Source organism: Juglans regia, chromosome 7 (genome assembly GCF_001411555.2).
Source record: "Juglans regia cultivar Chandler chromosome 7, Walnut 2.0, whole genome shotgun sequence".
Lineage (NCBI taxonomy): Eukaryota > Viridiplantae > Streptophyta > Magnoliopsida > Fagales > Juglandaceae > Juglans > Juglans regia.
Genome location: NC_049907.1, coordinates 27,426,943 through 27,571,121, shown reverse-complemented (window position 1 = coordinate 27,571,121; position 144,179 = coordinate 27,426,943). Strand labels below are relative to the sequence as shown.

Genomic DNA, 144,179 nt, shown 5'->3' with positions numbered 1-144,179 from the left:
TCACATTTATTCCTCTACAAAATTTTTGTGAATGAGAGGCCAGTTACCTAGCTAGCTAAATATTGTCGAGTACTTTGCCTCATGCCGGCCTTAACTATCAATTTAATTTCGTAAGTATTAGGATCATGTCTTTGATGAAAGAGTATTTATTACATGCATTTATATATATAGAATATATATATATAATAGTACTATATGTACTTATATTTTTACGTATAACATTATACATATTGAGTAAAAGATCAATTTTATCAATTTTTTTTTTAATTGAAGTTTTAAATTTTAAATGTCACAATTTTTAGCATATTAATAACTGACATGTTAACACGTACGTATTATTATGTGAATAAAATTTTACGTAGTACTGGCTGGCCTTAAAAATATACTAACTAATTATCATGAATAGATATCTGCATATATTAGTTATATAGCTAGACATATAATGATGAATCTATATGTCATATATAAATATTGGATCGGTAGAAGTGATTGATAAAGTTATTCATCCCAAGGTTGAATTTAAGAATTTTATGTGATAAAATACCTTAAACTTCTAAGCTGGAATCCTTGTTGGCCGGTTGAAACGTTATTCGTTATTATCAGCTACCACTTAATTAATGTTTGTTTCATCGGAAAAATAAAAAAAGACAAATCGTGGCATGAATCTAATAAAATAATAAATTATAGGAGAATTTCTGATTTTCTACATTAATAGATGATCTGTGAATAGACCAAACATTTTAAAAAAATACAAGGAGATCAAGACTGAAGTAGTAGCTGGTTTTAAACTCTTGATTATTAGTGAAGGTTGAGATCAAGAGATTAGCTAGCGAGGTGTGATATACAAATATAATAATTTATGCCTAATTAATTCATGTAGACTTAGAATAATAAGTTCAAAGCAGAAGCAATATTGTTAGATCTACTAGAATCTGTAGTACCATGCACATGCAAGCTATATAAATAAGAGCGATGCTACTCTGTCGTTCATATCTATCCACTGCAAGTTATCCGCTGCAAGTTGTCACTAGGCGAAAGTAACATTATTCTATAAATAAGGAGTCGTTGGACTACACACTGCATGCATGGCCTCTTCCCTCATGCGTGCGAAGTACGTACGAAAGAAATTAACGTCGAAATATTAATGCAATCTTCTGGTTCCTCATTTACTGCATGCATGCTGTAAATTATGGTTAGATTGAAAGTAATGAATGCATGATCTACGTACGTACGTACCCCTGGATCAGGATCGAAACTGCACGTACAATTTATTTGTAAGAGATATTATAAATTTATCAGTAGTTGAATCCCCATGCATGCATATAATAATTATGTGTCATCCACATGCAAATTAATGAATAATTAAGGGGCAAAGGATGACTAGGCAGATCGATGAGATGATCAATATTGGCTACAGATCATGAAGATCGATGCATATATAATAGGATAATATATATATATATATATTTATATATAATATATATTATTGCGCTTCGTTACAATTAACCATATTATATATATATATATATATAGCCAATTCATTAATTCAGGAGTACTCCTTTTTCCACATTCTTTTTGTTTTCGACGACTTTATTAATCTTTGATCTTCATTTAGGAACTTTATTATTGCATTAGTGAGTTTTTCAGGAAGTTGACCAGAACCAGAGAATCGACACTAACAGTACTTGTTTCCATTTGAACCTGTATGTATTATATATTAAACATGTTTAATTGGCAAAACACAAAATTACTTTAAACATTTCAAGATTTCTCAAAATTTCATTCTTAAATATTACTTAAATACAAAATACTTTTCAATTTCAAATTTTGAACTTTTTCATCTAATTATTACGAAAACACAAAAATCAATAGAGTTTTTAGAAGCTTCAAAATAAAAAATATAATAGTATGCCAGAAATTCAAGTTAAGCTTTAGGAATTTTGTGAAAACCTCGAAAGTTTTCATGAATCGACTCAATCACGTAGGTTTTAGTCTGTCAGCATAGTCAATATTGTTACCACTCATTATGGTTCCAGAAGTACGATTTTATTTATTTGAGGTACCTGAAAGGGCTAGAATGAGATACAATCTATGCCATTAGACTCAGATGAATATTTAGGATTTTAAGGCGCAATTAAACAACTTTAAAGTTCTAGACGAAACACTTGTTTGAAAATGAGTTTTGATTATTTCGAGGATTTTTAGAGTCAAATTTTAATAAACGATTTGCACTCTAAAATTAGTATGATTATTTAGGATTTTACAGTGTAAAGTTTATTTTTTACTTTTTCAAAGTGAATAGTAGTCTCGATAGTAGCACCTAAAGCAGTGTTTTCAAAATCACAATATGGAATGTCCAAATTAGGTTAGGTAAGTTTTATTCGGAGCCACACTTGGTGAATAGTATTGAACACTTGGCACCAAGAGGAACCATAAGATAGAAAAAAAAAATGAAGGAAACCAAGCTTTGTGATCATGCCACTTAAGTAAAACCCTATTCCATCCAACCATCCAATTTGTTCTAAACCAAAGAGGGTTTCAACTTTGAGAAATCCTAAACCCTTGGAATCCAATTGAAATCCCAAAATATTGGTTGAAACCGAAACCCTAAATGGTTTCTCCAAACTCTAAAGTTTGCCTCCATGCCCTAAATGAACTGGTTTTAGCTTAGTGTTTAATCACTTCTACATTCTATTAACTACTCAGATTCATGTTATGACATCATTATTTTGTCATTTAAACCTTGAAAATTCTATTGGGTAAGAAAAATTAGATTTGGCCTTGATAGCAACCTAAACCCCAACCTAACCCTAAATGGAAACTCATTTGGTTAAGGCTCGTTAAGGCCCGCGAAATTGAGTCACCTATGCAAGGTTTGTGGAGAAAGTTTTTCCCTTGTCATGGCAATCTAAACAATTCCCAAAGTAGCTCCAAATAGCGCATGATGGGAAGGCCAAAAGCCTGCTCATGACCCCCACCCTTCACAAGGAAGCTTCCTTAATTGTAAACCATTCACTATTGCCCACAATTTTACCCCTTGTTTTGGTTGACACCCTAACATTCTAAGGCCTCGTTTGCTTTCATAGCTCCTCTCAACTCATCTCATCTCATCTAATTATTATAATTTTTTCAAATTTTCACTCAAAATAATATTTTATTCAACTTTTAACTTTAATCTCAACTCATCTCATCTCATCTGCGAAGACAAACGAGGTCTTGTGTCACTCATAGCCACCCTATCACCTTTCAGATTTGTAAGAGGCGTCCAAGTCCTTTCCTCCTTCATTTCATCACTTTCCAACTCTTTGTTTGGAGATAAAATCAGAGAGACTCTCGGGAAGATTTTCTGGCTTACTTTGCTCGACCTTTTTGAAGTAGTTGTAAGTATTTTCTCACAAAGTCTCCTTCACAAAAGTTGTTTCTCCTTGAGTTTAGTTTATGTGGGTATGTTTTATGTTGATTTTTGTAGTTCTTTGATTGATCAAAAGTTAGTTTAAGCATGAAAATGTCAGCCTGGGCGATAAAATAGATAGTGTATGATATTTTGATGATTTTGACCAAGTTATTGGCAATATGTTGGTCTGATTTTTTTATGAAGTATAGTTAAAATCTTTATATGAAAGTTTTATGAAGCTTTGTTGCATTTTATATGCTTTTAATGAGAGTTTTACATAGATAAAAAAAAAAAGTTTAAAACTGGAAGGAGTAAAACAGTTTTTGTTTTGTGTAAGCTTGCATCTTTTGATGAGCAAATATGATCCAATGGCTTTGCTAATTTTATATGAAGATTCTAAGACTTTTATTTACATGTTAGGATATTATTTTAAGGATTTTTTGAGTTGATTTTGAAAATATGCTTTTTTATACCTGGAAAGGTTCGGATAGCTCACAAATTTGATGTTTTTGGATGGATCTATGTTTTGGTTTAATTTTGGCCATGTGATCTTGAGTTTAATGCTTGAATATACTCTAGGACATGATTTTAAACCATATGATGTTGTTTTGTTATGATTACTTTCATGAAATATTTTAGATCCAGAGGTTTGATCAAAACCAAACCTTGAGGAAATTGGTTTGTGAGAAAGCGTTGAAGCCGGAAGTTAAAAATGGATTTCTGTAACTTTTGTATTTTTAATTGATGATTCAAAGCATGCTAGTTATTAGGAGTGTGTTATGAACATATTAGAAGAAAGTTTTTAAACTTTTGGACTTCTTGGAGATATTTTAAAAAGAAAAAACCTTGAGAATCAAGGGTTGTGTTTTTAATGAAAAAGCTTGAAGAAACTTTTTATTAAAAATTTTTGTGATTTTGTGAAGTGTATTTTTGTTGGTTGTTTTAGTATGCTATTTGGATATAGGATATGATTTTTTATGTTGTGATATTTTGGTTTAAGCATGAGAAATGAGGTTTGATATAATTGCATAAAAAATCAAGAAAAATGGCCTATGTGTGTTTCGGCCTTAGTGTGTTTGTCATGGTTGTGATATGTTTTAAATTTTTCTAATTAGATATTTGGATTTAGGACAAGATTTACATGATGAATATAAATTTTAGTGAGCTTTGGAGTTAGGATCAAAGTTTTGAAACCCGTTCCGGTGACCATTCCGGTTTAGTCACTGAAACAGAATATTTCGATACTGGTACATTTCAGTGTACCATTTCGGGATAGACATTAAATTGATAAATTATATATATATATACTATATTCTAAAATAATATTAATACATATCTTAAAAACATACACAACAATATTTTTAATACAAATTTTAAAAACACACATTTATTGATATATTTATTTTATTTTTAAACCATAATACGTAAACACATTGTAAATTGAAATTTTGTGACTTTCATCCCAATTTTGACACGTTTGCCAAGTTACTAGATGTTTACAGATTGAGCTGGTTGGAACTTGGTCCATTAGATCAGGTGTTCCAGACGTTGTTGACAACATTGACAAGTCAAACGTCAAATTTGAGAAGTGCTTTCATTGTTTTGGCCCTTGGAGATTTTTGGAAGGATTCACGTGAAGGAGGAGATCCAAAGATGGAGATAGTTTACTAGAGTATAAAAATACAATTTTGTCCCTCATTATTCAGCTGATTTACAAAGGGACCTTGATTTAACTTTATTCCTGTGTTTAACATAATTTCAGACTGAAATGTCCATTCTAGCAAAACTGACCAAAATTTGAGCAGGTACGGAATAGTGACCTATCCCATGCCGGTTACTATTCCGGTATAAAAAAGTTGCGACCATTCCGATCGGAACGAAACGGATTTTAAAACTTTGGTTAGTATGTAAAATCATTCAGTTATGGGTAAACTGATCATTTTTCTATATATAGAGGGTAAAATGATAATTTTACACTAAGATAACACTTTCATGTTTCTAAGTTATTATTGATAAGTTTCTAACATTTAGAAATTCCTACTTATAGTTTCTCGTATTACGCACATTTCTCCTTAACGTGATGATCACTGTAAGTTCGCTTGTAACTTACTGTCATATTTCTATGTATTTGTGTTGATAAGGAAATTGTTGTCTATATTCTTATGTTATTATATATGCCATGTCACTATATGTTATCTGTTACATATTATATTCTGTCACATAATTTTTATCTGTTACATGTTATGTCATGTCACCAAATGTTATCTGTTACATGTTATGCCATGTCTTGAAAGGTTATCTATTACATGTTATGCCATATCATGAAATGTTTTCTGTTACATGTTACTCCATGTTATGAAATCTTATATGTTACATGTTATGCCATGTCACGAAATGCTACACGTTATGTCACAAAATGTTTACCTGTTTTATGTTATGTCATGTCATTCATCTCACGTACATGTCATGTCATGTTATGTCATATCGTCTGTCATTTGGTTTCACATCACGTTATGTCTCGAGTACAAAGTATGTTTCGAAAATAGTATTGTCTCAGTCAGTTATGCCTGAAATACTCGTGACGTAATCACTATAATTGTCTGAGTATCTCCATTGATAATTCACGTGAGGTAGTTCCAGCGTATCATTTTGGTTGTTAAAATACCTTCATTTAAATGCTCCTAGCGTAATATTCTGATTATCAGAATATTAATAGGTATTCCTAGTATAATCATTCTGATTATTATGATATATCATTTAAAATAATCATGGTGTAATCATTCTAATTGTTTGGGTATCTTTGACGAAATATGTTGGCAGAATCATTCTGATTGTTCACTATTCCTAATGAAACAACTGGCGAAATCATTTTGATTGTCAGAATTCATTTTAGTTTCACGTTCAGTTCATATTCAGTTTCATGTTTAGTTCATGTTTAGTTTCAGTCCAGTTTATGTTCAGTTTTAGTTCAGTTCACGTTTAGTTCAAGTTCAGTTCATGTTTAGTCTCAGTTCAGTTCACGTTTAGTTCAAGTTCAGTTCATGTTTAGTCTCAGTTCAGTTCACGTTTAGTTGAAGTTCAATTCATGTTCAGTTTCACGTTCAACTTTATGTCATGTTTATTCCACATTAGTTCAATTCATTTCATGTCATTTCAAGTCATGTCAGTACATGTCATGCTGTTTGTCAAGTCACATCAAACTTACTCATATTCATATTTTGCATTAATGCTTTTATTTTCATGCATGCATCTTTAAACTATCAGTTTAAGTTATTTGTTAATTTGTTGAGATTTGTAATCAAATCTCACTGTAGTAATTCCAACTATCATTTCCCTTGAGATGGTAGATCATGTGTCAGTATCAGGATGTGCACTAGAGGTCAACAAACTTGAGATGGTCAATTAGACGGAGCTCATAGCTTCAATGCTCCGATTTATCGTTGGTATTATGATATCCTTGGCTGAGTTGAGCGAGCTACTCAATAGATTGGCCTAGTAGTTGCTTTAGTTCTTGCTTGTACTTAAGAAGCTTGGGCTCCAGTGCTCTTATGATTACAAACCTTTTGGACTTATGATGTAATCTTGAACGTCTATCACATTCAGTTTATGAATTATGTTTTAATGTTTTGGGATATATCTTATTTGGTGCATAGTATTGCTTAAAGAAAAAAAAATTATCCACTTTGAATATTGCATATTACTATATACATTGCATCTTTATTTGTCATGAACGAGGGCAGGAAACCTTGTGTTGCATGTTCCGATATTTCAAAGTCTGTCCGATTCCAAGTAGAATATATGAATGTCACAAAAATAATATTAAAAAATCACAAACTCTAATATAATATTTATTTTAAAATATACTTTCATCCAAATTTTTGTTTCTCATTTTCTAAAACCCAATAAATCATTTTCACTCAAATCATTTCATTACTATTTACAAAATTCTAAAATACTTTAAGCATTCAAATATACTCTAAGATTTGCAGTGTAGGGAAATCATGATTTAGCTAGTGAACAACTATTTTACAACTTTTACATAATTTTTTAACAAAGTATTATAACTTTTTAAATTTAAACCCATAAAAGTCAAACAAAATTGAAACAAGTTTAGATATTAATATTATTTTATTAAACAATCGTGCAAAATTCTTAAAATAATTGTTTCTATATCATTTCTTTATAGCTTATAAATAATACCATCCAATAAAAAGTTTGCACTACAATTCTCTAAAAAAATTTGAGATATATTGATGAATATATTATTTCTAATATTCTATTTAAAATCTTGTAAAATCTGCCACCACCCATATGGGAGATCTAGCCTGTCAGTCCAATCATTGCCACTCCTTAGAGTGGTGATGCAACTGCACAATCAAAACCCTACATGTCATTTCATCGAACTTGGCATGGCAAACTGACATGGCATCTATATGGGCAACATGTGGCATTTACTTTAGTGGCTATCATTTAGTTGTCTAGATACATTTAAGTAAATACTCTGAATAGAAACTTGTTTTGTTTTAAATTTTACTTTGAAACTTGTTTACATATTAATCGTGTCCAGTGACGTCTGCGATTAGTTGAGTCAAGTGGCATCTCAAAATTATCCATTTTTACTTTCCATTATTTTTTTGTTTCTTTTCCATACTCAATAGCTTTTTTGTCATTTTATTTTGCATTTGATCCTCACATAATCTTGCAAGTTAAGCACATCGCCTCAACAAACTCATATTTTTTTTGTTGTCACTACCCATGACCTGCATCAAATTGGTATCAGAGCTTTTAGTTCGAAATGGATTAAAAGTAAAATTATGTTATGTATTTCACTTTTGATGCTCATAAAAGTGTAGTTGATTGGTCAAAACTTCCAATCTACGACGAGTATCTAGAAGAGGAGGAGGAATCAATCTACAATGATTATTTACCAATATTTGATGAAGACGTAGGAGGAGGTGAAACTTATGTGGAAGACTTGGTTTCTCGAAGAGCCAAGACTAGCCGCTTATCCTTCCAGAAGTATAAGTAGAGTTGTAAATGGGAAGATGTCCCATTCTTTGTGGTTGCAACGAAGAGTAAGTATGACCGGCAAACCATTTTGGGAGGATGTAAGTTTCAATTTGAGGTCAAGTTGATTTTTGAAAAAAATGAGAATGATGTAAATACAAAATCAAAATCCTACATGTCATTTCACCAAGCATGACATAGCAAGCTGACATGGTATTTGCATGGGTGAAATTTGGCATTCACTTTGGTGGTGGTTATTTGGTTGTCCAGATACATTTCAATAAGTGCACTGCATAGAAACTTGTTTTGTCTTAAATTTTATTTTGAAACTTGTTTACATATTAATTAGTTGTTGGAAGTTGCTAAAATATTAATAGGGTATTGGAAGTTTTTTTTTCATTTATTGTAAGCTATAATTAGCCAAAATCATGTACTCCTATGTAAAAACCATAAAATGGACGAAATGGGGAAGATTACTTTCGGTTTAAACAATATAGACCATATGTATTGCTTCTATTGGAGTTTAGTGATTCCTTTTGAAAATCAAGTTTGTGGCTTGCTCGTGTCTAGGGGTGTAATTGATCTAATCCAATCCAGTCTGGTGCCCCTTGGGGTTCACAGAGCGTTCATTGTTTTTGCCAAACCGAACCGTTAACTACCAGTTCAGTTGATCCATTCGGTTTGATTCAATCCATGAACATGGTTTTCCTCTTTATTCTTTTTTTGACAAAAAAATTAATTAAATTAGTAAAATCAAAATTAAGTGATATCTTTAACATTTTATATATAGTTAATGAATATTAAATAATTTTATTCTATATATGGTTAATGGTGATCCCTTAGATGAAAATTACATAATTAACTTATACAACTATTACATAAATAATATATTATATATAAAAAATATTTATATATCTATATATACATTCGGTCAGTTTTGGTCCGGTAAAAAAAAAAACCACACCCCGAGATCGACCAGTAAGACTATCGATCTAGACCGAACTATTCAGTCTAGTCGGTTTTTTCGGTTTGGTCCAATAGCCTTATAGCCCTAGTCGTGTCGAGTGGCGTAGGCGATTAGTTGAGTCGAGTGACATCCTCTACCCTTGGTTGAGTGGCATCCAAGGATTATTTATTTTTACCTTCTATTATTCATTTGTTTATTTTTTTTCTTTTCCATACACAGTAGCTTTTTCCTCATTTTATTTTACTTTTGATCCTCACATAATCTTGTAAGTCACGTGCATCACTTTAGCGAACCCATATTCGTTTGTTGTTACTATTGTGGCTTGCTTTAAGAAAAACTAGTATTTGTGATGAATTATTTGCGAGAGTGACTATTTGCAGTGAGAATGAACTCATTTTGGTAGAAAATAATCGTTTTCATAACATATAACTGGTTACAAATAAGCATTTCTCTTGTAATAAATTAATTATATTAGCATTTACCAAACTACCAGCCATGGATCATACTAATAATAATCTCTTTAATTCACCTAAAAGGATATTTATATTTCTTTAGGAGAGCATGAATTTCATAATATAATTAATATTCTCAGAATACATCATGTTATCATATTCCAATATTATCGACATGTGACCACTGAAGATATCATTGCTCGACAATATCAAATAGATCTATAGGTACTTGATATTTGAGTTCATTGATTAAATAAAATTAAGAATCATTGCTATTAGTGAAAATGAATCAAGATCGAGTTCGGTTGACATGCAAGTATATGATCCCTAGAATTTGCATTCATCCTCATCTACGATTAGAAATTATGATTTAGATCTTCTATGCATCAATACATGATCATGATCTCATTGGGTGGACCTAATTAATCATATGTTCATAATAATTTGAGGATTTAATTAATCCAAAAGGCTGTAAACAACTAATTTATTGAGCACAAGTAATCTAACATATCACTACTAAGTCAGATACATGATAAACCCAATCATAAGATCACCAATCTATATCAAGGTCAGCGCAGCAATTGAGATTTGAGTTTGGAGTGCCCACGGACGATACGATCGAAGATGTACGTACAGTTTATCTATGATACATTTTTAGAGCTCCATTAACTGTCCTATATATATAAACATGCATGCATGCATGGCGTTTCAGAGTATAAACTAGTTTGGAAATGATCATATGTTTTAACCACTTAGAGATTGTACAAAAATAAACTTATAAACTGATATGACTTAATGGTACGCACGTTAGATTGTAAAGTAGATCTAAAGACGAAACGCCATTTCAGTGTATCTCTTTATAACTTCTCGATAAAAATATGTATCATAAAGTACGTTTTAAATTAAGGGAATAAGCCAAACAAGAGGCATGCTTGAAGAAACACCCCGTTGCAAAATTCAAAAAGATGAAGAAAAAGAAGAGGCAAACTGGAAGAAAATTGTAAAAAGCGTTTTTTTTTTCAGAATTTGGGTTGCAATAGAGATAGATTTTGATTTGGTAATGTGTAGATTGGTTTTAAATGCAGTGAAGGAGAGTAGGATTTTGGGTCATTAAAGTGATACCTACTTAATTGCCACCTTAAATGCTTTGGCCTGCCCTCCTTTTAATAGGTTTGATGAAAGCAATTTAAGAACCCTCTTTAGTAGCCACGACCTCTTTGCATGACTCTTTGCAATCCAAAGGTGGTGGGGGCACTTTGAGAGTGTCCAGCGTTCTGCGTTTTACTCCTAAATATTGTTTCCTCAACTGCTCAGAATTAGTTGATTCATTTCTCCTGCTGTCTCCATCCTTAGTTTTCTTTTCTACTTCTGCAATATTATTGCAGATCATAACGATTGAGTGGGAAAGAGAGAGTGTGGATGTAGGAGATCAAGCGTCTTGACAAAGAAACACTTGATCTTTCAAAGGAGAAGTTGGAGGATATATATAATGGAGCTTCCGGAGCTGTCTTTGGCTCCAACACAGTTTGTTGTCCACAAAACTAGCAGTGCCTATAGTTCATCTTCAGAATCTGATAGCAACCCTTCTCGGAAGAGGAAGTTTTTCAGTGATTATCCGCTGAAGACTGCTGAAAAAGTAGTCCACACAAGTGTTGATCTTCAACTCAAAGACCCTCTGCCATTGGATTGGGAGCAATGCCTTGATCTTGAAGTCTCTCTCTCTCTCTTTCTCTCTCTCTCTGATTGAAATAGTTTTAACATATCCCAATGTCCTAATTTTCCTATATATGGTTTATACTCTAGAGTAGGCAGCTTTGCTTTGGGAACTTGATTTTACTGATAGAACTGCCTCGATCTTTGGAATTATTGAGTGCATATTTATAAGTAACTTGATATTCTGATTCCCCATTTTTTCTGTTGCAGTCAGGAAGGATGTATTATCTAAACAGAAAGACCTTTAGGAAGAGTTGGAGCTGGCCCAAGGATCAAAAGCTTGACCTTGAACTCAACATCGCAACACATGATCAGTACTCCAATTGCTCCGAGCAGTACTGCAGCAGCGACAGCTCTCATAAAGTACTTATTGACGACTCCAAGAAGAAATACATGACCTCAATTAACAGCAACAACATGATGGCTTTGCCCTGCTTGAATTGCCATCTCCTTGTCATTCTCTCCAAATCTGTTCCCTCTTGTCCCAACTGCAAGTATGTCCATTCGCTCCCGTTCCAGCAGAGCCCACCACCACCCCGAGTCCCTGCGGTCAGGTCCCTCAACACCTTAAGCCTCTTAAACTGATTCATGTCAATCTATGGACCATGCAGGCAGTGTAGCATATATATGCTAAGCTACTGGTTCTGGTGCTGATGTTGTACTCGGTGGAAGAATTTGGATGCCTAAAATGATCAAAGTAGAGGAGAAATTAACACAAAAAAGGAACACTACTACAGTATTTATGGGTTCATCGATCTCTTTTTCATTTTAAATCTAAGAATTTATGGAAGATCCATGTATAATCTGAATCTGCTAAAAAAGTAGTAAATGTAAATTTATGAGAACTGTTTCTAGTATTTTATTTGTTTTAGAAAGTCTTTGAGACAGTATGCGAGATAAAGGATGATGGTCTGAATTTATATATGCTTCTGCTCAAAGGAAATTCAAGCTACACTCACAGTACTAGACAAAATTCCTGTAAATGATATAGATTTCTTGTCCCCTTTTGCCACTACATTTTTCGTTAAGATGATTGTTGCCAAATTTATGATGATGCCGTGTTGAGGTCTGAGGCAATAGTACAAATGGGTCTATGATGCCGTTTGGCCTTCAGATGATCGGTCTGGCGGTCACCTTTCCAAGACAAAATCAGTATTGAGAGAGAAGGCTGATGTTAGTAGTGTTTTGCTCATTTTCCAAAGTAAAACTTTAAGGGCATTTGCACAACTCTTGTTATCCCGACTGAACCAACCGTGAATGCCTAGGGTGACAGCAACATATTACACCAGCTACCTTCGTCGGGATTTATTTAGTTTTTGTTTATTTTCATAACTTATATCAATTCATCTAATTTTATTTTATTTAATTATTATATATTTTTTTAAATTTTTACATAAAATAAAATAAATAATTTAATTTTTTTAAATCTTAAAACAAAAATAATATTAAAAAAATATATTTTAATAATATTTTATTCAATTTTTAACGTTAATTTTAATTCTTCTTATCTCATTTATAAAAATAAACGAAAAATTAATTTTTCTGTATCCACATTTACAAAATTATTATTATTATTATTATAAAAATAACGCTAACTTAAAAAAATCAAATATTAAGATTATCTCAATATTTTTTAATACATTTTATTTTTGTATATGGAGTTTCTAATTTTAATATTGAGTCTTGCTATACTAAGGAGTAGGGGTGTAAACTGGTCGGTTCGGACCGGAGAAACCGACCGGACAGACTAAATGCATAGTCGGTTTCGGTCCAATAAATAAGAAAATTTCGATCTTCAATCCGGTCCTGGGATGGAGATTTCTCGGATCGGACCGGACCGGACCGATCGAATAAAAAATATTATATATATTATTTATATAATAATTATATAATTAACAATATAAAATTTTAAATATGTTATTAACACTTGTTAATATTCTATAAATTAACAATATTTTATATATATCTTCATCTAACTTATCACTATTAACAATATAAAATTTTAAATATGTTATCAATACTTGTTAATATTCTATGAATTAACTAATATATAATATCAATTAGTTAATTATATAGTAATTATATAAATTAATAATGTAATTTGTATTTAATTTATTATCCTTGATCATATAAAATATTTTTTTATTGAGTTTGTTACATAATCTACATTAATAAATCACTTAATTTAATTTAATATTTTAAATAAATTTTTTTATTAATTGATTTAAAAAAAAAAATCAAACCGACCTAACCAGACCAAATCCTATGGAATGTTCAGTCCGATCTGGTGATGGATCGAATATTCACCGAACCGGATCGGACCGTTTTACACCAGGATCGTGCTACAGCTCCGCTGGGGCTCCCGCTGGGAGCTCCCGCTGGGGCTGTAGTGTATTTTTATATGTGTTTTTTTTAAGTTGTTTTTTATATAATTTTTTTAATATTTTTTAAAAAATAAAATAAATTTAGAATATTATTAAAAACACTTTCTTAATCAAGAAGTAAAAAAAAATTATTAAAAAATACTTCCTTAATCACGAAGTAAAATAAAAAATCATATAAAAATATTTTATATTTTACTTCGTGATTAAGCAAGTATTATTTAATAATATTATAAATTTTTTTATTTTTTAAAAATATTTAAAATTATTAAAAACATCTACATAAAAAAAAGAATTAAAAAATACACATAAAAAAATACACTAGAGCTCCAGCGGGAGCTCCCAGCGGGAGCCCCCAGCGGGAGCTCTAGCATTTTCCTTTACACCATTACTGAGTAAGAGTGAAAAAGGCGATCCTCCTTACATGCTGTGGCGGTGACAAGTGTCACCAACACGTTATTTTCTTTTCTTTTTTTAAAAATAAAAAAGAGAAAACTGGATATATTCGGTAGGCCAGTCTCCCTGGTCTGTAAAAATCAGAGTTCGTCTTCCTTGATGCAGTAGGGTCGGCCGCCAAGTTGCTGCAAATAGTTTTTAGTTAATCAAATAATTTAGTGATGACACTTATTGTCTATCTCTGACACTTTGTCTTGTTCTTCTTTCACAAAATAAATTTGATCATGCGGACACAGCCATACCCCAGGTTGCTAGTGTTGGCTGTGTTGGTCCATTATATGTTACGTATTCTCTTTAAAGTTTATGTTATTCATCATCTTTATATATTATATAATTTTTTTTATTTTATTTTTTTACTAATTGTGTAATATATTAATGATAAGTAAAAAAATTCAACTAGTTTAAGAAAAACAAAATAAAAAAAAAAAAAATTAAAAAAAAAGTGTGGTGTGTGACAATGTGTGGGAATAATAAATAGTAAAACTCGCAGAAGTCAAATCCAGCACTTAGGAGAACACGGGAGGCCCAGGAGAAGAGAAGAACAGAGGAAGGAATCCAGCAACAGAAGACTCACCCCAGCCGTGGGACGTGATGGACAGGTGACGATTTTCCTTCTTTATTTAAAAAAAACACTCGTGTGTTGGGCTATGCCTAGTTCTCATTAATAAAATCCTTATTTAAAAACTAAAAAAGAAGACATCCAAAAACCAAATGGTGAATAAGTCAAATGGTTGTTGATCCAATTCTGTACTCATACCCACACACACATTATATTTACAATAGCTATGAATTAAGAATAAATTATAATCCAAATAACTGTTTTGAATATTTGTTTCTTTAGCTTTTTCTCAGGAATATTCGTGAGTCTCTTATACCTGGTTTTTGTAGTCCCCTGTCCTTTCCCACATGGTGGTTTATAAATGAGAAGGATAGGAAACAGTAAAATAATATTATAGTTGAAACTTACGTGGTTTGTTTCCAAGACTAAAATTCAAAATTTTGAAAATTTTCAAAACCCTCATATCATCATTACAAATTTTCAAAATTCTCACACAAAATAAAATAAACAATTCAATTTTTTTATATCCTAAAACAAAAATAATATTAAAAAATATATTGTAATAATATTTTATTCAACTTTTTAACTTTAATTTCAATTCATTTCATATCTGAAAACAAACGAGGACCTCCAAAATCTTCACTAAACATAAGAATTTTACATTTGGGGAGTGGTGGGTAAAAGTAAACTACATGGCTCCAGTTTGCTCAATGCTAATAAACTTATTAAGAAACAAGTGTCTGTTCAATTGTTCTCTTGAACAATTGAGTCTTGCTAATAAACATTTTGTATACTAGTGTTGAGAGAAAATGGTGTTATTGAGAGAAAACACCAACATCTCTTGAATCTTGCTCGAGCCCTTCTCTTTCAAGTTTCATTGCCAATCCAATTTTGGGGAGATGTTATCTTAACAACAGCCTATATTATTAACAGAATCCCCACACCTCTCCTCTCCAACAAATTCCCATATGAGATGCTTTTCTCATCACACCTTCATATTCTCACCATAGGGTCTTTGGCTGTCTCTCTCATGCTAGCACTCTCAAACAAAACATAACCAAATTTGAACATAGAGCTAAACCTTGCATTTTCTTAGGATATCCTGCTAATGTCAAAGGTTATATGACATTGAATGTCACTCTACCTTTATCTCTCGGAATGTCATTTTTCGTGAATCTATTTTCCCTTTTAAATTTGGTTCCCTTTCAAACAATGACCTGTCTTCCTTTCCTAATAACCTTGTCCTTCTTCCTGCACCACCAGATGACATCTTCTCCTTTCCTCAAACTTCTCAAACCCTCACTCAATCACACAATGATGAAGAACCTTCTTCATCTGAACTTTCTTCACCAGCTGATGAAGAACCTTCTTTACCAGCTGACCTCTCCACTCTTCCCTCCCCCACTGCTCCCACACTTCTTTCACTTGCCCCCTCACCTCATCCTGACCCTTTCCCTCTTCGAAGGTCCACTAGAAATAGGAACCAACCTGCTTATCTTCATCAATATTATTGCCAACTTGCAGCATCTCAACCCTTCCTTTCCTCCTCCACAAATCACCCCCTTCATGATTACATAACTTACAAAAATCTCTCTCCCTCTCTCCAGTCATTTTCTGTTTCCCTTTCATTACTTCATGAACCTCAGTCCTATAATGAAGCTGTCAGGTTTAAGCATTGGCAAGATGCCATGAAAGCTAAACTTCATGCTCTAGAAGAAAACAACACATGGACTGTCACCACCTTACCCCCCAACAAAACTGCAATTGGTTGTAGATGTGTTTACAAGACCAAGCTGAAATCAGATGGATCTTTTGAAAGGCACAAAGCCAGACTTGTGGCCAAAGGCTACACTAAAAAAGAAGCTTTGACTTCCAAGAGACCTTCAGTCCAATTGCCAAGCTCACCACAATTCGGGGTTTCCTTGCCATAGCAACCATTAAAAACTGGTCCCTTACTCAAATGGATGTTCACAATGCCTTTCTTCATGGAGACCTTGATGAAGACATCTATATGCAATTACCTCCAGGCTATCACATCAAGAGTGAGCAAATTGAGGGGGAGAACTTGGTATGCAAGTTAAATAAGTCTCTCTATGGACTTAAGCAAGCATCTAGGCAATGGTTCTCAAAGTTTTCAAATTCACTCACTACCATTGGATTTCATCAATCAAAATCTGACTATTCTTTGTTCACTAAGGTCAATCCCAATGGATTTATAGCACTCTTAGTCTATGTGGATGACATCATAGTTGGAAGTGACTCTCAAAGCAAAGTTGATTCACTCAAATCTTACCTTCACAGCAAGTTCAAAATTAAGGACCTTGGACCCCTCAAGTATTTCCTAGGATTGGAAGTTGCTAGGTCCTCACTTGGAATTAACCTTTGTCAAAGGAAGTACACCCTCGAGATATTAGAAGATTCAGGTCTACTTGGCACAAAGACAGTTTCCACACCTATTGAACTAAGCCATAAATTGAGTCACACCACAGAAGAAATCTTCTAAGATCCCACAGCTTATAGAAGACTCATTGGAAGGTTAATTTACTTAACCATCACTAGACCCGACATCACCTATGTTGTAAGTGTTCTAAGCCAGTTCATGGACAGACCCTCACAATCTCATATGCACTCAGCCTATAGGATTCTCAAGTACCTTAAGGGATCCATAAGTCAAGGCATTTTCTTGTCATCGAAATCAGCTTTACATCTACTGGCCTATAGTGATTCAGATTGGGCTGCCTGCCCTAAGACAAGAAGATATGTCACAAGGTTCTGTATATTCATTGGAGACTCACTAATAAGCTGGAAATCTAAGAAGCAAGCAATAGTTTCTAGATCTTCAGCTAAGGTTGAATATAGGGCACTAGCATCTACAAGTTGTGAGATCATGTGGCTTCTCAGTTTGCTGAAGGAATTTAATGTTGACCATGCACAATCTGCTTCCCTCTTATGTGATAACCAAGCAGCCATCCACATTACAAAGAATCCAATTTTTCATGAAAGGACCAAGCATATAGAACTAGATTGCCATTTTGTTAGAGAAAAGGTCATGGCTGGTATTATCACACCTATGCATGTGTTCTCAAAATTTCAGTTGGCAGATATTTTCACTATGGCCTTACCAACTTATACATTTCAGTTCCTACTATCCAAGATGGGAATTGTTAACATCTATGCCCATCTTGAGGGGGAGTCGTACAGAATACAATGTAATAAAGTAAAATGCAATCTGGTTCTACACGAGGACAGCAACCAAAGCACGCCTGAAATACATTGCAGCACTCAAGACATGTATAAAGCTAATAAAGTATGCTGCAGTACATGGAAAGAAAAAGGCAACAGTAGCAGCAAAGGTGATGGCACAGAAAAGAAGAACCTCAGCTAAGGAAATGCATGGTCACACACAAAAAAGCATGAGGGACACGATGCATAAAGCTGCCTCTACTATACTGTCCACAAAAGTTCTGAATTGATGTTGTGTACATAATCAAAAGTTACATTTCAGTAGCTTCTTTTTACTTTTCTGCTTTTCTTTGTAATGTATATATATATGACCCTTGTGTAATCAAAAGTAAACAATGAGAATCAGTTTTCTTCTCAAATAAATTTTCTCATCTTCCCTTTCTGTTCTTAACAATTTCTAATAGGGGAGTCCTATATGAAATAAAAGGAAGAGGGTGTTTTGTACGGGATGTTAGAGAAATAAGGGAATTTGGAATTGATTTTTTAATCCAAGTCATCAAAATCGTGCCGTGTGTTTTTATCAAAGGCTTCTTTGTAGCATTGTTGTGTTATTCAATGTTTTTTACGGATGAATAAACTTTTGTTAGGTTATTTGAGTCTAGATTTGAGTTTTTGGATATGAACAACATTTGAATTTGGAGAATATATGCTGCCTCTGTTCTAGAAGTGAGTCTAGGTTGGTGACTTAATAAGAAACCTTTGTTCTTTAAATTAATGGATCATGGAGAAATATGATGGAAATAACCTTAGTAGGATGAAATATATGCTATCTTTGCTCTTTTTTTTTTTTTTTTTCCAATTGATAAGAACCAATCTTGGTCACTCCATATATATTGATTACCACAATTATTTTAAAATTTTGTTTAAAAGGTACAACCTTAATTTTTTTTACTGTTAAGGTCTTAGATGTGGAATTTAATGATTTTAAAGTTGCAATGTGTATGTTGTAGTTATTGACTATTCTTATAGAATGAGAAGCCTTGTGTTCTAAAGCTTATATTATAATAATGGGATTTCTTCTTTTATTCCACTTTCTATGTTTTGGAAAAGATTAATCATCACCTCTACCGTGCCGATTTGGGTGAGGCTACTCAACTTCATTAACTTGGTGAATTATTGGCATGGATGCTTCAACTATGCATATTTGTTGATTATGATAGACATGGTGGATGGGTGTCGGTGATTGTGATGGAAAGATAGTCACTTGAGGTTTGAAGATCACCATGTTTGGTGCAACTTTAGATGTGTTTTTGTAGTTGGTGTTTGGCCTCATTATGTTCGTGTTTTTATTGAATTGATTGTAGTATTGTGCCTTAAAGATAGTGCGTTTGGATTAATTTAATTTGAAGTTAGTTGGAGGCCTCTTTTGTATTTGGATTAATGTATTTTTTTTATTATTATTATGATATGAAGTTATTCGAACACTGTGTATGGATTAATGTATTTTTATTATAGTTTGAATTTTCGTACTTATGAAGCTTTGGGTGCTTCCTTGGGATTGTGGACATGTATTGTGGACATGTATATATCCTTTAACTTGTTCATCGAAGATCGTGTATAAATTGCATTGATTTGGATTATGAAGGCATTTAGCGAGCTTGTGCTGAGTCCTACATTTAGTGCATAATATGTTAATTGGGCTATGTAAACGATTGCAGAGAGTGCTAATCATGACTAGCTAGTAGGGGTGTAAATTTTCAGCCCAAACTGGAAAATCCGACTGGACCAAACTATTCCGGTCGGTCTGGACTAGACTGATAGTGAAACCAGTCGCTTTCGATTCTAAGAGATGGAAAATTTCAGTTCAGTCCCAGGGTGGGATTTTTTCACCCAGGACACACCGAATATAACTATATATATTTTAAATATTTTTTATAGTAATTTATAAGTTAATTATATAATTTTGATCTAATCTATCACCATTGACAATATAAAATTATTAATATGCTATCAATTAACTAATATATTATATGAATTGTGATAAATCATAATATTGCATGTAATGATATATATTCTAGTATCTACACCTAATTAAAGTAATTACGTAAAATTTTTGTAAGATACCTAAGTTGCAAGTAAGTATGAAGTAGGAGGAAGCTTTTGTCAATGTAGGAACCATCCAAATACAACTCCTTTAGGTTAGGGTAGACGGTTTAACTACTGACGTGGAGGGCGGTTTTTTTTTTCTTCTGCTAGGGCTTCTCTCGTTTTCGCATTGGGGCTTTTCTGCACCTCCTGGTCATGATGTCCAGCCCTTTGGCGGCTGCCGGAGGGGTGGGTGTGGCTGGGGGTCAGGGAAAGGGGTTTGGTGATGGATCTGGAGGTGATGGGGGTGGTAAAGGAGCAAGTTCCACATGGGGAGGTGGACGCACATTTGCTCAAGCCCTTCAATGGCCTTTCCGGCTTCAAAATTCAGGCTGCCTTTGAGAAGACCAGAATTGATTCATTGGGCCTTGGGATTTGTTTTCTCAGATGTGGAGATGAATAGAGCGGAGGAAGAATTGAAGTTTGCCTTGTGTTAAAGTTTGTGTCGAGAACAATATTTTGAATACTGTACCGAAAGCCGTACCGATTAAGGTACTGGAATGTCTACCGTTTCGAAATAGTCGATATATGAATAAATTATATATAAATACATATATATAAATTATAAATAGTCTAATTTAAATTGAGGGTCAAAAAATAAGCTTGTAGTTTGAAAAAATGAAAAAAAAAATTGAAGGCCGAAATATAGGCTGGTATAGAGGCCGGTACGGCCGGTATTTGGGCTGGTACGAAACGTATACGATACCTATACCTGCCCAGCGGTTGGTACGGCAAATATTAGTCGTACCGGCCGGTACAGTACAAGATTGAAAACAGTGGTCGAGAAGGACTTCCATTGACATGCTGCGGCTACAGATCATAAAAACCTGGGGTTTCACAGAAGGTCCCATGATTAGTTTTATGGATGAGGTTCATGTTCCATTGCATTCGGCAAATGAGAAGGATTATCTGCAGGCTTGGGCGAGGGAAGGAAGGATGGTTGCCGGATGCAAGTTTCGTTTGTTTAATTGGTCGGTGGAGTTTGAAGTAAAGAAGGAGCCCACCATTGTGCCACGATGATTATTTTTGCCTGGGTTGCCTTACATCTTTATCGTATGGATTGTCTACAGATTTTGGCTTTTCGCTTTGGTAGATTCATTGGTTCTGATAATGCGACGTTATACCGAACTTGGGCTATAGGGGCGAGAATTTGTGTGAAAGTGGACCTCCAAGATGAACCTATGGATGGTTTTCCATTGGTAATTGGCCAAAAACAGATTTGGCAAAAAGTAACGTATGAAAAGAGGGGTTTCTATTGTATAAAATGCTTTTGACAAGGGCATACGACGGTAGTTTGTCACTCTGGCGTTAAAATAGGGGATAAAATTTCTAGAAAATAGGAGATGCGAGGACTAGGAAAGGAACGTGAGAATCAGATTTGGAAGGAAGTGGGGAGGATAGAGGAAGTGGCGGTTTTGTCTGGCACTAAGAAACAGAGTTTGGAGTTTTCTTAGGAAGTTTAGGAGGGGCAGCGGAGTTATGTGGAGGTAGGGAAGATAAAGGAGGTTGTGCGGAATGAGGGGGAGGTGAATGATGGGAGTGAGAGGGAAAATGATGTCATTCAGGTGGAGAAGGGGAGATAGTGCAGAACGATGGCATAATGGTGAGGGTCGGTCCTAGCAAGGAGGTGGTGAAAAATTTGCAGATGCCAAAGGTAGACCATACATCAAGCCCCGAACTCCTAGAAATTTCAGCAGCTCCCATTGAGGGGAACGTTGTAATAGAATCTCTTGACGCCCAAAAGAAGAGCTTGGAATAGATTAATAATGACATAGCAACCGAAAGTGATGAAGATGAATGTGAGGAAGTGTGGTGTAATGTTGATCCTAGAGCTACACATGAGGAATCCTTGTTGAAAGCGTCAGAGCACGGAACAGAGTCTTCAAATCAGCTGAAGGAGGGATCCCAAGGTTCTAGCCAAGAGAAGGTGGCGTTGGGTTACTCATCTGAGCGGGATGTTGGTGAGGCCTCATTGTTAAGGGGAAAAGAAAAAATGTACGAGGCCTCAGCTGTGGGTTTTTTGGAAGGACATTCATACCTTTGAGGCAATTTCAATTACGGAACAGATGATATCGGGTTGGTTTAGCAAGGATGGCCAAAGGATCCTGGTGACATTTGTTTATGCGAAGTGCTCTTATGTGGAAATAAGAGAGCTTTGGAGGAGTCTAGAAGAGAGCCAAGGTTTGGATGTTCCTTGGGTGGTCTTATGTGATTTTAATGCAATACGAATGGATGGGGAAAGGATTGGTGGGAATTTAAGGCCTTTAGTTTCTATGTCTGATTTCAATGATTGCATACATCAGTGTGGGCTGATTGATTTATCAAGCACAGGACAACAAATGTCGTGGTGTAATGGCCACAAAGGGGCGTCACACAGCTGGGGGAAGCTTGATAGAGTTATTGTTAATACGACATTCTCGGATTTTTTTGGTACTGCTTATTTCCGTCACCTGTGTCAAAAATTTTCTGACCATTGCCCTATGTTGGTCTATTTGCATAGGCTGTTCTCTTCTTATGGTCCATCCCCGTTTTGTTTCCAGAACATGTGGTGTTCACATGATAATTTTTTGTCGTGTGTTAAAGAGGCCTGGTGTAGGAATGACTCGGCTTTAGGACTAAGGAAGCTTGCAGTCCACCTGAAGAGAACAAAGATTGCTCTTCATTCAAGCTCTTGAGGAGCGGATGGAAATTCTGGAAAGCCAAATGCAATCAGGTTTTTCGGAGGAAGTTGAAGAGGATTTTTTGGCGACTAAGTTGGAGTTACAGGTGTGGGAAAATAGAGAAGCCACTCACTTAAGACAAATTGCAAAAAAAAAAAAAAAAATTTGGTTAACTGCGGGGTATTAGAACACTCAATTCTTCCATTTAGTGATTAATCAGAGATGTAAAAAAGGGTGCTAGATAGAACGGTCCTAACAGATGGCAGAATTTTGGAGGGAACGGAGCGCCAATGAAGGAGGAAGACAAATGTGTGGTGTTCTCTATTACGAAGGAAAGTAGTCCGGGGCCCGATGGATTCGGATTAGAATTTAATGTCTTGTTGGGCTATTGTAAAGGAAGATCTTGTGGAAGCGGCAAAAGATTTTTTCCAGGGCACTCCTTTCTCCAGGTTCTTTTCTTCCTCGTTTATTGTTCTAATTCCGAAGGTAGATAACCCTTCGAGCTTTGATAAATTTCGCTCTATTAGTTTATGCTCGATGGCCTATAAAATATTCTCGAAGATTATTGTTTCCAGACTCACTGCCATTGCTGATAAGTTGATCTCGCACGAGCAATGTGCTTTTATTCCAGGGAGTAGTATTTTCGAAAATATTACGCTGACACAGGAAATTGTCCACTTTTTACATAAGAAAAGGACAAGAGGAAATGTGATGTTTAAATTGGATATGGCCAAGGCATATGATAGAGTTAATTGGAATTTCCTTTTGGTGGTATTGAAGTCGTTTGGGTTCGCAGACAATTTTTGCAAGCTCATAAAAAATTGTGTGGAGGCCCTGTGGTTCTCGGTGATGATGAACGACACCTCTAAAGGTTTTTTTCAATCAGCCTAGGGCTTGCGACAAGGGGATCCCCTTTCTCCTTTGCTTTTTATTATTATGGAGGAGATCTTGACAAGGCTTCTTTGGCGAAGTTTTGAGAAGGGTCGCATTGAAAAATTTTATCATCCAATTGGGGCGCCGACAGTGTCTCACTTACTATATGCGGATGACATCCTTATTTTTGCCAATGGCAGAAAGAGGTTGATAAAAAATTTGGTGAATGATCTTGAGAAGTATGAGAAGTGGTTGGGTCAGAAAATTAGCAAGGCTAAGTCAACGATTTTTTTGTCTAAACATATTAGCCCAGCTCGTAAAAGGGGTTTATTGAAAAGCACCAGCTTCACGGAAGATCAGTTCCCGGTGACATATTTGGGTGCGATGTTGGTTTCAGGCAAGCTTACTTCCCGAATTATGGAGCATCTAGGGAGAAGATTCGTATGAAAATTGCCAGATGGAAATTTAAATTGCTCTCGCAAGGTGGAAGATTGATTTTGCTTGGACATGTGTTTTCTAGCACACTTATACACTTGATGTCCATCATTAATGTTCCGCTGGGCATTATCTCTAAAATAAATTCTCTTTTGGCTAATTTTTGGTGGGGTGAGGTGGAAGTTAAAAATAAAGTTCATTGGCTCTCTTGGGGAAAGGTTTGCAAACCAATCTCGGAAGGGGGTTTGGGTGTGCAAGATCTTAAGGAAGTTCAGAAATCTCTCCATATGAAACTTGCTTTCAGATTGATTCCTTCTAACATTTTATGGGCTGATTATTTCAGGGTAAATATTGCAAGAATGGCCATGTTCTAGCTCGATCGGAGAGACCCAATGATTCACGGTTTTGGAAATCGATGTTGGCCATTATTCCGAAAGTCATGGAGAATGTGAAAGTCTTGGTGCGAGGTGGAAACTCCCTTTTATGGTATGACAAGTGGCTTGCTTCTAGTCCACTTTCTGTGAGTACAGAGGTGATCACCAACAAGAAGCTATGTATTCGAGACTGTTGGAATCAAAACAATTGGAATTCTGATTTATTACTAGAGTTGGTGGGAGTTGATAGAACTATGGAAATTATGCACAATGTTCCGGCTGGTAAAAGAGGTGCGGATGTCTATGTTTGGAAGCCAACACATAATGATTCCTTCTCTACAAGAACATCATGGGAGGCAGTGAGAAAACGTAGAGAAGTTCTAACATGGCACAACTAGTTATGGCACCCTTTACTTCCGAAAAGAATTTTCATTTGTGTATGGAAAGTCTAGTTCTAATGTATTCCCGTAGATGAAAGAGTTCAGGCCAAGGGAATTTCGATGGCTTTGGCATGCGATTGTTGTGCGTAGCGATGCCAGGAAGATAGTGATCACATTCTTTCTTCAGGTGAGGTAGCTACAGAAATTTGGCGTCTGGCTAGTGTGTTATTGGGGGCTCCTTTTCACAAGTTCATCCCTTGGAAAAACAGAGTATCAAGCTGGTTCTCTTATGCCAAAAAATCATCTATCAAAGGTATTTTAATTGAAGTGATGCCGTGTGTGATTACTTGGTGTTTATGGAAGAGAAGATGCAGAGCTAGAATGGAGGGTGTGCAACAAAATGCGGAATAGGTTTGGAGACAAGTAAAGTACTAGGTTAGTGAGATTGCAGTGAATTCAAACGCCATATGGAAGTTCACATCGCCAGACATGGAGTTAGTGCAGGAACTCAAACTTCTGCACTATCTCCCTTGCGCAAGGCTAGGTAAATATGTGGTGTGGACTAAGCCTCCTCCTGGCTAGGTAAAATTGAATTGTGATGGTAGTTGTAGGGGGAATCCGGGTAATTCATGAGGGGGAGGAATTATTCGAGATTACCGTGGTAGGGTGATAGCAGCTTTTTCTAGTCATTTCGAACAAGGAACGAATAATAGCGTGGAACTCAAAGCAATCCTGGAAGGAATTCATTTGTGCAAACGACTTCGATATTGGAATGTGATCATTGAAAGTGACTCGCGCATTGTCGTCGATTGGCTTTGGAAAGGTACATGCTCTTTATGGTACCTTTGGGATTTTTGGGAATTAGTGGCGGCGATAGAAGGGGTGAATTTCATGGTGCTTCATCAATATAGGGAAGAGAATTGTGCAGCTGATTTTCTTGCTAGAGGGGAGGAAATGGGCATGAATGTGATTTATGAAGAGCAGGTTTCGCTACCTCATCTTCTTAAGGGGACTCGGTCTCCTCTCCTTTCGTACATAGGCAATTTTGAGTTTGGTTTTGATTCGAGTTTAGGTTGTTTTAGAGTGATTTGGTTTTGTTTTAAAAGCTGGTTGAGACTTCTTAAGGGGTTTTGATTGGTTTCTTGTTTTGTTTTGTGAGGCATGTTTAGATTTTTCTGGTTTTTTGGTGGTTGGTCTCTTGTGCTGGTTCCTTGTATGGTATTGTTTATCCTGATTGTTACCACAGTATTCCTCTGCCATAAGTGAGGGCTTATTAATAAACTTGGGATGGGGCTGCTATGTGGGTGACTACCGGCTCTTCTTAAAAAAAAAAAAAAGTATCTATGGTACATGTAACACCCCGCCTAAAAAACTCATTTGGCCTTGACGTTAATAGTCTTAATCCTAGTTAATTAGGAGTTAGGCTATTTGAGAATAAGAACAATTTTGGATATTTAAATTGGCAAGAGGACTGTATACTTTGAGTTTAGTAGAATTATTAGAAGATTCTAATGCAATATTGATTTTGAGAAAAATGAAATTTTTGGAGCTTGATTGGTTTAGTAATATTATCCTGGAGAATTTTTAATGTTTTATTAATTTTAAGGATAAGAAGCTAAGAGGCCCATAAGGGAATGCCATAAAGCATATTAGAGAGTTGTCACATTAATGGACTAAGTAAGTTGGGTTAAATATTTGATGGATTTGGAGAAGGCTCAAATAGTGGTTATTAAGGGCCCAAGCTTTTTGGGTATAAAGGCTTAGGAGAGGCAATAATACTTTAGGCCCTATTTAATGGACATAATACTTTAGGCCCACTTGATGAACATAAGACTTTAGGGCCCTAATGCACTAAGGATGTGATGAGCTAAGGATAAAATGTTAAAAAGCCTTAGGCCCAACTTGGGATATATAAAGTTTTAAGTCTTTCTTGGAGGACACTAGAAAATAGGCTCAATATAAAAAACATAAAGTCATTGGGCCTAACTTAGTAAGAATGAAGGCCTTAGGCCCAACTTAGAAGACATAAGATTTTAGGCCTCACTTATTGAATACAAGACTATGGGCCTAACTTATTAGACTCAAGATATTAGGCACAACTTCGTAAGGATAAGGCCATTGGGCCAACTTAGTAAGATACAAGACTTTGAGTCGATGGATAGGCCCACAAATTTGGACATAAATTCCATTTAATAACCCACTCCGAAGCCAACATCCAAGGCTTGCACTTTTGGCCCAACCAAAGCCCAAACCATGAAGCTCAATGCCTTGTCTTTTATTTCATTCTTTCAATTGGAGCCCACATATACCATACCATTGGTTTTCCTCAAGCCCAAGATGTACTACATGACCCTAAGGTTCCCACTTGACCATAATTAAGTTTTTAATTTAAATTAAGGGCATTAATCAATTTATAAATGATTAGTGACCTCTAAACCATGTTTTAACCTTAATTTTTCTTCAAATTATTTCTCACATTTTTTTATCTGAAATTTATTGATTCTATTATTGATTTGAATTATTCTTAGACTAATTTAAAAGTTTAGACTTGACTCAACACATGTCAATAGAAGCAAAGTTATGTCAATGCCTAAGTCAGCACCAATTGGCACCTAGGTGCACCTACATGTGCATTGCACCAAATTAGCCTCTAGCTCACACCTCTTACACCATTTTCTAAAGGGAAATTTTATCATTTACACCTCACCTTAACCCTCCTAGTTCAATTCTAGCATTAGAAGAATTGTATCCAAGAAACCAAGCCTAGAGACCCAACCAATTCCATTACAAGCCTAGTTGAAGCCAAACTAAGTGGCCTTGGATTTCGATTGAATTTTCTACTCTTGCTTGAGCCACTCTCCATGCCACCACCCAGGTCCCTTAACTACCTAAAAATCCCACTCAATGGTGGTAATAATGCCCCCAATTTAGACCAAGGAGAAGAGACAAGAAGGAAATCAAAATATGGACAGTTTTTCTTCAAACTTTGTGTTTTTCTCTTTTCATTTTTTTGGTTTTATTTTCTGCTCCAATGCAGCCCCCTGCACCTATAGACTCACTCTTACACCTGATTATGAAGAAATCTTGAAAATATAGGGCACTACTCAGCTGACCAAGCATGACACAAAGCTGAAAACTTCACTCATCACTCCACCTCCCATCTCTACTAATCCAAAGCCTCATCTTCATCCAAGGACAACGTCCCCCCTATAAATACATCCCTCACCTCTTCATTTCTCCACACCACTCCTCAAAGCCTTATTTTGAGTCTTGAGAGCATGTCTCCCCCTTAGTGAGCAATAGAGTGAAACCCAATGAAGTTCTTGAGAGTTATTGAGTGAAGTCGTGTTGGGAGCTTTAAGGGCCACGGTTTCTATAAGTAATCTTACCCTATCTTTTGTTAAGTGTTAGAATGACATGTTAGGCTCTAATTTATGGCATGTGAATGAGGTTTTGATTGATTTTAATTAAGGTTTAGCATGCAAAGTTCAAAACCGGGTTAATGGGGAAGAATTAATTTCATAAATTATTTTGGGTTGGAGTTTTTAGCCATGGTATGGCTTGATATGATTTTATATGATTTAATAATGTCTTGAAATGAATTTTGAAGGTTTAATTTCAAGGTTGGAAGCATGCCATAATTGGCTTTAATTCTACCTTGTGTTAATCATCTAGCATGCATTAGTTTTGATTAGTTTATGCTTAACTTATGGAAGTTTTGATTATTTTAACTAAGCTTGAATAATGTGCATTTAGAAAAGCCTTGTGATTGGGATAAGAATGAAAATGCATGATTTTCATTGCATGATTTGGAACCTCAACTCCTCTCAACTCATCATTACAATTTTTTCAAATTCCACTACAAAATATAATAAACAATTCAACTTTCTCAAATCCCAAAATAATAATAATATGAAAACATAATATTCTAATAATATTTTATCATCTCAACTCAACTCGACTTAACTCAGTTCAACATCCAAAAGTTTTGAAACATCTTTGTGTAAAAAAAGCTAGAAACATCATGCATATGCTTAATGGATGATTTAGTGAGAATTAAGGTCTTGAAGCCATGTTTAAGTGTTGGGATGAACTTGTATGACCTGATGCCTAAGTTTTAATTATCCCTAAGGTTATAATTACTATTGGCACTTGATGAATTTAAGTACACATGCATCAATAGAGGTTGAATAGTTGAAATCACATCTACGCCTTAGTGAAATGCATGACACGGGTTGAATGTGATTACCATAATTGCACTTTGATTCATAAAGTTCTAAGGTCATATATGGATGTAGAACATAGTAAATATGAGGTTTGTGAAGTTTGGTAAATCTTGGGGCCCACTTGAAAATAGTAAAAACTTAGGGCCTTAGTGGAAATTTTGCCAAGTGTAGGGGCAGTTTTGTAAATACAAAATATTTGAACCCTTTGATCATGAACATCTTCCTTAGAGGTTCAAATCTTAACTTAGTATAATTTTGATTACAGACGCTTCGATTCTCTAAACTTAGGAAGTTTGTAAGTTAACTTCTAACTTACTTTTAGATAATTTATTTATGATTTTTCTGTAAGCACTACATTCATATTATAAATGTTATTTTGAGCATGAAACATCATATGATACATCTTTGAGAATTTGATTACTTTCTTACATGTAAAATTCTTACCATTTTAGCATATTGCATATAAAAATGTCATTTTCATATAAAGTTTATTACATATGCACATGTCATAAAATATATTTTTTAAGTATAGAATGAAATAAATTTTGTCACAACCCCAAAGGCTAATATAGAGAATTATTCTGGTGAAACTCTTCTGTCCACTTTGGAGTGAGTAAAAATGGATCAGTAACCTCTTGGTTGGCAAAGAATAGTCAATAGGTTTCGAATGGATTCTTTTTAAAAAATACTGGAACGAAGTCATATATGGCACTTAATGCCGGTGGGTGCATACGTTATAATGATATATTGTGATAAAATGTTATGATACCAATGCATTAAGAACGATGTCTGCAGATAAAGACGCAGTGTCAACATGAGTTGTGCTATAATCATCGGTAGGTGCTCGCAGTGCATATGGAGAACTGTGTTACTACCATACGTATGTTAATGATGGTTTTAATATCGATGAAATGTTATGTTTTTTAATGCAATGAAGTATAAAATGTTCTCTTTCAAAATACCATGTTTTTGAAATGTGAAAGTGAAAAATGTTCTCTATAAGAAAATGCGTGTATCAATTTTTCTGAGAAATGTTGAGGAACCTTGATGGGAGACAAATACAGATTTCTTTTTTGCATATCATTGCATGCATCTCACGTTTATCATCAATCATGCATATCTTATCTCTTTGCAAGTTGGTTGTTTAACTTACTGAGATTTCAAGTAAATTTCACCCTTGTGGACCCACTATCATTCCCCCCGAAATGATACAAGTTGTGTCAAGACTAGTAGAGGACGAACAGAATGGACCGCTGGATACAGATGGTTGAAGAGGAGTCGAACCTTGAGCGAAGACAAGATATAATTTTGATGCTCATAAGCATTGACTCTTCATATTTCAGAGCGTATCAGAGCGTATGAAAGAGTTGATCTAACCATGGAACTAAGTATTTTGTATTAAAGAAATGTTATCCTTAAGTTGCACTTATGGTTATTAATATTATTGGGATGTTTAGTTCATTCTGGCATAAATTTTTATAAGTCACCATATTTTCCGCTGCAATTATTGCATATTGCTAGTTGCATACTAGGATGCATTGCATATTAACTGTCATGAACGGAAACAGGAGTATGTAACATTGAGTTGCATGTCCCGATACTTCAAGTCTCTGCTAAATCTCAAGCGGGGGGTTTGGGGGCATCACATGACAATTATTCATTAACCATATATAAAATGTTAAAAATTCTAATATAGGTCATTATGCATTAAATATCATAATACAATTTATATACTATTGAGTACTAAGTTAGTAATTATTAACATCATAAATATAAATATAATTAATTATTTTTTGATGAGTAGTTACATAATGTACATTAAATAGCTCATTTAACGTGCAAATAAAGTTTGATAACTTTTCTAACTTTTTTTTAAGATATTTTCAAGTACAAAATGTGCAAATAAAGTCAAATAGTGTATATTCAAAAGTGTAAAAATTGTGGGATTTTTTGTATAGATGGGTCGAAAATACACATTAGACGTAATTTTGAGTTATTATTATTATTATTATTATTATTATTATGTTTGGCCTATTTTACACTGGCCCGAACCGACTGAACCAATAGCTAACGGTCCAGTCAAATCTATAGGGGTATTCGGTCCAGAAAAAGGATGGTCTAAAATTTTTGGTCTAGTCCAAGCCCCCTCCCCCGAACCGGACTGTTTACATCCCTATGACTAGGTAAAGTGTAAGAGTTAGTGTTCTTTAATAGTCACATTGACAGAAGGAAATGGTCTGCAGACTGCACTGGTTCCCCCATGGACTTGTCACATGGATCGCTAATTAACTTTTGTTATAATACTTTTACAAAGAATAATCCATGAATACTCATTTTAATTTTCTACTTCTGGCCTACCTATGGGGAAAACTCTAAAAAAGGCCTGAAGATGCATGGAAGTTGTTTGAGCCTTCAGATCTTATCTTAAGTAACTACACCTAGTGAAGCATCATGTCTTGTTGCCGAAACACTAGCACCATTTAACTTGGTTAGGAATTATTTTATGCAGCCTGTCAAACTTTGATTATGGGACGATATGTTATGTATCCATTTGCATGCTTCACTTTATAGGTATTGCGCCATCACCAGTGCATACTATCGTGGAGCAGTAGTTGACTTGACCATTTAACTAAAAATGAACCATAAGAGATGACTATCAAAACAGCGAAGAGCCAAGTTCATGTAATTCTCAATGGGGTTATGACCATGAGTTTGGCAATCAAGAGTCTTCTTAGATATTGATCAGTACAGAAAATGCATAATTCTCAAAATACATTGTTAGTTGTGTGGGACAGCCTTCTACCAGATTTTTCAAGTCCCAAAAGGCACTACCTAAGCCACAACCAAGTTACATTACCAACTGGACAGTCATACTTTGGGTACATAGTGTGCAATAAAAATAAATACAAAATAATACCATGACATCAAAAGTGCTACTCTATGCCTTGTAATTTCCAATCGATGCTTCATTGCTTCAATTTTCATTGCAACTCTAACTCTAGTTAATGCTAGCTCTAGACTGACCATAGTTAGAGTAAGAAAAGTGTAGCAAACAATCATCTAGCATCCTACAAGTGAAGCAACCAACACCTTAAACAATATGCATTTCTTGGAAAAATTCCATATTTGATAATGGGCATTTTGGTAGCAACTAAGAAACAATCGACCATAACAAATAGAGTGCATTTTTGGGACAAATTTAACAGAGTGCATTTTTTGGAAAAATTTAACATAGTGCATTTGTGGGACAAACTTAACAAATTAAACTACCATATTCATTGGGAAAGGGCATGAGGAACTAAGAATTTGATCTATCTAGGGTTTTCCTAAAACCCTCTTTTTTTTTTTCTTTTTCTTTTTCTTTTTTTTGAAGTGTTTAAGGGTGTAAACATGAATCAATCACCTTCCTTTTTTTTTAAGGGAAATTTCATGTTTTATTGATAGCCTTCGTCAAAGGAAGGAATGAATACAAGAATGATAGTCCTCCATGTCAATAGTATCCTCTAACAGGTCTAGAGAGTTCTTTGCTAAAATGTGAGTAGCAATATGTGCATCCCTACTAATGTGTTGGATAGACCAACTATCTAGTTGTGAAAAAAGTTGTTTTACATCAAGAATAATAACACTTGAACTATGCCAGGAAAAGCCAACTTGTATAATACTCTTGATGACTTGGAGAACATCATCACCTTCCAATATGATATTCCTCAATCTAATCTCAACAGCAAAAATGGAAGCTTGTAAAGCTCCAAAAGATTAGGCTAAGAGAGGGTCAGGAAAAAACTCTCACTGCATTCTTTTTGTGGCCAGCACTTTACCTTCATGATCTCTAGCTAATTTCAACGCCCCTGCCAAAAATTTTGTTGATTGTTGCATCCCAATTCACTTTATAAAAACCTACAGGAGGAAACTCCCATATGCAGACCCTTGTAATCATCTCGGCTCCTAGTCGACTAGTCCCTACCTGCACTTCTTTGAAATCCAGAAGCAACTATCTCAAGTGCTACCTCACAGAGGAGGGATGAAGAAATTGGCCTGTAAAATCATATTCATTTCTCCTCTGCCAGATCTTTCTTGTTGTCACTACAAATTCCTCCATAATACCCTGTTAATAGACTGTAGTCATAGATTCAAATAGGCTCTTAAAGCAGGCTGCATATTGTGACCTTATCGTCCCCTGCTAATATCATAGAGCCAGCACCACAAATACAAGTTCAAGCCGCATCGATTATGACTACCTTATCACAACCTCAACCTGTATCAATCATGGAAAACTCCCCACACAACAATCCTTCAGCCATTCAACCCACAGAATCCCAAAACCCCCCTTTAATACACATCCAATGATTACTAGGTGCAAGGCCCATACTCATCTTGGCCTAGTTGTCTCTTGTACCTTACCTTCTTTGGTACCTCGAACTCTTCCCTCTACATGCAGAATAGCTTGTTGTTCTAAAAGATCCTAATTGGGTTCAAGCCATGCAAGAATAGCTTGTTGATCTAAATAATCAACATACTTGGGTTCTGGTGACTGGCACTAATTCTATGAATGTTGTAGGATCTCATTGGATTTTTAAAACCAAACTTCAATCCGATGGCTCCATTGAACGCTTCAAAGGACGTCTAGTGGCCAAAGGTTACACCCAAATGGAAGGTATTGATTTTACAAAAAACTTTGGCCTTGTAATCAAGCCTAACACCATGTCTCATTCTTTCCTTAGTCATCATTCATAATTGGTTCATACGTCAACTAGATGTTAAAAATGTATTTCTTTATGGGCATCTCAAAGAAACTATGTACATGGGGCAACCTCCTAGTTTCAATCATACTTAGTTTTCCCACCATGTATGTCATCTTCGGAAACCTATTTATGGGCTTAAAAAAGCTCTTCGTGCCTTGTTTGGTCGATTTAGTACATTTCTTCTCCATCTTGACTTTATTTGTAACATAGCTGATTTATCTTTATTCATTTTTAAATCTCATACCACTATTATACTTCTCCTTGTATATGTTGATGATATTATTGTTGAGTAATACTCCTTTCTTAACTCATTTCATCTGTAAATTGCATTCTGAATTTCATATGAATGACTTAGTCCTTGTACATTACGTTCTAGGCATTGAAGTAGTTCCTTTCTCAAGAGGACTATTTCTTTCCTAACAAAAATATGGAGGTGATACTCTCTCTCGAGTTTCTATGAAGTTGCAATTCTATCGGCACCCACCTAGCTCAAAAGACTAAGCTCTCCACCACGCTCTCCACTAATCCTCTTGTTGATGCCACCATCTGTCGAATTATTGTTGGCACCCTATAGTACCTCATGTTGACAGGACCAGATATCACTCATGTAGTCAATCTTGTCTGTCAATTCATGCATCAACCTTCACATCTCATTTTCAAGCGGTCAAACGCCTGCTACGATATTTGCAAGGTACACAACACTATGTCATTTAAATGCTTTCTCAATCTTCTACTAATTTATAAGGGTCTTCTTATGCTGATTGGGTCAGCTGTCCTAACACAAGACGTTCTACCACCATTGAGGCAGAGTATCGAGCTATGACCTCTGTAACCTCTGAAATCACTTGGATCACATATCTATTCCACGACATTGGTCTCCGCCTACCCAACCCTCATGTTCTGTTTTGTGACAATCTTAGTGCTTTATATCTAACGGTTAATCCTGTGTTCCATACTCACACTAAACCCATCGAGCTTGATGTTCATTTTGTTCAGGAAAAAGTTGATGTTGGCAATCTTACCACCCGATATGTCCACTCTATATCACAAGGACAAGACACATTCATAAAGCATGGTGCTACAGTCACCGACAAATTCTATAGAGAATTTGTCTCGACAAGGCCATTTGGCCTTATTTTTTTTTTTTTTTTCATACATTTTTTATATCCTTAAATATTTAAAAAAATCACAATATCATTAAAAAAATACTTCCTTAATCATTAAGTAAAAAAAAAAGTATTGGGACCCACTATCAGGACACCAAGCATTTCTCATTCATGAAAGCTCTCTCAAATGATTATTGTTGTAAACTTCATAGCAAGCTTGGAGTCCTACCACCACTGTCCTCTAGCTTGAGGGGGAGTGATAGAGTACAACAACAAGAGTCTAGAGAAGCCATCCCTTCAAGAGCTTTGTTGTAACGCCCTGTTTCCAGAGGTCCGGAGAGTTAGCTATTAATACTTAATATCAACTTCAATAACACAACTATAAAATTCAGAAAACTCCATAAAATGTTAATCCATTTAATCAATCCAAATATCTATGTTCCTTCATGGGGACAACAAAGAAATTCTCAATAATATAAATTAAAAACTCTCCAAAAACTCGAAAATATCATTAACTCATCAAATCAAAATAATTGAAAATAAATCAGTTCACTAATTACGACTCTCAAATAAGTACTTGTACCCTTAGACATTTATTCCACTACGATCATCACACCTTACTAAAACTTCATACTCTTGATCTCACGTTGAACCATTAAAATTATCTGAAAAATATTTGGAGATAAGGGGTGAGTGATCAACAACTCAGTAAGCAGAGAACATATACTAGTATGCAAACATGAGCATTTACAAAGTTCAGAATGTTGAACAAAACACTTTTTATTTTCAGAATGCAGAATCAGAACATGTTATCAAAAATATCAGAGCGAAAGTTCAAAAATATTCTTATTCAAAATTTCATTGGCACAGCATAACTGAAACATCATATCATAACAGAATTCCATGTTTAACTCCCGTGGTAGGGTTGTGCAAATCTCGTCGGACAACCGAGCAAAAATAGAATGTGAATCTCGGAGCTCTGAGTGTGCTTATAGGAAAGACCATGCAGAAAACCACTATATTTCCAAAGTGGATGCACTAGAAACAGAAAAGTTGGTACTAACCTAAACAAAGGCCATAGTTTTACACCCATGGTAAGGTCAGAACAGAACATAAACAAAATGTATGCCAGAGGTTTCAGAAATCACATCATATCACATCAGAGTACAAAATATTTTCAGAATAGAACAGAATCAGATCACAAAAATATAATTTATGCATAATTTTTCATATTCGCTCTCTTCTACATAGTTCAGAAACAGGATGCCAAAACTTTGCTCATGTCTACACCAGTTATGACAGAAAATACTTTATTCTTATACAGAATTTCATGAGTCATGCAGAACAAATAACTGAGGTCGTTTCAAATTTATTTTCATAACAAAACATGCGTATTTTTCCAACTGATCAACCTCAGCTCATTTTATTTATTTTTATACAAAGTCTAGCATAGGAACTCCGCTTACCTGGACTTTTTAGCTTTTCAGAATTTCCTCAACAATGCACAAATATTAATCATTACCTATAAGAATAATCACATAATTTCTATAAGTTTACAATCAATCACGTATTTCGATATTTAAACTCAAGCTTCTAAAATAGCCTATTTTAATTCCTCAAAACTTAAAAGCCTCATAATCTCAAAATATATCATCACTTTCTAAAATCATCAATATCCACCATAACCAACGTCAAACTCAAAACACTCATATTTAAACCCGAAACAACCAACAAATCTTACAGCATAAACCAATCACACAAACAATTGCATCATCCAATCCAATTGACCCCCTTACTCCTCGGACTCAGTCCGGCACAACTAACCAGTTCACAATAAATAAGTTAGCGCAAAAATACATTTAAATCTCAAAGTTATTTGAAAAAATACTTACAGCGCTATAACATACTTTTCGAAGGATCACAGAGGTGTAAGAGGTGGTGACACAGCAACGGAACAATGCAAAATGCACTAGGCCGTAGGTCTCAAAAATTCACTTTTGAACAGGGACAAACTAAGACTCGAGATTATTAGGGAAATGCTTAGGGATGTCAGTGAAGCTAATGGTGGTGGTGGTTGGCCATGGGTGGCGGCGTGGGAGGTGTTTGGAGGCCAAAATGTTCAAATCGAAAAAGTAGATGGTGGAGCTTCATCGGTGGCAGATCGGAGCTAGGGATAGAGTGGCGTGTAGAGTAGCTTCACCGGTGGCGGCGGGAACACAAAGAAGGCCGCAGCATAGAGTGGCGTGTGGAGACAAATACCAGCAAGAGAGGAGATGAAATTGGAGTGGGGTGGTCGATGGCCAGAGGGGAAGAGAAGGAGAGGGGCAATGACGGCAATGGGTGGCGCATGGCTGCGCTGAGGGAGGAAGAAGAAAATGCACAAGGAGAGGGAATGAGAGGCTCATGCACGAGGGAGGAAGCAGGGGAGGAAGGAAGAAAAAGAGGAAAGAGAAAAATAGAGGGAAAGAAATGAGGTCCAATTCTCACAACTTGGATCACAAAAAGATCCAACGAAAATTATTTCAAAATAATAAATTTAAATAAGATAATTTAAACACAAAGATCAAGTAAAATAAAATAATTAAATCCTACAAGACAAAAATTTTAAAACTCACAAACAACTAATTTAAATTAAAAAATAATTTAAATGCAAAACAATATTTAATATTAAGAAAGCATACCAAAATAGATTTCACAACTTAAAAATCATGAAACAAACTAACGAAAAACTCAATAAATTTTAAAACAAGAGAACTAATATTTAAATTAGTTAAAATAATTATTTAGTTAAAATATACTAAAATACGAGATATCACATTTGTTGTATCTTAAGGAGAAGATGATGGATACCAAATCAAGAGTAATAATACAGCTACTGCTATTAATTAAGGAAATGTGAGTATCGCTGCTAAGAATTCTGCTACTACTTTATAAGGAAATATAGGAACCGTTGCTTCTCTCAAGTGTCAATATTCTTTTGACTTTTCCTCATATGTAAAATATGCTCTGTATCGTTGCACTAGTTACCTTTTATATAACTTGCCTTTCTTATAAACATTGGTCAATAAATGCCAGCATCATATGACAAGAGATTTTCAATGTTTTAGTGAAACCCCTTTGTCTTCTTCCTTATCTGAAATCTATCATCTTTTTCAATTAGCATTTTCTTTTAATATTTATTTAAAAATAATACAGAAATAACTTGTATTCAACTTCTTGACGTGGTGTGCCACGTAAGCAATGTCACATGAGCTGTTAAACCATAAAAAAAGAAAAAAAAAATTCTTTTATGCTCAAGTTCCTCTACCATTACAGCCTACCACACCACCTACGTCAGTGCGTGACACATAAAAAATAAAAAAGATAAAAAAGTTAAGCTAAAGTTTATAATTTCGCGTAACTCTCTAGTGGGTGAAGGATCATGGTGAGGGATAATACTCGAATGCTTTATGTGGATACATTATTTCTGCCTAATGAAAAACAGTGGGACATTGCTAAGCTTAGGGTTCTCTTCAATCTAAATGTTGTGGCTGATGTTCTCAAAATTCACTTGTGCTCTGTTATTGGTGATGATAAGAGATTGTGGGCTTACGAAAGGAATGGAATGTTCAATGTTGAAGCTATTATCGGTTCATTTTTTTACCAGATGGGTTCTCAGTCTGCTGAATCATCAAATATGCAAAATCAGAATTTATTATGGAAGCCCCTGTGGAAGATGAAGGTCCCTAATAAGATCAAGATTTTTGCTAGGCGTGTATGAGAAAATGGCCTTCCTACAGGTGCTAATCTAATGCAGAAGCGTGTTTTGACTGAGGATATGTGCATATTGTGTCTCTCAGACAGAGAGGATACTAATGCTGTAGTGAATTGTGCTTCTTTGCAAGGGTTGATGCAGGTTTATTTCTCGAGTTTGATTTTTAATAGAGGTAAAAGTATGATGAGTTTTCAGTCTTTTTTGCTTTGGCTTGGAGTTTCTGGTTTCGCATAAATAAATTTGTGTATGATAAGTTGTTATTAACTCCTAAACAAGTAGCAGATAATGCTTTTTCTGTTTTGAAAAGTTTTGCTCAGGTTAAATAGCAAACTCGGGTATAGTTGATGCAACTTTATAAGTGGAAGCCTCTTGAATCTGAATGGTTTAAACTAAATGTTGATGGTGCAGTGTTTTTTGAGTTGGGGAAAACATGTATTAGAGCTGTTTTAAGGGATGCTTCTGGTAGGGTGTTAATGGCTGCCAATAAAGTTGAAACTGATATGGATTGTATTGAAGCTCTAGAACTTATGGCAATTTTAAGGGGACTGCAATTGTGTGTTACCATGCGACTCTCGAATCTTGTTGTAGAAAGTGATAGTCTGATCTGTATTGAAGCTTTACGGAAGGGTAATATGTATAACTCTTTGCTTGGAGGGTTATACTATGATATTAAACAGCTTGCTTCAAGATTTGAAATTTGTATTTTTTTCTCATGTATTTTGGGAAGGGATATATTGTGGCCATTGGATTGGGAAACTTTTCTTTTGAATTGCATGAGGCGCAAGTGCTTGTACAAATTATTTCTCTTTCATTCATCTTATTTTATATTTTAGACTACAAGTTAATTGTAGGCATTTGAGCATTTAAGAGGTGGTACTAGATTTCCATTTACCATTTGTTCCTCTATTTTACTTCTCTTTTAAGGCTTATATTAATACATCACATAAACCTATATTTCCATTAGTACAAACCTTTAACTAGTACCTTATTGGGTCACCAACAGTCCTTGGTCGAGTTCGTCTACAACAACAATTTTCAATCAAGAGATGGCATCAAACGAGGAGGCCATGTATGGATGAAAATACTGATCTCTACTTTATTGAATGAAGTGGGAGAAAAGAAGATTTTAGGGCTGAAATCGTGCAATGGATTGCAGGAAGATCACATTGCTTAAAGAATGTTTAACACTCAAAGTTGGCAAAAGAATTACTCTAACTACCACCAAAGAGAACTAGAATTTAAGGTCGGGGACGGAGTATTCATAAAAATAACAATAATAAAAGGTGTTGAGAGGTTCAAGAAAAAGGGAAAGCTAAACCTAAGGTTCATAGCGCCTTTCGAAATTTTAGAAACAATCGGCATATTAGCTTATTGTGCTACATTGCTAGCAAAATTATCTACAGTTCACAATTTATTTCAAGTTGTCATGCTGATCAGGAGGTATCTCTTTAACCCTTCCCACACATTGTTCATGAGTCACTACAAGTTAAGAAAAATCTGACCTATGAAGAAGCACCAATGCAAATGTTGGACCACATGAAGTAGCATGAACTAAGAACGAAGTCAATTTCTTAGTCAAAGTACTATGGTGGAATCATGCAACTAAGGAAGTTATTTGGAATATGTAAGAATAAATGAAGAATAAGTACCCTTGCATGGTCGACAAAGTCGTGCATGAATTTAGAGAAGGAGATTTTTATAACAAGGGGGAGATGTAATTGAAAGCAAATAGAAGAAAATGTTTTGGTACGATATATTGCTTTCGATTTCAGCGACGATAAGAAAATCGCCGCAAATAAGGGTTAATTGCAGCGATTTTTTTGGCGATAATAGTAAAATCACTGAAAAATGCGTTATTTCTTGTAGTGGGAATATGATAGCTCCTATGTTGGATAGGAATGTGTGTCGGGTTGAAAATATTGTATTATGGTGGGATTGTGTCCCAGACTATATTTCTCAAACCTTATGGCTTGATGATTGTATGTGACTGGTTTGTTTCCATTTGATGAATGAATTTCTGATTTCTATAAAAAAAATAAAAAAATCTCTATGAGTACTGTTTTTTAGTTAATTTTTTATTTAAAAAAATAAACAAATTTAAAAAAATAAATTTAAAAAAAAAACTTGGAGAGTGATAATTTGATATAACAGCAAAGATTATAAGTTGTGCAACTCTCGAATGACCTTTTTTTTTTAACTCTCGAATGAATCTGTTATAGCAAGAATCAGAATAAACTCTAATTATATGGAATCGTTTTAAGGAAATCTTGTGTAATATAAAAAAACTTAGATGGGTCATAACCCAGAGAACTAAAAGGGGCCAACTTATTTTTAAGAACCTATCTCTAAAAAATCTCTCCCACGTTCAGTACGAGTCAGTTTCCTTTCAGTAAATAACTTGTTCCACTGTGCATTTATTTTCACACACGCACTCTGTTGCAATCTCTCAAGAAAAACACATTTTTCCCAAATAGGCTCCTTGCACTAATTAAGGCCCCGTTTGGATAGTTTGGATATTGAAAATATTTCATCTCATCTCATCTCATTTCATCTCATCTCATCTTATCTTTACATTTTTCTCAAATTCTCACACAAAATATAATAAACAATTCAACTTTTTCAAATTTTAAAATAATAATAATATTAAAAAATAATATTCTAACAATATTTTATTCAATTTTTAACTTTCATCTAAAATCATCTCATCTCATCTCACCATCCAAACATGGCCTAAAATCTAGCTATCAATCTTCACTCCATAGAACCTTCAAGTAAGCGTGTAATCAGTTCGGTTCGATCTAATTTTTGATATATTTTGGAACTGACCTAAGCTGATTTTGGAATTTTAAGAATTGATACAGGCTGATTCATCCAGAAAATCGAAACTTTTAATTTTTTCAGTTTCGGTCTAGTTCGGTTTGGTTTTACAGGTGTGATTAGGTTTTGGACTTTTTGTTGGGCTAGTTGGTTTTTCTGACCTAAATTATTATTATTTTTTTATCCCAATTATGATAAAATTCCATAACATTATTTTAAAAAACATCATGTATATAACCATAAAAATGTGTAAAAATATACTTATAAAAAATGTATTTATCCTTAATATATATATATGTGTGTGTGTGTGTTGGAAAATAGATAATTGATTCCCTCAATCTTTGGTATATTAGGAAACCTATATATTTGTATCTTTGACTTTCCTAGGATTAGGGGATAACCATTAAGGAATCCCACTGATATAGAAATCTGTTTTAGGGAGAAAAGTTTCCTATTTTATTTCCTTGTAATTAGCTCTATAAATTAGCCATGTAATCGTACATATAGTCTGTGTAAAGGCTACAATTGATAATAATACAATTGATTCATTTTTCCCACATGGTATCAGAGCTTTAGGCTCTTTTCTGGGATTCTTGGCCTTCATTGCTGTGAATCAATGTCTGATATCAAAGTATCCAATACCATGGCAAAATCTGAGGACGCCCTTTAACATCAGCCATCCGGTGACCTGCAAAACATTCACGCAGCATATAGGATGAACGAAAAGAACTACTTGAAGTGGTCCCAATTTATTAGAACCTATTTGAAGGGAAAGGGGAAGCTTAACCATCTCCTAGAGACTGGACCAAAGGAAGGAGATCCACGGTATGATGAAGCAGATTCCATGATTATGTCATGGTCATGGAATTCGATGAACTCGAAGATTAGCGACACTTGTATGTTTTTATCCACAGCTAAAGAAATCTGGGATGTGGTTCGATAGACATACTCGAAGGCCCGTGATGCAGCTCAAGTATACGAGATCAAGGTCAAGACCAGTGCACTAGACAAGGAAGTAAAACTGTAACCGAATATGCCAACTTGCTTTAAAATCTGTGGCAGGAACTTGATCATTACCGGTGCATAGAGACTAAATGTGCATCAGATGCTGCCATCTTAAAAAGTTTTATTGAAAAGGATCGAGTCTACGACTTCCTCGCAGGACTCAACTTAGAATTCAATCAGGTCAGGGTCCAAATTCTCGGCAAAGAAGAGGTACCATCTCTCAAGGAGACTATCTCTCTTATTCGTGCTGAGGAAAGTCGCATGGGAGTTATGCTGGAACCCCAAGTTCTGGAAGGTTCAACCATGGTGACTAAAACAGAACATCAACCAATACAAGAGAACATGAAGAGAGATCCATTGAGAAACTCAGGACGAGATAACAAAGATGCCTTCTGGTGCACTTATTGTAAGAAACCACGGCATACTAAACAAAATTATTGGAATCTGAATAGTAAACCACCAAGCAAAGAATGGGGTTATCAAGGAGGATTGCAGAGGAATCCAAACTAGGTCTACTTCACCATGACTCAACCCAAAAATTAGCAACATCAAGAAAATTCCCAAAATCTGGTTGAGCTCAATAAGGAAGAGATTGAGAAATTCAGGGGATTTTTGGGATCATTGGAGAAGCCTACTGGTGCATGTTATCTTGCACTCTCAGGTGAGTTCTCTATTTCTCAAGGATTAAATGTCTCAGATGAATCTATTAGGAATCTATGGGTTATTGACTCTGGAGCCACGGATCATATGACTCACTCTTCACTACATTTTAACACTTATACCCCATGCCCAAGCAATCGAAAAATAGCCGTTGCCGATGGTTCTCTCACTACAGTAACTGGTCTAGGGGATATCCGTGTCAATCCATCTCTTATCCTAAAAAATATTCTTCATGTCCCCAAATTATCCACCAACCTAGTATCCATCCAAAAACTAACTCAAGATATTAACTGCAATGTGGTTTTCTATCCCTCTTACTGTGTATTTCAGGACCGGGATTCGGGGAAGAGGATTGGACTTGCTTGGGAGAAGGATGGGCTCTACTATCTTGAGGAATCAGGCATATCAAATATTGTCAGGAATAAATTATCTTTGTCACTGTTATCATCATACAATAGAGACACCATTTGGCTTCATCATTTTAGACTAGGGCACCCATCATTTGGAGTTTTAAAAACTATGTTTCCTTCATTGTTTAAAGGGCTGAATTCTGAACCTTTTTTCTGTGATGTATGTGAGTTTGCAAAACATAAACGTGTACCCTTTCCAATAAGTAATGAGAGAAGTTCAGTTCCATTTGCTTTGATTCATAGTGACATATGGGGACCCTCCACAGTTCCAAATGTTTCAAGTTCACGATGGTTTGTCTCTTTTATCGATGATTGCATTAGAGTCTCTTGGATCTTTCTCCTCAAAACCAAATCTGATGTAAGAATGTGCTCTCAAATTTTCATAACATGGTTCAAAACCAGTTTGGTGTTAAAATAAAAAAAAATTAGATTGAATAATGCACGGGATTATTTCAATCGTATCTTATCTCCTTACTTCCAAAAAGAAGGTATTATCCATAAATCCTCTTGCATTAATACCCCACAGCAAAATGGCATTGCTGAGAGGAAGAATGGTCATTTGCTAGCCACAACCTGAGCCTTCCTTTCCCATCAAAATGTTCCAAAAACTTATTGGGTGCAGGCTGTTCTCACAGCTACATATATCATCAATTGATTGCCATCAAGGGTGGTAGGGTTTAAAACACCAATGGAGACACTTTCTCAGTTTTATCCCGATCTAAGAATAACAAATCATCTCATTCCATGAATTTTTGGTTGCACGACCTTTGTTCATATTCATAGCCATCAAAGAGGAAAACTAGATCCAAGAGTAGTTAAGTGTATTTTTGCGGGGTATTCATCAACCCAAAAGGGGTACAAGTGTTATCATCCACCTACCAGGAAGTTCTTTGTTTCCATTGATGTCACCTTTGAGGAGCAAAAATCATACTTTACTTAGCCATATCTTCAGGGGGAGCCCTTGTCATTCATTGAAGATAAGGACAGAGATTTGTTTTTACTTAAGTTACCATCGAATCCTTCAATTCCTCAAACCTCAAACTCAGCCCCTGAATCTGTCCAATCCACTTCCACAGCCCATGAATCTGTCCAATCCACTTCCATACCTGTTGAACCATCTCAAACTGTGACAGAGAATGATGAGTTTCGTGACTCTAGAAGATTTGTGCAGGTTTACTCAAGACAAAGAGATCCGGACCCTTATCCTGAGCAATTTCCAGCTTCAACTCCAGATCTTGAGAATGAGGTAAGTCCCGATATTTCTCCCCCATCAGCTCATGATCACGATTTTCCTATTGCTATTAGGAAAGGCACAAGAGAATGCACTAAACACCCATTGTACCCTCCTTTATCAAAGTTTGTGTCATTTAGAAAATTCTCACAATTACATAGGAGTTTTCTAGTCAGCATAAATACCATTCCTATTCCTAATACTTTATCTAAGGCATTATCTAATGAGAATTGGAGAAATGCTATGAATGAAGAGATGCAGGCACTAAGAAAAAATCAGACATGGGAAATTGCGGATTTACCACCTGGGAAGAAAGTTGTGGGATGCAAATGGGTGTTTACAGTGAAGTACAAGTCAGATGGTTCCTTGGAGAGATACAAGGCCAGACTAGTGGCAAAAGGTTACACGCAAACCTATGGGGTTGACTATCAAGAAACATTTGCTCCAGTGGCTAAGATGAGTACAGTAAGAGTGTTGCTATCACTAGCTGCTAACTTTGACTGGTACTTGGAGCAATTTGATGTAAAAAATTCCTTTCTTAATGGTGAGTTGGAGGAAGAAATATACATGGATGTTCCTCCGAGCTTTAATGGAAATCTGAAAAGTAATAAAGTGTGCAGATTGAAGAAAGCACTTTATGGTCTTAAACAATCACCAAGGGCTTGGTTTGGAAGGTTTACCAAAGTAATGCTTGCCACTGAATACAGACAAAGTCAAGGAGATCATACACTCTTTGTTAAGCACTCAGATGCAGGGGGAGTCACAGCTCTTTTGGTATATGTTGATGACATAATTGTGACAGGAAATGATGAGAAGGAGAAGGAAGCCTTGAGAAGGTGTCTTGTCAGAGAATTTGAGATAAAAGAACTTGGAAGACTAAAGTATTTTTGGCAATTGAAGTAGCTCATTCCAAAGAAGGCATCTTTATTTCACAACAGAAATATGTTATTGATCTTCTCAAGGAGACAGGAAAGTTGGCATGTAGACCTGTCTCCACACCAATCGAGCCAAACCACAAACCTGGAGAGTTAAATGAAGATCCAGCTGTAGACAAGGAAATGTAGCAAAAACTGGTAGGAAAACTTATATATCTTGCTCACACACGGCCAAACATTGCATATGCCGTGAGTGTGGTTAGCCAATTTATGCACAGCCAGAGAGAAGTTCACCTACAGGCAGTGTACTGTGTACTACATTACCTAAAGGCCAATCCTGGCAAGAGAATTCTATTTAGAAGAAATGCCGGATTGATTCTTGAAGCTTACACCGATGCTGATTATGCAGGCTCACCAGTTGATAGGAGGTCAAGTACAGGTTATTGCACTTTCCTTGGAGGCAATCTTGTGACCTGGAGGAGTAAGAAGTAGAATGTGGTAGCTAGATCAAGTGCTGAGGCATAATTTAAGGCAATGGCTCAAGGAGTGTGTGAATTACTCTGGCTCAAGATAATTCTGGAAGACCTTAGAATCAGATGGGAAGGACCAATGAAATTATTTTGTGACAACAAGTCAGCCATCAACATTGCTCACAATCTTGTTCAACATGATAGAACAAAGCACATTGAAGTGGATAGACACTTCATAAAAGAAAAGTTGGAAAGTGGATTAATTTGTACCCGATATGTGTCAACTAATGGCCAACTCGCAGATGTATTCACAAAAGGGCTTAGCAGTGCAGCATTCCAAGGACTTATCTTCAAGTTGGGAATGAAGGATGTATATTCACCAGCTTGAGAGGGAGTGTTGGAAAATAGATAATTGATTCCCTCAATCTTTGGTATATTAGGAAACCTATATATCTGTATCCTTGACTTTCCTAGGAATAGGGGATAACCATTAAGGAATCCCACTGATATAGAAATATGTTTTAGGAAGGAAAGTTTCATATTTTATTTCCTTGTAATTAGCTCTGTAAATCAGCCATGTAATCATACATATAGTCTGTGTAAAGGCTACAATTGATAATAATACAATTGATTCATTTTTCCCAAATGTGTGTGTATGCCTTTTTTTTTTTAAAGACGAGCCAGTAGCCACATGTCCAGTAGTGGCCCTGTCCCAAATTTATTAAAAAACCCTCACTTGTGGCGAAGGAAAACCGTGGTACAAAAAAAACTTAGAGAGATTACATCAAACACTCCAAAATACTAACCACCAAAACCAAAACAGAAACAACTCTAAACAATCCTAATAACCACTAAATAAGCCTAAAGAACAGTCCTCTAAATATGCCTAAACACACCTTCAACAAGCCTCGCAAAAACAAAAAGCTAAATCCAAGTGTAGGCTAGGCCCAATTTGTCCAGCCCAGGAAGGTGTCTAATATGACGTGGAAGACTCTGTTATCCAGATAAAACATGTCCACACCCTGCGCGCACTCCTTAGCTAAGGAATCCGCCACTGAGTTCCCTTCCCTAAAGCAATGGTGACACTCAATTCTCATCACCTCAAGATGATCAACAATAAGTTTCCAGAAATCCCACAAATACCAAAGGAGAGCATCTCCTGGAATTAACCGAGGAAACAACCACTTGAGAATCACAATTAACATCCACCTCCCCCCAACTGGCAATTCTACAAAGATGAAGCCCTTCAAGCAAGGCACGAAGTTTAGCCTTTGAATTGGTACAAGATCCAAAGGGTTCAGAGAAGGCAAATATAATTTTACCATCCCTGTCACGAAGCACTCCACCACCACCTCCACTCCCCGAATTTCCCAGACTACTCCCATCCACATTCAATTTGACATGGCCATGGGCCGGTTTGGACCACCAAGCCACTCTTTCACTTTTGTGCTTAGGAAAGACAAGTGGAATTTCAAGACGCTCTAGAAGCCTTGAATCCCCGACGCTCAGCTTAGAAACTTTGGGGATATTATCCATCACCACATGCACCCAGAATTTAATAGAATGCCAAACTTAATACACTAACTCGTTTTTATTATCCATCCTGGCCTTGCATCGCTGTTGCCACAATCGCCACACCACAATGGACGGAAGTAAGTCGGGGAGGATCCTTACTTGGGACTGACGCGAAGCACGTCGAAACCAAGCTGAAATATGTTCCCTCCATCTTTGAATAGCCACAAACGGAATCCCCATCTCAACGGACTCTTTCCTCCAATGGGCGCTAGCAAAATCACCACTACCCAGGACGTGATCAAGATCTTCACATTGACTGTACTTGCAACAATTATAGCAAGAGACAACTAGAATACCAATCTTGTGAATTTGATTGTCCACACTAAGACAATTAAAGTAAGCTTTCCACACACAAACATATATCTTACCAGGCAACCATTTATTCCAGATCCACGACGCACCTTCCATTTTTGGGACTCTGACATGAGATCTCCCAAGCCGATTTGGTGGAAAACTCCCCATATTTATCCGGGGTCCAAATCAACACGTCCTCTTTATTATTCCCCCCACGCACTGAAGCCGTAACCTCACTGGCCAGATTCTGACCAACAAGTGCAATAAGTTTATCCATGTCCCAACAATTCCGTACCACTAAGTCTTTCACTCGAAGATGAACCTCTGAATGTAATTCACCTTCATACATAACGGACCGACCTCCATAAATTTGTCATACCAAAGATAGACCTTTCCTTCCTGCACTTTCCATTGAGAATTCTGAAGCAGCAATGGAAAACATTTTAAAACATTATTCCAAAACTGAGAGCCAAACGCCCCTCCTACATCAAAGAAATATGATTATTTTTCACATACTTAGCACGAAAAAAATTAGCCCAAAGTGAGTCTTGCGTCAAGAGTTGCCAGCCGAACTTGAGAAACATAGCCTGATGAACCTCACCAAGGTCCCTTACTCCCACACCTCCCTCTTCACATGGCACACACATTTTTTTCCAAGCCCTCCAATTCCTTTTCTTTTTCCCTTCCTCTTCGCCCCAAAAGAAAGTGGCAAACATGCTAGTTAATTTCCTCTTCGCTATTTTAGGCATGTGAACCACCGAAAGCAAATGTATAGGCATGCTAGAGAGAATGTGCCTTAGAATGATCAAATGACCACCTTGCGATAACAGTCTATTTTTCCAACCAGCCAATTTTGCCGCTACTTTCTCCACAAGAGGATCCAAATGGGCAACTTTGAGCCTGCCATCAACAATAGGAGCTCCCAAGTATGTGAAAGGGAACTGACCTTGAGAGAAACCAGTATCAGCCAAGATTTCTCTAGTACAATTAGGAGGTAACCACTTAGACCAAAAAACAGAAGATTTATCATAATTAATCTTTTGTCCCAACCAAGCCTCAAATGTACGGAACACCTCCATCAAGGATCTAACCGTACTTTTGGAAGCACTAGAAAAGACCACAATAACATCCGCATACAATAGGTGAGACAACAAAGGGGCACCAGAAGGTAAAGAAAATAGTTTAATTCTCCCCTCCATCACCTTCTTGGAGATAAGGCGAGATAGGACTTCCTGATCCAGGATAAAGAGATAGGGAGATAGAGGGTCACCTTGACAAAGCCCCCTCTCTGATTTAAAGAAACCTTTATATGTACCATTCATCATGACAGAAAACCAAGGAGTGGCTACACAGTTCTAAACAAGTTTGCAGAAGTGATCAGGAATCCCAAATGAACGAAGGACCAGCATCAGAAAACTCCAGTTCACTCTATCACATGCCTTGCTCATATCAACTTTCATGAGCATATTACCGCCTCGCCTTCTTATATAGCAATCTAATAATTTCCTGGGTTAACAAAATATTTTGAAAAATACTATGCCCCTTTACAAAGGCACCTTGTTCTAGAGAAATAAGCTTGCCAAGGACAAAAGATAAGCGATTAACCAATAATTTAGCAAATACTTTATAAATTACATTACAAAAGCTTATCGGTCTAAACTTATCAAAACTTGTAGGATTAGGCACCTTCGGGATCAACACAATAAAGGAAGAAGTATAGAAGCAAGGCATACTTACACCTTGGAAAAAGTCCTTCATCGTAGCCATGACATCATGCTTAATGAAATCCCAACAAGCAATGTAAAAAGCAGATCCTAACCCGTCAGTGCATGGACTAGAATCCGAAGAAAAGGAAGCAAGCACCTCTCTGACCTCAACTTCCAAAGGCTCTTCCATAAAAGCATCCTGATCACTATCCTCAAAACATGGTTGAATGAGAGATGTCAAATCTGGAATTTCACCATTCCCAGACTGACCAAGAAATTCCTCAAAGTGCTGCACTGCCCCCTCATGAACTTGTTCTAGTGAAGAAAGATTGACATCTTCAGAGATCCACATGGACTTCACACTCAAGTTCCAACGTCTTTGGGCTATAACAGCATGAAAAAATTTAGTATTACAATCTCCCACTTTAATCCACTTTTTCATAGCTTGTTGAGTAAGCCACGCATGTTCCTTCTGCATCCATGAATCCAACTCAAACTTGGACTTCAACAATTCAGAATCTATTTGGTTAGAAAAGCCATTTTGAAGACTGTCCTCAAGAAACTCAATCCACTCTTCAAGTTCGTGGATACAGATATCCACCCTACCAAAAGTATTTTTATTCCAAGCACGAAAGATGATTTTTATTTTTTTTATTTTCCCAACTAGAATGATCAGATTATTAGCCCCCGGAGTCTCAACACACCAAGCCTCCCAGACCACCCTAAGAAAATCATCATGCAACAACCACATATTCTGGAAACGAAAGGGAGCCGAACCATACCTTTGGAAAGAAGGTATCAATTGGAGAAAAATGGGCGAATGATCTAATGTACTACGATTGAGAAGCCTAGCCTCTGCACCTCCACACTTGACTGAAAAAACATTATTAACCAAAATACGATCAAGCTTAGCCCAGCTGCGTGCTAGACCTTGTTGCCCATTATACCAAGAAAATTTCTTACCAGCAAGGTTCCACTCTATCAAACCACAATTATCAATGCAATCATTAAACTCACTCATAGCCAAACGGAGTCTCAGGTTCCCATCCCTTCTTTCAGAGTTAGCATGAATAATGTTAAAATCCCCCATAACAACCCAAGGAATACTTGCAAGTTATACTACTCAAATGGTCCCATAACTCACGATGCTCAATCATCGAACATTTGGCATAAATAAAAGAAGCCATGATAGCCTCCCCGTTAAGAGAGAACAAACCTATGAAAGATTGATTAGTCACAATGACGAAGTCCATGTCTATCTCCTCTTTCCAACAAAGCCAGATTTTGCCTCCCACTTCCATATTAGAAGCGAACTTGTGATACCCAATCCGAAGCGCCCACTTTTGTATTTTCTTTATTGCCTAAAAAGGTTTAGATATCGCCAAAATTGAAATCTTCATCTTATTAATCAAACTACGTAACCTTCTCTTGGAAGTGCCCAACCCACGGACATTCCAAAAGACAATATTATCAATCATTAACAAAGTTTGTGGGGGAGGGCCTTGGCCCTCTTAGATCTCCTCGACTCAATAGTTCTTCCTTCATTGTATGCTCCCTCCCCTCTCATCGAGTCACCAGGGTCCGAAGTATAATCTTTATTAGCATTAACTACCTGTACTATTTCCTCCTCCGACAATGCTTCAAATCTGTTTTGGCAAAGGAACCCATCAACTCTACCTAGCATCTCTTCCAGTTCTTGTTTGTGCATAATATCTTCGATGAGGACCTCATCCTCAATTATGTTATGAGCCTGGCCTTCATACCATTCATGCGTAATATCTTCGACTTCTAATGAATGCATAGTGCCTTCGACGAGTACTTGCGGTACATGGCCTTCATTATCTGGACTATTGCCACGTATCAGTGGAGGTGGTGAACTCCCCTCCCCACTTTCGCAAGTTCTCCTGTAATACCCCGTATTTTAGCGTATTTATTTATTTTATGTGGAAGATTTTTTTTAATTAATTTAAATATTATTGTTCTTGTTTTAAAAATTTATCGAACTTTTTTCTCGTTGGATTTATTTTATAACTTTTTAAGTTGTGAAATTTATTTTGATGTGCTTTGGTGATATTATTTAATGTTTGTTTTTTTTTTTAAATTTGCGTTTTGCTTTAATGAATAATTTTATTGTTGGACTTTAATTGTTATTGTTTTATTTTATTTTATTTTTTTCTTTTTCTTTTCTGTTTTTTTCTCCCACGCATGACACCACACGGTGCACGTCTATCTCTTTTTTTTCTCTAGGGTTTTTCTTAGCACCCGTATAATTTTACACTTTCATCCAGACCTTCGAAACTGCCTTGTATCCTCGCTGCATCCAGCCTCCAGAGTTCACCATCCTGCAGCCCCTCCTAGTTCGATGCCAACCTCCTTTTCCACGTACGTAAAATCGACGCCACCGTTAGCATCCTTCACCTAGGCTCAACGCCTCTCTGTGAGCCATCGCGTCCGTCTCGGCCTCAGCTGCAGCAGCATGCCATTACCATGAGAGCGTCCCGCTCATACAAGGATCGTGAGAGTGTCCTGCTCATATAAGGAGGTCAGCAACCGCGGGCAACCATTGAACCACGTGAGACGCTGAGCAAGCGGATCACACGGCAAGAGACTCGCCTGCGCACGGCCAAAAGCCATCCTGCATCTTCACGGTTTTACCCAATCGTCTCCTGGAAAGCGCAGCCTCCCAAGGAAGTCAAGTCGCCGCTTGCTCCTCCTCAACGCTGCCTTACGCCGCCACCGTGACCCAGTCGTGAACCCGTAGCCTTCGTTAGCCATCCCGCAAGCCTCTGTTTTTCACTCCAGAAACAGAGGACGTTTTTCCTCCTACCGTGAGCCATTGCAATCTTTAACCACCGTGAGCTCCTTCACGTTGCGGCTCCAGAAACTGCCGGCGAAGTTTTCCGTCACCCCAGGTCCGCCTCTTGCCGCCCCGCCGCACAGTATCCCCCTCTCTGTTTTTCTGTCTCTCACGTTTGGTTAACTCTCCCGTAAGCTCTCTCTCACCATGCATCTCTCTCTCTCTCGTTCTCGTCCAGTGCATAGCCACCGAGTGCACCACCTCCCGTCGCACGCCGCGCCGTCGCACTTCACCATCTCGGTGAGTCCCTGCCGCCGCTGCATGTTTTTTGTTTATTCTGTTGTATGTTTATCATCTGTTTTACGTATGGGGTGTTTATATATATATTTATATATATATATATATGTGTGTGTGTGTATATTTATAAGTAAAGTTTTAACTTGGGCACTTACTAGTTTTAACCTAATATATATTAGGAAAGTTCATGGTTTGAGTGTCGGCTGAGATGTATTTTTGTGTTGAGTTTATATTTAAATAGAATTTTGTTTTAAGTTTCAATAAATATTGTATTGTTTTTTAATAATATTGTTAGTTAAAGTAAGTAAATCTATTTTTCTTAAGAGGTGAATTTTTCATGAATTATTTTAGGAAAAGTTTATTAACCAGTGTATTCTTTTTAGTTATAAAATATTATTGGTATTTTAGATATTTTAAATATTAATTTTTGTTGAGTTCTATAATTATCATAATGCTTATTCGATAAATTTTCTTCTCCAGTATGAATTCGATTAAGTGGATATTGATGGTCTTAGAAAATGTTGGTATTTTAGGTATTATGAGAATTTTAGGTTTTGAGGTTCTTAAAATAGGTTCTTTTAGCATTTTTAAGTTTTAATATTGAAATACGTGGTTGGTTGGAAATTTATGGAAGTTACGTGATTATTTTATAGGTGACGATTTATATTTGTTCGGCATTTTTGAGAAAAATTCTGAAAAGCTAAGAAGTTCGGGTAAGCGGGGTTCATATGCTAGACTTTGCATTAAAATAAAATGAACCGAGGTCTTTTTTGAAAAATGTGCATGTTGTGTTATGAAAAGAAATCTGAAAACAACCTCAGATAATTGTTCTGCATTACTCATGAGATTTTGTTTAAGAATAAAGTATTTTCTGTTATGACTGGTGTTGACATGAGCTTATTTCTGACATTCTATTTCTGAACTTTGAAAAAGAGAGCGAATATGAAATTTTGTGCATAAAGTATGTTTTGTGATCTGATTCTGTTCTGTTCTGTACTCTGTTACGATGTGGCATCTGAAAAACCTTTGGCATGACTTTCTGACTCTGATATGGTGATTCTGATTCTGTTTTGCTCTGATATGTGGCCCTGTCACGGGATATAATAGTGACATCTGGCCCTGTCACGGGATATAATAGTGACCTCTGGCCTTGTCACGAGAGATAATAGTGACCTCTGGCCCTGTCACGGGAGATAATAGTGACCTCTGGCCCGCCACGGGATATAATAGTGGTTTTTTTGTTCTGAGTGCAATCGCTTTGGTAACATGGTGATTTATGTTCTGCTTGGCTTTCCGCAGGATGCACAACCCTACCACGGGGGTTAAACATAGTCTATGTTTTGATATGATGCTCTGACATGATATGATAAGCCGAAGATGTTCAATCATGTTGTGCCAAATGAGTCTTTGAATAAGAAAAGTTGGTTCTGAATATGAAATATTTGAGAAGTCGCTCTGATTTTCTGATAATTTGTATTTTTTTGAGATTTGCATATTGATACTGAAATGTTTTGTTTCTGCATTCTGAACTCTGTGAAAATGATCATGTTTACACACTAGTATATGTCATTTGCTTACTGAGTTGATGATAACTCACCCCTTATCTCCAATTATTTTTCAGATGATTTTTGAATAGTCCAGCTAAGGATCAGGATTTTGGAGCATCGATGAGATGATTATTTAAGCATAGTGGATTACTCATAGAAGATTTCTGAGAAGTTGAGGATTTTATTAAGAGATTTTGTAGTTTTCTGACGACGTTATATTTTGGAGTCTATAAATATATTGATGAATTGTGAGTTTTAAGTTATAGGGAGTAACTCTTCAATCCCTGTGGGATCGGGGCGTTACATCTCCCCCCGTCCAAGCTCTCTTTCTCGGCCGGCTGACTTATGATCACAACCTCTTTTCCTTTCTCCACAGTACTGACCCCCACCTTCCTAGTCTCAACCTTATCCTCATAAACCTTATTTCGTTCCTCATGCGATGGCTCAACCACCGGTTTCTTCCGTCCCACTTCCTTCCAGACTTTGGCCTCATCTTTATTTTCACCCCCTTTCCCATGCTTGCTCACATTATTACTATTTTTAGCACGCTGCCCACTTCTGCATACCACCTCGGTATGGCCTTGTCTAAAGCACTTGTTACAGTAGAAACCTGGCTTCTCATATATCATTGCCTGCCATATCTGATTCGAATTCCCAACCATCACAGGAAAGCCTGCAAACGGATTGTCCTTGAGATCAGTTTCAACGCACAACCGCACCCATGTGGCACGTGTTCTGTAAATAGTCGCATTGTCTGTGCCTAAAATGTTTCCAAACCTTGCTGCAAAACTTTTAAGGCAATGCAGTCGATACAGGTGCAGTGGAAGACCTGGCAAAAAAATCCATTGGGGTGCAATGGAGGGTTCCTTTTTAACATCAAACCCCACCGTCCAACTAAAGAGCCTGAATCGGACTCCTGCAACCACATGACCTTCACGTGCCCATGCATGGAGATAATCTTTCTCATTCGCTAAGTGCAAGAGGAGATGAAAATTATCCATAAAACTGATCATTGGCACCTCACTAAACCCCCATGATTTAATAATATGTTTATGCAAAACATCGATGGATGGTCTAGTGTTCAGGAATTTTAGGACCAAAGCAAATTTTAAGGGTACGTTTGGGTAGTGAGAAGTGTTGAGAAGTGTTGAGAATGTTTGTCAATAGTAGTGAAAAAGTAATGAAAAAGTAATAATAAAATATTGAATAGTAGTAAAAAGTAGGTAAAAAGTAATGAATAGTAGAAAAGTAGGTAAAAAGTAATAATAAAGTAAAGAATAGTAGTGAGAGTACCTCAAGTACTCTCACTTGCCAAACACACCCTAAGTCTTCTGCTACCCTCACCATCTCAATATCCGAAAAAACAAATCCTAGTTCACAATTAATCACCTCATGACGTCGAATTAGGAGTTTAAATTTCGGAGAAGGAACAGGTCGTTGTAGTGCCTCCACGAACGTTCTACGATCGGACGCCTCAGGATTATTCCCAGCCGAACACTCCAACCCGGCTAGAGGGGGCCCTGCCGGATTATTCTCCTCCAGCCCGCCGGTACCAAATGCGACCGGAGGGCCGCTCATTACCACCCACGAAGGATATGTGCCGCACTAAGGAACCCTAGTAGAGCATGCATACACTACGTAAGGAAACTTTATATATATGTGTATGCTTATACTTATAACATATTATATATGTAAGTATGTAATTTAATATATAAGGATAAATAATAACGTATTAATAATTTATTTTTATTCATATTTAAGAGTGAGTTTATATTAATAAACCGTTTGTGAACCAAACCAAACCAGTTTAGTTTGATCAGTTTCTTGGTTTTTTCTTACACTCCTACTTGCAACCAACGTTGATCGATGTGGTACCGCCGGAATTGGTTTGAACCACCATAAAAATTGGGTGAGTTCCTCCATTCCCTTCATCTCTCTCTCTCTATGGTGGCAACTCTGCCCTGTAACTCATGGTGGCAACTCTATGGTGACAAATAAGTACATAGTCCCAACTTCTAAGGTAGCACAAAAAACTATAATTTCAAATGGCGTAGCACTAATTATAGTGACAACTTGGAAAACAAACTACAAAAATGGTAGAAGAAAAGTCCCCCGACATTTATTCACTTCAGTCCTATTTCAGATGCACATATGACATAACTATGCTTAAACAACATTCTCATTGCAAGGACTCACACACACAAAGCCCAAATAAGTTAATTACATAAGTGTAGTCTATGTAGATAAGTTGATTTTAATTTGAAGAGTGAATAAAATCAGATAAATACTTCACTAGCCCAAAACTTTCAACTTACCATAAATATGCCTTTTGTGCTTGAATCAACGTTTGAATAAAAGTTACTCTATGATCATATGTACAGAAAAATATATTTAAATGAGATTCGCATGGTATTAAGTACTTACCAAACCAAAGCATAGATATGAGGATGAAAGGAATACTAAAAAAGGACAAGACTCTATATTAGGATGCTTAATTATTATCACTTTTTTCTCGAGCTTAAGGTGCAAATTTACTACTTCAGATAGGAAAAAACATGGAAGTCTACGTGGATGATCTGTTGGTCAAAAGCAGGACACCTGCTTAGAACAACATTTGAACAACTTAAGAGAGGCTTTCGTGATAATGCGGCAGTACCAAATGAAGCTGAACCCGGCAAAGTGAGCCTTCGGTGTTGGGTCAGGAAAATTACTGAGGTTCATGGTGTCCGAACAAGGTATTGAAGTCAATCTTGAGAAGGTGGATGCCATCCTCAGCATGACCCACCTCGAAACATAAACAAAGTGCAGAGGTTGGCTGGGCGAGTAGTTGCCCTCAACAAGTTCATCTCAAGATCAACCAACAAATGTCTACTGTTTTCAAAAGTCTTACGGAAAGCGAAGACATGGGATGACGAGTGCGACCAGGCATTCGAAGCCCTTAAGAAGTACTTCACGAGCCTGACTCCTTAGCCAACCTCGATGCGAGGAAACATTGACTTTGTACTTGGCCATATCCCCCCTGGCGGCTTCTTTAGCACTAGTGTGCAAGGAAGAGGGGGTCCAAAAGCCAGGCATATCAAGGAGCTAAAGCCCGATACCCCCGCATAGAGCAGTTTGCTTTTGCATTAGTAATAATCATGCGAAAGTTGTGCCCATACTTCCAGGCTCACTCGGTATGAGTCCTCACAGAGACTCCTTTAAAGAAGGTATTACAACGACCGGATGCTTCAGGACACCTCATGAATTGGGCAGTGGAGTTGAGCGAGTTCGATATTGATTACGTGCCTCAAAACACCATAAAGGGACAAGTGTTAATAGATTTTATCGCCAAGTTCACCGGGTTTGTAGCGGTGGATGATGGTGCACATCCCGTAAAGCCCTAACAAGTATTCGTTGACGTCTCGTCTTGCAGGGCTATAAGGGGTGTAGGGGTGCACATCGTGGCACCCGAAGGAGAAGAACACAATTATGCTGTTAAATTGGCATTCAAAACAACAAATAATGAAGTAAAGTATGAAGCATTGCTCTCGGGACTGCAGGCGGCTAGAGCTTTAAGAGCTGTCAAAATCGAAGTTTGGGCTAATTCTCAAGTGGTGGTAATCAAGTAGGGGGGAATTTGCTATGAAGAGTGAAAAGTTAAGAAGATATCTGGCATTGGTAGAGGCTGAGTGTACTCATTTCACATACTTCCAAGTTCAACAAGTACCAAGAGCGAAAAAGTCAGAAAGTAGACAAGCTTGCATGTGCAGCATCTGGGAAAGAGAACTCTCCCTTGCTGGAGAATACGGTGATTAGAACTGTGAAAGTACCTGCGATCGGACTCGAGGTAATGGAAATACAACCCGGGACCCCAAGTTGGGTAGGGGATATAGTCGGGTATTTGGAAACTTGCGAAGTACCTGAAGATAGCAGGAGGCAAGAAAAATCAAGAATAGAGCGGCACGTTACATCATGATCGATGAAGTCCTCTACCGACGGGGTTACTCGGCGCCTCTCTTAAGGTGCATCTCCTTGGAGGAGGCGCAGTACACATTGGCATAAATACACAAAGAAATATGCGGGAACCATTTAGGAGGATAGGCGCTAGCCAAAAAGGTGATGAGAGCAGGTTATTACTGACCTCGAGCCCTCCGAGATGCCAAAGATTACACAGGGAAGTGTTGGAAGTGCCAGGAATATGCCCAAATTCCCCATTGCCCGCCAGAGAAGTGGACATCGATCACATCACTCTGGCCGTTTGCCCAGTGGGAGTTGATTTGGTTGGCCCACTTCCCACAGGCAAAGGAGGAGTCAAGTTCGTAGTGGTGGTCATGGATTACTTCACCAAGTGGGTCGAGGCCAAAGCCTTAGCCACTATCATTGTGAGCAATATCACGCGATTCTTATGGAGGTCAGTGGTTTGCAGGTTTGGCATCTTGCACACTATCATCTGAGACAACGGAAGGCAGTTCAATTTCGACCATTATCGAAATTGGTGCCGAGAATTGGGAGTCGAGTTTTTATACTCATCCCCAGGATATCCTCAGTCCAATGGATAAGTCGAGGCAACTAACAAGATGCTAATGGGAAGACTCAACAAGCAACTTGACGATAGAAAGAGGGCATGGGCCGAGGAGCTCCCATCCTTGCTATGGGCATACCGGGTCACGGTTAAGACGTCAATCGGGGAAACTCCCTTCACCCTCACATATAGTCACGAGGCAATGCCGCCAGTAGAGATTGGAGTCCCTTCATACAGAGTTCAGCATTTCGAGTAAGAACCCAATAGCGAACGGCTAGCAGAACAGCTAGACCTGTTGCAAGAAATCCAACTGGAAGCTGAGAGAAGGCCGCAACCAACAAAAGAAGGGATGAGAGGTGCTTCAACAAGCTTGTGCAGCCGAGAACATTCAAAGTCAGGGAACTAGTATTCAAGGAAACGAGAACAACAATGCGAGAGGAGTGCAGGTCAGACTTTGGCCACCCGAAAATAGAAGTCTACCTTCCTCGTAAGCGTCAACAGGCGGAAGTGAGTCCAACAATAGACTCCCCAAATAACTTACCTCCTGGCAGGGTGCCATAGGGTTACTTTTATCCCTCCTGTAGAGGAGAGCACGATCAGACCCACGGCTCCTCGAATAAATTACCCCAACCTCCATTGTGATGAAGAGTGAGATCAGCGCCAGCCTGACCCAAGTTTACCATTTCATGTGGTATCAATGGGCGGGTCAAGAACTAATTGCCCGAACAACTTACCTCCACACGAAGGATAATAGGTGAGCAAGCAGCTCAGCCTCCTTGTTCGAGGGAGCAGAACCAGTCTCGAGGCACCCAAATAATTTACCCCGACCCTATCAAGGTGGAGGAGCAGATCAGTCACATAGCTATCCGAATTACCTCCCCGCGGGGCAACAGAGGGAAAGGTAGGCCTTAAAGGTTGCTTTATCCTTTTTGCGACGAAGCGCGAGTTAGTCCTCAGCTACCCGAAGGAAAAAGTTGTTACCTTCCTAGTGGGTGTCAACGAGCAGGAGCAGGTTCAGTAACAAAATTTCCTGAACAATTTACCTCCCTGCAAGACACCATATGGAAATGTAGGCCTAAAAGGTTGCCTTATCCCTCCCACAGTGGAGAGCAGGATCAATTTCTGGGCTACCCGAATAACTTGCCACAACCCCACTACGATGAAGTAAATTACCCTTTCCTACGGTGCCAACAGGTGAGAGAGTGTCCAGTGAAAAACTACCTGAATGACTTACCTCCTTACGGGATATCATAGGGGAAGGTAGGCCTAAAAGGTTGCCTTATCCCTCTCGCAGTGGAGAGTGGGTTCAGCCTTGAGGTTGCCCATATACTTACCCCAACCCCCACCGTGGTGAAGAAGCGGACCAAACACACCGCTGTCCGAATTACCTCCTCGAGGGAGAAAGAGACGATTTGGTTTGAGGCATTCTAACCTTTTCTCAAAGGAAAACAGGCTGGGTCTATGGACCACCTGAATAATGAAGAGAAAGACATAGACATCATCAACGGAATCTACATCAACGGGATCGCCATCAGCAATTTACCTCCCTCTGAGGAGAAAGAGATGAGTGTAATGCCTAAGACTGCTCTATCTCTCTCCCAGAGGACTGCAGGTCAGCCTTCAGCTACCTGAAGAACGAAACCCCCACCAACATAATTTACATTAGCAACTTACCTCTCCGCAAGGTGAAAGGAATTAGTGTAATACCTAAGGTTGCTCTATCTTTCTCGCGAAGGAGTGCGGGTTAACCCTCAGCTATCCGAGGAACGGAATCTCAATCAATAGGATCTCCACCGACAAAATCTCCATCAAAGGAATCTTCATAAATAGAGCCTAACACTCTGATAATGCAGGAAATAGGAGCGAAATGAAAAGACAACTAAAGGAAAAAGGAGGAAAAAGAACAAAGCTAAAGGAAATAGGAGCAAAAAGAATGGAGCTAAAGGAAATAGCTAAAGGAAAAGGCAACTAAAAGAAATAGGAAAGAAAAAGAATGTTCAAGGTTCTCGGTAGGATAAAGCGATGACACGAAGGCTCGACAGGGTAGAACCCCACCTAAAGATCGACAAGCGGATAAAAGCCCAACAGAAAGAGTACAAGCCGAGGAGCCACCAATATGGTGAGGTCGTCAATTGCAACTGGGCGACGGCAGGGTGGATCGTGAAAAATGCCATGTGGTGAACCCTCATAGCCAAGATCCATCCAGGCCGACCAAAAAAAGGAAAATACAACGAGAAGTGTGCGAAAATCGTATAGCAGGGTACAATCAACAAAAAATAATATTATTGATTACTGAGGACTACAAGAAGCAAGTTACATTGTACAGCCGCTTAGAGCTGCCTAGAGCCGCTAGATTACAAAAGACAAGTTACATAGTAAAGCCGTATAGAGTCGCAAGATTACAAAAGGCAAGTACATCATAAAGCATCATAAAGCTGTGGGAATATAAGGAACAAGATTACATCGTGAAGCCCATATCTTCAACAAAACAAGTTTCAACGCCCTGTCGTAGACCTAAACGGTAAAACGACCAGGGCTAACCTAGAAGGACCACACCGTTCTCGAACCAATGTAGAGCGAGAAAAATCGCTTGCCGAATGAAGGTCATTCACCACTGCGACCAAGACCGATTAAATCACTCTTCCATGTAAACCAATGGGCAAAGGTCTCCATCATTACGAAGTGTCAGTAACGCCCGAGGTTACCTCGAAACATCGATAGGGATGTAATGAGACAACTAATTGAATCGCACGGTGATCGCATCATCCGAGAAGCCCCCAAGATCGCATAAGGGGAGAACGGTTGGGGCACAATAAGCAAAAGGGAGAGAACGAGAACAAGGAGTCTGGGACCCTAACAAAAGAAGACTGGCAATAAGATCTGCCCTTAAAATCTACCCTCATAAAGCGGGTTCATTCCCAGTAGAACTATCACCAAGGTCGCTAGGAATCAGACCCTTCCCAAGAATATCACATCGCCGCAGGGACTCTTCATGCGGGGGAAAGTTGCCCACGCTCATAGCTAGGAGGTTAGATCGGGAGTTCTGAATTCATCCGCTCCAAGCCTTCATCATAGCCGAACCTCCATGCAACGTCATAGACCCCGTAGACGTAAGATAGCTCATCCCACAAACATCGGAGGGCCATTTCCAGACCTTCAGTTTGTTCACTTCCAAGGCAGCTTCCGCATCTTTTCTTCACTACCTTTCCTCCCCCATGGTCTTCTTCCTCGCTGCCACTGACTCGTTAAAATCTTGAACCTTGGTTTCGAGCCATTTGATCAAATGACCGTCTGTGTTCTACTACCAGCGAAGTTCCCTAATATCGGCCTACTGCCACTTCAGCTTTGACTGACACTGGTCAAGGGATTGTTGCATTGTATCCCTAGCCTCACAAGCAAGGGAGGCTTCAATGCAAAGCTGGCTGACCTCTCCCTTGGACTTGACCAAATCGGTTAGGGCTTATTCAACCGCCTCCTTCTACTTCCGCTCGAAAGCCACACTGTCCAAAGTCACCTGAACCAGAGAGCAAAGGTCCTGGTTCTCATTCCTCAGTTTTGCTTGGCTGTCCACAATGAAGGTCGCTAGACTTTCCAACCCCTACAACAAAAGGCGAGTAAAAAAAAAAAGAAGAGAGAAAGAAAAAAGAAGGGAGAAAATATGAGGAATTAGCAAGTAAATTTTATCCTTGCAAATAGCCTTCGGATTCTCCCTGCAGCCTTATAAAGACGATCTGCATGGCTACATAACGCAGTCATCTGAAGGTCCGCTTGAACTCCATCAACGACCTCCGTGCCCACTCCATCATCAGGCACATCAGGTGCCACGATTCCCTCACCTGGAACATCGGCCCCCTTCCCCTCTGCGCTACTCGGGAAAATGGTTTTGGTCGCAGAGGTAACTCTCTGGGCTAGCGGCATGGCGTAAGGAGGATTGACAATCGGAATCATCTTTTCAGGCACTCTTGAGGGTGTAAGGATTCGAAGCACTAGGACGAACGGCCCCCCAGAAGGATTGAGAACATTATCAGAGTTGACGAGAGGGGGACAGGTACTACGGGGTCTCTTCCCCTTCCCCTCAATTGGCGAGCTCGAGGAATGACTGCGAACAAGTGGAACAATCGGATTCATGGGAATACCTGCATTAGAGCGCAGATTAGCGGGAGGAACCAATAACGGCGAAGTCTATCAAGTTGCCATCTATGATACAGAGCCTCCGAATAAACATTTCTTAGATGTGCTGTCACCTAGGCTCGAACAATTCCTAGTCTTAACTTCTAATGGGAATTCTGTTCGGGACGGCTGATCAAGTTGCCATCTATGGTACCCCCGTTGGCACAAACATAAAACAAACGCTTAATGGTCTGCCGAGCCAGATACTCCCACTCATCACCCAACAAGAATAAGAACTTGCTGGTGCATCCCTTCACCACCATGTGCCGCTCCTCTATTTGAGGCAGTTCCTGAATCGACTGGAAATTGTAGATGTGCTAGCCCTTTCGTACTAGATTATGAGTAATAAAGAACTCGCGGACCGTAAGGTCAAGAAAATCTACCCTGGCCTCCTCTAGAGCATATCGCCAGATAACACAACACGAGATCAAGATCCTCCATGCAAGAGGTGGGAGTTGAGCGAGCGCCAAATCAAAGAAACTCAGCACTTTGCACACTGGGCGGAAAAATGGCAACCTAAGGCCAAAGGAGAACATGGCAGGATACGCCGCCACCTTAGTACCGTAGCCCTCATCATCCACCGCTCTGTCAATGCGGAAAGGCACTATGAGCTCCACCTTTGATGGGATCCTGTAGGTCGTCCTCAACTCCTTCAATTCCTCGGAGGTAACCACCAATTGCCATGAAAACCCAGCAAAATCATCTGAAAGGGCTCCGCCAAGACCAGCAGCAGCATGAACAACACTGAAGGGCCTCACTTATTCTCGGAAACGCGAAGATTCCTTCAGAGCCATAAAGGACAGGAAGAGATGGTAAGGAACTTCGGAAGAAAAGTAAGAAAAAGAAATTGCAGAATGACGGGATAAAGGCAAAATGAATATAATGGGCTTCCCAACACAAAAGGAAATCCTTATAAAGGCAGGGTCGACAATCACCCTCCCGAGGTGTCATAACTCCGTGTATCTCCATGTGTCCTTCTCAAGTACCAAAGATCCCTCGGTTAGCGCAACCGCTATAAAGAATATCTGTTGATATGATGTACGAAATTAATGGTTGTGAAACATGGAGTCATGACGCAGAAATTGAAGAGGAACTAATGCCATTCAATGATGAAGCAAAACTGACGTCGTATTGCCATGTATGCAAAATGTGAGCGGTCAAGGTGGGCCAGAAATTTGACGAGATAAGGGGTCAAAAGGAAAGAAAGGAATTCTTCCCGAACCTGTCTGAGAAGAATTGACGGGGTAATTGTAAAAGGATTTTCCCCCAGGAAAGGCCACCGGGTTTGAGCCCAAAACCCAGGCCAAAGGCTTCCCTATCTGTGCAGGGAACAGAATGCCTGCCAAGGAGGGGCACCGATCAGTCGACAAGACAGATCAGTCTGATAGTTTGCGGCCACCCTCGAAAATAAGGATCTGCACAAAACTCACGGGAAACACAATTGACCCTCGATTTATCAGCATCAGGGTCATCTACGGCTCGTATAAACCAGATCAGAGGTCAAGGAATCATGCCGCATTAATGACACTGCTATTGAGTCACACACCATATTTATGGAGCCGACGCAAAGTCACGCTGTATTAAAAAAGGTCTGACAGCAGATACAAAAAAGAAGGCATGGACTTTGTGGAGAAAAAAACTATTTGTGTCCTCTCAGACATGGTATCAATAGCAAGTTCCAGGTACCAAAAAAGCTCTCTAATTCATAGACTCTCTTACTTATTTGCTACCCTCTAAGAATATTTACTAACTTTGTCATCGGGGATTACTCGGCCCCTAGGTTGCCATCTTAAAGCTGCAGCCTTTTCTACCTTATGTAGGGCTCGTTTTCGAAAACCTGAATTATCGAAACTTGGCCTGAAGGTATGCAAAACACGATGCTAATGCAAGGATAAAAGATTTAGTTTACCCTTGAGTCAGGAAGAAGCGTCATTTATTTAGATTTAAATCTAGTTGGATAAAAGAAGAAGGTTGTGAGCATGTGGCAATGTAGGAGTGGTATGTAGTGGCCCCCAATTCTAATCCTACGGTGAGGGTCTAGAATTCACTTAAATCTTGCAGTAGGGCTCTTATTGGGTGGAGCAAAAATAAATTTAGAGATAGTGTGAAAGGAATAGGGAGCAAGATTGAAAGAATTAGATTGTTATAAGGTGAAAAAGGTCCTCATAAGGCTGGGAGATTAAAAAGCTTTAGATTGAAGTGGGTGTGTTGCTGGAACAAGAAGATCTTAAGTGGAAATAGAGGGCTGAAAGAAATTGGTACCAATTTGGAGACGTGGAAACAAGATTATTTAATGCTACGTTTGGGTAGTGAAAATACTTGAGAAGTGTTGATAATGTTTGTGAATAGTTATGAGTAGAGATTGAAGTGGGTTTATGGGTCCCATTGAGAGTATTTTGAGTTGTTTGGATGTATGAAGTATGTTGAGTTGTTGACTTTTGGATAGATAATTGAAAAATGTGTGGGTCCCATCAATGATTGATTTTTTTTTAATGATGATTTTATTTATATATAATAGTGATAAATATTATAGTGATTTTCTTTTTTATTTATATATAACAGTGATAAATATTATAGTGATTTTATTTTTTATTTATATATAACAGTGATAAATATTATAGTGATTTTATTTTTTATTTATAATTAATAGTGATAAATATTATAGTGATTTTATTTTTTATTTATATATAATAGTGATAAATATTATAGAATGTTTGTGAATAGTTATGAGTAGAGATTGAAGTGGGTTTGTGGATCCCATTGAGAGTATTTTGAGTTGTTTGGATGTATGAAATATGTTGAGTTGTTGACTTTTGGATAGATAATTGAAAAATGTGTGGGTCCTATCAATGATTGATTTTTTTTAATGATGATTTTACTTATATATAATAGTGATAAATATAATAGTGGAGAGACATTGGTATGAAGATGGTTCATTGTGTTTGGCATGTGAAGTATTTTCATAAGTATGAGAATATTTATAAAGTGTTGAGAAGACTTTACTACCCAAACGTAGAAAAGGTGGAGCAAGTTGACATTGAAGATGCTTTTAAGGAGAAGTATGTAGAAGTTTTTAAATCTACTATACCCATTGAAGACATGAGTGAAGCTTGTTTGCAATCCATGGAAGCTCAAGTAGCAGAGGAGATGAATGAGATCCTTCAAAGTGAGTTTACCAGAGAAGAAGTTGAGGAAGCCTTGTATCAAATAGGTCCTTTAAAATCACCAGGGCCTGATGGTTTATGGGTTTACTTCTTCCAGACTTACTAAAGCATTGTGCGAGAAGAGGTTTGCACTACTACCGTAAACATTTTAAGAGGTGGAGGTATGAAACAATCCTTGAATTTAACTTTTATTGCTTTAATTCCTAGAGCTAAGGATTCGATGGCAATTAGTGAGTATGGGTCTATTAGCCTATGCAATGCATTGTACAAGATCATTGCAAAAGTATATGATAAAGTGGAGAGGTTATATTCAGGGGCAGTAATGAAGAAGTTGGAGTTTGGTGCAAGATGGGCAACCTTAATTATGGAATGTGTCAGAACAATTACCTACTCAGTTCTGGTTAATGGTCAACCTGGTGCTATTATTAAGCCATCTAGGGGTCTAAGACAAGGAGACCCTCTATCCCTTTATCTATTTTGTTTTGTGTGCAGAATGTCTTAGCTCTTTGATCAATCATTCTGAGATTAAAGGTGAGATAATGGGAGTGATAATGGCTAGGGGAGGGATAAATATTACCCATTTTTTGTTTGCAGATGACTGTATTGTGTTTGGGAGGGCCAACTTCGTTCAAGAAAGGAGGATTCATAATATCCTTGAGAAATATGAACATGCATCAGACCAGTGCCTCAATAAACAAAAAAGTTAAATCTTCTTTAGCTCAAATATTAGGGAATCAGAGAAAAACCAGATCTTAAGGGAAGCTGGTGCAAGAGCTAACAACAGCTATGAAAAATATTTGAGGCTACCAACCATGGTGGGTAGATCCAAATATAATTCTGGAGCATCAATGATAGAGTGTGGCAGAAAATCAATAATTTTAAGAATAAGTTTTTGTCTCCTACGAGTAAGGAAGTTGTTTTGAAGACAGTCATACAATCAATTCCTACTTACACATGAGTGTTTTCAAACTACCTAGGAAGCTATGCAAAGAAATCTTAGCTATGATAGCCTGATTTCTGGTAAGGGAACAAGCACAATGATAAAATATTCAATGGAGAAGTTGGTGTAAGTTGGGGGAGCCAAAAGTAAGTGGAGGGATGGGGTTTCGAGATATAGAGAGTTTTAATCATGCCATGCTTGCTAAAAAATGTTGGATAATTTTGACAAATTCGAGTTCCTTGGCTACACAAGTTTTAAAGGAAAAATATTTCAAGTAGATTGCTTTTCTCAAGGCTAAACTAGGTTATGGTTTATCTATGATTTGGAGGAGTTTATGGGGTTCCTTGGATTTGCTTAAAGAAAGACTTGTTCAAAGAGTAAGGAATGGACATGACATTAATATATGGGGTGACAAGTGGGTTCCAAAGCCCTTAACCCTTTGTATCCAATCTTCGGTGAATAATTTAAATAGCTATTCAAAAGTAAAGGAGTTTATTGATGCAACAAGTGACAGATTGAAGGAAAATGTGATAAGAGGGACTTTGGAAAGTGAAGAGACATATTTGGTGTGCAACATACGTATTAGTCAAGTAGGCCTACAAGATAAGTAGATTTTGGGTCACACTAAAACAAGAATCTTCACTGTGGGTAGTGCATACCACTTGAAAATGAGTAGAAGGAAAATGCTAAAAGGTGAATCCTCAAGAACCACCTCTAGCAATGAGGGTTGGAAAGAATTATGGAACATGAATGTCTTAGGTGTGGTTAAAATCCTTGTTTGAAAAGCTATCAATGACAGCCTCCCTACAAAGAAAAATCTGACTTAGAGAAAAATCATAGAGAATCCTTTATATCCTATATGTGAAAGAGAGAAGGAAACCATATGTCATTCATTATGGAGCTGTGTAGCAGCCACTAATGTTTGTACTGATTCTTCAAGTCCTATTCAGAAGTAGTCCAATAGTGAAGGTGATCTTTTGGCAATTTGGGAGGAGTTGGCTATGAATCTACAGCAAAATGAGCTAGAAATCGTTTCATCAATTATGAGAAGAATTTGGCTTAGGAGAGCCTAGAATAATTCTAGTAAGCTCAGGGAAGTACAAGAATGGTACAAGGTTCAAGAAGAGATGTTAGAAGTATGGCAACATGGAAAACACTTGAAGGCAACTTTGTAAAAACAAATCGGGATTCAGCTTTTGTCTCGAAGAACAAGAGGATGGTGGCTAGAATTATCATCAGAGACTTAGATGGTGAAATTCTGGTTTCTCTATGCATGAACAAAATGAAAGTATCCCATCTTGTCATAGCCGAGATTAAGGCTTTGTGGAGGGCCTTGAAACTTTATTCTTAGCTAAATTTTACAAATGTTATTTTTGAAAGTGATGCACAAGTAGTCACAAAGGCCATCAACAAAAAAGGCAACAATTGGTTATGGTATGGGCAATTGATAAATGACGTCAAAGAGATTCTTCAAGGTAGAACAGATTCTTCATACGAGAGTACTTTGATGGAAGTTTATGAAAGGTGAAATCTAAGTACTAAAGCATGATCAGGTTCCACATATTTATAAAGAATGTAATAAAGTGGCTCAACAACTTGTTAAACTTGCCTCTCTTTTAATGATGAGCAAGTTTGGATAGAAGATGATCCAATGGAGATTTTTAGATTTTTTTTTTTTTTACAGAATAAATTTTGTATTGGTTGATTTATGGCAATGGAAATTATGCTCACTATTTTTCCAAAAAAAAAAAAATTATCAAAATTGAAAGTATAAGGAGTACAAATGTTTCAAACATAAACTTAAAGACTAATTTGTTTTGGGGGTAAATTAGGGGGGCTATTATAATATTTAACCATATTTTTTAACGAAAGAAATAATTAATATTGAAATTTTAAATAACAATTCTTCTAGGAACAGTTGGGATGCGTAACGGTTGAGGAATTGCGGGACACATTAGCCGAAATATTTATTAAAAGAAAGAAGACAAAACAATACAAAACAGACGAGAAGAGAAAAAAAGTGGGTCTTCGCGTGAGTTTGGAAGAACTGATGTCCATCCTAAATGACCAAATCAAGACTACAATCTCTGATGAAGAATGAATTAATTAATTAAAACAATTTCAGAGTCTATTATAGAAACCCAGAAGGACAAAAAAAAAAAAAAAATGCAAAACAGCTAGTAACAGCTTGAGGAACTATATATATATATATATATAATTATTTCTCGATTTAATCTTGATCTTTGCTTTTGAAGGAGTCTTAGGTAACATGAATTTGTTGTTCTGATCTGAGAGTGATTTCTTCCTTCTCTTCATCCCGAATGGAGAAAGTTTTCTCATTTTCATCTCCTTTATCGTTTCGAGCTTTGGCTTCCATGGGCGTGATCTGACAAGCTGTGCATACTACTTTTGCAATCAAGGCGTAGTGCATATTGCACTACTCATAGATTTATGCGATCTCTTGGTATTCTTTTCTTCTTCTTGTTCTTCACCCTGGATCTTCCCATCTTCCAACTGCAGTGATATGAACACATCCGAGACACATATTCTCATACACCCAGATGGAGTTTTTTGTATATGAAATTGAGGTAGGTTTCAGTGGGAAAGATCTCAGACTTTAATCAAAGACAAAACTGAGGGAGGGAGGGAAGGAGGCTTCAATGGGAAGAAACGTAAAGAGGGAGGGAGGCTTCGAGGGAGTCTGAAACTAAAACGACCTGTTTTGTTCAAATAGATGAAACGTTGCATTTCTCATTTTCCATGTTAGCTCGCTGCTATTACACTTGCCGACTACATTGAGCATTTTTCTTTAAAGGGGCACTGCTATAGCAACTGCTTGTGCATCCCACTTTCGGTTCCCACTTGACGTGGATTGCCAGTTTTGCTTTTTGTTTTGTTTTTTTTTAACATCATTTCAGAGCTCTCCCCTTCCCTCCCTAACAGATCTCGCCCCAATCCATTTCAGAACTCACTCGCCCCTTGCAAAACCCCCCAAAACTCCTCCCCAAACCCCTCCACGATAGATCCCGTCCGGCACTTGTACCATTCCTGCCTCTCTGAGCAGTTGTTCCTCCACTCTTCCTCACCACCTGAAAAAGAAACACCAAAGAATTCTTAAAGTTGTGCTCTTTTCTACTGAATGCATCATTATCATACATTCATGCAACAATGATCACGAGCTGCTAATGGACTTTGCAGACCTCAATACACTCAAGAAAAATACAATTGTTGTACCCAACAGTGATGCAGAAGGAGAATAGTGCTAATTGCATTAAGGGTCTAGAAGAATGTTAAAGCAAGGCAGTCAATTATTACTACAAACATCCCATTTTTGTTGTTGATATAAAAGTTAATACTTCCAAGTCTAGAGTCCAGAGCCCTAATCGCATCAAAATCGTGCAGAAAATCGACATAAATGATTGGCCATTATCACATTCATAAAGGACATCGCCTGCGTGAAAGTCCTCAGCTTTGCTCTTTATGTTGAACCACTTCTTGACTAATGCCCTGGGCCATGAAAGCTTTACCAAGTAATACAGAGTCATCAATCTTATTACCTAGAAAAAGGGAAAAAGCGTATAAATTGAGAGAAGTGGCATTTCTTAAACGTTGATTTTCTTCGAACTCCCATATCTCATTGTCGCACAAACTTCATACGACAATCAAGATTTACAGAAGCTAATTTCATTGTCACACAAACTTCATACAACAATCAAGATTTACATAAGCTAGTTTCAATTTGTTCTCCAATTGTACAAATAAATCTCACAGTGGAAAAATTAACCAAGACCATATAGAAAAATAAAATCTCAGAAAAAAAAAGAAAAAAAAAAGCGAAACGCCTCATAAACCTATATCCCACCCCCCTTCCTTCTCTAGAATGAATTAAAATATAAGAGGAAAAAAACCGATTTAATCCCAAAACAATGGGGAAAAACTAACTAAGTTGCAAGAGCATAATTGAACGAAGCGACAGGCAATACATTTTGTTTACTCAGGTAATGGAGAGAAGGAAACAATTGATGGAAAATAAAAAACCTCAATTTCTTGGCATTTTATCTTCTGGGCTTCCAAAAATTTAGGTAAAACCCAAGAATACTGAGAAGAAGAGTTTTCGTTTCACTTCCTATTTTCATGATTAAGTTTAGAGAAAACAAAAGAAAAGAAACAAAAGAATTTGAAAGGGAAATGAAGAAAGGGAGAGTGGGATGCCACCTGAGATGCCATTTTTTAATCTATTCTGCACGCCACTAAGATGCCATATCAAGTGGGATGCACAAGCAGGATGGACAAGCGGTGGGTTAGCAATACATTTTTTTAAATAAAAGATGGCTTTACAGCCACCGCTCCCAACTCCCGTTGGGAGCCACCGCTAGTGTTAGGATTGTTTTTTATATGTATTTTTTAATATTTTTTAAAAAATTATAATATTATTAAAAAATACATCCTCAATCTTTAAATTATAAAAAAAAAAAAAAAATTAGTAGCGGGAGCTGGTAGCTCCCAAGCGGGAGATCTATCATTTCCCTTGAATAAATTAAGGTCCGAGTTGAATGGTGTCCATCCTATTCGGAGCATTTAAGAAGTAATATGGGTTGGCAGAAGCCGGAGACCACCACCTCCCTCGTAAGAAACGAAACAAGAGCTCCGCGACCCCCGCCCCCACGGGCCAAGAATCCACTCGCCATCTCATCTCAAGGTGCCAAATCCCCCATTATCAGTACATTACATCCTCCATTTCAATCTCATTAGCATAACAAACCGCAAAAAGGGAATGTGGGTGCCGGCCCTCAAGAACCTGACATGGGCGGCCATAATATTGGGACTTTCCAACACCGTAGTGGTCCTTCTTGGTGGTTTTCTTGTGATTCTTGCTTACCCGTCTTGCGACCACCGATATGTTTTCCCGTTCGTAGCCGTCTCTTTTGCCGCGTGGGTTAGAATTGTGGCAATGGTTCCGAGCGGAATCGCCCAAGAAGCCACAGCCATGACCATTCTCGAGTCTCCCTCCGATAACTCTGCTGGCGTCGCCGACGCCGTCCTTCGCCTCGAGAGACGGGTATGGAGCAGCTATCTTTTTTTTTTTGGTCTCTTTGTGGTTTCTGTTTGGTTTTCGTAAAAAATTGTGATTGATGTCTGTGATGAGCTGGATTGAATGGGATGTTAGGGACTCAGGATTTTGAGATTAATAGCTGCGATTCATTGAACGTTGGTATAAATTGTTTGAAATTGTAGTCTAGCTCGTAGAGAGAAGGGTACAGTACTCATTAAAACCAAAAAACCTACCTTGAAGCTGAAGAGAATAGAAAAGAAGTAGATAATTATTTTTGAATGAAAAACAGAAACAAACCTGAAGTATGTGTTTTTAATCCTCTGCTTATGCCACTATGTCTGTGCTGCAAATGTGAAATAGTTTTTAATTTCCTGATAACAGATGAGGTATAAAAAATGGCTCTGGTGGACCCGGTTTGCAACGGTAATTACAGTGCTGCAATTTGTTGGTGCAACTTATCTTATGTTCCATACGGCTAAATATATATCTCATCCTGGTACATCAAGCAACTGTGTTTTAGGTAAGATGGGCCCTTCTAATTATCTCTGTTTACAGGTAGAAAGATGCCATTTGGTCTGAAAACTACTGCCCTTCTTCTAGTTATATGTATGCCATATGTATGTTTATTTCTTTGTGAAAATAAGCATTTCTGACCAATATATATGTATAATATATGTACACACACGCACACACACCTATCAAGAAAATATATCTTTATGTAGATATACACAACATATACTAACATATGTAATTATTGTGAAGGAGTTTCATGAAATGCATTATCTTGTCCAATACCATGCAGTTATTTCCAGACTATATTCTTGATATTGGAACTGAATAAACAAAACAATACAAAGAGAACTCTCATCAGTTGAAGAGGCCGTACCTGTTTAAAGGGAGAAATTACTTTTTTAAAGAGTGTGTTTTCAGGCTTCCCAACTTATTTTATGTGCATTCTCTATATTCTCACTTCATTGATTGATAGGCATAGAAAAGTCGACATAGTTTCCTTTGGGATGGGGAGGATGTTTAGTCATAGAATCTTTTGTTTAGCATCGGGTGTCCGGGAATAGCATCTCGACTAATCCTGGGGATGCACAAGGATGTTTAGTCATAGAATGAGGACTTAAGGATGAGCCAGCTGTATGGAATTTATCAACTTTCTTAGGTGAGTGGCTGTGGAGGTTTGCTTTTGAGAAGAGTTTTCCTGGTGCAAGTTTGTAAGCGTACAACAGATGTGGGTACCTGGGGAAACCAAATACTAATAGATAGGTTGAGATTGAAGACAATATTTCCCTTAAGGTTGTTCAGTGCATAGATGTTTTCTTTTCTTTCTCTTTTGATGGGATGTGACTTTTGGAGAACTACCTGTGAAGGAGGTATTTCCTGATTTGTTTTATATTTCCTGTGCATAAAAGCTAGCTGTGGCTAACTATGTAGGTTGGGCTGGAGGTTGAATTTTTATGTTTGCTCGGCTTATTCAGGATTTGGTAATTGTGTTAGTGAGTTGATGCCCTTAATCTCTCATATGATATTCTAGTTTCTCATGTTGAAGATGTGATGTGATAGAGTTTAGGATAGACGTTTTTATTTGAGGCTTTGTGGTATTTTTTTTACTAGCAAATTTATTGATATCAGTAGGTGTAACCAAGTACATTGGATGTATACAGCAGATAACAACTAGCTAGAAGAAGCAGTAGATACAAGGAAATCATAAACATTAAGCCCATTAAGATCTAAAGCTATCACCCAGAAAAATAATGTGCTGAAAAAGAGTCTTCTAAGTTCCTCTATTGATTGTTCCCTATCCTTGAAGTTCAGATTGTTTCTTTCTCTCTAGATGCACAACAAAAGCATAGTGGGACCATCTTCCATATTGCTACAATATTTTTTTTTTGATAAGTAAGAAGAAACATATAAAGACATGAAAAAAGGTCAGGCCTGAGTACACAAGGAGCATACAAAAGAACCTAGATACAAGCTAAGAGTTGCGAAAACCAACATAGAAATCATTGAAAGAAGTGCCATTCAGTACAATAGAAGAAGCCCAAAGTAATAAGGTATGATAGAAAAAGTCCCTAAACCCTTCCGGTGTACTCTCCTTCTCCTCAAAACAACGACTATTCCTTTCGTTCCAAATGCACCACATCAGACAAAGAGGCACCATCTTCCAAATGTCTGTGATCTGCCCCTTACCCCGGATTCCTCTCCAGCATGCCAATAACTCTATCACCCTTCTAGGCATTGCCCATGCCATACCGAGCCTTGTGAAGATGTCATCGCATAAAACCTTAACTACTTCGCAATGAAGGAGTGAATGATCTGCTGACTCACTGTCATGTTTGCACATGAAGCACTAGTCTGTTAAGTAGAGGCTGCTCCTTCTTAGCTTATCGATAGTCAAAATTTTCCCGTGGGATGCTAGCCAAACAAAAAAAGCCACTTTTAAGGGAGCCTAAGTCCTCCATATGCACTTCCAAGGGAATGCTTTTTTTTTTTTTGGGGGGGGGGGTGGGGGTGTGTGCCGATGATACCTTGTAAAAGGAATGGACTGAGAAGCTCTTGTTCCCTGAGGATGACCAAAGCAAACGATCCTGTCCAGCAGCATGGAGATTCGGCGCATGTAACACGCTGTAAAAATCAGCAATATCTCCCAATTCCCAATCCTGTGCCGCTCTAGTGAATCTCACTGACCATTGGGTGGAGTTGGAGGAGAGGGCCATATTGTCAGCAACTGTAGCGTCCTTATCGAACATGATCCTGAAAAGAGAAGGAAAAGCAATCTTCAAAGCAACCTGGCCACACCATTACCATTTTCCCTCCAAAGGGCATCTCTTTCCCTGTGATACTGCCATAACCATTTTCCTAGGTGAGCCTTTTTGAAAGTTCTCAAGTTGTGAAGCCCCAATCCACCGTTAGACAAAGGTTTGCATACCTTTTCCTACTTGATCAAATGTAATTTTTTCTCGCCCTCAAGACTGCCCCATAGGAAATCAGGAAAGGTCTTCCCCAATCTATGCGCCACACATGCAAGCAAAGTGAATAAAGAAAGAAAATATGTGGGTAGATTGGAGAGTGTGCTCTTAATAAGAGTGATTCCACCACCTCTTCTAATCCGCTAGTTTGCGCTCGATCTTCTCGACAATCCCATCCTACATTGCCTTGGATTTATGAGGGGCCCCCAGAGGGAGAGCGAGGTACTTCATAGGCAAGGATGACATCTTGCAGCCTAGGAAAACAGCCAATTCGCTTAAGTTATCAACCGCACCAACTTGCACAATTTCAGATTTTGCAAGATTTACCTTGAGACCAGAGATGGCTTCAAAACAGAGCAAGAGGGCTCTCAGGGATCGAATCTGATCAAGATCTGGCTTGCAAAAAATCAGCGTGTCGTCAGCTAAGAGTAGATGAGAAATTGAGAGATTACCCTAAGTGGAGCCACCTACTAAGAAGCCCGAGATGAAACCCCCAACCACCATTCCATTCAACATTCTATTCAGCACATCCATTATTAAGATGAAAAGAAGAGGGGATAAAGGGTTCCCTTGCTTCAAATCTCGAGAGCTATTAAAGAAGCCTTCAGGAGTGCCATTAACCAAAATAGAGAATCTGACTGTAGTGATACAATGCTTCATCCACTGGCACCACCTTTTTGTCAATGATATATATGGCAGTAAATATATATGGCTGTAAAATAGCAGTAGTTGTATATATGTGTACCGGCGCCAACTTAAGTTTGATTTTCCTTTATTGTATTGCTTTATTCTTTACTATTTTACATATGATTAGTAGGCTGTAATTAGGGCTTGGCAGTTTATATAATATACGGAAACTATCATTTGAGAGGGATTCAAGCAAACTTGACATGGTACCAGAGCCCTAGAATTTTCTGGGTAGTTTTTTTTTTCGGCAGATTACTTCCTTGTGTTGGCACTGTCTGTTTTCAGACTAGTGCTTTCTGGGTCCATCGGCACACACTAGTGTTTTATCTTGGTTTTTTTTGGCTTGTGTCGGCACTCTCTGCCTTCACTTTTAGGGTTAATTTCTTCTGGGCAACTCTGTCTACACAGTTGTTGGCACTCTTTGTTTTTCCAAGCAATGTTTTTTTTGGCCTTTTTGGAGCTTTCGGTTAGTGGGTTAGTTGCTACTGGAAATTTTGGCAGTTTCTGCGTAGGCTTTTGCAGAGAGATTTTCTCAGGTTTTTGGTGCATTTTCTGGTAGTGGTTTTGGCATTTTCTGGTAGTATATCAGGTCAGTGTTCTTTGTGTTGTCTATCGGCACCGAATTATTTTTTTTTCACACCTTTTGATTTTGTGGTCATTATGTCGGGTGAAAATTCAATCATTCGATTTAATGGAAAGAATTATGGAAGCTAGGAATTTCAGTTTCGAATGTTTGTGAAAGGAAAGGAATTATGGGGTCACTTGCATGGGTCTTCTATGGCCCCTACTGATCTCAAAGAACTTAGTTCTTGGTCCAGCAAGGATGCCAAGATTGTTTCTTGCCTATTAAGTTCCGTTGAACCACATATGGTCAACAATCTTCGATCATTTACTAATGCTAAGGAGATGTGGGACTATTTTAGGCGCGTATATTATCAAGACAATACTGCACGCAAATTTCAAGTTGAGTTAGAGATTTCCAACTACAGACAAGGTAATCTCTCTATTGAATAGTTCTATACTGGATTCCTGAATTTATGGAGTGAATATTCTGGGATAGTGTATTCTAAAGTTCCTAAGGAAGCCCTAGCAGCATTCCAAGTTGTTCATGCGGAGAGTCTAAGAGATCAATTCTTGATGAAACTAAGACCTGAGTTTGAAACTGGACGAGCTGGTTTGATAAACCGTAATCCTGTTCCTTTCCTGGATGTGTGCTTGGGGGAATTATTGAGAGAAGAGCAGCGTCTTGCTACTCAACATGGACTCACTCAAGAAACTGTGACAACTGAGATGGTTAATGTGGCATGTGCTGCTCAAGGGAAAGGAAGATCCAAGACACAGATACAGTGCTATAGTTGCTAGGAATTTGGGCATATTGCAAAGCATTGCATTAGAAAATTCTGCAATTATTGCAAAAAGGAGGGCCATATTATTAAAGACTGTCGTGTGCGACCTCAGAATCGACAGGGCCAAGGATTTCATACTGTTGCCCAGGCTAATTTAGCTGCTATCCCCTTTGTTTCTGCTCCAGGGCTGCCACCTATAGCTAGTCCTTCATCGACTCTTACACCTGAGATGGTCCAATAGATGATTGTTTCCGTTTCCTCTGCACTTGGTCTTCAAGGTAAGGGAAATTTCCTCACCTCTCCTTGGTTGGTTGACTCTGCAGCTTCCAATCATATGACTGGAAATGCCGATGTTTTACATGATGTTCGTAAATATAAGGGTGACCAACACATTCAAATAGCCAATGGTAATACTCTTCCTATCACTGCAATTGGAACTCTGGGGTCCTCTTTCAACAATGTATGTGTCACCAGAATTATCTACGAATTTAATTTATGTTGGACAGCTTGTAGATAATAATTGTGAGATTCATTTTGATCGTAATGGTTGTTGTGTGCAGGATCAAGTGTCGGGGAACGTGATAGCAAAGGGGCTTAAAGTGGGACGTCTATTTCCTCTTCAGTTTTCCATTTCTAGTTTTGATTCTTTTGCTTGTACTGCTGTTACTAATAATAGTGATGTTTGGCATAAAAAATTGGGGCATCTCAATTCTTCTGTTTTGAATCATCTTATGAAATAAGGTCATTTGGGGAATAAAAATTCCATTTCTATTGTGTCTTCTGATTGTAGCTCTTATAAAATTGGTAAAAGCAAATCTTTACCTTTTCCTTTACATGGTAGTCGCGCTTCTACATGTTTTGAGATAATTCATACTGATGTCTGGGGAGTGAGTCTTGTTCTTTCACATGCTCAATACAAGTATTTTGTGACCTTCATTGATGACTATAGCCGTTTCACTTGGATATATTTTCTTCGCTCAAAAGCTGATGTGTTTTCCACTTTTCAAGCTTTTGTTGTGTTTGTTGAGACTCAATTTTCTGCTTGTATTAAAACACTACGCTTTGACTCTGGGGGGGAATATAAATTTTCTCAAAACTAAGGGTATTCTCTCCCAACGCTCATGTCCTTACACCTCTCAACAGAATGGGGTCGTTGAGTGTAAGAATCGTCATCTTTTGGATGTTATTCGTACTTTGTTGATTGAATCTTCTGTGCCTCCTTGTTTTTGGGTAGAAGCCTTATCTACGGCTGTGTATTTGATTAATTGTTTACCCTCTCCAAATTTATAGTTTGACTCTCCATATTCTCATCTGTTTGGTGTTGTTCCTGAGTATAATTCTCTTCATATATTTGGCTGTGTTTGTTTTGTTCACTTGCCGTCCATTGAACGTCACAAGCTTTCTGCTCAGGCTGCTCGGTGTGCTTTTCTTGGGTATAGTAATGTTCACAAAGGGTTTGTGTGTTATGATGCGGATGCTCACAAACTTCGTGTCTCTTGAAATGTGATTTTCTTTGAAAATCAATATTTCTTTCAGTCTTGCGTTTCACATGATTCTACTTCTGCTCAGTTGCCTATTTTTGATGATGTGTCTTGTACTCTTGAACGTTATAAGCCAGGGCTTGTGTATGAAAGACGTCATCCACAGTCTCCGGTGCCCCTTCCTATCACAGAACCGACATCTGATCCTATCCCAACTGAATCCCATCCCTCGGACAGGTATGGATTCGTACATACTGCCCATCAGGCTACTCTTGATACTACTTCTGTGCCCAAGTCTTATTCTCAGGCTGCTGCTCAAGCTTGTTGGAGGCAAGCTATCCAAGATGAACATCAAGCTCTTCAGATAACCACACTTGGGTCATCGTCCCATGTCCTGATGGCGTAAAACTCATTGGCTGCAAATGGGTGTACACTATTAAACTCCTGCCTGATGGTACTATTGAAAGATATAAGGCCCGTTTAGTAGCTCTTGGAAATTGTCAGGAGTATGGCCTTGATTATGAAGAGACCTTTGCACCTGTTACCAAGATGACTACTGTACGTACTCTTCTCGCCATCGCTGCTTCCAAAGGTTGGTCTCTTAGTCAGATGGATGTGAAAAATGCGTTCTTACATGGGGATTTGAAGGAAAAAATCTATATGTCTCCTCCTCCTGGTATGTTCAGTTCATCCTCCACTGAGGTTTGTCGGTTGAAGCGGTCTTTGTATGGCTTAAAGCAGGCACTGTGTGCAAGGTTTGAGAAGTTTCGCACCACTCTTCTTGATTTTCATTTTACTCAAAGTCGGTTTGATTCTTCTCTCTTTATTCAGCAAACTGCCATGGGACTTGTTGTTCTTTTAGTATATGTCGATGATATACTTATCACAGGTTTTGATTCTCATCTGATTGAGCAACTACAGCAGCCTCTCAAAACTACATTTCATATGAAAGACCTTGGCCTACTTCAGTATTTTCTTGGTCTTGAGGTACATTCTTGTCCCAATGGTATGCTTTTGTATCAACACAAGTATACCCAAGAGATTCTCACCTTGGCTGGGCTTCAATCTAGAAACTCAGTACTTAAACCTCTAGAGGTCAATTTAAAGCTTTGTCGAGATGAGGGCGACCTATTATCTGATCCATCTCTGTATCGACAGTTAGTAGGGAGTTTAAATTACTTGACTATTACCCTGCCTGATATTTCCTTTGCTGTCCAGCAAGTCAGTCAGTTTATGTAGGCCCCTCGTCAATCTCATCTAGCAGCAGTACGACGGATCATTCGTTATCTCAAAGGTACATCTGGTAGAGGGTTATTCTTTTCTACTGAGAATTCCTTACAATTAACGGGTTACAATGATGCTGATTGGGTTGGTTGTGTGGATATTCGTCGTTCAGTTACTGGTTGGTGTATGTTTCTTGGTAACGCTCTCATTTCTTGGAAAAGTAAGAAGCAGGATCGAGTATCCAAATCTTCTACCGAATCTGAGTATCGTGCTATGTCATCAGCATGTTCCGAGATTGTGTGGCTTCGGGGTTTAATGAGTGAACTTCGTGTTCCGCAACTTACTCCTACTCCTCTTCATGCGGATAACACCAGTGCTATTCAGATTGCTGCCAATCCTGTGTTCCATGAGCGCATCAAGCACATTGAAGTAAATTGCCATTCCATTCGTGAGGCATTTGATCATCATGTGATTACACTTCCTCACATTTCCACCGAACACCAAACTGCTAACATCTTTACCAAGGCTATGTCTCATCACCGTCATCAATTCATGATTGACAAATTGATGCTTCTTAATCGACCTGCATCAATTTGAGGGGGGATGTCAATGATATCTATATATGGCAGTAAATATATATGGCTGTAAAATAACAGTAGTTGTATATATGTGTACATGCGCCAACTCAAGTATTATTTTCCTTTCTTGTATTGCTTTATTCTTTCCTATTTTATAGATGATTAGTAGGCTATAATTAGGGCTTGGCAGTTTATATAATATACGGAAACTCTCATTTGAGAGGGATTCAAGCAAACTTGACACTTTCCCCAAAGCCGTACCTGCCGAGTATATGAACCAAGAAATCCCAATTTACATGATCAAAAGCTTTCTCCATATCCAATTTGCATAAGATACCTGGAATGTCGGATTTGACGCTACTTTCCAAGCATTCATTAGCAATGAGGACCGAGTCGAGAATTTGCCTTCCTTTTAAAGGCATTTTGAGACTTCGAGATGATCTTCCCCATAACTGCTCTCATCTGCTGGGCTAGCACTTTGGAGATGATTTTATAAACCCTACTCACCAAACTTATGGGCCAAAAATCTTGACCTTGCCCTTTTTGGAATAAGCGCGATAAATGAAGCATTGAGGCTTCTCTCAAATTTCAAGAAATAGTGGAATTCGAGAAATACCTTCATGATATCTTCCTTGACAATGTGCCAACTAGCCTGAAAGAAAGCCATAGTGAAACTGTCTGGGCCTGGGGCCTTGTCTTTTTCCATCCCCTTTAGCACATTAAACACCTCCTCCTCTTCAAACGGTCTCTCCAACCAAACTGCACTTGGTGGATCAATAGACTAAAAAATCAGCCCATCAACCTTGGGCCGCCAAGGGTGTTGCTCTTTGAGGAGCTGGTCATAAAAGTGAAATATATGTTCCTTTATGGCTACTTTGTCTGATAGAATCCTCCCTTCGGAATGGAGAACTTCAATGGCGTTGGTTCTTTGATTAGAATTAGCAACACGATGGAAAAATTTTGTGCTCTTGTCCCCTTCCTTCAACCAAATGGCCTGAGATTTTTGTCTCCAGGATATCTCCTCCATAAGAGTGGTTTTTTCCAATTCAGTTACTACAATTTTCCTTTTCATCAGCCGCGAGGGTCCTAGTCACCTCTTGATCCTCAAATCGCTGCAGTTCTGGAAAGAATTTATCCCTTTGGTCATTTAGGTTCCCAAAGACTTCCATGTTCCATATTCTCAGGTTGTTTTTCAAGGCTTTGAGTTTCTCGGCTAAGACAAAATTGGGAGTGCCCGAGATCTAATAAGAGGACCACCACGATCTGATTTTATCCATGAACCCCTCCACCTTCAACCACTTGTTCTCAAATTTGAAATATCTCCGCCCCTCATGAAGACCCCCGCAGTCCAACAAGAGTGGGAAGTGGTCTAAGTAAAGCCTGGGGAGGCGTTTCTGACATAGGGTGGGAAAGTGTGCCTCCTAGGTAGGAGAAACAATAAATCTGTCCAGCCTAGACCATGACCTCTCATTTGACCAGGTGTAGTCACCCCCCACTAGTGGAAGGTCTATCAAGTCCAGCTCGAAAAATAAAGCTGAAAAGTCAGCCATGGTTGACCCCAAGTTAGAAATCTCCGACCTTTCACTCGAAAACCGAGTGATGTTGAAATCACCTCCAATGCACCATGGGCCCTCCCACCAGCTACACAAACAAGCGATCTCATCCCAAAGAAGCTTCCAGCTGTTGTCATTATTAGGTCCATAAACATCTGCAAAACCGCACCCGAAGCCATCATCCAAATTAATGAAAGAACATGCAACCACAAACTCACCAATAAACTCCTCCACCAAATCAACAACTCTCTTGTCCCACATCACTATAATGCCCCCCGATGCACCCTTTGAAGCAAGACTAGTCCATCCTGCATACGAACAATTCCATAAACTTCTTATAATTTTCCTGTCAACGTACTTCAATTTAGTCTCCTCAAACAAATAATGTTTGCCTTCCAATCTCGGATTAAGTTCTTCACTCTAAGGCATTTGTTTGTGTTATTCAAACCCTGAACATTCCATGAAAGGATCTTGGGCTTCATGGATCGCCTAGATTCGCCCTATCAGTAATCCTCCCCCCTCTAGCGCTTCCTTCCCTTTATTCATAATTTATGGAACAAGTTAGCCTCTTAAGCTCCCTTTCTCTTTTGAAGACTTCTCGAAAAGATAGCCTCTTTTGTAGATTTCCCTATCAGTAACCCATTGCTACAATATGCGGGATACCATGAAGACTTCTCCAACTGGCAAGAAGATTCACCACCCTTTCTGGCATAACCCATACTCATCAAAATTTGCCAAAGATGTCCCATAGGGCCTTGGCAACCTCACAATGAAGTGACAAGTAGGTACACGATTTCACCACTTCTCCTACACAAACAACACCAATTGATCACTATAATATGGTATTTCATTAGATTGGTCACAAACAACACCAAAGATTTCCCTCGCTTTATAGGATTGCATCAGACAAGGATGCTTCGGTGGCTGATAAAATGAGCATCTCCGTAAATTCTATTAATTGGTCAGTGAGTTTCTCTAGGGCTGTACAGGACTGGGAGTTAAACGACATTATTGATTTCTACAATGTTTTATACGCGATGAAAGTACAAGCAGGTAGGGAAGACGGACTAATATGGACACTCACTGGGAACAAGAAATTTTCAGTTCGCTCTTATTACAAGTTTTTGACGGTTTATCCCACCAATGCCTTTCCTTGGAAGAGCATTTGGAGGAGCAATGCACCTCTTAAAGTTGCCTTTTTTGGCTAGTTGGCATCTCATGGGAAGATATTGACTATAGATAAACTGAAAAAGCGAGGCCTTTACTTAACCGATTGGTGCTTTATGTGCAAACACAACAGTGAATCAGCAGACCATTTACTTTTCCATTGCGAAGTAGTCAAGGCTTTATGGGATGACATTTTCACTAGGCTTGGTATTGCATGGGTGATGCCCAGGAGAGTCTTGGATTTATTGTCATGTTGGAGAGGGATTAGGGGCAATTGTCACATTGCAGCTGTTTGGAAAATGGTACCTCTATGTTTAATGTGGTGCACATGGAATGAAAGAAATGGCCGATGTTTTGAAAATAAGGAACGCTCTCTGGATAGTTTTAGGGCCTTTTTCTATCACACTTTGTTGCTTTGGGCTTCTTCTATTGTATTGAATGGGAGGAATTTTAATGACTTTTACGCTACTTTCCGTAGCGCGTAGTTTGTAATTAGGTTTTTCTTGTACACTTCCCGTATACTTGGGCATTGCCTTTTTACGTGATTAATATAACTTCTTACTTATCAAAAAAAAAAAAATTACAATAATTTTCAATTTTCAATTTTTAATTTTTTCATCTAATCATTACCTACGCATTATCCAAACACAAAAAATAATACAACTTTTTCAAATTTCCAAATAAAACACAAAAATCAATATAACTTTTTCAAATTTCAAAACAAAAATAATATTAACAAATTATATTTAAACAATTTTTTTAACTTTATAATATTTTTATTCAATATTTTCTCTATCATTTTTCAAAACCCAATAAAATATTTTAACTCAAACCATTTCATTACTATTTACAAAATTCTGAGATATTCTAAGGTCGTTTGGTTACACAAATGAGATGAAAAATTTGTGAATAGTAGTGATATAATTTATGAATAATAGTGAAATGGTTTGAGTTAATATGTTTTATGGGGTTTTAGGAAATGAGAGAGAAAAAATTAAATAAAAAATTATAAAGTTAAAAGAGGGTTAGAATATAACTTTTTAATATTCTTTTTACTTTGGATCCCCCCCCATATTTGGAATCTATAACCACCTTCCACAATGCCTCCCCTCTTGATGATAATGTCATAGCCATTTCCCTAGGAGCTCCCAATTGAACATCTTTTAGATTTTGGATCCCCGGTCCCAAATTTACCCACTATTTTCAACGGGAGAGGATGAAGCTTGCACACCCTAGGGCTGCAAATATAATTTCTCTAGTATTGGGGAGTTTTTTGGGTCTCATCTCCTTTTTGCTAATGATGCCTTGATTTTCTGTGAGGCCTACTTTGATCATCTCCATCACTTGTGTCGTTTGTTCTTGTGCTTTAAAGTTGTTTTGAAGTTGAGAGTTGGTTGCATTTGGGTAGTGAGGTGATCTCAGATATTCTGTAAATAGTAGTAAAAAAATAATGATAGAATATTGAATAATAGTGAATAATAGTGAAAAGTAGGTGAAAAGTAATAATAAAATAATGAATAGTAGTGAAGTATTTTGAGAATACTTTACTACCCAAACTTAATCTGGACAAATCAAAGTTAGTCCTAGTGGAGGAGTGGATGATATAGGTGGAATTGCCCATATCTTGGGTTGTAGGATGTCTTCTTTGCCTGTGGGAGTTCCTAGGTCTCTTGTTGGGGCCTCCCTTCAAGGAAAAACCTATCTAGGATGGCATTATTGAGATGATGAAACATGAATTGGCTGGGTGGAAATGACTTTATCTATGCAAGGATCAGCAGATCACTCTAATTAAGAGTACTCTCTCTAGTTTAACTTACTTTTTGTCTCTATTCTCCATACCAACAATCATCTTGAAAAACCTGAAGAAGATTTCTTGTGACAAGGAGTCGGTGATTAATTTAAATACCACCTTGTTAAGTGATCAAAGATTTGAACTTCACTTTCTCCAAGTGGTTTAGGGGTCAGAAATTTGTTATTACTCGACAGAAAGAGATGCATTGTAAGAATTGGACGTAGAAGGCAAGTATGGTAGCATGTGGGAAAGGTTAGTGGGGTGGGGGTGTGGGCTTGAATTGGAACCTTTATGCGTTGGTAGGCCTTCAACTTTTCTTTTGCTGTGTTCAGGTTGAGGTGGGGGATGGATCTATAATTAGATTTGATATGACATATAGTGTGGGCACCAGCTCTTAAAGATAGCTTTTCTGGCATCATTTAGCATTTCTAGCTGCGAGGATGCGTTGGCCATATAACTTTCACAAATTTATGAGACCCCAATGGAATGTTATTTTCATTAGAGCAACACATGACTGGTAACTAGAAATGATCTCTTGTTCATCGATTATTTGTACTCTTTTGGGCCAAGACAAGGTGGAGATAAAGTCTTCCTACCATACACTCTTCCCTCTAGATAACTCAGATTTTCCTCAGAAAAATATATGGAGAAACAAGACACTGTCAAGGGCAGTATTCATTGTTTGATTGGTGGCATTAGGGAAGATATTAATGGTGCATAACTTGGAGAATGAATGTTGTTAGTTATGAACTAGTGTTGTATGTGTAAGTAGGGTGAAGAAAACATCAAACATATTTTTGCTTCTCTGCGAGGTAACTAGGGATATTAAGGGCATGTTTCATACTTTTTGGATTTAGTGGGGCATGCCCCAGCAGGTAATGGATTTGACAACTTGTTGGCATGGTCTTGTTTGTAGCCATGGCAATTTAGAGATTTGGAGAATGGTCCCCTTGTGTTTGATGTGGTGTATTTGGTAGGGGAATGGATTACTAGGACTTCTAAATATTGTGATATGATAGTGTTAGACTCAAGCCATTGTGTTCATTTTCTCTATATGTGGATGATGGGTGCAACGGTTTCCTTTCCAATATCTTTCTAGATTTCATGGAATTGTGATCTTTATCTTCATCCTAGAGTTGGGTTTATTTATTTATTTTTTATTGTATACTTATATTATACTTGGGTTGTGTCCCTTCGCAGTTCAAAGAAAATTTACATTACTTATATGAAAAAACTAGGGGTTGAATGTTAATAAGTCACTTAATTTTAATTTAGTATTTTAAATAAATTTTTTTATTAATTGATTTAAAAAAAAGAAAAAAAGAAAAAAAGAATTAGGCAGGACCGAATGTACCGACTGGACTGATAGCTACTGGTCTGGTCTGGTCCCTATGGGTGTTCGGTCCAGTCTGGTTCGGGAAAATGATGGATCCATCACCGGACCAACCGATTTTCACCCTTACTGGTTGTTTTGCTGTTGAATTTGGTTAAAGTTGAGAATATAGATTGTAAAATCTCGAAATTGTTGACCAAGGTAGGAGCTTTGCGAAATAAAAACCCTTCTTGTTAGTGCCTCCGGTGGTTGGCAATTTGTTATATTGTAGCCAAAAGGCCTAGACAGGGTCATTGGGTTGGAGATTTTTAGATTTCTGATTTTTTATTGTCAAGGACTTCTCTTTCCTGATTTCTTGTGGCCTTTTATGAATATCTTGCCAATTTTTGTGATGCAGGCATTTTTTCAAATGGTAGCTGGTGGAAGCAAAGATTACTGGCTTTATTTATCATCATGGCATGCCTTGTTGCACTAGTTCAGTGTTTTGCAGGATCTGATGTTGTCAACTGGAGGTCTTACTATGCAACCAAAGATAATGCATGGAAAGCTCACTACCTGGAAGTATTTGATAATGGAATGCGTGAGGCATTGTGCTGCCTGGGACGTGTCAGATACTTGTAGGCACACCTGCATTTTTGTTGACCGATGTGAATTTTGATTTTAATGTATACTAGCTCTCTAGTCTTCCATTATTTGATCTCATTTGTTCAGGAGTGTGCTGGAGGAAGATGAAGTTTATTCTGTGGCAAGATTATTGGGCGATCTTGTTGCTTATCGTGCATCAGGAACTGGGCATCTGGAACTCTTGGCAGGTTTGTTTTGAAATTTTTCGTTTCATATTGTTCTATGCTTGTGTTTCATGATTGCTGCATGTCCTGTCTCCTAGATTTTTAAGGTGGCTATCTATATCCCATCCATTTATTGCATCTTTATCATCTAAGTTGGCCAATTTGTGAGTAAAAAATCTGCCTTCCTTGAACTTTGGTGGCTTGAGTGCTGCCAAGTGGCTGCTTGTAACACAGCCCCTTCCCATGGGCCAGGAATGTTGCGTACAGATGTGACTTTACGCAAGGTAAAGAGACTCGACATCATAAAAATTTCACATCTTATTAAATCATAAAAGTAGCTAGACATGAAAAAGTTCCATAAAACTGAAAATAGGAACATATTGGCGTAAACATAATCCAGCCCTATGTGGCAATAACACTTATTAGTAAGGTCTAAGACACTGTAAAAATAAATCTACTTTTGACCCTCCTGCTCAGTGTCTACATCATCATCACCTGGGACATTAAAACATAAAAACAAACAAAAAGTGAGTCGAAGACTTAGTAAGCAACACATCATACTATAAACATAACTTGACCTAAGGCTTTATTTTGAAAACGTTCATGCATAATCATACTTAGATACAACATGTGGCTCATTCAACAATAACATATGTGGAATTTAAGATGTGATCATATCAATTGATGTAACATGAATGAGTGAATGATCGACTCTTTGTATGACTTGTTAATCTTGCCTTTCACTTGCATAGTGGCCATTATAACATATGCGCATCGGTCCAATTGTCATTGACCGAATAATTCATAACAAAATTAATGGTGGACTACACTTGTGTCTGTGGCTTGCGCATCCACCCATAACATAAGGCCAAGCATTAAAAAGCTTATTTATCGTTCACGTGACTTCTTTCTTATCTTATTTTTTTGATTGGCATTGAGTGTTCGAGAACAAAGTTCCGACTAATCCCGATAGTGCAGAGGCTCTCGGCAAAGAGTTTCCTACAAGTGCACATCGAGTATATCAAGGGGAAATTCCCCCAATTGGATATCCCCAAGAAATTGTTTGCACCCAAGAGGATTTGAACCTTAGAGCTGGAGGGAGCATACCACCAAGACGAAGACCTTTACCACTTGAGCCAACCCCTTGGGGTTCTTATCTTATTTTGATGAATGGGAACATGTTGACTTCATGATGTTAATGGCATGTCATATTCATATGCATGGCATAGCACTAGACATGGCATATTAACATAAGCATGGTTGTCGTGACATGGCGTCCATTTATGACAATCAATGAGCATAATATACATAAGAGTGAATTTCGTGACAAGGCATCCATTCAGAAGAAACAACCAAATCAGCATAAGATACATAATTGCACCCACAAGCACATTGTCATAATTCATTGAGGATTCATAAAAATGGCAAATATTGAACATTGCTATACATAACATTGGTAAACAACACTTTTGATATGAATCTGTGGGAATGGAATCCCTTGAACCCAAAGTCAATTTGAAAACCTCCCAAGAAAGGCAAAATCAAGTCAATGGATAAAGAATCTAGACCCGATGAGAACTCGTTTCAAGAACTTAGATTATATTAAAATCTAGACCCGTTGAAAAACCAGTCTCAAGAACCCAGATTACAGGGAGGAGCACTACAAAGGTTGTGATTTACTTTTGATAAGTTCAAAAATTCAATTAAGAACAAGAGGAGTAAAACTCAACTCACAATGAATAAATTCAACAAATTTCATAAACTTATTAAAATGAGGCTACAAAGAGTATTTAAACCTAAACTTAATTAAAACCCTAGCCAAAATAAAGCCATTTTTTCCCAAACTATCCCTGGATGAATAGTGCTGCGGCTACAGTAACTCGCTAGAGTACCTCATTAAACCCTAGTTCCTAAAAAGTAACTTTCCAAATAAGCTCTTGGCCAAAATACAAGGCCTTCTCAAAAATCCTAATTCATAAGAAATAAGACATAATTTATATTGCACTCTTCCATAGCTTATATCACGTGGATGATCACTGGATCTCCTTCTTTCAAGCCCATTTTGAATATTTGGCTCTTGCTAGACTCGTCCCAAGTAGATTGCACCAATCATTGCATTGATTCCTTAATCTTCTTAGCTCTTGATCTTATAATTAGTAGATCTGGAACATGCAAATGATCTTTAAGTCTAGGCCACTTTGGTTCCTATCATTCCCCCTCTCCTCAAAAGGATTCGACCTCGAATTTCCACCTGAATCAAAGGGAAAAAAGTTGGTAACATTGAAAATAGTAGAAACATGATATTTACATTCAAGATCCACTTGATATGTATTATCATTAATTTGTTCAAGAATTGGGAATAGTCCATCCAAGATACTCCTGTCATCAACTGGTAAATGCATTAAATCTAAAGTAGTCAATGGATTTAGTCTATAAACAATTTCAAAATATGAAAATTGAGTAGTAGCATGAACACTCCAATTATATGTAAACTCAATGAATGACAAACAATACTCCCACAAATGTTCATGAAATATATATAAAGTCTTCCTTACACCAACATGACCACTCCAATTATATGCAAACGCAAATGATACTCCTGCAAACGATACGCCCGCAAACGTTCATGCAACAAATCAATGTATGGCAAATGACTCCCACAAACGTTCATGAAAGACACCTAAAGCTTTCCTTAAACCAAAATGACCACTCCAATTATATGCAAACTCAATGAAATACTCCCACAAATATTCATGCAACATATCAAAAGTCTTCCTCACACCAAGATGATTCATCAAACCAAATCCATGCACAAGTAACTCACGCATAATACTAGTATGCTCACAAAGTCTATTCTCTTTAAACAAATACCTATCTAGTCTATATAACTGACCAAATGATGCATTCTCACGTACTCCATACACACTAGCAAAGCCATCATCATTAACATATAATTTCTTATCATATTCAAGTCTCAATAACTTTGCATCTAAAATAATGATAAGGACATACCTGCTTGCTAAATCATCACCCACAAAATTTTCTTTACGTTGTGTGTACTTGATTACATGAGGAAATGCCTCAATGAATTGCACCCACTTGGCATGCATTCTATTCAACTTACCTTGTCCCTTAAAGTGCGTTAAAGACTCATGTTCTTCAACGAAAGGTCGAGCATGAATTGTCGCATCTGGCACAAAATTAATGTAGTGCTCTATCTCCCTAATAGATGGCAATCCACTAAACACACCGCTAGGAAACAATACCTCATATCCTTGTAACAAAGAGACAACAACACTAGACAAAGATATGTCAAGTTCGTTGGTATTAAGACTCGCTTTAACATAAAAACTCACTCTTCTCTTTGTTTTTCTCACTTTCTTCACTCTCTTTTCTTTTCAAACCCATTTTCTTTTTCACTCTCTTTTTCCCTTTCAATCTCTTTTTTCTTTTCACTTCTTTTTTTTTTTTGCTTTGTTTTTGTTTTGTTTTGTTTTTTTGTTTTTTTTTTTTGTCACTCTCTTTTCCTTCATCTTTTTTTAAACTCTCGACCTGACAATTGTTTTTCAACTCATTCTCTTTTTTTCTTGAAGTCTCAACCTCATCCTTATCTTTTTTCTCTCTTCATTTCAGCCTCACTATTTCTTTTTTTCTCAATCTCACATTCACTTTTGTTTTTTATATCAATCTTACTTTCAATCTTGCATTTTAGCTCAATCTCTTTTTCACTTTTTTTTTTATCACTCTTACTTTTTAGTTTCAATTGGTCCCCATGGACTTGTGTTGGAGTTAAATGAGCAAGTTTGATTGTTTTTTCATCATTTTCAAAACTATACATGTTCCTTAACCCATCATGGACCACTTTCCTATCATACTGCTATGGCTTCCCCAATAAAATATGACTAACATGCAAATGCACTACATTACAAAGGACTATATCCTGGTATTTCCCAATTGAAAAAGAAATTAGCACTTGCTTATTTACCCTAACCTCTCCACAATCACTCAACCATTGCAACATGTATAGTCTAGGGTGTTTCAAGGTACGTAAATTAAATTTCTCAACTAAAGTAGTGCTAGCCAAATTAATACAATTCCTCAAATCAATGATCATACTACATACATTGTTGTTGATGTGACATCTAGTATGAAAAATGTTCTCGCTCGCTGCTCTGTATCATCCATCTTAATTTGTGTATTGAGTGCACGCCTAGTAACAAGAGAATCACCATACTCTTCTTTCTCATACCCATTTTCAACACTTCACGTCGCCTCCTATCTCTCCTGCCTTGTAAATTTCTAATTTTTGCATCTTGATGATCCATCCAATCCCTCATTTTATCCAACACCAAGTTCACACGCTCAAACTGTCGTTGCATAGCTTGTAAAACAAAGGATGAGTTACCTGTCATCCCCTTTGGTGATGAGTCACTCCAATGAGACATCATAATGTGTTGCACAAAAAGAATGTTAGTGGAAAACCTCACACACTCCCTTACGTGTTTACACTCAAATAATGGCACTTCACTCGTGTCTCACTCATAATTGACTTTTTCCCGATGTCTCACTCTCTTGCCTTTTACCTCAAGAGTTTTCCGCTCGAATTCTTTAAGAACTAGTTGAACTAAAATCAAGACAATATAACATTGTATTATCCCAACCAGTAATATAGATCCAAGAAATAAGGAAGGAATAAAATGACACGAGATTCAAGGAATTTATACGAGGGAAATAGTAATTATAAACTAAGATATCAACTAGAAATATGTATTTAACCACTTTGATGATAAAACTCAATCAACAAATGTAATTCATTCCTTTTGTTGTAACTATGTAGCAACATTTGAATATGCTACATTTTCCTTTCTTCTTCTTCTACTTTTTTTTTTTTTTTGAAATTTTTTTTTTCTTTTCCTTTCTTTTATTTTATTTTCTCTAATTCAATCACAAACAGGAATACTCAATTGTTAAAATTAAGCAATTGAATTCAAGCACACAAGAATTGATAATGAAATATAAGATAATCAATGGAACAACACTCCAAGCAATGGACAAACTTAGAGATGTAAGAAATCCTAAAATTTTGAAATCCTAAGAGATGCAAATTTCAGTCAAATCAAAAAACCCTAAGAATTTTGGCAGCCTGCGTTTTGTTTCAAATTTTTTTTTTGGCAACTCTAGAACAATGAAGCCTTAGAATTAAATTTAAGGATGCAAGAATTAAAAGATAGATTCAGACCTGATTGGAAACATCGCTCTGAATACCAAATGATAAGAACCCGTAGGAATGGAATCTCTTGAACCCACAGTCAATTTGAAAACTCTCAAGAAAGCCAAAATCAAGTCAATAGATGGAGAATCTAGACCTGATGAGAACTCGTTTCAAGAACCTGGATTATATTAAAATCTAGATCCGTTGAAGAATTCGTCTCAAGAATCTAGATTACAAGGTTGTGATTTATCTTTGATAAATTGACCTGATGAGAACGCTACAAAGGTTGTGATTTACCTTTGATAAGTTCAAAATTTCAATTAAGAACAAGAGGAGTAAAACTCAACTCACAATAAATAAATTTATCAAATTTCATAAACTTATTAAAATGAGGTTACAAAGAGTATTTAAACCTAAACCTAATTAAAATCCTAGTCAAAATATACCCCTTTTTTCCAAAACTAACCCTGGATGAATAGTGCCGCTGCTATAGTACCATGGCTACAGTACCTCATTAAACCCTAGTTCCTAAAAAGTAACTTTCCAAATAAGCCATTGGCCAAAATACAAGACCTTCCCAAAAACTTAGTTCATAAGAAATAAGACAGTTTATGTTGTACTCTTCCATAGCTTGTATCACGTGGATGATCACTGGATTTCCTTCTTTCAAGCCCATCTTGAATATTTGGCTCTTGCTAGACTCGTCCCAAGTAGATTGCACCAATCATTGTATTGTTTCCTTGATTTTCTTAGCTCTTGATCTTATAATTAGCCGATCTGGAACATGCAAATGATCTTTAAGTCTAGGCCCACTTTGGTTTCCATCAACTTTCATGCAAAATAGAGTAATTAGAGCACACATAAAGGTTATGATCATGCCACTTAGCCTATATCCTTAGCTTCGAGATTCAACTAACCACGTCAATCAAGTACCTATTAAGTTACATACATATTTTATATCAATCTCAACTGAAACTCTGAATATTTGACTAAGGTATGAACCTATACTCCATAGTGTTGCTTGCTGTCTACCTGGTGACGGTCTGCAAAACTGACTTTAAGTTATGCTTGCCTACTGTTCAATTTCACTACATTTTGGGTATGTATGTGTAGACATGCCCGCATGATTTTTGGTAAGTTAGAATGCATGTAAATCTCAAAACAGCGGCTGTTTGGTCCACTAGGGGTTGCTGACAGCAACACGTTTTTTTATGCATTTCAAGGAATTCATGAGCTTTAGGTAAAAACAAATGCTTACATGCTCAAATGTGACTTCCAGAGTCATTTGGGGTTGTTCATGGCAATCCCTTTTCAAAACTTTGGGGATTTTGATAAATTTATAAATAACTATTCATGCCATGTTTTAGGTATGCACATGGTTTCAAAACGTTTTCCTTCCTAAGATACTAGCTGCTGTGTATGTTTCATACAACAGTGAACTATTCAAACTTGAAATGCCAATATGCAAGAAATCATGGCTTAATGAATGATTGTCCATGCTTGTGCTTTATGTGCTGAAATTTCCGCCTTTTATAAAAGTCTTGTTTTGAGTTACTCAACCATACTTAAAACATTTTACATGCTATCAGTGGGTGTCATGCATGGATTTAAGTGTGTCCCTTAATTCTAGACATGTCAAACATGAGAAATCATGGTTTTACTGGCTGCTTGAAGCTGCTGTGATGCCGTCAGGCTCCTGACAGCATGTGTTTTGTGTGCCATGTCATGCCTACAATGTCAAATGGTGTATAGGAATTTCTCATGCATGTTTCTTAGCCTCTATACATGTAATACTGGGTAGGGGTTGGGTTCTAAGGGCTGTCTGGATTGCTGGCAGCAATCTAGATTCATAGTGCTTCCAGAAGTTGGGTATTTCTCACCTTTTTCCAACCCAAGGTGGTGTTGGAAGAAATCCTTGGCTGCTTCAACGGCAGCTATGCCTGGAAAGTCACTAAGATGTAAGTTCTATGTTGAAACTTCCATTCAATAACATATGAAATTTTCTAATGCATAGGGCAGGGAAATTTTGATGTATGGAAGAGAAATCCCCACCTGTATTGCAGCAGAGTCTAGGAGATTCCTTCTAGGGGTTTGTGTGGAGAGAACTTTAAAAAGAGGGTTTGAGGCACACTGAAGAGATGGTGGCTGCTAGCTTTCCTTTGAACTTTGAAACAAGAAAGTTGAGTTTGTATGCAGGTCGTTGTGGCTTCTGTGGCATTAGATTAAAAATAGAGGAACAAGAAGTCCCTAGAGTCTGGTGGTACAATTAGGAACTAGAGTTTGACTTGGGTAGAAACTAATTTTAGAGTTTCTGGACCCAAGGGGTGAGATATGGGCATAGTGGTTGTTGGTATAATCTTTTTTTTTTTTATAAGTAATCAAGAAGTTTTATTTATAATAATAGGCAAAGCCTAAGTACACAGGAAGTATACATGAGAAATACCTATCTATAATGTACAATTGAAAGAAGAAAATCATGGACATTAAGTCCATTACAAACAATAGCCCCCACCCAAGAAAACAATGTTTTAAAGAAAAAAACTTTCCGCTCCTCCATTGTTCTCTCTTGGTTTTCAAAGCTTCTATCATTTCGCTCCCGCCAAATACACCAACACATACATATAGGGACAATTTTCCATATTGCTGCAACTTGTGTATTTCCTCGAAGGCCTCTCCAGCATGCTAGAAAGTCCAACAATCTGCCGGGCATAACCCATAATAAACCAAGTCCTGTAAAAAAATCATCCCAAAGAGTCCTAGCCACCTCGTAATGTAGAAACAAATGATCAACATATTTGCCATCTTTCTTGCACATATAACACCAGTCTAATACCATTAATCGACGTCTCCTGAGATTATTCGTGGTGAGAATTTTGTCCAAAGCTGCTTTTGAAGGAGCTTTGGTCTGCCAGATGCTCTTCCATGGGAAGAGATGAAAAATAAGGAATTAATCTAGTGCATGCGTGTAGATGAAGATTTGTTGCATGTCCTACGTGGCAAAATTTTATTGGCTGGTGTTAAAATTGGGTTTTCACCCAACCGGCTGGGAGCAGCTCTCTATTTCAAGAGTACAACCTCTTGATATTTTGAAACATGATCAATTTTCATATCGGAATCTCATTGAATTTTGGAATAAATTAGGGAAGAGGCTGCCAATGGGAGAGTGAGCAGGCCAAAGATTGCCTAATATATTCAGGAAATTTGAAATCTTGCTGCCCAACAGATTAGAAAACTTCCAGGGCCTATTTCCAGCAATTAAACCGCATAATACCTTATTTAATTAAGTCAAGTCTGAGAGCTTTTGGCCGTTAGCAGCCCTGTCAATCTGCACAATACTTGACTTTTGTGTGGGGTAATCATTCCATATATATGAGTCAAATGTTCTAAACTAACTTGGGCACCAAGCTGGCGCCAAGTGCTGCCCAGTGGGCTGGACAGAAAACCCTATAACCCAATACAGTCACTGCCATGTAGAATTAAGAGCCCTAACATCCATAAAAAGCAAACGGCGGCAATATATAAAAACTAAATCGTAGAAATTTAATCAAATAGGACAAATCTGGCCCATGGGCCCTAGTTCCAGTTCAACCCAAAGTTAGAACCTAGGACTTGGGTGTGACACTGCTGCTTTTATGATTAGGTACACCAGAGTCACTAGCTTATAGATTGAACATAAAATTTTATTCTTTTGGACTTTTGTGCGCTGTTCCTATATAGTTTGTCTTTTTTTTTTTTTTTTTTTTTTTTTTTCCTGGGGCATCTCTGACCCATTTTGAGACGAGAATAATCCCCATGGATCCAAACATGTGGATTCCCCTTTCCTTCTCTTTTCCAATTAAAGCGATTAGGCCAATGAAAGAAAGAGAGTTGGATTCATTTTCCTGGTTCCAAGAAGTGGCAATGATTCATAGCAGTTCTCTCACACACACACACACACACACACACAATCATCAACTCCATCATTGTCTTTTCCTTCCATCTATATGTGATTTATACCGAAAGCTGCTTGTTCAGAGTTTCATTTCACTGGCATTACTTTCCATGACATCAGAGAGCATCGCTGTCCAGGTCTAGCCTTATTGCAGAGGCATGGTCAGTCCCCAAGATCATTTGAAGACTCCATGGAGGCACCTGAAGGACTGATTCAGGAGGCTGCAGCTCTTCATAAATTTGCTGAAGCTGCCTACACGGTACTGGATTAAAATATTTTCTTAAATCAGCTGTTTTGAGTATCATTTTCACAAGTGCTAGATGGTGCAGGGTCCACTACTAGATTTTGGAAGAAATCCTTTCTTATTTCCTTGTGCATGGCTTTACAGGCAGGGACTTTTAGCTCCCTGGGCCCGTAACAGGTTGTTAATCCGCTGGGTACCTTGTTTGATTTATATTATAGCTTAGACATGAGAAATGTTAGGACCATGAGTTAATTAGTTTGGTTTTCTTTTGTCATTCAGATGATCAATTTTTTTGTAAATAAAGGCATTCTTAGAGACCCCAGTCTTTCAGAAATCTACTGCTTGCAACTTATAGTTCTTATGATTTTATTGTCTTCTTCTTAGGTGAACTATAATTTTATTGTCTTCTTCTTAGGTGGCCCATTCTCAATGGTGATAACTGGTGGCGAGGCCATGCAGCTGCCTTTCTAAAACATGTTAATTTAACCTCAGAAGTACTTAGACAAGGGCGGGTTAACCAGGTGATTTAAGGGTCTTAAGTTTTCATGTACTACACCTAGAACTATATCAGATATGGTTTCATGTCAGGACAGACCTCTCTCTTTCTTCTTCGAATTTCAAAAGTATGATTGTTCTGATTGAACTCCCTGGGCAGAATCCATCTTTATGTCATATTTATTTATCTCAGTGTTAATGCTCATTGATTTAGTTGTAGTGTTCAGACGAGACATTTCACATGTCTGGGGCCATTAATGTCATTATTTGTGTACATGTTTGTCGGCTTTCTATGATTTTAGGTGAGAAGCACGTTTGTTAATTTTATGTAATGGGTCAAAAGTTGAACTTTTTGCAGATGACAGTCTGCCATTGTTTGAACATATTATCAAATAGCTCATATAAGAAGCTTAAATTGTTGATTAGTTATGTGTTGTTTATATGGACACTGTTTTCTTTTTTCACCTTGTTATGTTGTAATTATGAGATTTGGTTTATAGATCAAGCATTACTTATTCTGATGCTGTACAAATCTAAAACTGCATGCAACTTTGATTATGCCTATCTTTTGTTTGTGCATACTTTTTAAATCTTTCTTGCAGGGTGCTACCTTCATTTCTAACTTGTTCCTCAAGAAATAATTGAAAAATTAGCACAAGTGGTACTTTAATTTAGTGATAATGTGAAAAATTTGTCAACCTTAACGATGATAGAAATTAGTGCTTGGCAGGGCTCTGATGAGAATTTCATTACATGATAATAAAGGGAAAGAAATCTGATACCGAGTCATTCAAGCAGTTGATAATGTTTTGCACCTTTATGGCTAAGGTGTAGTCTGAATAAGTTTTGGATGCCTTGAGGTGATTCCTTTTAGTACATATAGTAACAGGAGAAAGGAGAGAAGTGCGGGGTCTGACGTTTATACTTCTTTCATTTATATTCACATTATTTTAGTATTTTATCTCGTTAACTGTTCTTTATCGGAATGGGGTGTTACATTATTACAAGTGGCCTGTGCATTTGTCAAATAGTATTTTATTTTTTTACGGATTGTTGTATGTTCATTGGCAGGAGTGGCTTTTCCCTATTCTGATTAATTCACTTACTTGTGCTGATGCCAAATCTGACATAAGACAGCAGCAACAAAGAAATTTTAGAGTAGTTTCCTGAAGGGCTTTGGTGGGTACATGCTTCGAAAGATATGATGGATTAGTTTAGAGTTTCGAAGGATTCTTCTTGGTTCAGAACTTGGCTCAAGTAGTAAAGGCCTTGGGCTTGGGGGTATGCTCCCCCTTGGGTGCAAACAATCTCTAAGGGCCATCAGATTGGGGAATTTTTCCCTTGGATTACCCGAGGTGCACTTGCGGGAAACTCCTTGCCGAGGGCCTGTGCACCAACGTGATTAGTTGGGACGCCGTACCCAAACACCTGGTGCCAATAAAAGAAAAAAGTAGTTACAGCTATACAGGACCACAAAACCCTACAACCTTGCGTGGATCTTTGGATTTTCTCTGAAGCAGGATTCTTTCAGCTTTTAGGGCATCAGGTTAAGGAAATGATGGTAGGAAAAGGTTAGAAAAATTACAAAAATAAGGAAAGTAAGAAGCTTGGAGATGAATTGCTTGAGATAAGCTTAGAAACCAATGCTGTCCTGGAAAGTAAAAGTAATATCATTCAAATCTTTAACTAATTCTATTAAGATATTGAATCCTAAAAGAGAAAGTTAAAATAAAATATGTTTGAAATAAATAAAAAGGATCACCATCAATATAAAAAAGCCCATTAGCCCATAATAAGACTCAAAGATCTTCATCTTCTCAAGAGAGAATGAAGGGTTGTTGCATATTACCGAAAGAAGTCGAAAAGTTATAAAGTTTGTTATCAGGTAAGGCGTTTGTGGGTTGGTTGGTGCAAACTGTAGTTACATATGCTTCTTCAATGAATTCTATTAGACTTCGCGAGAGGGGAACCGAGCCTGTTTGGTATAGTGATGTGTAAACAACTATGGGCACTACTAGGTGATAACAGAGTATGGGGATGGTGACAGTCATAGTCATCCCTGAAGGCATGGAGGGGAAGGGATATAGCTGTTTTGCTGAAACTCTCAAGGAAGTGGGTTCTTCGAAGCCCTCTATTCTTGTTGGCAAATACAGAGGTGGCGTTAATGAGATCGATGTCTTTCCTGGCCATTTAGATTTCATCGAAAAATAGTAGAAGTTCTTGGGGGAGTGTGACGATGGAGGCAGGCGGCGGGTTAGAGCATGGTGTCAGGCTTATAGAAACCTGCCAACAAACACACGCTTCGATGGGCAGCATTGGAGTCACTGAGGGAGGTATGCCAGGTTGGGAAGATAAAGAGTTGTTGGTGATGAAGAATGAGCTGATTTGGGGTACTGTTCCTCTTCCTAAAAAAAAAATAGTCTTCTCGTGGCGATTGATAAGGAGATGGGCCTAGGTGAGTCTAGGCTGTATATCAGCAGCTGATTTGCAAGAAATGGGTAAATCAGGGGTTGTGGGTTTGGGTCATAAAACAGGGGCTGTCTCGCAGGATGTGGGTCGCGGCCCATGTTGCAATGTGGAGAAGACTATGTCTTTGGGCTGTAATGCGGGGCCCATATCTTGCATAACGGAGAAAGGAAAACCAAAAGTTGGGTTAGACTCTTAGATGCCAACCCAGCCTGACCTTGTGTGGTGGGTCAAGAGTGCGTCCAAGAAGGTGGATGCCATTTTTTTTGCAAGAAAAAAGCTTAAATCTATTGTTAGAGGTTTAGGGGATGCTTTTATGCAGGATGGGCGTTCCTTGCCTTAAAGGGGGCCTTAGGTTGTATTATTGTGATGTGGGATAGGAGGATTGTGGATCTTATTGAGGATTGTATTGGGGATTATTCGGTGGCTTGATTCTTCAAGAATGTGGAAGATGGATTTCAGTGGGCTTTTGCGGGTATTTATATGCCTAACCTGGATAGCACTAGAAGATTTATGTGGGATGAGATTGCAAGTGTTTGTAGCTGGTGGGACCTGCCTTGGTGCATTGGAGTGGACTTCAATATTACTTGGTTTGGCCATGGCAGAGTTGTCTGATTTTATTTTTGACTTGGAATGATTGGATTTGCCCCTGGTTGGGGGTGCTTTCACATTGTCTAAGGACCGGGCAGGGTTGAGGTTGTATAGATTTCTTGTATCTCCTTTTTGGGAGGCCCATTTTCCAAAGTGTTGTCAGAAGAGATTGTCTTGGGTATGTTCAAATCACTTTTCCATCATGTTGGATTGTGGGGGTATCCATGGGGGTCGTAGGTACTTCAAGTTTGAAAATATGTGGTTAAAAGTTATGGTTTTGTGGATATGATGAGACATTGGTGGTCTTTTTATTAGTTTATTGGCCCTCCAAGTTTTATATTGGCAAGCTGGTTTAAAGCCTTGAAGAATGATTTGAAGAATTGGAATTTGGAAATTTTTGGGAATTTTGATAGTCAAAAGAACTCCCTCTTCGAGGAGTTTGTGTTTGTTCTTTTGTTTTGTTTTTTGTTAGTTTTGGTTGGTGTGAGTTATAGAGGGTCCCTAATTCCCTATCTACAAAATATACAAGTTAACACATCCCACAAACTCGCCCTCACTCTAAAGCGTACGATGCAAATCTCACAAATGTTAATTTTCTGAAGCATAAAACAATATCACTTTTGACACCTTCAATATTCTTAACATTTGATTACACCTTCCCCAAAATGGAAAAGACAAGTTCCCCTTTTATGCTATGGAGAAATGCAAATCTCACAAATGGAATGACATTGTCAAATTAGTAGTGTTTATTTGATGTGCTCTCAAGTCCAGCTAGTTTCCTAGACATTGATCAGGTTTTCTTTCTCCTTTTTCCTCCCACTTATTGGCAGATAGCAGTTTTCATGAATTCTTTTCTTCCAAGAAGTTTAAGAAAAGTCTCAATACGACTTTCATTGCACCTATTCCAAAGAGGGCGGGGGTTTTGTACGTGAAGGACTTTTGCCCCATTAGCCTTGTGAACGAGGTGTATAAGGTTATATGCAAGGTTCTAGCGAATCATATTGGTACGATCATGGAGAAGATAATCTCAAAGTCTCAAAATGCCTTTGTTAAAGGGAGAAATTCTAGACTCGGTGCTCATAACAAATGAATGTTTGGAGAGTAGATTTAGAACTGGAGTGCTTGCATTATATGCAAAGTGGACATGAAGAAGGCTTGTGACCATGCGAGTTGGGATTTCAGATTTTTCTTACTTGAGAGGTGTGGTTTTGGGGAAAGGTGGCGTACGTGGATCAATCCTTCTGTGACCATTGTTCGGTTCTTTCTTTTGGAAAAGAGTTGTGCTACACATAAGCCCCACACTCTGCATACCATTTAAAAAATGTGATTTTACTATTTTATCCTCATGTTTCATATTTCATAAAACATGAGGGTAAAATAATAAATTCACATATTTTTAAGTGGTGTGCAGGAGTGTGAGGCTTATGTATAAAATTTCTCTTTGGTAAATGATGGTACCCTTGTTGGGTTCTTCAACTACTTGTGTGGTTTGAGAAAGGGGACGCATTGTCCCCATTTCTCTTTGCGATTATTATGGATCTGCTTAGTCAAATGTTGGAGGATGTGGTTGGTGTAGGTTTCCTCCCTGGCTTCTCGGTGGGAAGTACTAACAATGGTTTTATCATGTTTACCATCTTCTTTTTGCAGATGATACACTACTTTTTTGTGATTTGGACCCGGGCTATATTTTCAGGCAATGAAGGCTCTGTTGCTTTATTTTCAAGTTGTCTCTGGCCTAAAGGTGAATTTAGGGAAGTCCAAGATGGTGCCTGTGGTCGAATGTGCGTAACATTAGAGGCTTGGCATGTATTTCGAGTTGTTAGGTAGCCCTTGTTGCCCATGAAATATCTAGACCCTTATTCTTGGGGTCACTTTCAAGGCAAATACTATTTGGGATGGGGTAGTGGAGAGGATCAATGATGTAGGATAGTAATGAGAATAGAAATAGGCGTCGAATAATAGCAAATAGAGAAGAAAGAATCAGAAAGAGAAGAGAAGAAGAACCAGAAGGAGAAGAGAAGAAGCCGAAAGCAATAGAAATGGGGATTGGAAGGAGGCGGCTGCACAAGCACACAATTCTTAATTCTTCAACAACTCCCTTCAGTATTTCCTTACAAGTATTTAAATAGGAAAATAACAAAAACCAAGTAAACCTAAAAAAGGTTATGGGCTAAAGCCCAAGCCCAAGCCCATTAAAATAAAGAAAACATAAGTAAAATAACCAAAATAACAGTAATAAAAAGATGTCCTCATCAATCAAGACAATGTTGGCATGATGGAAATGGATGTACTTGTCTAAAGAGGGAAGAACCACACTAATCAAGAGTACCCTTTCTAATCTTCCCACATATTTTCTATCTTTGTTTCCGGCTAGTGTGGGTAATCGAATCGAGAAGATTTTTTGATTTTTTTTTTTTATGGGGAGGAATTGAATAGGAGTCCAAGTTCCAATTGGTTAAGGGGAATAAGGTTTGCTCTCCGATTTCAAGTGGAGGGTTGGGGGTTAGAAATATGAGGATCTTTAATAAGGCATTTCATGGGAAAAGACTATGGCAGTACCACCAGGAAGGGGAGTCTTTGTGGAGGGCTATTATTGAGTCAAAGTATGGGAGCTCGTGGTGGGTTTGGTGTTCCAATGAAGTGAGGGCTGCACGTGGTGTAGGTTTATGGACGAATATTAGAAATGGATGGGAAGTATTTGCTTGTTTTATTAACTTTGCGATTGAAGAGCGGTCCAGGGTCTGATTGTGGCATGGTACTTAGTGTGGTAATTCTGCCCTCAAGATTGTGTTTCCTTCTATTTTTACCTGTGGATCCTGATCAGGAGGCATCGCTGTCAGATCTTTTAGACAGCTCTAGTGGATCCTCACAGTGGAATGTTTATTTTCTTAGAGCTGCCCATGATTGGGAAATTGGAGTTATTTCCAAATTTATCAGTTGTATGCTTCGAACATTGGTAGTATTGACGAGGCATGGTTAGATAATTACCATGCTAGGAGACATACTTCAAAGTGAATGATAGGGCTAAACACTATAAATGGGGAGGATTCAGATGGTTGGAAACCCTAAACGGCTAAAAGCATGCCTACAATTAAACATTGAACAAATGTGGATATAAAATGAAAATGACACTTTATCTTTATGTTCCCGCTGACGTCAGGTCCAAAAGTTTGGTTTCCATCCTTTGAATCTTTATTTTAGTCTACACAGTGTCTTAACAGAAAGATGGTTTAGTTCGTTAGTTGTTGCTGATTCCCTTGAAAGTATAGTTATTCTCTCCGTCCATGTTTAGGCACAGTTTTAAGTCTATCTACTTGTATCGTTGAAGTTGCCATGGTTAAGTGCAAGCAAGCAACATGATGGTGCGTTGAATCACCATATTCACTCCAAACAATCTCAAATCAAGCAACAACTCATCCATGCAGACTAGAACTTGGCCTGACTGGTCAACTAGTTTTACATTCTTTTGGACAGTGTACTGTAATTGATTCACGCACAGAATGCACATCCACAAATATATGGTTGAGTGTTTCTTGACTTTGTAGTCTTAAATGGCGGATAATCTCTTTGAAGCTTGTGGGTATTGAAATGCATGAAGTCCCTAGATTTAGCTTGTTACAATTATGTATTCCCTTTGTTCTTAAGCATTTAATCAGAGTTGTGCTGCCTAATCAGCCTAATTTTAATTTTTATTAACTTCCTGATCCAGGCCAAGTGTGAAGCCGCATACTTCATTGTGGTTCTGCATCATTTAAGATCAGTCGTTGTTGCTGTAAGAGGAACTGAAACCCCTGAAGACCTCATAACAGATGGTTTATGCAAGGAATGCATTCTTTCTGCAGAAGACTTGGATGGACTGATGAAGTATCTCTCTTTCTCTCTCTCTCTCTCTATATATATATATATGTGTGTGTGTGTGCGCGCGCGCGTGCATATATATGTTTAACCTGCCTTGGAACATGTAGTCTCAGCTGCCTACAAAGATAAAACTGGAATTCATATTTCATCATTTCTGTGGTCAATGGTCATTGAATGTCGGATTTGGTTTTATTCATATTTTAAGATTTGTGAGTATTAAGGATTTCTTCGGTATTCCTTCTTTGGTTGTAGAATGGTCAGGAGTATCTAGATACTTGTGGAATCCTCAGTATTCCTTCTGTGGTTGTATTCTGCTCAGGAGAATCTAAATACTTGTGAAACTCTCATTTATGGGAATAGGGATACCCTTCAAAGAAGATTGGTATCAAAATTCCTTGATCATCCCTTTCTTGTTATGATGGCAGTATTTGACCTCATTGATATCCTCATCTTCCATATCCTCTCTTCATCTCTTAATCATCTTCTTTTAGGGTTTGGCAAAAAACCTAGCAAACCACCCTAGCTAAAAACTGTCTTGAAGATTTTGTTTTTCACCATTGGTCAATTTGGTGTTGGGTAGAAAACTCAAGAAAACGACATGGTCTGGTTGTTGTTGGTGGTGCCGTAATGGAAACACGACAATGTTCAACCTAACCACTAGCTCTGCCTTCAACACCATCTCTCCCTCCCAGCTTGCTCTTCCCACTCTTGCTCTCCATTTCACGTGCCTCCCCCTTTCTGCCTTTTCGTATCGCAGCCTGCCTCTATGCCTCTCTGTCTCCCCCTTTCAAGAAAAAGGCATGCTGTAGTATTGGAATGGTACTAATTCTGACTTGGCTAAATACAACTTTGAAACAAAGGAATAAGTAGTGCAAAATATGGATATCTCCTGGATAGCCTTGCAAAAGATGAGAGTGTAATCAGCAAACAATAGATATGACAGAATAAAATCTTTATTATTTTTGGAGCCCACAGAGAATCCTAATAAGAACCGCTTGTTGACAGCAACTGAGAACTTTCCTACTCGTTGCCTCTATCACCACGACAGAGTAAAGCGGAAAAGGGATCTTTTTGTCTCAACCCTCAAGAGCTATGGAATAAATCTGGAGTGTGGTTTATCAAATTGAGAACTGCACCGGAGAAATATAGTGTGCTATCCACTCGCACCATCACTCTACAAAACATGAACTTAGTAAATATGACCAGAAACTCTGATTCATATGATTGTAGGCTTACCTATTTTACAAAGCACACGTAGGATCCTTGATCTAACCCTGCTGTCAATGCATTCATTAACACTAAAAACTGAGTCTAAAATTTGTCACCCCTGTATAAAAGTATTATGCTACTTTTATCACCCTTAGTTTGATAGGCAATGCATATAAAATTATCTCCAAGGTTCTTGAATTTGCCACAAGCCTGGTACTCGGGGAATACATTAAGCTGGTCTTCTTTGACAATCTCACATCTTTGATAGAAAGGCTATTCACAAAGGATTAGGTGCCTTATCACTATTCATAGTCTTCACCACCTCAAATATCTCACCCTCCTTCAAAGCTCTCTCCATCCGCACTATCTCCTGTGCACCAATGGAATCAAAGCTGAGACCATCCAACTCGGGTCTCCATGAATACTGTTCAGAATAAAGACGAGTGAAGAATTGTAGGATATGCCCCTCAATTGCTGTTGCTGAAGACATTGCACCACCAACAACTAGAGAGTCAATCCTTTATTTTTGTGATTTGAGTTGGCCATCCAGGGGACTTTGTATTCTGATCTCACTCTTTGTGCTACAAACATTGTGTGATTTTTGTCTCTTTTCCAGCTCACCCACTGGAGACCTCAACCCTCCTCAGTTGCCCAAACTTAGAGCATTCACATTGGGATGACCAAATGATTTGCCAAATTTTACTCGAAAATCATCTTTCCCTATTTTAATTACTCGTCTTTCCAAAACCTCATACTTCCCACTCTCTATTCTTTCTTTATTATTTTTTTAGTTTATTTCCTTTTACAATCTTAACTGCTCTCACTTTTTGTCTTTTTCTTTCTGTTTTGAACTATTGATCTCTAGTGAATATTTTAAACACAAATTTTAATTATTTTTTGTCAGGGGTATGACCACACGATAATATTTTCAAAAGTGTTCCCTTTTTATGAATAAGATTTTTTTTTTCCAAAAATTGCCTTTTCCGAATTGATAAGATCTCATTGAAAATCAAGATCATCTCAATGGAGACATTTTAATGGTCATATTTTAAAATGTTGTCATTGTTTTCTAACTGTTAAATTTTCAACGGTAGTAATTTTTGTCATTTTCCTAATGGTCATATTTTCAATAACTAATATTTTGGTGTATATATAAGAGCACTTGCTCTTTCATTGACATCCAGAGCAACCTAGCTTTTGTTTGAGATTAAGAGAAAATTTTGACTGCGGCCTCATTCTTGAGTTCGTTCTTTCTATGACTCATTCTTTTTTTTGCAAATTCCTTCTTCACTTAGGCCTCATTTGTTTTCGTAGATGAGATGAGATGAGGTGAATTTAAGTTAAAAGTTGAATAAAATATTGTTAGAATATATTTTTTTAATATTATTTTTGTTTTGGGATTTGAAAAAGTTGAATTTTTTATTTTATTTTGTGTGGTGATTTGGAAAAATTGTAATGATTAGATAAGATGAGTTGGGAGTAGTTGTGAAAACAAACGAAGCCTTAGACTCTGAAGATGAGTTGGAGATAGTTCTCAACGAAGATGGAGTATCATCATCTACTTGTATGTGATCACGCCTAATGTAAAATATATTTAGAAGGAGATTTCTTGCCTTCATCCAAAAAAGAGATAATATAAGAAGACTCAGTCTATGTTCACTGCAAAAGATAACTGCTGCATTTAGAATGCTTGCTTATGGAGTTACTGCTGGTTTCATAGATGAATACATATGGATTGGAGAAAGCACCGTAATGGAAAACTTGAAAAATTTGTGGAAACGGTCGTTTATGTTTTTTCTAATGAATATTTGAGGTCTCCAAATGCCAATGATAGTGCTTGATTGCTCTCTGTTGGTGAATAACATGGATTCCCAAGGATGCTAGGGAGCATTGATTGCAATTATTGGAAGTGAAAAAATTGCCCGTTTGCAGGGAAAGGTATGTACTACGGTCACAGTTGCAAACCAACCATTATCTTAGAATCGGTGGCATCATATAATCTTTGGGAATGAGATGCACTTTTTGGATTACTCAGTTCTCATAATGATATCAATGTGCTTGAAAGATCTTTTATATTCATTGAGCTTGCTCAAGGGCGTGCTCCTCCAGTCAATTACTCAATTAATGGTAACAATTACACTATGGGGTGCTACCTTGCCGATGATATATATCCAAAGTAGTCAACATTTGTTAAGATGATGCCATCTCCACAAGGAAACAAGAAGAAATATTTTGCATCAGCAAAAGAATCAGCTGGCCTCTACAAGTTGGGTTTGACATCGGGGATCTTCTCTTTCCTTGGATCAACGCTCAACCCATTTTGGTTGGTCCTTCAATAGATGCCAACAATGCTCGAATGAAAATTGGGTTTTCTCCAGTGATTGGTACATTATTTTCGTTTTTTCAAACATGCAAAATAGAAACAAACAACACAAGAATTAGTGTAAATATTTATCCAAAACCAGAAAAACACAGTATGGACAATTGCAACAAAAGCTAATGGATAGATATACCTTGACTTACTCAGTTAAGCCCCTTTGATTTAACCCTTCCAGTTGGGCTAGCTTCACATAGAATTTATTGGTCGCTTTTTGAATCGTCGACCACTGATGCATTAAGGGCCAAATTGTCCCCTCAGTCGTATTTTGCTTATACTCATTGAAGTATAAGATAATTTTCTCTTAAATTTGGGTATGTTTTGATCTCAACTAGTTAAAACTCTGGCACAAGTAGTTTGTCTTCTTTTTGGGTGAAGTTCGCACCCCTTTGTAATTTTTTAGTCGTAAGAATCTCAAGTTGGGGTTGGGGTCGAGAGTCTTCCACCAATACTAGATTGTGTTGAGTTTGACTCAAGAATGAGTAGTCAATGTTAGGATCTTGATTTAAGAGGTTCGTGAAGAACATATTTCCATGCTCTTGTGAGTCCTCTATAAAATCGTAGACAATGAAGTAACTTAGAGATGCAAGAAACTGTCATCAAGTTCAAAATCAGTTCTCAACAATCCAAACTGTTGGGGAAGCTCAGAATGGGTAGTGGTAACATAGAGGAAGGGTCACAAACTTATGGCTGCAACAATCGGTTGCCTCTCTTCTGGGTCTTGACACTGATATTGGCCATCCAGGTTACCCTGCCATGGAGTTTGTGCCTATTTTCTCTGTCCCCAATGAAGTTTGATTTGATCACTGCCTCGTATAATCTCAACAGACATTCATCACAGCAACAAAAAAGTACCGCACCAGAGGAAAAGAATGCAGCCTAGGGAAAAATAACCCAATTTTTTGAAATAACATAGCAACAGAAAAGCAACACAACTGATTCTAAATTATCGAGCACAAGGGGCTGCCAAACCACCCCAAGAACAACTGGCTTGAATGGTATAACTCAAGAACGTGCTTAACCAAATTATATGACAGCAAAGCCAAGTAACACAGCAACAGAATAAGTACTCAATAGTGTAAGTTTTCGAGCACAAGGGGCTGCCAAACCACCCCAAGAACTTCAAAATCATGGAATGGTATAACTCAAGAACATGCTTAAGCATTCCTATATCACGGCAAAGCCAAATACCAAAGCAACAGAATAACTACTCAACAGTGTAAATTTTCAAGCACAAGAGGTTGCCAAACCACCCCAAGAACAACTCGAGTTAATGGCATAACTCAAGAACACTAAGCAAATTATATCTCAGCAAAGCCAAATAATACAGCAATAGAAAAACAGTACAATAGTGGATAAAGTTTTTAGCGCAAGGCCTGCCAAACCACCCCCAAGAACTTCAAAATCAATTAATGGTATAACTCAAGAACATATTGGTCGTGAAGGGAAAAACATAATAATTGAGGGAAAAGAATCAGTGGTCATTTTCAAGAGCTGCCAACTCACGCCAATGGAGAAAATAAGGGAAAATTATAATAAACCTATAACATGGGGGCTCAAAATGGTCAAAGGTCAAGCAGAGGAAAGGAGCACAAGCTCGAATGGTTGCAAATCCAGGTCGGCTTTGTGAAACTTTCATAATGAAAGTGGTCATCTGGGTTAGCCTGCCATAGAGATCGAGATCCTTTCACAATACCTGCTGATTTTATACTCCCAATATTCAATTCAACCATCATCACAGCTTCATTACATTAGAAATACAGCCCCAACGACAACTCGTGCATATTAATACTAGAAGCTGCTAAATATTTGTTCAAACAACAAATTCAAGACCAATGCAATAGAGTGATCAAATAACATTCTCAAGAGCCTGCCACAACAATCATTCTCACAAGAAGAGATATGCAACTCAAGAACATACAACTCAATCCATAAACCACAAGAACATATAACTCACAGTTAATGGAAATAGCATAAAAAACTATAACTCAAGAACATTTAACTCTCAATATAGGAAAAAGAATTAGAGACCTAAAATTACAAATCACAAATAAATCTATCCCAAATCACACAAATTACCAATCACACGAGAAGTAAAATTATACCTATAAACCCTAGACAAGCACAAATCACATAAATTACACAAATTGCAAAGAAAATATATCACAAGACACAAATCACACAAGAAGTAAAACCAAACCAATCTATCACACAAATTAGAGAAATCACAAATCACACAAATTGCACAAATTGCAAATCACATGGAAAAGAATTGAATGGCATAAAATCGAACCAATCTATCATAAATCACACAAATTACAAACAAAATCTCATACCTAGAAACCTATACAAGCAGGAACAGAGACCCAAAATTATGTGTTTGAGATTTTGTCATATGAGAACTAAGGCTTCGTTTGGATCCCAAACTCATCTCAACTCATCATTACAACTTTTTCAAATCCCAATACAAAATATAATAAATAATTCAACTTTTTCAAATTTCAAAATAATAATAATATTAAAAAAATAATATTCTAATAATATTTTATCATCTCAACTCAACTCACTTCAACATCCAAACACAACCTAAAATGGTCGATTGTAAATTCGGTGAAATCAAATGGAAATTATTATGTGCGAGAGTGAGAGTAATAGAGGTTCCCAAAGATTTCTCAGGCATAGAACATGAGAGAGACACAGAGTAGGTGTGTATGTCTCGGACAAGCCCAAAAACTTACTGAAGAAGATGATCAGAGGGTCTATTGTCGATGGACATGAATGAGACTTAGGAGGAAGTAGGGCATGAGAGAGAGACAATAGAGGAAAAGAATATCAAACTCAAAAGGGGATCTACAATAGCATCTCCAAAACCAAACCCTAAAATGCTCAGCCGGATGTGGGGGTCGAAGGGTAACTTCCCCAAAGTCTTGACCATATTTTGGCCAAAAAGAGGAGATGCTCATGTGGATGTGAATGCTCTTAGATAGTTCTCGTTCTTTTGCAATAGTATCCAGTTCATTAACTTCCTCCATAGATTGTTGTTTCCTCTTGGCAACATACCAAAAGTCCTATTTATTCCATAGCTTCAAATATAATTTCAAGGCAATTCCAATTTTCAGCCAAACGAAGACTAGGAAAGCCTTGAAAATGATAAGACCTCCACGGTTGTTTCACCATATCTACAAACCCCTTAGTTTTCAACCACGTATTCTCAAACTTAAAATATTCTTTGCTCAATTTCATATCATCACTCACTAGCATCAATGGGAAATGGTCCAATAGTAATCTAGTAAGTGTTCTTCTAGACATTGTTGGAAAATAGCTTTCGTAGTCAAAGGAAAGAAGATATGTATATATCTATTCTAGACCACGCCAAAGAATTATGATTATTGGACCGTGTAAAATCTACTCCAACGAGAGGAAGATCTATAAAGCCCTGATTAAAAATGAATTTGGAGAACTCCTCCAGAGCTTGGGAGTATGTCATTACTCAGGTAAGATATAACATTTTAATTTCCCCCCTATACCGTGAATATTCCACCAAATAATTAAAATCGCTAGTTCATCCCAAAGATATATTTTTTTTTATCATCATCATCATCATAGACCCAAAAATTCCAGTGAGGGCTGATTCAAAATTTTATTTACATTTTTTGAACAACATGCAACTAGGAAATCTTGTTTTGATAGGTAAAATAAAATTTTGTTGAATAAAATGAACAGGGCATATATCACAAGTACGCAGAAAGTATACAGGAGGGAACACCCAGTTAAGAGCTAGGTGCTTGAAATAGAAACAATAAAATCATGGAAGCTAGCACCATTGGAATCAATAACAGAAGCCCATAACAATAAAGTATTGAAAAATAATCTTTTAAGTTCTTCCAATGAGGAATCTTCTGACATTCCTCTCCCAAATGTATCACATAAGGCATAAGGGAATCATCTTCCATACCACTGTGATTTTGGGGTTCCCCTGATGGCCTCTCCAACTGGCAAGGAGATCCATCCACTCTCCTAGGCAATACCCTTGCAAGTCCAGTCTTGCTGAAAATTTCATCCCTCAAGGCATTGGCTACCTCACAATGAAGTAACAAATCGTCCGAAGTTGCAGCACTTTTTTTTACACATTCAACACGAATTAATTACAATAATCCGACACTTCCTCAAGTTATCCATGGTTAGTGTTCTCCTAAAAGTAGAGCGGCCCGCCCAACCAAAGAAAGCAACCTTGAGGGGCACAATACTCCTCCAGATACCCTTCTAAGGAGAAGGGTTGTAATTTTGACCTGTTATAGCCTTGTAAGAAGACCGAACTGAGAATTTCCTATTCTTAGATTGAATCCGAGTCATCTTATACGCCTCAACGCAACCAATACTCATATAATACAGCTGGCTAAAAAATTCTGTGATAGCTCCAATCTCCCAATCCTGAGCTGCTTTGAGAAAACCAACATTCCATTGCAAATAACCACTAGAGCTTTAATATCCGCCATTGAAGCCTCCTGTTCACATGCAACCCAATAAAATGCAGGAAATGCAACCTTGAGAGCTTTGTCTCCACAACGAGTGTCATGCCAAAATCTGATCTTGGAGCCATCACCAACCACAAATCTGAAATGTCTACAAACCATGAAACCTCCCACAAATTCCTCTACTCTTTCCATGACCTTCTCATCCCACATAACCAACAAAAGAAAGATGGAACCAGATACATTCCTAAAAGAAAATGCTTTGCATTACCTATGATTTTTCTGCCTTGGGTGGGGTTTGAGGTCAAAGTAATGCCTAGTTGGTGTACTTCAGTGAAGCCTCAATTCGAACCCAAATAGCACCAATCCCTAGAGACAATAGTGGTATTTCCTATTCAGTTCATACGTTTTCCTATTCTAGAGGCGGTAGTGGTATTTTAAGTCTCACTAATGGGGCTATGAGCGTCCATAAAGATGGGTAGCCAACTAGTAATTCCAATAATGCATACATATGCATGACTTCTTAAATCTCTCAATTATATATCTTGATTGTCATCTGTTGTAGTGACTTTTTATGCTAGTTTTGGCCTCAGCTCAAGTCTAATTATTGACTTCTGACACAATACCATTTCTTAATGTGTTAGAGGCACTTTCAGTTAAAGAGAGATTTTTTTTTTTGAAACCTCAACAGGTGACAGGAGTATTATAAAATTATTTTGGAAGAAGTAATCATCATAAATGATAACCATATTTTAGTTACAGATGGATACTTATTGGTGGTATCTACCATTACATTTCTAAAAAAATTTATACACGAATTATTTACACAAGAAGTGGAAAAAGTATTCAGATTACTCTTATAATGTGTGTGTGTGTGTGTGTGTGTGTGTGGGTGTATCAGATGACTCATGTAGGGTTGTTTTTTAATATTTTTCTAGGACTCATAGGAATAATTCAAATATGTGAATCTTGCAAGACTCAAACCAGATATGATTATCATTACATTTCAAGAAATTCAAATTTCTAGACATCACATTTGTAGGAATTTCAGTGTTGGAGGGTATATTCTAGTGTCAACCAAACGGCACGTTAATTCTATTTGATGATGAGGAATTCTAAAGATTGTACAAATGCAACATGTATTTTATCCAGTTAAATTTTGAACTTGAGTAACGTGTCCACGTCACATATTAGGTAAATCATCAGCCTTTTACCAATGGAATGTGGCCTCTAGAAATTGTTTACCTCCCAAGGGTTTGAACCTTAAACCTGGGAGAGCATGCCTCTAAGACCAAGACCCTTACCACTTTTGCCAATGCCTAGGGGTTCTGTTAATTCAATCTTTAAAGATTCGGGAATATGCAGGTCCAATATACTTATATTCTTGTTTGTCGCATCTAGCATGAGAGAAGATTAGAGCAGGCGATTGAATTGCAAAATGAAGTAGGAGGAGATGTAGGATGGGGCTAGCTTTCTGCTTCCAAAGCAGCTTCTTCTCTGAATGCTTTGGATTTGAAATTTGAGGTGGTGGATAGAAATCAATGAAGTCTTTTCAATATTTTTCAAACTGGATTTATTGCATAATTGTTTCAAACTAGGTTTCCCATTCTCTGGAAATATGGGTTTTTCGGTTTCTATTTCTTTCTTTTTTGGTGGCTTATAGTGGCATTTGATCTAAAAGTTTCTCTCTTGTTTTCAGTAGCAGTCATGTTCACCCTGATGTGAAACTCAGTGTGGAATCATCTTTCCCACACTATGGGCACTCAGGTATACTTGGGGCTGCACAAGATCTATTCATGCAAATTGATGGGAATCCTGGTGACTATGGTAAAAACATCACTTTTTTCCCATTTTAACATTACTTGGTTTTTTCTTTTTTCTATTTTAGCCAATAGAAAACTTTTGACAATCCTTTGAATCATTTTTTGTCCCATTACCGTTGGTTATTGCATTGTTGTAATATAATGGCCTATTTACATCCTATACTTCTATGTAAATCTATTTTCACTACATTTAGTTGTACAGATTTGCAAAATAGAACTGTTATTTTTGTATTGGATGGAATACAATGATTTGTTTTGGGTGGGGGAGGAGGATGGAAAGACAATGCGATTTAGCTTCGTCAATTTTCTGTCCTCACATTAACTTTTTCATTGCAAAATGATTGGTACACACTTTGTTGCGGAGGCCAGAACTTAGCTTGTTTTGAGGATTCTATGAAAATGGGAAGTCTCCCCATGCCCCAGGAAGAGGTTGGGGGGGGGGGGGAAGGGAGAGAGAGGGAGCCGGGGAGGGTAGAGTGAATGCATATTCATGCTGTAAAACATAATATCTTCTATAATCACAAACAAAGGTAGTCATATGGTGAATACTATTATGGCTTAAGTGATCGCTTTATCATATTATACAAATAGATATTTGATTCATTTGTCCTCCCGCATAATGGCTAGTGAACCAATCAATCTAAATGAATTATGTTTTAGACGATGAATATGATTTCAACTCCTTCATATTTAGTATACCTTGTATGAACATATATCCTTAAAACAATATGTGCATGTATGTGCACCCGCATGCGCTTAAACTACTACATATTGACCTAAACTGGAAAAACATTGGTACAATATGTGTTTTTTGATGATGATAAAACCCAGACCATGTAAATGCAACATGCCTTTTACCCGGTTAGACTCTGGACCCGTTTAATGTGCTTACAATTCACGGATCAAGTAAATTATCAGCTTTTCATTGATGGGACGTGGCCCTTATAAATTATTTGCATCCAAGGGTTCAAACCTTAGACTTGGGTAGAGCACTCTTAAGATCAAGGCCCTTACCACTTGAGCCAACCCCTAGGGGTTTGGCATGGTATGTTAAGAGAGACATGATGTTGTCCGATGCTGTCAAATTTTTCGAGTGTCTTTGTTTCTTCTGTCTTTTCATTAATTAACACAATAATCTAAAATAAAACCATAAACTTACGCTGGATAATTTTCAATGGTTCTTTATGTAGTCAAGACTCATTGGATCATGCATTTTCTCTCCATGAATCCTAAAAAAGTTATGGAGAGCTGTAATACCACATACTCCCTCCCATTGCATATTCATTAATAGTCCACAGTTGTCATTCCATATTTAAAAGTCACTATTTTTATCTACTTTTCAATGTATTTATGCTGTCTTCAAAGAGATATATGAGAGAAAAGAGAATACTGGGTTGCAGATTCTATTGTTTTAATTTAAAGAAGTTCAAGATTTCAAATTGTTGTCTCAACTGGTGCTGGAATGTTTTTACAATGATGATATAGGAGGGCTTACACAAATTATTTTGTGCCAATTGCTACATTGAGATGCAGAGTGTAAATCAAGTGGCTTCCTTTCCTCATTGCTTGGAGCTGGATGTGAGTGTGATGGGTATGATGTTCGCATAGTGGGGCACTCCCTTGGAGGTGCAATTGCTGCATTGCTAGGAATCAAAGTACGGCCTTTGTTACTTGAAAGCTACACAGTTGTTTACCTTTAGTTTGGCATTTAATGTATTTCATGCTCTTTATGACATTGTAAGATGGAAAAGATAGATGTGACAACATACCTCATAAAGTTTAATTTCTCTGATTGTCATTACTTGTAGAGTACTAGGTTGACCTCGTTCAGGTTCTTGACATTCCTCATCATGCTGTAGTATAGATTTCTAATCATCCCTGGCTTATAACAAAGATTTGAAAAATGGTACATCCCTGGCTTATGTGTTAATTGATGGCATTACTTAGAATAGAATGTTACAGTTTTCTCTCTTAGCCATCTCATATGAAATGGCATGCACAGTGATGCTGGACAGTACAAATTTTATCAGTGTTTTCTTTCACTCAATTTTATGAATTGGAAAAGCATGTCTCGTTGAAGAGGTGTCACCTGAGCATCTCACATGCTGTTTGGGCCGAGTCCTGTACTTGACTTTTGCACTGAACTTTGTGACAATATTTGGCCTCTTGTTTCTCTCAACAAGAAGATTTATCTTCTGCAAAGCTAAAGGCCAAATACGGGGGCTTCTATCAAGATGATCAACAGCCCAACCTACACTTAAAAAGCAAAAATGTCACCCTACAAAAATGCCAACATCACCCCACTCATTAATCTTTACCAAGATCACGCTACATGTTTGTCTCCACAAGGATACTGGTCACATGCTTTCTCAATGAAAGAGAAACACGATGCTTCGACCTTGTTACCTCAATACTAAGAAAATAATGGAGCTTATCAAACCTATGCTTATTCGGAGTGTTTTGAGTCAATAACACCATCTCTACCACTATCAATTGCATAATACTATGTATACTACGTACAATGCCAGCAAAGATGGTTACCCAGTATCACTTTATGCACAAAAACTAAAGATTTGACATTGTCCCCTGCAACAAAAATTTACTTCTGCTACCGAACTAAACTTACCAAGCCACAGTCTGCTGTTCAAGATCATATATTGCTTCAAGTTGCAAGCCTTTTGCTTTATAAGAACAAGTCAAAAGACTCACCTACTCAGATGTTAAACCAGATGGATGAAAAAAATTGAGGTTTCAGTATCAGTGTTTTGTTTCTTCCCCTTATTTTCTGAATTTTTACTATTCTTCTTGATCTTTTGTTCACAGCTTTATCGTCGGTACAAAAATTTACATGTCTTTGCATATGGGCCCCTCCCATGTGTGGATGCAGTTGTAGCAGATGCTTGTTCCGAATTTGTGACAAGGTAATGTTGTTGCTAGTCATGCTACTGATAGTTCCAAGTCAAGTGGTTGTCTCTTTGGTGTAGATTTTTTTTCTGTACGTATTGAGTCTTTGGACTTTCCACAGCATTGTATACGACAATGAATTTTCAGCCCGCCTTTCAGTTGGATCTATATTGCGTCTTCGTGCAGCTGCAATTACAGCACTGTCACAAGATACCAAAACTGATAAAGCCACAATTTTCCGACTTGCACGCCAGTTTTTGAATTTGAGTGAGCGTCAGAGAAGTGGGACTGAGGTAAACAATCCTGCTTCAGATCTTTATTATGGGGCCATCACAGGTGAAGATCTCAACCACCAAGTCTATGAAAGTGAGTATCTGAATGATTCTCAAGGTAGCTATGTTTTGTTTCTCATATGGTATTTTTCATGTGAAATACTCAATGCCACTTTCACAGTGAATCGTGCACTAAAATTTGTTTTACTTTTGTAACTTGGGAGCTGATGGATTTTTTACCGAGCTCCTCTTTATTACAGGGAGTGAGGGACAGTGCAGAGTCTTTCCGCTCTTGAATGAGGCTGACAAGGATAGTGTTATTACAATGGATCATAGCAAATTCACCCATCCTTTTGAAAGCAATGTAGACACATTTGACAATCCCATATCTCAGTTTATGGAAACCGTCCCAAGATCTGAAAGTACGTCAGCTCGGGATCCCCCAGAAATGTATCCACCAGGTCTTGTTATTCATATTGTACCACATAGAAGCTTGCCTATGTCTATGTGGAAAGCCTGCACTGTGCAACTTAGTGCACAAAATTATAAGGCTTACATAGCGAGCAGAGAAAGCTTCAAAGATATTATTGTATCACCATCTATGTTTCTTGATCATCTCCCTTGGAGGTATTACAATTGAGAACTCTGATCTTTCATGATGTTTAATCTCTATGTTTTCCGAAATATATGAAAAGTTGCTCTGATTCTATGTACTTAACCAGATTTACATTTTTCAGATGTCGTTATGCAATGAAAAATGTATTGGAAGCTCGAAGTGCCCAAGGTATACTTAATGAATCTTATTCGGTGTGAGTGAGATGCATTTATGTCAATTCTAGTCTATGATGGTTCACACCTTACATTTTGTTGTTTCCTTCTGCTGTTTCTGGATCGTGTTGCATGTCTGAAACTTGGGGGACTCCAGCTAAGAATAAAAAGAGTCTCCTGTCTTTACTTGATACTCAGCTACTGAAAAGCACCGAACAGAAATCATAATAATTGTCACAGTGGCTGTCTTCAGTATTAATCTAATATAAATGATCTTTCGCGTACCTTCATTTTCCAAGCTAGTTTTGTTGACTTTTAATGATATGGATATGCTCTGGGCATCATTTATGGAGTTGTGCCATTAAAATCCATTACCTAGGCCATTGCAGGCATGCTCTATAACTCATGATTAAAATTCAATAATATTAGGGGAGCATAGTTTTTTGGGATTTCAAATAGGATATATTTACACCTGCAGCATTTAATCTTCCACATTGTTTGATTCTGGACTTTTAATGCTTCCAGCTTGAGGATCGTATGATATTGAATATGACCCAAAGAAACATTTTGCAAAGCATCTTAAAACAACTACTAGATTAATTTTGTGGTTGGCTGATAAGATTAATTGGAATTACCTGTATGATTCAAGTAAATGATCCTTTTACAAATGAGATTCAAGCTTTCTTAGATTTATGAGGCATGGTTCACTCGAATGAGATGTTTGCACAATGTGGCTCATATTTGATACCTTGTGCTGTATGACGTTTACAGGTTTCAGAGTGCTAGGTGTTATAACCTTTAACGCTTTTGAAAAATTTATTTGCCTTGTCATGCCTCGCTCTGGGATTTTAGTATCAAAGTTTTATCTTGCCATATAGGATTGTATGAGGCATGATATCGTGGCAAAAGTAAAAAAGACAAATACAAGTGTTCGTACTTGTTAGGGACAGTTTAGAGCAATGTATGAATTGTTGACTGAAGCACACAGAAGTATGTTGCACTAATCTAATAGCACTGATACTAAATTCCTCAAATTAACATTCAAGAATAACTTATATTAATCCAAAAATAAAAATGTAAAAAAAAAAAATAGAAAAGGAACTAGAAATAACAAAAATTGAGAAGTAGAATCAGTACCTAGAGCAAGTGGCTTGCTTCCTTGATCACATCGAGAGAGTGTTTGGCATATATGAGTAGACAATGACCTCAGTTAGGCCTCGTTTGGTTACACAATTCAGATGAGATGAAATAAGATGTTTTGTTTAAAATTGAATAAAATATTGTTATAATATAAATTTTTAATATTATTTTTGTTTTGGATTTGAAAAAGTTGAATTGTTTATTATATTTTGTGTGGAAAAATTGTAATTATTATATGAGATGAGATAGTTTAATTTTGTATAACCAAACCAACCAGATAATTATTATTCAGACATTGTGATGTCAAACTTATAATGTTGTGATATGATATCAAACTTCTTTTGTTTTTCCTTTCTAATATGGCAACAAAATAATCGTAGGAAATAAACTCCAATCAAAGGAACTTGCATATGTGTTAAATTAAAGACAGCTATGGCATATCCAGCAATTGTGGCATTGTTCCTTTTATTTGAAAACGATCGTACTCAATGAGAAAGTTGGAAATGCTGCTAGAAGCCAATTGTTAAGCATAAATCAAGGCACAGTGTGCTCGATTGTTTGATGTAGTGTTGGCCATTTACTAGTAGTGGTCATAAGACTTGACTCCTAGGGACTCAAGTGGTAAGGGTCTTGGTCTTGATGGCATGCTCCCTTAAAGTTTAAGGTTTGACTCTTCTTAGGTGCAAACAATTTTTAGGAACCATCGGATTGAGGAAACTTTTCTTTAAATTACTCTAGATGTACCATAAATTCTTTGTCTAGGGCCTTTGCACCTCTGGAATTAGTTGGAATTTTATTCTCGAACATTCAATGCCAATAAAAAAGTAGTGATTTCGGAACATGAGACGATATTTTATTTTGAGTAATTGTTCAAGGGGGCATGGCAACCCAGCAGAAATTACTTAAATTGGTGTTGCCTAAATAAAACTTTGGTCACTTGTATCTTACAGGGAGACATTCTGAAATAATATACTACATGTTCTGATATCTCATAGTGCAAACTAGGTTTCAAAATGCCTTCACACTAAAAGAGATCTTGCAGGTATACAAATAACCTTACATCTGGTTTTATGTTTGTATTATAGGTGTGTGAAAACCAGGTTTGTATTAGTACCAGACCTGCATTGAGGACTCAGGCAAAGTGGGTAGACGAAAATACCATGATCTTATCTCTCTATCATGAAGAGTGTCTGGTCAAACTTCGTTCGATTATTAAAAGATTGAGCTTCGAGCATGACTCTTGTATCATTTTATTAAAAAAACTAAATTTGTAAAAACCAAAATTAAAAATTAAAAATAAAATAATAGAACATTCACAATTGGATACAAATTAGTTCTTACAATTATTTACAAATCCAACTTAATGGCTACAAGGCTATATCGCTATTTGACACTAATACTTGTATATTTATGGCATATATACAATTATACTCATAAAATAGTGAACTATATATATACACACACACATATACACATACATATATAGACACAAAAATCGTCCATATATTACGTATGTATTCATTGTAATTACCACATTAACCATATAATTATATATAGTGAACTATACACATTTATAATATGATGAATGCTTATATATTAATTAATATATATATATATATATATATATGCTATAATATATGAGCAATCTAACAAGCCAAGCCGAGCTTTATACGAGCTTGTTTACGAATTTCAATCGAATTATCTGAGTTTAATTAAACCAAATCCGAGCTGTTTGTCCGGTAGACTTGTTCATTTATAGCTTTACTTGCAATTCTCTGGCTAAACAATTACCTGTAATGCGAAGAGAGATGGACATAACTTATGGGTCATACAAAATTTACCTGTAATACTAAACAATATTCATTTGCAGCATTAAATGTTTTAAGATTGGCATGCTTGTCTACTTGTCTCCAATGGAAGAGGAAAGACACTGCAATAGATTATTATAGTGCATTTCGTAGGAGAACTTTACTTCCTCTGCCTCCATCTTCTTATTTAGTTTAGAAAAAGTGGGAACATAATGAGATAGAGAAATAGAGCAAATATTTTCCAATCTAGGTGAGAAAAATGTGGAAAATAAGAAGAAAAAAAAAACACTATGGACAAGGTGCTTGTGGGAAGGGATGAGAGGCATAAAGAAGGATTGAGTCTTTTGGCTTCTAGAGAGGAGAGAACTTTTTAGAGAGAGGAGTTTAGAATGGTACTACCTCCCTATGCAAGGCTGGTTGGTTGATGTGCCTTTACTTATTGGACAATGCTAGGGGATTGAGAATTGTATGAATAATTGCAAATGTAATATCAAAGCTCTATATTTAGACATGCAACCGAGTTCCCCAAACTTGATGACCATCATTTTTATTTGGATTTTTAGCTCAGAAAGAATAATCCAAAAGTCAACCGTAAAGAGATTTTCAATTCCTAGCATCTTCTTATTATATTGGGTCCTCATTTTTATTTCTACTCTCTTGTTATTTTTTATTAATACATTTACTTTTGGGGATTTTTAATTATTTTTTTGCTTTAAAATCTATTATATTTTATTATATATTTTTTTAGTGTAGATTTAAAAAAAATATATATCACATCTTGGTTTTTGATTGATGTCAACGTATATTACAGGCCATTATTAATGCGAGTTTTCTGTGTAAGATCACTGCATACCATTTCGGCAGTTTAGCACTGCAATGGCGAGCTCTCTCTCACGCCATGAAACACAAAAATTAAAAATATATAATAAAAGAAAGCAGAATGGCATAACCCTTACACCGTAAGGAAAGAAAGGCGGGTTTTCATTAAATCAAAACAGCAATAAACAACAGATGAAAATTCCAACTCCGGTCACAGTTTTCTGGAGAAGTATCAAACTAACATAAAAAAGAGTAGCCGGCCTCATGCTATAATCCAAAGAGTTGAGGCGATGAACTGGAGTTTCTAATCTTAAAACCTTGTATATTTTAGCTGGATATCAGAAATCAAATATTCTGCGAGATAACCTACAAGTCAAAGTTCTATTATCAGGTTCACAAGCTAGCTACCTAAATTAAAACTAACAAATAGAATATATATACACACATATACATTTTTTTATTAGTATACACACACACACACATATATATATATATATATGTGAATATCTATTTATAATTTTTTATACGTGAACATGATGCTTATAATCTTTAATGTCATCTACTATTATTATTATTATTATTATTTTTTAAAAAAGACGGTATTCTATGATGTTATTAATAATTCCTCACTTCTGGTGCAATCATACGGTGGTAAAGTCACCGACTATTATAGATATGGATATGAAAGGATTAACTTGCCTCAGATATTAATGGCTTGGCATGCTCTTCCCACTCAGTAGCCCACCTTGCAGATGAACCCATTTCCAAGGTACCATTTCTCAGCAAATTCAACGCATCACATCCATCTGGAAAACCCTTGAAGAGCATCTGAAGATTCACAGAGAACTGCATTAAAAATCTTCTAGTTTTCATTGACTGACAGGTCAATCAATATACGGAAACTAAGCATCTATTGAGTTGAATAACTGCATTAGGAAGGTTCAAGGTTTCATTGATTTCCATGGTCAATCTTGGCCTCCTAAAGATGTTTTAGATAATGCACCGAGATATGGAAACAGGAAAGATGCATAGAAATGTAGTGATACATTTTAGTGAAGGGTGCAAAAGTAGGATATGCATCTGTCTGATAAATACATTAATGCTAGATTTATAAATGGATCTTACAAACGAATGTGACTTGATTCGGTATGTTAGATTGCAAAACACTTTTTATTATAAAATGGATTTGACGTATCACATTAAGTCACATCAGTTTGTAAACTTACGTGTAGAAAGAATGGTGAATCTGTCCATCATTTATCATTGCATTGTGAGGTGGTTCGGGTGCTTTGGGCTGAGATTTTAAGTAGATCGGGTATTGCATGAGTGATGTCGGGGAGGGTGGTGATCTCCTAATACTGGAATGGTCCTCAAGTTTGCCTCCTGGTGGCTGCAGTTTGAAGAATGATTCCTTTGTGTCTTAGAGCATTGGTATTGGATTGCAAATAAGTCACTTTTACTACTTTGCCTATATAAAATACAACCTACACTGGATGAGCCATTCTTTCATATGTATTATTAAAATACTATTTTTTATTTAATGGTAATATAATTTACTCTAGGTCGTGTAGAAGATCTTTGTAATCTCCCACTCTGTCATTCTTGAAAGCTTGGCTAGGAGCTGCAAGAGCTTCCCAAAAAAATCCATCTTGCGTGAAGACTCAAATGTAGTTGGGTGCATTGATTGGCCATAATGGAAGAAAACATTTAGTGCTGTTCTTTTGGAAGGTTCAATAGGAAAGATAGAGCCACCTGCCTCTTCTGGATTGTACTTCTCGCAAGGATTCTTTTTAATCTTGCAGCTGGAACGTTCTAGCTTCCTCAAAGCTTGGCATCAAACTCCATACTTGGTAATGTTGGGTACTCTGGTAAACACGATAGAATAGGATTTGTTGTGAAAAAAAGGTAAATCCAGAAGAACTCTCTTCTCTACCATTGATTGTTCTCTCTCTCAAAACTATAATCACTAGGCCCCCAAATTTCCAACCTCAAAATTCTAATCCTAAGAAGCCTCAGATTTCAAGCTCAAATTCATAAGCCCCAACACCACATCTAATGGATCAATAAATGTTTTGGCACATCCAATTTCTCTATATGCAAATCCAAATTTCTCCACAGAGAGAGAGAGAGAGAGAGAGAGAGACTATGAGAACATAGGCAAATACAAGAAAGAGAGGGAGAGAATAAGTGGAAGGGAGTAACCCTTAGGGGTTGGCCCAAGTGGTAAAGGCCTTGGGCTTGAGAGTATGCTCCCCCCATGTCTAAGGTTCAAATCTCCTTGGATGCAAACAATCTCTAAGATCCATCGTACTGGAGAATTTTCCCTTTGAATTACTCGAGGTGTACTTATGGGAAACTCCTTGCCGGAGGGCCCGTGCACCCCCGAAATTAGCCGAAGGGCCTATGCACCCCTGAAATTGATTTTGTGATTTTATCCAAGTCACAAGAATGGAAACAAAAAAAGTCATGAAAATCAAGGTCATTAAAGTGCTATGGCCCATAGGAATAGAGTTCTAAAAAAGAAAGATCTATGTTCCTCCATCGAACGCTCCTTGTTTAAACATCCGGTCATTATGCTCCTACCACAGGCACCACATAATACAGATAGGGACCATCTTCCACATGGCTTTGATCTGTGGAATACCTTCAAATGTGTCCAGCTGGCCAAAAACTCAACCACTATGGGGGACATTACCCAAGCTAACTCTACTTGGCTGAACATTTCATTCCGCAGCGCTCTAGCAACCTTGCAATGTTGTAAGAGATGATCCACAATCTTCCCGGATTTATTACACATGCAGCACCAATCTAGTATAATCACCCTGAGCTTCCTCAGGTTATCTGTTGTGAGAATCTTACCCAGGGAAGCTGTCCAAGTAAAGAATGCCGCTTTAGGAGGCGCCTTATTCTGCCAAATCCTTCTCCATGGAAACTAATTATTCAGCGAGTGGGTGAGGATTTGTAGAAGGATCGAACTGAGAATGTATCCTTACATGCAGGTATCCACCACAACGTGCTAGCTTGTTGTCTATTCGGTTTTGTGGAATACAATAGGCTAAAACAGTCCTCGAAGCTACCAACTTCCCAATCTTGTGCCGCCCTACTGAAAGTGATGTTCCATTGGACTTGATCCCTCGATAACACCATAAGATCGGCCATTGAAGTTTCTTGTTCACATGCAACTAGGAAATTGAAGGAAATGAGTCCTTTAGGGCTGCTTTTTTTTTTTTTTTTTTTTTCTTTTAAGAAAAGAGTCAAAGGTCACCTATCCAAGAGTGACCCCCTCCCAAATATTATAAAAGAACCCTCACTTATGGCGGAGGAATACCGTGGTGACAAAAAGCCAAAAACAAACCAACCACTAGTATCTAAAATAAGGTATACCCATCCTGTCTGTACATATAAGCCCCTTTAGTCTACCCAAAACAAAGTCTTCCCCCAAAAAAATCCCAATTTCCGCCACTCGCCCCATATTTAGCTAAGAAATCCGCTATCATGTTAGCTTCTCTAAACACGAGCTTAAACTGGACATCCATAGAAGACAAAAGAGAAGTCACTTCATCCCAAAAATCCCACAAATACCAAAATTTACAAGTCCCCAAGATAAACCATCCCATCACCACACTCGAGTCCGATTCCACTAAAACAGTTCGTAGACCCAGCTGTTGGCACAAATAAAGTCCAACAAGCACTACTCTACACTCAACAATATTATTTGAAGCCTGACCATACAAATGAGCAAAACCCCCAAGAACCCGCCTATTCACATTCCGAACAACACCTCCCCCATCGGCCATCCCAGGATTCCCAAGGGAGCCACCATCTACATTGAGCTTAGAGAAGACCCCTGTCGGCGGGGCCCAAGCAATCAACTTCAGATTTTTAACTATAGGCGGCACCACGGGACAGTTGAGTTCCCTCAACACTCCCAAATCATGCTCCCTCACCACTTTAAACGTTTTCATGGACCCCGAAATATCTACAACAGCCCTTTTACCATCCGAATAATGACTTGATTCAAATTTCGTATTTTCCATCCGTGCCGTACATTGGGCTTTCCAAAGAGCCCAAGAAATCAATATAAAAATAATACCACGAAACCAACGAACTTGTGAGACTAGAGAAGCCCGACACCACCTTATGTTCAAAACATTTGTCCATACTCGAGTCTGAGGTAATCGGATGCCAAAAACAGCAGCAAAAAAATCCCAGGCCTTCCTCGGTCCCTCCCCATCACAAAGCACATGATCCACTGTCTCAATCTTATTATCCGTACAGCAATGGCATTTAGAAATAACCGGAATCCACGGGAATGGCATTTTGGCGTGCCCGCCAACATGAAAAAGACATTTTCTTCGGGACATGGTCTTGCCAAAGCCACTTCTTCCAGGGACAAATACTACCACGAGCACGAATAATTTGCCAAGCCGACTTCCCCATCCACCGTGTGCTTCCAAACCAGCATATCCTTACCCTCCCAAACACGGACATTAGATAGAGTGATTTTCTGGAACATATACTCATCAACCAATGGTCGCACTTCATCAGATTTCCAGCCCACCCCATCCCATAGATCCTGGACCAACAATTTATGATTCCCCACAACCGGCAGAAAATCTACAATAGGTCCATCACCAAGCCAATTGTCATACAAAAACTTAACACACCCTCTCAAACTATCCATTGTGAATTTTGTAAGACCAAAGGTAGCACCTATAAAATATCTTTCCAAAAACAAGATCCCCTTGACCTCGCCCCTATTAAGACAAGCGGCTCCTCACCCACATATTTTAGCCAGAAGAAGTCAGACCAAAAGTCCTTTAGGGCATTATTTCCACATCGTATGTCGCTCCAAATTTTTATTCTAGAGCCCGCTCCCAGCACAAGTTTAGTACAACGAGTAAAAACCACCCACCCTCATCTAATGTGCTTCCAAACTCCCACCCCATAAGCCACACTCACCTCTCTAGTAAGCCCCCCCTTTTCAAAACCCCAAAACTTCCATACTTGCAATCAACGATCGACTTCCATAGGGCTTCCGGCTCAATATTATATCTCCACAACCATTTCCCAAGTAAGGGTTGATTGAAAATTCTCATATTTCTAATTCCCAACCCACTAGAGGAGGTTGGAGTGCATACCTTATCCCAACTGACTATATGGAATTTGAATTCATCCCCCACCCCACTCCAAAGGAAATCACGGTGAAGCTTTTTAATCCGGGTCGCCAAGCTAGATGAAATTGGGAATAGAGACAAGAAATATGTTGGTAAGTTAGAAAGAGTACTCTTGATTAAGGTAATCTGGTCACCTCTCGACAAGTACAACCTCTTCCAATCTGTCAATCTACGTTCTATCTTCTTGATCATTGTATCTCATATTGATACAAATTTCTCCCTCCTAGTGATGTGCTTAAGTTAAAGAAGACTGATTTCTTTCAAAATAGCACAGGACCAGACAAACAATGTAACCATGAGAAAAGACTAAATTTTCCAATTAAATTCACTAATTGTCCTGGACTTTTTTTTATCTAAGAAAAATTTTATTAAAAATAAAGGGGTATTATCCCAGTATACAGGAAGTATACAAGAACTCACTCAACTAACAAAGGGGAAAGGAGCTATAAAGTCTTGAAAATTAGAAATTGAAAAGGGAGCACCATAATGCAAAAGGGGGTTGACCATCTTGAAAATTAGAAATTAGCTTTTGCTATCGTCAAAGCTATGCCGGCTTCTCTCTCCAAATGTGCACCATAGCACACACAATGGGACCATCTTGCACAATGAAACATACTGATAGTGGCCAAACTGTCCATTCCAGCATGTTAAAACCTCCACCATATTTGAAGGCATCACCCACTTAATCCCCAAGAGATCGAAGAACATGCTCCTTAAAATTCTTGCAACCTCACAATGTAGAAGAAGGTGATCCCTGGTCTCCACATTTCTTCTGCACATGCAACACTGGTTGACTGCTATCATGCCCCTCCTCTTGACGTTATCCAGGGTAAGGATTTTCCTTAGAGCTGTTGTCCATGTGAAGAAAGCCACCCTTGGAGGAACCCTATTCTTCCAAACAAGCTTCCACAGGAAAGGTTCCTTGGCGTCGATCAATGTCTTTAGGAAAACCGAGCTTGAAGCAACTATTATCCAGTGGGAAGGACGTGTTACAGTCAATGGCCGGTAAGGAATTCATGGATCATTCTAAAGAAGGAAGTAGAGCACTCTTATTGCAGTGTTGTTCGAACAACCAAGATTGTTTTTTGGAACTCTGTTTATGAAATGGGTGGTCGAAGAGGTCTATTGGTGGTCCTGGAGGGAAAATAAGGCAATGTGTGTAGAGCCTTTCATGGGGAACTCATTAAGGTGATTCGATTGTATCAGTCATCCAGTGACAAAGGGAACAAAGCTAAGCTTCACCAATGGGGTAACGGTGATGAGAGGCACACAGAAAAAAAAGGTTCGTTGATTGGCAGAGGCACGTAAAGCTGTGTTTTGTAATAGAGGAAGTTCAACATATGCCGAGGTGGTGGCAAGTAGTTGGAATAGCTTAGCAATCAACAGAGAACCTAGGGGAAAAATGGGAATGGAAGACCCAATTGTCATGGAAAAAGTAACAACCATGTGTCCAAATTGGAAAATAGTTGGGACTGCTATGAATAATACGAACATCCTGGGTAGTACAGAGGGTGGGCAGGGGATGCACATGTTGGAGCATTGGCTTTTTTCTAGATGCACTTGCCAAGGAAGAGAGGAGAAGTCTCAACATTCTTGAAGGCTCTGGATGATAAGTTAAAGAGCATAGGGCGTGGAGTGGGCCGCAAGAATGCTGGGACCAAATCACATCCAATATCAAGTAGGCTGGTGGACTAGGCTATAAAGGAAAAAAGTAGGGGAGAGAAAGGGAATGGGCTGAGCTCAAGTTCACTTAAAGGAAAAGAATTGATGGGCTTGATAAAGGAGATAGCTTGACCGAAGCTTCAATGATGGGTCAAAGTAGGTGTAAAAAATATAGGGGCTTTATCTTCCTCCAAGGACCCAATAGTTGAGTCGGAGGCAATGGAGAAAAATGGCAACACAACCTAGGTGGTGAAGACCAGACATTGACGTCAGGCGTGGCAGTGGTGCAAACAATGATTGTGATTCACTCAAAGGGGAACAATGCACTTGAAGTGAACAAAGGGATTGAACCAGCCTCTAAATCAACTCAGGTGCAGATTCTTAACTTGATAACCACCCCATTGTGCTCAGAAAGTGCCGAAAGGTCATATGTGGGAGGTCCTCTAGACAAGCAGGGGGGAGGTCTAGTGTGGGTAGGCATCGAGAGAGAATTCAGCTTCTGCTACAAGGATGAACGGTGTTCCAGTGGGGCCGTAAACCTATTTATGAACTAGAGTGCTGGGAGCTAGTAACTTGCCAGGAACAAAGGGGGACCATATAGATGCTGTTGTTGGAGCTAAACTCCCACTCCTGAGAGCATGAGAGGAAGAAAGCTTGTCTTCGGGAGGGCTCAGCCCGACCTTTCACTAGGGAATCTAATAACATTGAAGTCCCCCCAATGCACCAAGGCATGTTCCAACAACTCGTTATTCCCACCAATTCATCCCAAAAAAGTATTTTCATCTTATCACAATTTGGTCTGTAGACCCTTGTAAATGCCCATTCAAACTTATTTTCCACATTTCGAAATGCACATGCAATAGTGTAATCACACACAAATATTGACTTTCTCCACCATCCTTCTATCCCACATCAAAAGAATACCTCCCAATGCCCCAACTGAGTCTAAACAATACCAATCTACATGTTGGCCATTACACAATTTACGCACCATACAACGAGACATATACTTCACCTTTTTTTCTTAGCAGCCAATAACATTTGCCTTCCAACTTCTAATCAAGTTCCCAAACCGAAGACAATTCAACTCATCATTCAAACCCCTAACAGTCCATGATAAGATCTTCAGTTTTATAAATGGATGCGAGAGCTCTTCTCCTTGGCAAGACTTCAGCTTGTGCTTCCACTCCTTACATCATAATTAATAGCACAAGTAAATCTTTTTAACTCTCTTTGATGCTTCAGGGTAGATTTATAGCCACAATTCTCATTCCCAGCTATGTTTGCTTCAATGGCCACAAATACCCAATCGAAAGTTCCCATTTTCTCTCCCTCTGAAAAAGGCCCATAGCTAGAGGCTCACAACACAAAGTTTCCCCCAACCCCATTATGGGCCATAGAATAACCTAAATCTTCCATCCTCAATAGCCAGAAGATGCTACCTCAATTTTGCAAAATTTATCGATGTCCTCTACTGTTGCAGAGACCAGACAGCCAACTATACATAATACAATAGCATTTCTGCCCTAAGCAATCACATACATTAGTGCATTGATTGAATTTCTCAAAGTACATGTTATGCTGAAATCCTATATTACACTAGGTATCTACAATCAAATGAAGAGTGAGAGAAATGGCAATGATGATAGAAACTCTCCTTATGAACCAAAACTATTTTTATCTGATAAAAGTACCATGGGGTCTTAGTTTGAAAAACCAAAGACATACATCTTGTTCCACAGCCAATCCACAAAAATCATGCTTTTGAATTACACCACAATAAACATAATAGGATCAATTTTCATAATGGTGCATCTTGATCATTGCTAAACTTCCCTATCCAACATATTCAAAGATCCACCACACAAGAGGGCATAACCCAATCCATCCCAGAGAGGACAGAAAGCATGTACCATAGAAGGATAGCAATATCACAATGTAGAAGGTGACCCACTGATTCCCCACTCTTTTTGCACATGTAACAGCAATAAACCACCACTATTCCTCGCTTCCTCACATTGTATTTTTTCCTATAGCCATTGTCCAAGAGAAAAAGCAACTCTAGCGGCGTATATTTTTCCTAATGAACTTCCATGGGAAAGGGGTCCCTTCTTGAATGCACAACACATTATAGAATGACTTTACTTCAAACAATCATTTCCTAGATGGGCCCCAAACCAGTTTATCTTCACCATATCATCTTACATGAATATAACCGGTCAAAGAATGATAAGAAGAGGTCCACCTCCCAATCATAAGCCTCCCTAACAAAGATTCCTTTAGGTAGAGCCGTTGGTAATATGATAATGATATGCCACATAAGTCTCCAGATTGCAAGCGATTCTGAAGAGCTTTGGAAAGCTACCCTTTGACCACGAAGCTATGCCCTGATGGGTGGGTTAGGGATCATGAAAAGTTATTTACGGGAAAATTGTCTAGGATCTCCTCTCTTATGACACTACAAATATATGGACATTCATGTATTTCTCATATTCAATGGAATATTTTCAAATGTTCACAAGGAAGTCATAGAATTGATTCAATAAGTTTAGTAGACATTTATATTTACCTCAAATTATATGGATGACATTTAACAGCAAAAGAGATTGTTCATTATCAGACAATTATTGACTACACAACACCTTAGTCAACCAATTAAACTCACCAACAGTTCATCTGCTAGCTCTGAAGATGATGAAAAGAGGAGACCATTCTTCTCAACTTTTACAAGTTCTTTAATGCTTCAAAAAAACATCAAAGCAATAATACAATTACTAATTAGAACCTATTCTTAAAAAAATATATCACATCAGTCAAGCACAGATCAAAGGAAATGTACTACGAAATGCAGAATAAAAGCTTACCAAGAGTAGGAAACAGCACAAACAGGCAAACCACAACCAAACATATCCACAACCTGATAGCCAACACTGTTAACATTTAAATACAAGAGTAGCAAAAAAAAATAAGGAGAAAAATTTTTTAGGGACCAAATCAACCTTTCAGTCATAGAAAAATTGATAAAGAATTACCTTCATTGGAAGGTCTAACCCTGATGAGGAAGTATGCAGACAAACCCCTAGGTCTGCCGATCCTGCAAATATAGAAAGTATATGGAAATTATATAGCTTAGTAGAACAAAGAAAACTAGAAGAAACCAAGAATAAAGAACATACCCAGGAGCAACGGGTAATCCTCAGCTGACAGCCACATCGTACGAAATGCCACACGTTTGAGGTGTAGCCTCCTTATTTTCTCTTCATATTTTTCCTTCTCAGGCCCTTTACCTTCATGAAGAGAAATAGATCCCAAGTCAGAAGATGTCTGCATCATAGCTGATGACACACACAAGTGCATGTGTGCGCGCACACATGCCCAAAATTATGAGATTACCTGTAATGATGAACAATAATCTAGGGTACAAGTATTGCTTTCCCTGAGAGATTTCCTTCCACAGAAACTCTTCATTGGTTGAATCATCTTCATTTAATATTGCAGCAACACGCCTATCATACATTACTGCTGCTTCCAAGAGAAGGCCAAAATCCTCATCGGGGGTCCTGAAAAAAGTATCATTTTTTAGAATAATTTACTTGATCAGCTAAGCAGCAAAGAGGAAACAACCAAAGCACAAACAAAAACTAAATATCGCACTTGTCTGAGAATCAATTACCAAAACTTCAGTAATATCACAGAACTGATCACATCAAAAACATTAAACCAGAAACGTGAAGAATCAAACCAAGTCACCACAGAATTGACAGACTATTAACATGAATAGTAACAAAGTGCTCGTTCCTTCATTTTTTGTGCTCTTCCCTTTTTTTGGAGGAAGACATCAAATGGATAGTAGTTTACAAAACATGACATCCACATGCACTCATTATTTGACACCAAGACCATCTTTTGTTTCTAGCTACATCACAGCAATTTTAAATCTGAAAACCTGGCCTACCATCTTCCACTCTCAAACTAATAAAACCTGAAAACCCATCCTGCCCTGACATCTCAGAAGTCCATTGGCCCGGACTTTCCATTGTTTAATCCAATCAACCATTTCCGAAAAAACGATCCCACTACAAGACCACAGCTGATTCCCTAATCCACTAGATGAAATTATATTCATCACCTAATCCACCTGGAAGAATGTTTCGTTGCATTTTATCCAACTGATTGTAAATGACTAGGAATAGAATATAGTAACCAGTAATGGTTGCTCAAGTAGTCAAGCAGGATAATATGATCAACTGATGCTGCCCACTTTTGATATGTACATTTACTTCCACCAGTCCCATTTATATAATGAACTCCAAGCATCACTCCTTTTTATTTAAACATATTATTACATCTCTTAGACCTAGTCAATAAAAAGATTATCACAAATTATTAATGATTTTGTAAAAGCACAGAATAAAATGTGACGACCTTACTAAATACTAATAATTTCAGAAAAGAAAGAAAACCCAATAAACAGAGAAGATCAGAGTAATCCATGGCTGCTGATGAAGGGTTTGCAGCTGAACAAGCAGCAAATAAGAATTATAATAAAAATAGGGCATGCCATATCAAATACAAAGATTATGACACTAAACATTCAGAATTTACAAGATCGATAAACTTATCAAAGGAAGAAGAAATCACCAGCTTGTACTGCTTACAACAAGTGCTGGCCTGTTTGGCTTCAAGAAAATGTCACTGCCAACCTGGGAAGTCAACAGAGTCTCATTTAGCTCATGGTTCTGCATTCCTAAATGTCCTGCAAGAAGCGTGTCACATGAACAAAGAACTGTTACCACTCAACCTCATTTAAAGTGGGAATAAAAAATATTCAAGGAAAGTTACTCGTACCATTGTGTACACAATCCCGTACACCAAGAGGCTCACAGAGATTTTTATCTAGTCTAAAAAATAGCTACAAGCAGTCCAGATGTTAGACATATTTCTTCGATCGAAACATTCCTGATAAGAACTTGACAAAGAAATGCATGCTTCACCTCATGCTTTTCCTCGAGTGAAGCTGGACGGAAAAACTCAGGAGGCTGATCATATAACACTGTAGCTCTATCAATTTGACAAGAAGAAGATGTGAGAATTATAGTAAAATTTTTATAACGAAAAAGAAACTGGGAATTTTTTAGTCAATCCACTTACCTAATTCCCCAGTTTTGAGCCAATTCATGTTGCATTGCCTTTGTCACACATAGGGATCCATCTGCCATCTTCCCATAACGCTTCTCAAACCTAAGCATGTGTCCAAAAATTACATGTTTTGTACACCTAAAAGACAACATCATAACTCACGAACAAACCAAACGATACCAAAGATAGACAGAGACAAAGCGACTACTTCTCCCAAGCGACAACCCGAGCAGGGTATATCCGAAATTATGCCAATCAATTATAAATGCAGAACGTCTCAGTGAACTTGCCCATTTTACAGCCACTAAAGTTGGAACGGAAGGAGGATTCTACAAAAGAGAGAAAGCATTCAAACTCAAATGATTTAGCAATCTAAGATAGAAAAATAAGAAATCCTGGATGCACATGTTGCAACAGATTCAAATGGCTTAAAATGTTTAAATATACTATTAAAATATTAAAAGATAAGAGGCTCCGGATGAACTACATGTTTGAAAAATAATAAAGGACCCCGAGTGCATCATCCAAATTTCTCCAACTTCACGATATACAATAACACAAATGATCCAGATATTCCAATATTAAAGGCTTAAAGCAGCACATTGTGCCCAAGCTGATCATCTCCCGAATATTTCAGCAACATGTATCAGAATACTCTGTTATCCTCCAAACATAAAACCCACACTCTCAAAATCACCTGAAAATCTTAAAAAACAATGAACCTCCCTATACAACATCGTTTTTTTTTTTCTTTTGTTTTTGTTTTTGTTTTTGTTTTTGTTTTTATTTTGGGGGTGGGGTAGGGCACTGGTTATCCAGGAAAAGCAATTCATGAAGAGTTTGCACAAAGATGCCTCCACTTGCCCAGACAAATGATTTGTAGAAGTCGAAATTAAACCTCAACCATGAAGTTGAGTGCCAATAACCACTAGAAGGAAGGTGTACATAGCAAGTGATAGAACCAAGTATAAACATGTTTCATGCTATGCGATGACTGATAGCAACTACTTTTGCAAGTTCTCTTCTGCAAAAGCATATTTTTAATGAAAAAGGAAACCTAAACTTCCAAAAAAAAAAACTTAAACCATGCAGTGTGCTGTACAGTCTTCCCCAGATTTATCCTAGATAAATTAAGAAGCAATTGCAGCAATAGAAGTTTTTTTCCTATTGGTAGATAAGAATTTTATTAAAAAAGGCGAAGCCAAGTACATGGGAAATATACAAGAGCAGACAGCAATAGAAGTGATCACAGGACTTAATAAATAATATACTATCATTTCTATTCAGCTATCACTTGACCGCCTCAGTCAGTAACTACCTAATTACAAGTAAATTTTGATGGCAAAACTTTCTCTGTATACAACATAAAAGTGTTACAAGAGACGTTAGATTCCTTCGTAGTCCACGCAGGCACACACATACACACTTTTTTTTTTTTTTGATAAGTACACACACATACACATAAGAGATGAATAATTCTTTTTTTTCTTATTACTAAAATAAATAATGCTCAAAGGCCATATATATATATATATATATATTTTGTTGGCCTGAAGAATTAGTAGTCACCAAAAGGACGTGCAACAAAGTTGTTACCTTCTACTCATCATCCCTACACCACACACCACACTTGATTTTTTATTTTTTGTTTTATTCTTGCTAAACTAAAGGAATTATTCTACTCATAATCCATACACCCACATTTGGTAAGGGAAAGAATAAATAAAAAATAAAAAAAATCATGTGTGGTGTGTGGTATAGGGATGATAAGTAGAATTTTTCATTGTTAATAAAGAATAAATTAAAGTTGTAATCCCCACCTTGCCAAACTACCACCCCTTTGGAAATGTAACCTCCAAACTACTAATTTCAATCCTTAACACCCCAATTTGAAATTTCAATTTCAACATGCATCCTTCAAGCAAATTTAAAACCTGCAACAAACAGGTTGCCCTCACCTACATCATTGTCTTTTTGTTCACAACTGAAATTTCAAATCAGAGTGCAAAGTGCAGAAATTAGTAGTTTGAATGTCGCATTGCAAAAGTCATGGTATGTCAGCCTACTTTTCCATTAAGTAAAATACCTAATATGCTCTGAAGTGAAACATGAGGACTCACCTGCACAATAAAGACATCAGGAGAAGGAATCTTTATGCAAAGAAACCAAAGAAGCATGAAAAACTGAATTAATGGCTTGAGCAAAAGCATTATAGGGCGGAGCATCTTCGGTAGGCCTTCAAGGATTACAAGCCACAGTGGCTGCAGATTCAGGAAAAAAAGAAGTATACATAATAATATAATAGGAAAATCTAATAAAACATTATGATATCTCCATAGCAGTACCATTATGTGAATATGTATAGATGGTTGAGATAGAACTGCAATGTGGGGCTGGGAACCTGTTCAAACATCCAAATTTGTGGTTAACACTGTAGTTGGTAATGTAATATTAAATCCTGCATAACAAGTTTTTCAATGCAGCATCCAGGGAAAAATATTCCAGATTCCATACCCAGTATTTTGAAATCAAAGGTTAACCATGTGGATTCTAAAGCATTATCTGACATAAATGACACCTCAAATGTTCAGTTGTATTTCAAAATGCTAAAATAATATGTATTCACTTGGCTGTCCTTCGAAATCTTTTGCCATCTCCAAACTTTTCCTCCTCAATATTCAGCGCCATCCATATGTCATTACAATAAACAAAATGCCATTTTTCCATTAATATCCACAGAAAAAAGTAGTAATTTCCATTGCAGAAGAATTTTAAAATCTATATGTCAAAAATTAAAATGTAATTATAAAGACATCACAAGATAAAAAATTAAACTTGTCTATTCTTTACACACTTAATATTGAGGCACACAGGTATTACATTTAATTTTTCATATGAAAAATAAAAAATAAATTAAAAAACCTCATTGCTCAAGATGAAAATATCTTTGTACTTCACCAATCAAAGAAATGCAGCAAACAATCATATTTTAAAATCATAATGTAAAAAACTGTGGTTTTCTATTTTAGATACAAGGCACATTACTTGCAACTTAATGATTATGTTGATGAACATTACTTGCTATGTTTCCAAAGAGACTTGCTTATGACACACAAGACAAATGATATGAGAAACAGTTTCTAAAGAGGAACTTAGATTGGTGAAAAACATTTCATGAATACTAAGAAGAAATTTTCTCTTTCCAAATACAGGTGGGAAGTAGGGAATGATATTCTAATGAAGATTAATGCAACAAAACCACAAAAAAAGAAAAAAAAAAAAAAAAAAAAAAAAAAAAAAAAAAGAGCATAAGATTCTAAAGCCTCACATCTTTAGACTAAACTCATTGTTTCATCATACACCCCACAATTGCCACTTTAGCACGTCTTGTATGTCAATGCCCAAGCACTTACAATTTTGAGCATCCTTAAAGAGATGACAGTGTTACAGTGCAAACACACACATTGGGTATGTGGGTGTACAGGGTTCTGTTGTGTGTCACAAAAGTAACAGGAAACTTTCAGTTGTTCAATGTGAGGAGAGCACTACATGGAAGAATATTGTTTTTGATAGGTAAAAGTAAAGTTTTATTGATATAAGAGACATCGCCCATGGAAGAATATAAATACAGAACACTTCTTTTTTTGCCATTATTCTTGTGTAAAATTCATGCATGATGATGTAAACAAGATCCACATTGCCATTCTCTAGTCTTTTACATATTTTAGTGACAATCCCATTTAAAAGTGCTCAATGATTTCACTTTTCAGGGCTAATTGACACAAGAAGTCAGGATTCATGCTATGAATGAACAATCCATCCTAGACTTTCTTTTAAGCTCTAACTGCACAATTTGTGATGTCAGCTTCCTCTCTCTTCAATAATGTTGTATTTTTTTCCCAAGGAAGACTGCAAATTTTAATTGAACTGTAGTTAATTTAAGAGTGGAGATTGTTACACCCTGAGTTGTGTATAGGAAGGCAGTGGTCCCATACTCCAAAAGTACCAGTCAATCTTACAATTGGAACCTCGTGAAATTCATTATAAAGGGCAATAACCTCTCCTTCCCAAGCAAAGCATATCACATTGAAAAGTAAATTCTTTAGCAAACCATATCACATTTTAAATTTTTCCATAAAGTATAAAGACGTACCCCCATATGCAACAATGTCCACCTCAAGAGATGCCTGCAAAATTAATAGAACAGATAAGGCAAAAGAAAACCTAATAAACATGAGAGATCTAAATGAAAATGACAATTATATATAACATGAATGAATGTAAAATTAAAAGTGAAAAAGTTGACACGGTAGATATACATTTCTCTATTGATATTTCCAATTTAACCAAGATAGGGAAAAAGGGTTCCGCATACAAAGATCAATATAAGATTTCTTTTATAAGTAAACGAGGATCAATATAAGAAATGATTAACCAAAAACGATTCTAATCACCACGGACAATATTCATACAACACATGGAACAACAACTTGACAGGGTGAGATTGGGTTAGTAGAAGTGGTTAGAAAATAAAAAGCAATCACAAATATAATTATAGCTGCATAATCCTTGGCATGCCAATGTCTATCTAACACAGGTGGAGATTGCAAAAACCTATAATCTCTCACACAAAAGGGGCTCAGGCCATAGAGGCAGCACATAAGATGTGCTAACTCAAGTAGTGTCACAATGCTTTTGATATCTCACCTTCCACAAACTCCAAAACTACGTCTGATGCAATTCATGCTTTTAGCCCCTCAAATAATAATTGTTTGGCAAAAACCTGAATTTGGGATACAACTGTTGAAGTTCAATTTCCATGAACAATATCATATTGATAAAAACCAAATATACATACATCAGAAAAATTATCCAGATTAAATCAATTATGTTATAAGATAAGTAAATAAACATAATGGACATATTCCTGGCCCCAAATAACCAAACAACCAAAAAAGAAAGCATAATTGACATGAGGATGCATTAGAGAATTTATTCAAGCACAGTAAAACGCAGGTTGAATACTTAACAAAAATGAGACTCTAATTACCACTACATTCTAAGTTTTTTTTTTTTTTTTTTTTTTTGAAAAAGCACTGCATTCTATTCAAAATTGATTATAGAAAACTAAGATCAATCTGCGTTTAAAACTTTTGCAACCATAATGGACGGTTCAGATTATCAAAATTATTGGAGAGGCACACAAATTAGAAATTAAACATATTCTACAAATGTTTAATTGAAAACAGAAATCAAGAAAGGGAAAAAATACCTGACGAGCAAGTGAAAGAGCATGATACTGCATACGAGGGCTGCGCCCGAGGTCCCCTAGTACCACCACGCAAGCCCTCCCTCTCCTTCCTTTCGTCTCATTTTCCCCTCTTTTCCCTTGAATTTCGTTCATTATTATATCAAAGGAAAACTGAAAAAAGAAAGGGAAAATCATTCAGTTACTCTAGTCGTAAACCGGTCGTTATAAGTAAGATTTCCATCGATTCAAGAAAAACAAACTAAATTAAACCAAAAATGATCAATGAAAGCAAACAGAGAAAGTACAAGAGCTTAACAATCATTGGAAAAAGTTTCCAAATTCAAAACTCACACAGACTCACTCTGTCACTGGGTCACCAAGTTTTACAGAAGAATCCGTAGCCAATCTCCGTGAAGACAACGCCCACGGACTTCGATCTCTGCTTAACCTTTTGCCCCCTCCTCACGACGAGAAAGCCCGCCGCAAGAAGCGTTCGAAACCGGTTAGAAATGATGGAGTGATGGAGGTGAGTTCAAGCGGCGTGGTTTCGAAGCCGAAACAAGGGAAGAAACCCGACCCCAAGTGCGCCCAAGATCACCACCCGACCGAATCTCCGCAAACCCGTATCGCTACCGGAGAGTAGTTTCGATGGGCTGGTGATGGATGATGAGTGAAGAGGATCACGAAGTTGCAGCTTATTTGTTGATGATGGCAAATGGGGGCAATGAGAAGGAAAGTAAGAGCAGGACTGTTGCTGGTAGCTATTATCAAGGGATCCCAGAAACAGGTGGCTAATTTCGAGAGGAGGGAGTTTTCGGTTGAAAAAATCTTCTAATCGGTCACACTGTCAAGAGCCTTAGCAATGGTAAGTCTAAAATTAATGTCAACTTTATAGTTACAATTTTTGAAAAGGTTAATTTATATTGAATTAGTTATTTAAAGTCAAAATAATAATATAATAATATATTTTTAATGATATTTTTTAATTTATTTTAATATTTTCTAAATATGTTCCATATATTAATTAATAATTTAATTTTAACTTAAAATTATTATTTCTTAACTATTTTCTTCATCAACCTAATTATCCAATAAATACATATCTTTTTTTTTTTTTGAAACAAGAACAGATTTTATAATTCTTCAACAGAGTCAGAATTACACATATTATCCTGCACTAAAGCATTGCATATTACAAAAGGACCCCCTTCGATCCAAACCCTTTATTTCCTGAGTAATAAAGCATGTTTTGCCAATAAATGAGCAACATAATTTCTTTCTCTAGAAATATAGCAGACTGATCATCCTTCCTTTTGATGAAGAACCTGTTTTATATCATTGATAATATGCCCCCACGACTGATCTTCACCTACCTTGTTGATCTTTTGAATAATAGCAGTTTCATCTCCTTCAAATATTAGTTCAGAAAAAGAGAAAGAAAGGTCAATACTTATCTCGAGTGCTCTCCACAATGCTAGACTGCTAGCCAAAGTAGGGTCATGCACATTCTGTTTCACATCACACACAGACGCCAGAACCTCCCCCTCTTCATCTCTAAACACAATTCTCATTCTCATTCTCTTGTTTTCAAAATCCATAGCGGCATCCCAATTAGCCTTTACCGTGTTGGTGGCAGGTTTTTTCCATTTCTTCTGCACTCCATGTCAATCACCACCACCTCGACATCCAATTATGCTCATTTGTGCTGTTTTGTAATCCTCCAGACCCTCCCCAGCCATCGAAATGACTTGTTTAGGACTGTAAAACTTGTTCTCAAAAATAAACTTATTCCTCCTTAGCCAGATCATGCGCATAACCACTGCCATCCACTCAAGTTGATATGAACCAGCGGGAACGAAATCCCCTGAACCCACAATCAATTTGAAAACTTCTCAGGAAAGTCAAAATCAAGCCAATGGATGGAGAACCTAGACCCGATGAGAACTCGTTTCAAAAACCTAGATTATATTAAAATCTAGACCCGTTGAAGAACCCAGATTACAAAGGAGGAACGCCACAAAAGTTATGATTTACCTTTGATAAGTTCAAAAGTTCAATTAAGAACAAGAGGAGATAAACTCAACTCACAATGAATAAATTCATCAAATTTCATAAACTTCATAAACTGATTAAAATGTGGCTACATAGAGTATTTAAAGCAAAACCTAATGAAACCCTAGCCAAAATAAAGCCCCATCTTCCAAAAGTGCCCCTGGATGAACAGTGCCGCGCTACAGTAACTCGACTACAGTAACCCTAACCCTAGTTCGATTAAATAATAACTTTCCCAACATGCCCTTACATAGGCCCCCTTAAGTGCTTCCTATAATAAACTCAGTTATTCTAAACTAATAAAATAAGTTCTTTAAATGAATTAAATAAGTTGAAACCCTTCAAGAGCCCAAAGCCTTTAAGTCTTGTAGTTGCCTTCTTTCATAGCTGATCAAATGAATTAAAACTGGATCTTTATCCTTCAAGTCCCATCTTGAATGTTGGGCTCTTGCTAAATTCGTCTCAAGTGGATTGCATCAATCCTTGCATTGCCTCCTTGATCTTCTTGGCCCATCTGGAAGTTGCAAATGATCTTTAAGACTAGTCTCATCTTGGTTCCCATCATTTCCATCTCCTCAAAATGATTCAACCTCGAATCTCCACCTGGATCAAAGGAAAAATGGTTAGTAACATTGAAAATAGTAGAAACAAAATAGTTACCTGGAAGATATATAGGATATGCATTTTCATTAATTTGTTCAATAATTTGGAAAAGACCATCCAAGCTACTCCTGTCATCAACAGGAAAAGGTGTTAAATGAATGGTAAACAATACTCCCACAATTTCAAATGGTGAAAATTTAGTAGTAGCATGAACACTCCAATTATATGTAAACTCAATGAATGGTAAACGATACTCCTACAAATGTTCATGAAGCACATCTAAAGTCTTCCTCGAACCAAAATGACCACTCCAATATGCAAACTCAATGAATGGCAAATGATACTCCCGGAAACGTCCATATAACAATTCAATGAATGGCAAATGATACTCCTACAAATGTTTATGAAACAAACCTAAATCTTTCCTTACACCAAAATGACCACTCCAATTATATGCAAACTCAATGAATGGCAAGTAATATTTCCACAAATGTTCATGCAATATGTTAATGAATGATAAATGATGCTTCCACAAACGTTCATGTGATACGTCAATGAATGGCAAATGGTACTCCCATAAACGTTCATGCAACACATCAATTAATGAAAAATGATACTTCCACAAACGTCCATACAACACTTCAATGAATGGCAAATGATAGTCCCAAAAATGTTCATGCAACACAACAAAAGTCTTCCTTACACCAAGTTCACCCAACAAACCACCATGTCCATCACACACAAGCAACTTACGCATAAAACTAGTAGGCACACAAAATCTATCCTCTCTAAACAAGTATTAATCTAGTTTATAGAACTTACCAAATGTTGCATTCTCACATGTTCCATACACACTAGCAAAGTCATCATCATTAGCATGCAATTCCTTATCATATTCAAGTCTCAACAATTTTGCATCTAAAATGAAGACAAGGACATACTTTCTTGCTAAAGCATTAACAACAAAATTTTTCATACATTGTGTGTATTTGAATACATGAGAAAAAGTCTCAATACAGTCCTCCCACTTAGCATGCATTCTAGTCAACAACTTACCTTGTCCCTTCAAGTGTGTCAAGAACTCATGTTCTTCAAATAAAGGTTGGTTAGGAATTGTCACACTTGGCACAAAATCAATGTAGTGCTCTATATCCCAAATAGGTGGCAATCCACTAAACACACCGTTAGGAATCATGACCTTATATCCCTGCAACAAAGAAACAACAACACTAGACAAAGAGTCATTAAATTCATTAGTATAAAAGCTTGCCTTAGCATAAAAACTCAATTTTGTCTTTCTGTTTTTCTCTGCAACCTCTCTTTCTTTTTCCTCTTGTGGGTCCACGCTTTTTTCTTGACTCTTAACCACCTCTATATTTTCTTTTTCTCTCTCTCTTTCTTTTGATGTTTCGGCCTCATTCTCTTTTTTCCTCTCACTCTCTTTGTTCTTTTTACTCTCTGTTTTTCTTTCACTCTCTTTTTTTTTTTGAACTCTCGGCCTCACAATTGTTTTTAAACTCATTCTCTTTTTTTCTTAAGGTTTCAGCCTCACCCAAATCATTTCCCTTAGGTGGTTCGGTCTTCCCCTTTGTTACAACTTGATCATTTTTGTCCCACTTTGGTTTCCAATGAGTACTAGAAACCGAAGTATACCTTAATGTACCCTTTCCTTTTAGCCACCTCTCCACCTTCATAGCTATGTGCACCATATCCTCTACCTCCACATAATGTTGCTACTCAACTACATTGGCTATCTCCCTATTCAACCCACTCAAAAATCTTGTCATCGTGGCCTCCTGATCCTCCACTACATTAGCCCGAATCATAGCCACCTCCATCTTCTTATGGTAATCCTCTACACTCCTAGACCCCTGTGTAAGATTTTGTAGTTTTTGGTAGATGTCTCTATAGTAGTGGCTAGGTACAAATCTTCGCCTCATGATAGCTTTTAACTCTCTCCATGTTTTTACAGGCCTCTCAAGATTCCTCCTCCTATTGGTCACTAATTGATCCCACCAAATAATCGCATAATCAGTGAACTCAATTACAGCCAACTTCACATTCTTCTCCTCAGAATAATTATGACAATCAAACACCAACTCTATTCTTCTCTCCCACTCTAAATAAACTTTAGGGTCAGTTCTACTTTGGAATGATGGTATTTTCATTTTGATGCTCCCAAGGTTCTTGTCTACTCTATCTTGACCCCCAGAGTTTGCCCTAAGTACTCTTCCATACTTAACTCCTCTATGTCCACCCAATCCAACTTCAGAAGTTAAGCCTTCCTCATCCTCACCAAACTCTCCATTCTTATACCCATTCTCAATTCTAGGCTCATGTCACCTCCTATCTCTCTCACCTTGCAGATTTCTAATCACTGCTTCTTGATTATCCATACTATCTCTCACTTCACCCAACACCAAGTTTAACCACTCAAACTGTTGTTGCATGGCTTGCAACACAAATGATGAGTTATCTACCATACCCTTTGGTGATGAGTCACTTCTATGAGACATCATAATATGCTGCACAAAAATAATGTTAGTGGAAAACCTCACACACTCCTTTACGTGTTTACACTCGAATAATGGCACTCCACTCGTGTTTCACTCTTAATGGCTTTTTCCCGATAATAGTCTCACACTCTCTTGCCTTTTACCTCA

The 144,179-nt window shown here is 37.5% G+C and overlaps 3 protein-coding genes across 14 annotated transcripts; 2 read left to right on the top strand and 1 right to left on the bottom strand.

The window, feature by feature from the left end:
- The first annotated feature begins 11,015 nt into the window (after positions 1 to 11,015).
- On the top strand, positions 11,016 to 12,525 carry LOC109020902. The gene is made up of 2 exons (XM_019003424.2): positions 11,016 to 11,531; positions 11,744 to 12,525. Exons 1-2 carry the CDS (start codon positions 11,310 to 11,312, stop codon positions 12,116 to 12,118), a joined length of 597 nt encoding a protein of 198 aa, XP_018858969.1. The 5' UTR covers positions 11,016 to 11,309; the 3' UTR covers positions 12,119 to 12,525.
- A 59,321-nt stretch (positions 12,526 to 71,846) lies between these two features.
- On the top strand, positions 71,847 to 120,231 carry LOC109018721 (diacylglycerol lipase-beta-like). 6 transcript variants are annotated; one of them, XM_035692466.1, is made up of 15 exons: positions 71,847 to 72,325; positions 72,701 to 72,839; positions 86,853 to 87,072; positions 87,167 to 87,267; positions 96,524 to 96,645; positions 96,716 to 96,807; positions 97,046 to 97,151; positions 103,892 to 104,046; positions 113,798 to 113,925; positions 115,449 to 115,576; positions 116,745 to 116,842; positions 116,947 to 117,215; positions 117,358 to 117,724; positions 117,835 to 117,881; positions 120,091 to 120,231. In XM_035692466.1, the coding sequence occupies exons 1-15, from the start codon at positions 72,041 to 72,043 to the stop codon at positions 120,096 to 120,098; spliced, it is 2,265 nt and encodes a 754-aa protein (XP_035548359.1). In that variant the 5' UTR covers positions 71,847 to 72,040; the 3' UTR covers positions 120,099 to 120,231. The 6 variants fall into 6 exon arrangements, with proteins under 6 accessions (XP_035548359.1, XP_035548357.1, XP_035548355.1 ...); XM_035692464.1 differs by lacking the exon at positions 120,091 to 120,231 and having other exon boundaries at positions 113,801 to 113,925; positions 115,455 to 115,576; positions 117,835 to 118,155; XM_035692462.1 differs by lacking the exon at positions 120,091 to 120,231 and having other exon boundaries at positions 113,801 to 113,925; positions 117,835 to 118,155.
- Positions 120,232 to 120,646: 415 nt separating this feature from the next.
- LOC109018722 (UDP-glycosyltransferase TURAN) lies at positions 120,647 to 139,699 on the bottom strand. 7 transcript variants are annotated; one of them, XM_035692351.1, is made up of 17 exons: positions 139,223 to 139,696; positions 138,883 to 139,032; positions 137,764 to 137,797; positions 135,956 to 136,011; positions 135,731 to 135,871; positions 133,791 to 133,939; positions 133,623 to 133,712; positions 133,466 to 133,532; positions 133,320 to 133,383; positions 133,113 to 133,227; positions 131,865 to 132,031; positions 131,648 to 131,758; positions 131,504 to 131,565; positions 131,336 to 131,388; positions 131,137 to 131,212; positions 122,332 to 122,460; positions 120,647 to 120,796 (listed from the first exon to the last, which is right to left on the bottom strand). In XM_035692351.1, exons 2-17 carry the CDS (start codon positions 139,012 to 139,014, stop codon positions 120,785 to 120,787), a joined length of 1,458 nt encoding a protein of 485 aa, XP_035548244.1. In that variant the 5' UTR covers positions 139,015 to 139,032; positions 139,223 to 139,696; the 3' UTR covers positions 120,647 to 120,784. The 7 variants fall into 7 exon arrangements, 6 of the variants coding, with proteins under 6 accessions (XP_035548244.1, XP_018856424.1, XP_035548243.1 ...); XM_019000879.2 differs by lacking the exon at positions 120,647 to 120,796 and adding an exon at positions 121,760 to 121,998 and having other exon boundaries at positions 139,213 to 139,695; XM_035692350.1 differs by lacking the exon at positions 120,647 to 120,796 and adding an exon at positions 121,760 to 121,998 and having other exon boundaries at positions 139,223 to 139,695.
- Positions 139,700 to 144,179: the final 4,480 nt, after the last annotated feature.

Bases quoted from the DNA above. Each gene is read 5' to 3' on its own strand.
- LOC109020902 (XM_019003424.2), top strand. From the start codon at position 11,310: ATGGAGCTTCCGGAGCTGTCTTTGGCTCCAACACAGTTTGTTGTCCAC. The intron at 11,532-11,743 runs GTCTCTCTCTCT...TTTCTGTTGCAG, and splicing joins AGCAATGCCTTGATCTTGAA to TCAGGAAGGATGTATTATCT.
- LOC109018721 (XM_035692461.1), top strand. From the start codon at position 72,041: ATGTGGGTGCCGGCCCTCAAGAACCTGACATGGGCGGCCATAATATTG. The intron at 87,073-87,166 runs GTAGGCACACCT...TCATTTGTTCAG, and splicing joins CTGGGACGTGTCAGATACTT to GAGTGTGCTGGAGGAAGATG. The intron at 115,577-116,744 runs GTACGGCCTTTG...TTTTGTTCACAG, and splicing joins CTGCATTGCTAGGAATCAAA to CTTTATCGTCGGTACAAAAA.
- LOC109018722 (XM_035692349.1), bottom strand. From the start codon at position 139,014: ATGAACGAAATTCAAGGGAAAAGAGGGGAAAATGAGACGAAAGGAAGG. The intron at 136,012-137,763 runs GTACGTCTTTAT...ATGTTTGAACAG, and splicing joins GGACATTGTTGCATATGGGG to GTTCCCAGCCCCACATTGCA. The intron at 135,872-135,955 runs GTACTGCTATGG...CTGAATCTGCAG, and splicing joins CTATACATATTCACATAATG to CCACTGTGGCTTGTAATCCT.